The sequence below is a fragment of the Lynx canadensis genome, chromosome A1, assembly GCF_007474595.2.
Source record: "Lynx canadensis isolate LIC74 chromosome A1, mLynCan4.pri.v2, whole genome shotgun sequence".
Classification (NCBI taxonomy): Eukaryota; Metazoa; Chordata; class Mammalia; order Carnivora; family Felidae; genus Lynx; species Lynx canadensis.
Genome location: NC_044303.2, coordinates 120,576,074 through 120,720,252, shown reverse-complemented (window position 1 = coordinate 120,720,252; position 144,179 = coordinate 120,576,074). Strand labels below are relative to the sequence as shown.

The window sequence follows — 144,179 nt, the reverse complement described above, 5'->3', positions numbered from 1 at the left end:
GAAGTGACAGTAGAATTGATAGCGAAATTTGGGGGCTCTGATGTCATGACTCATTTGGGAGCCATAGTCAATCTGATGGGAGTGAAGAAATGGCACTGTAAGTAGAATGAAAGTGAAATAATGTGTCAAAGTTCTAAGAATTGGGTGGAGTAGCCGTGGTATTTATTGAAGGTTGACAGAACCACACATAAAGCAGGAATCTAAATTGTATTCGAGAAAGCAAGCAAACTATTTACTATTAAATATTTTATATATTTCAATTAGGTATACTTTATCTATAATACTATATTAGTTTCTGGGGTATAATACTGATCTGACTATTCTATACAAGATGCATTGCACACCACAATGCTCATCAATGTCCGTCACCATGAAAAGTTGCTACCTAATCATTTACTACATTTCCTACGTACTACTTTTCATCCCTAAGACATATTTATTTTATGTCTGGTAGTTTGTATCTCATGTTCCTCTTCAACTATTTAATATATACACCCACCCGCTTTCCCTTCTGACAATGAACAATTTGTTCTCTATATTTATGAGTTCATTTCTTTTGTTTGTTGTTTGTTCATTTGTTTTCTTTTTTATATTCCACATAAGTGAAATTATATATTATATGTCTTTCTCTGACTTATTGCATTTAGCATAATACTCTAAGGTCCATCTTTGTTCTCATGAAGGGAAGGGTTTAATTCCTTTTATGGCTGATTAATATTTAAGACATGGAGGCAACCTAGGTGTCAACTGATTGATGGATAAAGGCAATTGTAAATAATACTGCAGTAAACATAGGGGTACATATATCTTTTCCAGTTAGGTTTTTACTTTCTTCTAAATAATACCCAGAAGCAGAATTACTGGATCATATGGTATTTCTATTTTTAATTTTTGGAGGAATTGCCATACTGTGGCTGCACCAGTTGATGATCCCACCAGTAGTACACAAAGGTTCTTTGTTCTCCCCATCCTTGACAACAATTGTTACTTTTTGTCTTTTTGATATTAGCCATTCTGACAGGTGTGAGGTGATATCTCACTGTGATTTTGATTTGCAATTCCCTGATGATTAGTGATGGTGAGCATCTTTTCATGTACCTGTTGGCTAGCTGAATATCTTCTTTGGAAAATGTCTTTTCAGGTCCTCTACTCATTTTTTTAATGTTTATTTTTTTGGGGGGGAGGGAGGGAGAGAAAGAGGGAGGGAGGGAGAGACAGCATGAGCAGGGGAGGGGCAGAGACAGAGGGAGACACAGAATCTGAAGGACACTCAAGGCTCTGAGCTATCAGCACAGAACCTGATGTGGGGCTTGAACTCATGAATCATGAGATCATGACCTGAGCCAGAGTCGGATGCTTAACCAACTGAGTGACCCAGGTGCCCCTGCTCATTTTTTAATCAAATTTGTAATTTTTTTTGGTGTCGAGTTGTATGTGTTCTTTATATATTTTGGATTTTAACTCATTATTGAATATACCATTTGCAAATATATCTCCCATTCAGTAAGTTGCCTTTTTGTCGTACTGATGATTTCCTTCACTGCATGAGAGCTTTTCAGTATAGTTTGATGTACTCCCAATTGTTTATTTTTGGTTTTGTTTCCCTTGTGTAGGGAGATATACCCAGAAAAATATTGCTAAGGCTGGTGTCCAAGAGATTACTGCCTACATTTGTTTTAGGACTTTTATGGTTTCAGGAGTCACATATAGATCTTTAATCCATTTTGAGTTTATTTTTGTGTATGGTGTAAGAAAGTGGTCCAGATCCTTGCCAACATCTGTTTTTGCCTGAGTTGTTAATGTTAGCCATTCTGACAGGTGTCAGATGGTACCTCATTGTGGTTTTGATTTGTATTTCCCTGATGATGAATGATATTGAGCTTTTTTTTCATGTGTTTATAGCAGCACTATCAACAATAGCCAAAGTATGAAAAGAGCCCAAATGTCAATCGATAGATGAATGGATACAGAAAATGTGGCATATACAATGGAGTATTACTTGGCAATCAAAAAGAATGAAATCTTGCCATTTGCAACTAAGTGGATGGAACTGGAGGGTATTATGCTAGGTGAAATTAGAGAAAGACAAAAATCACATGACTTCACTCATATGAGGACTTTAAGAGACAAAACAGATGAACATAAGGGAAGGGAAACAAAAATAATATAAAAACAGGGAGGGGGACAAAACAGAAGAGACTCATAAATATGAGGGTTTTGGGAGGGGGTTACTGGAGAGGGTGTGGGAGGGGGGATGGACTGAGTAAGGGGCATTAAGGAATCTACTCCTGAAATCATTGTTGCACTATATGCTAATTTGGATGTAAATTTTAAAAAATAAAAAATAAAATTAAAAAAAAAAAAAAAAGGAAAGTGGTCCAGGTTCCTCAGTACTTATTGAAAGGACTGTCTTTTCCCATTGTATATTCTTTCCTTCTCCATTGTAGATTAACCCTACAGGCATGGATTGTTTTCCTAAGTTCCTTATTTTGTTGTATTCCTCTCTGTGTCTGTTTTTGTGCCAGTACCATACTCTTTTGATTACTATAGCCTCATAGTATAGTTTGAAATCTAGGATTGTCATATCTGCAGCTTTGTTCTTTAACCTCAGGATTGTTTTCATTATTTGTGGTATTTTGTGCTTCCATATAAATTTTAGGATTTTTTGTTCTAGTACTCTGAAAAATACTGTTGGTACATTAATGGAGATTGCACTGAATTTATGGGTTGCTTTGGGTGGAATGGAGATTTTAACAATACTAATTCTTCCAAGAGTACATCTTTCCATGTGTTTGTATCATTTTCAATTTCTTTCATATATGTCTCATAGTTTTCAGTTTACAGTTCTTACACCTCCTTGGTTAAATGTATTTGTAATAATTATTATTATTATTTTTTTGGTTCAGCTGTAAATGGGTTTGTTTTCTTAATTCCTCTTTTTGCTCCTTTGTTATTAGTGTATAGAAATGCAGTAGATATCTCTGTATTGATTTTATATCCTGTAACTTTACTAATTTTCTTTATTCTCATAGTTTTTTGGTGCAGTCTTTAGGGTTTCCTATATAAAGTATCATGTCATCTGAAAATAGTGATAGTTTTACTTCTTACCAACTTGGATGTCTTTTTTTTTTTTTTTTTGTCTGATTGCTATGGATAAGACTTCAGTACTATGTTGAATAAAAGTGTTTAGAGTGGACATCCTTGTCTTCTTCCGGATCTTAGAGGAAAAGCTTTCAGTTTTTGCCATTGAGTATATTACTGGGTTTGTCAGATGTGACATTTATTATGTTAAGGTATGTTCGCTCTAAATTTATTCTGTTGACTTTTTATCATAAATGGATGTTGCATTTTGGGAAATGCTTTTTCTGCATCTTTTGAGACAATCATGTGATTTTATCCTTGGTTAATGTTGTATATCACATTGATTGATTTACAGATATGGAACCATCCTTGCATCCCTGAAATAAATTCTACCTGGTCATAGTCAATGATCTTACAATATATTTTGAAATTCAATCTGCTAATATTTTGATGAGGATTTTTGCACCTATGTTCATCAGAGTTTGCCTGTAGATTTTTTTTTTTAATTTTTGCAGTGATCTTAATAAGGTTTCTTACTACCTACCCCAGTCATAAATAGTAGTACCGAGGGGACTCCCACATAATGTCTTAGAGGGATGCTTTCAGATAAAAAGGTCTGTAAGTTTACTTACAGACTTGACTCCTCTCCTCACCTAAAGCTTGGGGAAGAAAATAAATATTTACTTTTTAACTATTCAGAGCTTTGGGCACAGTGTAGCACTGTAGTAGTAGTTACTATTCTCTGATTTTCATTTTCTGAACCTTTGGCTTGTAATTTTCTCTACATTACATTGAAAAACGTGTGCATGTCCCTTGATCAGTAGTACCACATGGAAATATAAACCTTGTTCTTCCACATCTTCTACAGAGGATGAGTGAAAAAATGGTACTTTAAATATCCTGCAAAGCTATTTTGTGTACTTGACGCAAGATTTGGGTAAACCATTCCATTTCCTTATCTTGAGCAGTAGGAGTTAAATAGTCTTCAATCTCATCTTCCCAAATATCTCCATTAACATCCACAGCATGCAACAACCGATTAAAACACAGGGAAACAGGATCAGTGAAATGTTTATAAGGGTTTTCTCTAGGGAAGAACCCATGCAAATCCAACAGAAATATTGCATACAGCCAATCCATGTCATCTTGTTACATCCATCTCATTTCTCTATGGGAGTCCCACAACATGGGCAGCTCTTTGAGTTCTTTTTACCCATTCCTTGCTTTCCATCTCTTCCAGTGCCTTTCAGAATCACCCTCTTGCCATACCTCTGTTCCAAAATTCTTTTACTGTCCTCATCTGCTTGCAGGTACTCATTTTGTAAGTCTATTAATTTCTCAGCAGTTACCTTACATGGAGAGACCCCAGGGTAAGTCAATCTGCACAAGGTACAGAAGGCGAAATTGCAACTGGAGCAGATGCCCATGGTGCATGAATTTAGCAGCATTTATTCCTCTTCTATTTCTTGGAATAGTTTGAGGAGAAACGGTATTAATGTTTTTTTTTTAATTTTTTAAAAATGCTTGTTCATTTGTGAGAGAGAGAGAGATGGAGTGTGGGGGGGGGAGGGGCAGAGAGTGACATACACACACACACACACACACACACACACACACACACACACACAAAGAATCTGAAGCAGGCTCCAGGCTCTGAACTGTCGCACAGAGCCCAACAGAGAGCTCAAACTCATGAACCATGAGATCATAACCTGAGCCGAAGTTAGACACCTAACTGACTGAGCCACCCAGGTGCCTAATTAATGTTTGTTGTTGTTGTTGTTGTTGTTTTAATGTTTACTAGAATTCACCTGTGATGTCACCTATTTCTTGACTTCTGTTTGTTTGAAGTTTTTTGATTACCAATTCAATTTTATTAGTACTAATGGGTCTATTCACATTTCTTTCTTCTTTCTAATTTAGTTTTAAAATGTTGCACATTTGTAGAAATTTCAACATTTGTTTCCTAGGTTGTCCAATTGGTTGGCATATAATTTTTCAGAGTAGTCTCATAATCCTTTCTAGTTCTGTGGTGTCAATTTTAACTTTTCATTTGTTTCATATATTATTTTAGTCCTCTCTTTTTCTTGATAAGTCTGGCCAATTATTTTTCAATTTTGTTTATCTTTTCAAAGACCTAGCTCTTGATTTTATTGATCTTTTCTATAGTTTTTTTTTTTTTTTTGTCTCTATTTCATTTATTTCTGCTCTTTTATTCTGCCAACTTTGGGCTTTTTTCTCTTTCTAGTTCATTTAGGTGTAAGGTTAGATGGTTTCTTTGAGATTTTTTTTGTTTCTTAAGGTAGGATTATATTGTTATCAACTTTCCTCTTAGAACTACTTTTATTGCCTCACAGTGATTTTGAACCATTGTGTTTCAACTTTAATATCTCTTCAGGTGCATTTTTATTTCCTTTTTGATTTGTGAAACCATTTATTGTTTCATAGTATGTTGTTCGGACTGCACATGCTCCCCCCACCTTTTTGTGATTGAATTTTAGTTTCATACTGTCCTGGTTGAAAATAATACTTAGTATTATTTCTATATTCCTAAATTTATTGCTCCTTATTTTATGCCCTAACATGTGATTTATATTGAAGAATGTATCATGTCCACTTGAAAAGTATGTGTATTCTGCCAGTTTGGGATGGAATATTCTGTGTATATCTTTTAAGCCCACCCGGTCAAAGGTGCAGTTCAAAGCTACTGTTTCCTTATTAATTTTCTGTCTGGATGACTTATCCATTGACGTAAGTGGAGTGTGAAAATCTGCTTCTATTATGGTATTACTGTCAACTTATCCCTTTATGTTTGCTAATATTTGCTTTTTATTTATAGGTGTTCTCATGTTGAGTGCATAGATACTTAAAATTGTTATACCCTCTTGGTGGATAGATCCCTTTATTGTTAAAGTCTATTCTGTCTCAACAACCAAAGAGTCAATGACGAAATCAAAGAGTAAATAAAAAGACAAAGGAGAAATGGAAACAAAATGGACCAAAATCTTTGGGACACAGCCGAAGCAGTTCTAAGAGGGAAGTTTATGATGATAAAGACCAATAAAAAACCAGAAAAATCTCAAACAATTTAACCATACCCCTAAAGAAACTAGAAAAAAACCCAAATTGAGTAGAAGAAAAGAAATAAAAATGATTAGAACTGAAATAAATAGAAAAGATTAATGAAACCAAGAGCTGGGGTTTGCAAAGACAGACTGAATTGATAAACCTCTAGTTAGACTCATCAAGAAAAAAAAATGAGAGAACCCAAATAAATAATATGAGAAGTGAAAGACGAGAATAGTAATAGGTGCCACAGAAATAGGATTACAAGACTGCTATGACAAATTATATGCTAACAAACTCAATGACCTAGAAGAAATAAATAAATTCCTACCAATATAATCTTCCAAAACTGAGTCACGAAGTAATAGAAAATCTGAACAGACAGATTAATTATTAGTAACAAAATTCAATCACTAAACTCCCAACAAAGAAATGTCCAGGACCAGATGGATTCACAGGTGAATTCTACCAAACATAAAGAAGCATTAAACCTATTCTCCTCAAACTATTACATAAAGACAGAAGAAAGGAAAGCTTACATATATATCCTATGAGACCAGCATCACCCTGATGCTAAAACTGAACAAAGATGCAAAAATCCTCAACAAGATAGCAGCAAACCACATTCAACAAAACATCAAGAGGATCATTCACCACCATCAAGAGGAATTTATTCTGTGGACGCAAGGACAATTCAGTATTGGCAAGTCACTCAACATGATACCCCCCCCCAATCAAAATCAAGGATAAAAATCACATGATTATTTCAATATATGCAAAAAATTCATTACACAGAATTCAACATTAGTTCATAATAAAAACTCTGAGCAAAGTAAAGTTTAGAAGGCATATACCTCAACACAATAAAGGCCATATATGACAGATGCACAGCTAATATCATACTCAGTGGAGAAAACCTGAAAACCTTCTCTGACATCAGGAGGAAGACAAGGATTTCCACTCTCCAGACTTTCATTCAACATGGCACTAGAAGTTCTAGCTGCAGATAATAAAGAAGTAAAACTATTTTCAGATGATACCATACATAAAAAATCCTAAAAGCTCCACCAAAGATCTATTAAAATTAATACATGAATTCAGTAAAGTTGCAGGATACAAAATTAATACACAGAAATCTGTTGCATTTCTATACACTAATAATGAAGCAGCAAAAACAGAAATTAAGAAAACTAAATGCACCAGAAAGAAGAACCTCCTTAGAAATAAACTTATAATTGAAGATAACATAAAAAATGGAAAGACATTTCATGCTTATGGATTGGAAGAATGATTTTATTAAAATGTCCATAGTACTCAAAGTAGTCTACAGATACAGTCAATTCTTATCATAATATCCAGAAATATATCCAAACATATATGGCAGTATACGACAAAAGAGAGAAGAATATACAATGAGGAAAAGACAGTCTCTTTAATCAATGGGGATGGGAAAATTGGACAAAGAAAAAAGAATGAAATTAGACCACTCTATGCAAAAAATAAATTCAAAACGGTAAAGACCTAAATGGGAGACATGAAAGCTAGACATAAAAACCTAGAAGAAAACAGGCAGTAACCTTTTTGACATCAGCCTTAGCAATAGTTTCCTAGATATGTATCCTACAGCATAGTAAACAAAATTAAAACTAAAGTATGGGTATTCTACCTCCCAAAATGCTTTTAGACAATAAAGAATCCTATCTACAAAAGAAAAATGCAACTTACTGAATGGGAAAAAGATATTTGTGAACAATAAGGTCTATTTTGTCCAGTTCTTGTTACCTACCTGTATAGTCTTTAGGTCTGAAGTGAGTCCCTTGTGGGCACCATATAGGTGTGTATGTGTTGTTGTTGTTGTTGTTGTTTTTAATCCATTCATTCACCCTTGGCTTTCAATTGGAGCATCAAGACCATTTACATTTATAGTAATTATTGATAGGTATATATTGCCATTCTGTTTATTTTTTTTCTGGTTGCAATGTAGTTCTTGTTTTTCTTTCTCCTCTTCCTGTCTTCCCTTGTGATTAATGACTTTCTTTAGTGTTATGCTTGGATTCCTTTTTCTTTAATTTTTATTTATTGTAGGATTTTGGTTATTATAGAGTCAAATATAATATCCCATGTATATAAAAGTCTATATTAGGTTGATGGCCTCTTAAGTTTGCACACGTTTTACTCCCCGCTCTGAGTTTTATGTCTATGATGTTATATTTTACATCTTTCTGTTTCGTGTATCCCTGGACTAAAATTTATATGTATAGTTGATTTTACTACTTTTGTCTTTTAAACTTTATACTAGCTTTTTAAATGACTGATCTACCACCTTTATTGTACATTTGCTTTTACCAGTGCATTTTTTTCCTTTCAAAAACTTTTGAGTTATGGCCTTTTCTTTCCCACTTAAAGAAATCCCTTTAACATTTCTTAGAGAGGTGCCAGTCCTGGCTGAGGCTGCCCACAGGGTGTGGCAGGAGTTGTCATGGAGGGGTACCTGCTTGGGCAGGTGGGTTGAGCTAGGCAGATCTGTAGAAAATGCCTCGGTGAACCAGGCAGTGATAGGTGAGGTAGATGGAAGGTGTCAGAACTGGTTCCCACAATTACCTGGCTAGCAAGGCTGTGGGAGGGTAAGAAAAATGGCACCTGCCAGCACTTCCATTCCCAGAGAAAGATCCTATAGATCCCATTCCTTCTGGCACATCTCCTAAAATTAGTCAATAAATCTTCCTATATACTCAGACACTTTTCACACTGCTACTCTGTGCTGGGTCTCAGGCCGAGTGATATAGCATGTTGGTCTCTAAGGGAAGGGGAAAAAAATAGTTACAAACAGAGAGGGAGGGAGGCAAACTACAAGAGACTCTTAAATACAGAGAACAAACTGAGGGGTGGATGGGAGGGGTTGGGGGAGAGGGGAAAATGGGTGATGAGCACTGAGGAGGGAACTTGTTGGGATGAGCACAGGGTATTGTATATAAGCCAATCTGACAATAAATTACATTCATGAACAAAAAAAGAGTAGAGACTCAGTTCCCTGTAGCCCTCCAGCTCCCAGGGCTACATCCACCAATTCTCAGAGCCATACCCTAAGTGGGATTATCTTCCCAGTGCAGGTCTAATCTGGGTCCACTGGTTTTCAGAGAGTGACTATGTCTACCATACTCCTCCCACCATGGGCAGTCACCATGGCAGGGGTTTGTTTCCCTCCTAGTGACATATTGGCTATATGACCTTAGTTGAGTCTTCTCTGATCTTGAGCTTTTACATTCGTTGAAGGGGAACAATAATACCTGATAGCACACTTCCAAAGCCTGTTGTAAAAACATGAACAAGAGTGCAAACGTAATGAATCTTTGTTCATAGACTCAGATGTGCAAAAATATCAAAAACATTTATTTAAATTTGAATCTGCACCCTCATCCCAGTGGGCTGGCAGAAAATTTGACCTAAGTCATTTTGAGTTTTCCTCCTCCCTACGCTGGTGGGAAGGTGTTTTAGCATCAGTAAAGCATTGGGAAGACCCCTCGGGCCACTGACCATTTGCCTATTCTTGTTAATGCTGAGACGTACCCAATGTCTTTACTCACATTTTCCTTATTTCTGTGCTTCCCTAGGGACATGGAGATGCTTACCAGAGCCTGGGCTCCTATGCCAGGCAACACCCTCCCCAAGTGCATATGTTTGCTCACCAATCCATCCCCATGCAACTGCCACTTCCCAGCAAGGGCAGTGCTTTCTTTTTCCCACCTTCTCTAGAGCACTGATTATTTAAACAAAAATGTTCTAAGGCCTTTCACCAAAACTAGAAAGATCTATTGAACACAAGCGCATTTTGCTTTGCTTTCTCTCCTGCAAAACTGGCTCGAGGCAGGAGGACTAGAAAATGCACAGACCTGGCGACATACTCAGAAAATGAAGAAGGAAAAAAATAGAATACAAATTTGCATATTAATAAGTTGTTTTGTAAAAAAGGCATTTAAAAACATACCGTCTGCTACCTGCATTTGGTTTTGTGGTTGGAATTCACCCCTGACTCACAGACACCTTTGTGGAGCAGTGGGTAACTAACCAGAAAAGAGGCACGTCTTCCGCCATTCGCAGATGTTGCTCTTTCCTGGTTGTAGTTCATGTCACGGTCATTACATTGTGGATTTCATCTTTGAAGAGGCCTCCAGAGCCAGTATAGATCACTGAGTCTTTGATTAAACCCTGCTAAGGCCTAATAGTCCGGAATGTTTCATTATTTTCTTGGCAGGACTAGTGGCTTATTTTTTAGCAGGCTGCAGAAAGCAGAAATTGGGAAAAGGTGTGTGCCACTGGCTGGGGATTCACAAGCAAGGGGCCCATTTATGGTGTCTTTAAAAAGACTACATTCATCAGCAAGCTTTGCTTTTTTTCTGTGTTGGAGTCTCAGTTCCGTTTTTCTCCCTACCCAACCTATCCAGTAAATGTCCACCAAAATGGGCATGCAATAATAAGAATAACTTCTGCTAATTTAGGGCTTAGTCTCTGGCAACCTTTGTAGTTAGAACTTAGAGTGGCCTCTACCATTTGTAGTGGGTTGAATTGTGCTCTCCCCCAAAATTGTGTTCCCTAAAAAGATGTCTCCAAGTCCTTATTCCTCATGCCCATAGGTCTTTGCAGATATGTAATAGGTTGAATATCACCCCAAAGTTCACGTATACCCCAAACCTCAGAATGTGATTCAGAAATAGAGTCTTTGCAGATATAATTAGTTATGGATCAAAAATGAGCCCATAAGTGATTAAATGAGGCCCCAAATTCAGTGACTGCTATCCTCATAAGAAGAGGGTAGGTCAGAGACGCAGACAAACAGAGCAAATAGGTTATATGAAGATGGGGCCATGCTGCCACAAGCCAACAAATGAAAGGAGCTACAAGATACTTGAAGAGGAAAGGAAGAATTCTCTTCTAGAGGTTGTGGAAGGAGGATGGCCGTACAGACACCTTGATTACAGATTTCTGGTGACTTCCAAAAGTATCTGAGAATAAATTTATTTTTTTTTAATTTTTTAAAAAAGTTTATTTATTTTTGAGAGAGATAGAGACAGAATGTGAGTGGGTTAGGGGCAGAGAGAGAAGGAGACACAGAATCCAAAGCAAGCTCCAGGCTCCGAGTTGTCAGCACAGAGTCTGACATGGGGCTTGAACTCATGAGCTGTGAGATCATGACCTGAGCTGAAGTCGGACGCTCAACTGACTGAGCCACCTAGGCGCCCCTAAATTTCTGTTTTAAGCCTCTCACTTGGTTGTACTTTGTTACCTAGCATCCCTAGGAAACCAAAATAAGATATAATTAAGTTTCAATCTTGAGACAAGATTATGCTCAATTTAGAGTGAACCATAAAGCCATAAGGACTGGTGTCCTTATAAGAGAAAGGAAAGAGAGATCTGAGACACAAGCCTAGTAGAGAAAGCCATATGAACACAGGGGCAGAGATTGGAGTGATTTGTATATAACCCCTGAACACCAAGATTTGCAGACAACCAACAAAAGCTGGGGGAAGACACTTGGAGTGGATTCTCCCTCAGAGCCACCAGAAGGAACCAATCTTGTCAATACGTTGATTAAGGACTTGTGGCTTCCAGAACTGTGGGATAATGCATTTCTCTTGTTTTAAGCCACCAAGTTTATGGGAATTTGTTACAGCAGCCCTAGGAAACTAATATAACAATTTAATCCTGACAATAGCCCTGTGATAAGTAATATCATCCTCATTTCATTGAAAAGGAGATTAAAGACAACAGTGGTTAAGTAGCTTATCAGCATCACACCAATTTCAAGTGCACAGCCAGAATTCAAACTCAGGGTTTAAGCCTAGCTCTTCTCAATTCTGAGCCCACACACTTCACCCTTTGACCAAATCAGTTTTCTGTATTTAGTAAGGGACCATTTCTTTACCCAGAAGAACCACTAAAAATAAATAAAATGGTCCATTTCTTAAACATGTGTAAGAGAATGGACAGAATCTACTTCCTTTCTTAGCATCCTTTTAACTAATGTTGACTTGGTGTCTATTTTGTCCAGGCACCGTGCTAGATTCTAAGGAGACAAAGGGGGAAAAGGTGAAATTCCTATCTCTAAGGCATTAACAATTGACTAAATGAGAAAACTAGTGATTTCCAGGATGATGTGGGAGCCTTGAACGGCACACATCATCCTGGGCAGTGGTTATGAAAGCAATACTTCCAAGAGGGAGTTCTGTCTTGAAATGTGAAAGGAATTTAGTCATCAAGAAAGAAGTGGAAAACTGCAAGGGATACGGTGGGGCAGGGAAAAGGGGGGCATTTTTGGTGGAAAGCACACATGTACAAAGATTAGAGGTGAGAAATATTATGGCCCATTTATGGTATATATTTCCTTGTGGCCAGAGAACAAGCTACGAAGAGCAAGGAGCCAGCTCTCTGATGATCTCTGGATGCCAAGATGAAATGAATTCTCAAGAGAGTAACACCAGGGAAAGACACAGGGAATGCAACATTTCAGTAAGATACCATCTTTCAGCGAATAGTATTTGTCTTACAGAGCCTTTGAGCTAAAAGACCAAAGTTATGATGTCATACTAAAATATTCCTCTTTTAAACCTGAACTTTATTAGCATCTGTCAATGAAAAATTGCATCAGACAAGTGAAACAGGCAAGGAAGAATTTATTCAAAATTAATGCAGTAGGAGAGAGAATGAACTCTACTTTACTGAAACAAAGGCCAGGAGAGTTTTTAAAGCAGTGTAGTGAGCTAGAGGAAAAGTACTGGCTGGAGATGGGGGAGAATTTGGTCAGTGATTAGGCCATGAGTGTTTGCTAATTGGTGCTTATCGAAGTAAAAGTCCTACCCTCCCACAGAGACTGGGATATAGAAGCAGGATCTCCTTATATAATTCCATTTCAAAGAGATAAGTCTTTGTCAAGAAAAACATTTCTGGGGTGTAAAACTGGCAAGAGGCTGGAAGAAGATTTACATCTCAAAGAGGCAGAAAATGGATTTATAAGTAGAAGTTTTCTAAAGTAAATGCCTAAGAAAACTGTGGGTCAGGCCCATAGTTAGGAAGCAACCTGTCCAAAATTATTAACTTGAGGGCAACTTTAAGGCTTTGTTGATCATATGGAACCAATTTGATGTTTTTGTTTTTAAACAAACAAAACACAAATCAGTTGAAGTCATGGCAATTAGGGTGACCAAAAAAGCCTGGGTTTTGTCAATAGGAAAATCTAGATTTCTATCTCTATGCTTCAACTACTGACTATGGATGCATCACTGAATCTCATGGATCCTGTTTTTTCATCTGTACAACAGAAGAGATATTTTATACACACTTTTGTAGGGTTGCTTTGATTTACAAATCATGTACATATATTTAATAAATAATGCTATATTTTGTAACTTTTCTATTCCATGAATATTTGGCCAATTTAGGTGTCTGGTTGATGGAGATTTCTAATCTGTAACCACTTGTACAGCCTATAGGGTACTGTATTTGTCAACTCAAAGTGCTGCCTATATTTCCATCCTGTGATATTTTGGAGACTAAGGCCTTATGTTTTTTTAACGTTTATTTATTTTTGAGACAGAGAGAGACAGAGCATGAATGGGGGAGGGTCAGAGAGAGGGAGACACAGAATCTGAAACAGGCTCCAGGCTCTGAGCTGTCAGCACAGAGCCCGACTCGGGGCTTGAACTCACTGACTGCGAGATCATGACCTGAGCTGAAGTTGGCCACTTAACCGACTGAGCCACCCAGGCACCCCGAGACTAAGGCATTTAAAAGCACAATGCCAAGTGAGAGACAAAGACACAGAGAAAGTGTTCACTGGGGATAACATCTTCTGCTCATCAGTCAGTTCAGGGTGTTCTTTAGCCATGCCACAAGCAGGAGTTGGTGTACAAGGCCTATGGAGGAGCTGCAGAGAGACATTCATATATGCAAATGAAAAGCCCCAGAAAGAACAAAAGTTAGGGGATTTAAAACCTGTTGGTAGCAAAGTATCCAAACTGGTACAGCCACTGTGGAAACCAGTATGGAAGTTCCTCAAAAAAAAACAGAACTACCCTACGACTCAGTAATCACACTACTGGGTATTTACTCAAAGAATACAAAAACACTATTCAAAAAGATATATGTACCCCCTATGTTTATAGCAGCATTATTTATAACAGCCAAGATATGTAAGCAGCCCAAGTGTCTGTGGATGAAGGAATGGCTAAAACGATGTGGTATATGTAAAATGGAATATTACTCAGCCATAAAAAGAATGAAATCTTGCCATTTGCAATGGCATGGATAGAGGGAGAGAGGATGATGGTAAGTAAAATAAGCCAATCAGAGACAGACAAATACCATATTTCCTTCATGTGCAGAATTTAAGAAAGAAAATAAGTAAACAAAGACAAACTAAAAAATAGACAAACTGACAGTTCCCATAGGGGAGGTGGGGGGGGGGAGTGGGCAATGGGTGAAATAGGAGATGGGATTAAAGATACACATATCATGATGAGCATTGAGTAGTGCATAGAATTGCTGAATCCCTATATTGTATACCTGAAAGTAATATAACAACGTATGTTAAAGATACTGAAATTAAAATTTAAAAACAAAAAAAAAAAACAAAAAACTAGGTGGCTTATTGATGCCTCACTCCCAAATTTTATCTGTATTGTTTTGATACCCAAAACAGATCCACTGAAATCAGTCAGAGCAGTACATCCATTTGAAAAAATGTATTCAAATTGCATCACAAGTTTCAATGCAGTACGTTTTTCCTAAGGAGAATTTGCAAAGCATAAGCAAGAAAAAGAACAATTAAGGATTCAGAAAACAGTCCACTTGGTGCCCTCAATAGCATCTCAGTCCCTTAGGGCCACATTTTCCTTTCCAATCTTTAAACTCCAGTCCCTTTTACTCCTATGCCTTCAGCTCTTTTCATTTTAATGGACTGACGATTTCACCACATCTTAAAATACACATCTCTTGAAGATACAACTGTCTGCTCTACTTCGAATATTTTTATTACATTTTATTACCAGCTTGGTTCAAGAGAAGTTTTATACCTAATTTGGAGGACCTGCCCTGTCAGTTTCATTTTCCTTCATGACTTTTATTACATTAATCTGATTCAGCTATGAGTTGTTCTTTGCAAATCCAAAGCACTCTGTTATTCCTCCTACTTTTAAAAAAAATTATTCTTTCTATAGCATATGAGCTGTACTCCAACCTTCTCATTCTTATTTTTGCAGAACCTCACTTACCTTAAGCTATATAATGTCTAGTTCATCTAGTTAATGTGTTAGTAATACTAAGATCAAGAAAACATACCTGAGTTCAAGATCACACTTTAATGGTGGAGGCTTCTATGAAAATAAATAAATATGTCATTGATATGAATGCAATAATGGAGCTATGTTCAAAGCACTCTGGGAGCACTATCATGTAGGAGAGAAATAGTTTTATAAATTGGGTGCTATTAAAACTACATTAAAGCAAGAGGCACTTTAAAGGACATTCATAATGAATATTTTAATAAATGAACTAATGAATTTAAAAATTAAAAAAATATATAAATCTTAGATTTGCTTAAGCTGTGATATTAATCTTCTCCAAAATATATTCCTTCAAAGAGCCTACCTACTGTTTAAAAAAATGATTTCCACAATCAAGTAAGTTTCACAAGTAAAGCTTATTTTATTGTTGGCATGTGACTGCACAGTGTACTTTAGTGTATTAAAGATTCTTAAAAGTTCCAATTATTTAACTTTAGTAACTCAGCATTTTTTAACTTACTTGACCACTGATACTTTTTTTTTCTGTAACAGCTATAAACATCCCAAGAACTAGTGTTCTAAAGAATACACTTTGAAAGAATACTCTTTCAATACCAAGCACAGTGAGTTTTAATGCCTTAATAAGGCACCTCCCAACATCAAATATTATTTTATCATTACAAGAGGGAAAAAGAAGCCACTAACTGCCTTACCAACCAGATATAGTTACTATTAAGATTATATACTTCTTTCCAATCATTTGCTCTTACCTTTTGAAATCTAAATATAATAAAGCATATAAAAATTTGTATATACTAATTTTCATGTCTATTGTGCTGATTATAAAAATAACCTATTATTGTGGAGCAACAGAAGTTTAGAAAATAAAAATCATATGGAGGAGGGAGGTTCCAAGATGGTGGCATGGGAATACTCTGAACTCATTTTCTCCCCTGGACACACCAAATCTGCACCTACATATAGAGTAATTCCTTCTGAAGAACAACTGAAAGCTGACTGAAAAGCTTTTCTGTAGCAAAGGACAGAGGGACCAAATACAGAATAGACTGATGTTCTTACACAAGGCCACTCCTTCAAGAGTGGAAAAGGTTGATGTTTTACTAATTTCATGGAAGCAAACACAAAAAGTCAAACACAGTGAAAAGACAGAGAAGTATAATCCAAACAAAAGAACAAGACAGATCTTCAGGAAAATGAACTGAATGAAAAAGAGATAAGCAATCTATGTGATAATGTGTTCAAAGTAATGGTCATAAATAGGCTCACTGGACTTGAGGAAAGAGAGGATGAACTCACTGTGGGAACGTTAGACAATGTAAAAACAAAACAAAACAAAAACCAGTAAGAGTTGAAGAATACCAGTCATGGTAACTGCAAACCCAAAACCTGTAATAGATGACAAAAAATAAAAAGTAAGCTAAACATAACACTACAAAACTCATAAATTACAAAAAAGTGGAGCAAGAAGAAAGGAACAGAGAGGAACTACAAAAACAACCAGAAAACAGTGGACAGGATCAGAACTAGAGTTGAACTCCTATTGGCACCAGTTGCGAATCCAGGACCAAGAATTTCAGGAAGGCTTTGATGGTGGCTGGTGCCTCTCTATGCATTAGCCCTGGGCTTCTCTGCTTGTCAGAGGGATCAAAAGGGTGGAGGGCAGAAGTTGGTACATTTCCTCACAGAGGGCGTCTTTGGATAGCAGTCACAGCCAAAAGACCTTCCCCTCAAGAACTCTCAGAACTCCAGACTACATATTGTCTTCTTCGTGGGAGAGACATGGAATTTCCCAACGACTATCCATCAGGTTGTCTTCTGGGCTGTATGGACCTCATTGACTGCTTGTCCCAGAAGCAGTTTAAGGAACAGTATCCAGACATGAGTCAAGAATCTTATTCTCCATTTGTTTTCATCTGCACAAATCCCCAGGAAATGATTGTGAAGTTTCCTATTAAAGGAAATCCAAAAATCTGGAAACTGGATTCCAAGATCCATCAAGGAGCAAAGAGGGGGTTAATGAAGCAGAATAAAGCTGTCTGACCCAGGGGAAAAGGAGCTATACAACATAGTGGAGTTTTGTATACTAAAAATGCTATCCGCTGGTCCTTTGGAATTGAAGCATAAGAAATCTAAAGGCTTGGTGTCAGGCTTGAATCTTTCAGAATTTAAACTCTTACCTAAATCTGTATATTTTTCTTAAAGAGTGGGATTCTTACTTTATGTAGTAGGTCCGAAAGCAGGTCCACAGACCTAAAGACACAAATAGCTGAAAGTGAAAGGATGAGAAAACAGTTATGCATTTGGAGGCAAACAACAATGAAAACAACCTAGGATAGCACTACTTATATCAGACAAAATAGACTTTAAAAGAAAGACTGTGGTAAGAGACAAAGAAGGGCATTGTAAAATGATAAAGGGATTAATCCTTCAAGAGGGTGTAACAATTGTAAATACCTAATACATGCAGCAAATATTGATGGATATAAAAAGAGGAATTTATGGTAATACAGTAACAGTGGGGAACTTTAACACCCAACTTACATCAGTGAATAGATCTTCCAGGAAGAAATCAATAGGAAATGGTCTCTGTGAAAGAGATTTAGATCAGATGGACATAAGAGACACATACAGAACACTCCATCCTAAAACAGCAGAATACACATTCTTTTCAAGTGCATGTGGAACATTCTCCAGAAGGATAACATATTAGGTCACAAATCAAGTCTCAATAAGTTTAAGATTTAAATCATACCATGCATGTCTTCTGAGCACAGTTGGTAAGCAATTAGAAATAAATCATAAGGAAAAAAAAAGGAAAAAACACAAACACATAAACAACATGGTACTAAGCAACCAGTTGGTCAATGAAAAAAAAAAATCAAAGAAGAAATTAAAACAAAAATACCTATAGAGAAATTAAAATGGAAATAAACAGACTTAAAATCTTTGAGATACAGTTAAAAGAGTTCAAAAAGGGAAGTTCATAGTAATACTGGCCTACAGGAAGAAACAGGAAAAATCTCAAATGAACTATCTAATCTTACACTTGAAAAAAAAAAAGAACAAACAAAACCCCAAACTAGTAGATGAAATAATAAAGATCAGAGTGGAAATAAATGCAATACATACTTAAAAAAACTAGAAAAGATCAATAAAACCAAGGGCTGGTTCTTTGAAAAAATAAAATTTATAAACCTTTAGCTAGACACATCAAGAAAAAAAAGGACACATTTAATAACATAAACAAAAGGGAAGAAGTAACAACCAACACCACAGAACTACAAAGGATTGTAAGAGATTACTATGAAAAATTCTATGTCAGAAAATTGGACAACATAGAAAAACTGGATAAATTCCTAGAAACATACATTCTTCCAAAACTGAATCAGTACAGACCAATTACTAGTAACAAAATTAAATGAGGAATCAAAAGTTCCCAAAAAAACAAAATCCAGGACCAGATGAATTCACAGGTGAATTTTATCAAACATTTAATCAGAGTTAACACCTAGTCTCCTCGAACAATTCCAAAAAAAAAAAAAAAAAAAAAAAAAAGAAAAAGAAAAGAAAAGTAAGGAAACCTTCCAAATGCATTCTATGAGGCCAGCCTTAGCCTGATAATAAAACTGAAAAAAGAAACTAAAGAAAAACAAAAACAAAAACAAAAAACAGGCTAATGCTTGATGAACATAGATGCAAAAGTCCTCAACAAAATACTAGCAAATGCCATTCGATAATACATTAAAAGGATTATTCACCATGATCAAGTAGAATTTATTCTAGACATGCAAGGATGGTTCAATATTTACATATCAATCAATGTGATACATATCAACAAAACAAAGGATAAATACCATATCATGATCTCTAGGGATGTGGAAAAGGCATTTGACAAAATTCAACTTTCATTCACGATAAAACTGTCAATAAAGTGGGTTTAGAGGGAACATACCTCAACGTTATAGAGGACATATATGAATACATAGCTAACATTATACTGAAAGCTTTCCTCTAAGATAAGAAATAAGACAAGGATGTCCACTCTTGCCTCTTTTATTCGACATAGTACTGGAAGTCATAGCCACAGCAATCACAAGAGAAATAAAAGGCATCCAAATTGGTAAGAAAAATTAAAAGTCAGTATTTGTGGATGGTATGATACTATATATAGAAAACCCTAAAGACTACAACAAAAAACTATTAGAACTAATTAAGTAGAGTTGAAGGATACAAAATTAATACACACAAATAAGCTGTGTTTCTATACAATAAAAATGAAGTAACAGAGAAATTAGGAAAACAATTATATTTACATGAAAAAGAAGAAGATACCTAGAATAAACTGAACCAAGGAAATGACACATCTGTACTCTGAAAACTATAAAATACTGATGAAAGAAACTGAATACAACACAAACAAGTTGAAAGATATTTCATGTTCATGGACTGGAAGAATGAATATTGTTTAAATGTTCACACTACCCAAAGCAATCTACAGATTCAATGCAACCACTATTACACTAGCAACAGCATTTTTCACAGAACTAGAAGAAATAATCCTAATCTTTGTATGGAGACACTAAAGACTGAGAAGCCAAAGCAAACCTGAGAGAGAAGAACAAAGTTGGAGGTATCACAATCCCAGGTTTCAAGACATACAAAGCTGCAGTATGGTACTGTCATAAAACTAGACACATAGGTCAAGAGAACAGGATAGAGAGCCCAGAAATAAATGCACACTTACATGGTCAATAAATGTATAACACAGGACACAAGAATATACAATGGAGAAAAGACAGTGTCTTAAATAAATACTGTTGGGAAAACTGAACAGCTACATGCAAAAGAATGATACTAGACCTCTTTCTTACATCATACACAAAAATTACTCAAAATGGATTAAAGACCTAAATGTGAACATAGAACCATAAAAATCCTAGAAGAAAACATTGGCAGTAAATTCCTTGACATTGGGCATTGCAACTGATTTTATAGATGCATCTCCTCAGGGCAGGGCAACAAAAGTAAAAATAAACTATTGGGACTCTGCCAAGATAAAAAAGCTTTTGTACAGTGAAGGAAACCAACAAAACTAAAGAGGAAATCTATTGAAGGGGAAAATATATTTACAAATAATATATCCAATAAGGGGTTAATATCCCAAAATATATAAACAACATAAATAACTCAACACTAAAGAAAGCAAATAATCTGATTAAAAATGAGCAGAGGGCCTGAATAGACTTTTCTCCAAAGAAGACTTACAGATGGCCAACAGATAAGTGAAAAGATGCTCAATGTCAGTAATCATCAGGGAAATACAAATCAAAGCCACAATGAGCTGTCACCTTACACCTGGCAGAATGGCTAGAATAAAAAAGACAAGAAATCAGTGTTGGTGAGAATGTGGAGAAAGGGGAATTCTCATGCACTGTTAGTGGGAATGTAAACTGGTGCAATAGTACAGGGGTTCTTAAAAAAATTAAAAATAGAAATATTATATAACCCAGTAATTCCACTACTGGGTATTTACTCAAAGAAAACAAAAACACTTAACTCAAAAAGATATATGCACTCTTATGTTTATTTCAGCATTATTAGCAATAGGCAAGATATGGAAGCAATCCAAGTCTCCTCTTCCACTGATGGATGAATGGATTAAGATGTGGTGTGTGTGTGTGTGTGTGTGTGTGTGTGTGCGCGCGCGCATGTGCACATACACACAAAAGGTGGAATATTAACCATAAAAAAGTATGAGATCTTGCCATTTGCAACAATATGGGTGGATCTAGAGGATACTGTGCTAAGTGAAATGAGTCAGAGAAAGAGAAATATATAATTTCACTTATATTTGGAATCTAAGAAACTAAACAAATAAACTCAAATGCAGAAACAGATGCATAAATACAGAGGAGAAACTGATGGTTGTCAGAGAGTAGTGGGCAAGGGGATGGGCCAAATGAGTGATGGGGAGTGGGGAGTACAGGCTCCCAGTCATAGAATGAGTATGTCACAGGGGTAAAAGTTACAGCATATGGAATATAATCGATGGTACTGTAAGAGTGTTGTATGGTGCCAGATGGTAGCTATACTTGGGGTGAGTACAGCGTAACATATACAACATAACAATGTTGAATCACTATGTTGTATGCCTGAAACTAATATAACATTGTGTATCAACTATACTTCAGTAAAAACAAGAGAAAAAAGAGAGAAAACTCAAGTAAAATCAGAAATGAAAGAGAAGTTACAAGGGACACCACAGAAATATTAAGGATTATAACAAGAATACTATGAACAATTAAATGCTAACAAATTGGGCAACCTGGAAGAAATGGATAAATTGCGAGAAATACCTAATCTTCTAAGGCTGAATCAGAAATAGAAAATATGAACAGAATAATTACTAGTAATGAAATGGAATTGGTAAACTCCCAACAAATTAATATAACACTGTATATTAATTATACTTGAATAAAAACAAACAAAAAATACTTTTAGCAAACAAAAGCCTAGGACCAGATGGCTTCATAGGTGAATACCATCAAACATTAAAGAAGAGTTAATATCTATCCTTCAAAAACTACTCCAAAAATTGAAAGTGGAAGGAATGCTTCATAATTGATTCTATGAGTCAAGCATCACCCTGATACCAAAACTAGAGAAAGACACCATAAAAGAAAAGTATAAGCCAATATCTGATCAACACATGCAAAAATCTTCAACAAAATACTAGGAAACTAAATTTAATGATAGGAGAGGAGAGGCAAAATGGGTGAAGGAGATTAAGAGGTAAAAAATTTCAGGCATAAACTAAATCACAGAGATGAAAATTACAGCATAGGGAATATAGTCCTTGAGATTGTAGTAACTGTGTATGGTGAAAGATGGTGAGAACATTTATTGTGGTAAGCCACGTGTAATGTATAGAATTGTCAGATCACAATTTGTACACCTGAAACTAATATAACCTTGTATGTTAATTTACTTAAATTAGTAAAAACTAACTAGAAAAAATTATGTGAAAGTCCCTCATCTATATTTAAGTCATACACACAATTATTGTTACAATTAAAAAAATGATTCTAGATAAAATTTAGGAAGGGTTGAAGGCTTAATTACACTCTAAACCACGGTGCCCTATACTCAAGAGAACTAAGCAGGTGTGTAGAACATGGTGAAAATCGTAAACACCTTATGTTTCTCTATGGACTGAAGGGATGATGCCCCTTCTACTTAAGATTTCTGACAGTTAATAGATTCCCTAAGGCCCGGTCTAAGAAGCTACAGTTGGACAATTGGACAACTCCACTATCTTAGATAGTTGCCCTGTTTACACGGTTCAGAAACATTGCATTCAACAGCAAGTCCCTGTGTGCATTTTGGTTTTTTTTCTCCAAGGTCCGGTAATCTATACTCATCTGCATGTGGCTATCATGTAGCCTGGCAAGTTAATTGTATTGCTTCTCTGAAATTAGCATCGCTGTACCATGAACAACTCCTGAGCAGCACTTCCGTTTGCTACCGTAGCTGAATTTCTCTCCCTGGCCACATTTCACATTCTTGCCTAATCTGTTTTGGTTTCTCAATTTGCTCCATGGGTTGGCAGGCATAATTTACGGGGCCACTGGCTGGCTGTGGTTTAAGGCTACTTACACCCTCAGCTTTCAGGCTTGGTGGCTCCACTAGTCCACACATTCCCTAATGTCCTCTTCACGTCCATATTTCCCTGCTTGTGTAAACAAAGCCAAAGTTAACTGAGTCAGACACTATTCCCTTTGCTGTTCTGTGGAGAGTAGAATGAGAGCCTGTAACCATTTGGAAAAACAAACCAACCAGCCAACCAATGAAAAAACCCAACAACGAAACACTGCTTAGTAAAAACATGAGGCCAGAGGGATTTCAACTCAGCAGAGTGAGTGATTCTAATGACCAAGTATTCAGGCTCTTTTCATGTGGACTTTAATTTTGGGGGAATGTAAGAGTGTCACACAGAGAACATGTTAAATGCAAAGGCAGCTAGATAATATGACAGGGTTATTGGGGCAATCAACATGGGAAAACTCTGGTTGAATTTGGGTGACCTACGGGGACCAGCAATAAGAAAATCACTTTTAATACTGCACAGTTAGTTGTCCTGCCGAGGGGAAAATGCCATATCCCCTTCTCTTTTAGGTAAAATAGTAGACCATCTGTGTCAGCAAGGTGACATGCATTCAGGATTTTATAAATCCAGTAGCTGGTCCGCACATTTTCTACAGCTTATTTCTACATTTATAACAATTTTGCGAGGTTGATAGTACACCAGTTTCATAGGTGAAAAACAAAAGGAAATTCAGAGATAATAAAGTAATTCATAACTGATGGCATTATATTAACTATATATTATATAACATATACCTATAATATTTATCATATTAATAAATGAAATTTTGCAGGTTCAGTAACTGATTTGGAGGGAGTCTTTGTATCTCTGAATTCCATATTCTTACCAGTGGAGTACTTTGTTTGTGTTTCATTTTTGTTTGGGTTTAGTCTCATAAACTTTTGGAGGACCTCATGAGAGTTCTGAATCTTGAACATGGAAGGTGGCATATGGACCAACATTTTTATTTGGGTTTTATGGCGCCCAATGGTTAGGAAGCCCTTCATTTTGCAACTATTCTTTCTGCCAAAAGAGGGTGGTACTTGAAGTGCAGAAGAATATCAACTGTGCTGTTTGGAGGTACATGTGCTTCTTCCCTAACAAAAGCAATTCCCAATCAGGAATGAATAAAGGGGATGATGGGAGTTGTGGTCAGGCTCTCTTTTGTAGCCTGACACATTCGTCCCAAATCTCCCTGGGATTGGGGGTGTAAGGGGCTTGGTTACTGACGGCACTGTGTCTCATTCTTTTAGTGTATTTGTGCTTTGCTGAAACACAAAAAAAACATTGAAAGTTTCTATCATGGTGAATAAAATATCTGGCTAAATCGAAATGATCTGTCAGCATACTTTCCTTTAACAAACACCACGTATTGATGTAATTTTTTGATTACCACCTACCTCAGAAAGTTAGGTGCAAATAGGCTTTATACAATAGTTTTTATTGTTAAAATTTATGTCCTCTTTTTTTTTTTCTTTTCTACTTAAAAGGTCACAAAAGGTGTATGTTGCCAGTCTTACCACACTCCACATGGCTAATGAAAAGCAGTTTTCTTTCCCCGTACGTCATGATGCATGTTCTAGCTCTGTCCTCTTGAATTTGTGAGGGGGTGAACTTGCTAAGGTAACTGAGAACCAGCAGGTAATACAAACACTCAGGTATCTGCTGAAGGGGGTCTGCATCATCCAGATGCACTGGAGACATACGGGTGATTTCTGGCAACACTGGTGGTGTGACTGCAGACTTGACTCCACAGGAAGTAAAGAGAACCCATTCTCACTCTGAATGTAAGTTATTCATGAACTTGGGGATGAAAGGCATGTGATGGGCTTCAGAAATATAGAATGCCTAATGTTGTCTCTGTGTCAAGGAGAAACACTTTCATCTTCATGAAAGAGCAGAAAGAGAATGCTTTTTTTTTTTTTTTCAAAACAAACAAAAAACCCCAACAACTTTTGTATTTTCCGGGACACATACAGTACAAAATTAGTTTTCTTTCTTCTCTCTCTCCCAAGTCCTCTGCTCACCTCCAAACATCTTGGAATCTTAATATTGTTGAGTTAGGTTTATAGAAAAAAGAATTAAGTGGGAGACAAAAATGTTTAAAATGTACATAGTGATAGTTCATGATATTTATGCGTTCTAATGAGATGTTTGCTTGCCATATGATTGGGTTTTCTCTGCCACTGGCATCAATTTTATGGAATTATCTCCTGGTAAGTAAAAATAACAAACATTGATATTAATTGATGGTTATTCTGTCCCAGGTACTGTGCTGTAAGCACATTACTTAATTTATTGCTTGAGACAGTACTGGGCAGTAGGAAATGATCCCCGTTGTCCATTTTACAAATGGAGAAACTGAGGCCCCGGGAAATTAAAATAGAAAATGTCAGGCCAGTTTACGCAAGCAAATAACGTGAGATACATTGTTTTAATGGGTAGTTTGTATAGGCTGTACAATTTATACTTGTTTACCAGGGAGGGTCAGAATTTACTCCTAACCTGGTTGACTCCAGAGCCTGTGCTAGAAACCCTTTCCTACTCAAAGTGTGGTCTGGGAACCAACAGCATCACAGAGGAGTTTGCTCAAAATGCAAAATTTCAGACCTTATCCCCAGTGCAGTTCTGGAAAATGTTTCCCCATCAGCTTTTTGGAGACTATGTGTGGAGGGGGTCCTTTGTAGTGTTTGCTGATTTCCATGGTGTAAATACTCCCACCGTGGCAGATGACAAACTACCAACGTGAAGTTCGGTGAAGTCATAGAGCATAGGGAAAAGGAGAGATGTTACTGATCTCTTCTGTCAGGGCAGTAGAGGAGCCAGCTCCCAACACCACTGCCCCTGAGACCTACCGAATCAGAATCTTCACGCAACCAAGTGCTCCAGGCAATTCATGCATACAAAAAGCACTGGTGCAAGCCACTGCCTCATACTGCCTTGTTCTGTGGGTTCCAATGAAACATTTGGTTCTATTCTGGTCTTCTGTTGCCCCTTCAGCTTCACCACCTGGCAGGAAACAGGACAGGGCTCTAGGTGGCCCTGCTAGGACAGAGCAGCAGACATGGTGTGGATTCTGAGCTTCAGAACTCTGTGAAGAGAGATGAAAAACCAGCTCCTTGCGCTGCTTTGCAAGGCTTTTCGTGAGAGAGAAGGGCATGTAAACTGCAAAACATCTGGGGATCAGAAAGTCAGGATTTTTTGCTTTCCTTTGTGACTGCATAAACCATTTTGTCATGCCTGAGTGCATTTATCCCACGTGTACAAGGGAGAAAAAACACGGTAATAGGAAGGCTTAGATTTTGCAGTGCTGCACATATCTTTTATCTGGAACCCAAATAACCTGTATGCAAATACATATTTTTCTTGCTTTGCAAGTGGAAAACAGAGATCTATTTAAGGAAGTATTTTACAGGACACAAATTGAGAATAAGATGTATTTTGTTCTATCTCCAACATTTCTTCTACCTACAGACTATAATCTAATAGCTAATGAATGAAAGAAAATGCCAAAGAGGAGAGGGAATTTGATAATTATCTAAACAAAAACTCTCTTATGAGAGATGGGGAAGCTAAGGCCCAAAGGGGTGGAGGAATGAGGTAGCTATACACTTTTGTGGAGCTGCCTAGTGATGGGCCCAATTACCATTCTAGCTGCTGCTGCTTCTTAGACTCCCTGATAGCTTACTGAGCTTACTCACAATGTCCCCTTCTCCAAACAAGACTGTCTCCTATAATTTCTTCCCCTTTCATCCTTTCTGATTACTTTAAAGGCTCCATAAACTGATGAATCCCAAGTCAATTCTCCAGCCCAAATTTCATTAGCCTATTAGATTTCTTCACATGAGTGCTTTGATGCCTTCGATTCAACTTGTCTTCCCAGTTCTTTTTTAAGGCAGTTTTTCCTGTGTTTCCATAGCACTCACATTTCTGCATCAGAGTACTTATAATACTATATTTGTCAGTGCGCTCGTCTGTAAATAGCGTAGATTCCAAGCCCGTGGTAGCAGGGGCTATGGTTCATTGCTTTATCCCTAGCACCTAGCATAATGCTTCAGACATGGTAGAATGATCACAAAGTGCTCAGTTTGGCAGTGCTGAACTATCCTGAGTTCCTCAGAAGGCAGAGACTGAGGCAAAGGATAATTGCTACTATTTTATTAGGGAATGTGATCCCCCGGACTTGTTATGGTAACTGAAAACCAGCAGGTGGAGATGTACTGGAGAGATACAGGTGATTTCTGGGAATACTGGTGTGTGACTGCAGATTTGACTCTACAGGAAGTCAAGAGAACCCGTCCCCCTCTACCTAAGTTATTCAGTGAGTAAGGGTCAGGGGTGGTTAAGCACAGAAGGAGAGAAAGCAAATGCAGAGACCTATTACCAAGCTGGCCACCCAAGAAGCTGTTTAAATTAGTTTTAGGGAGAGAAAAGGGAAATACTTGATCCAATTGGCTTCTTTCTCCTGGTGATTATAGACTTGCCTCATAAAGCATTAACATTTCTTTACTTCCAGATTACTTATGGGTGGGTGTCAAGTGGCGTTCTATGACTTGTTATACCTCAAAGTCAACAGGGTAACCCTGGGACAGAAGGCAAGAGGTTTATAGAATGGTATATGCAGTAATGTTCAAATTCGGTCTCAGGGCTTATCCTGGATGCTCTCTCTTTTAGGAAGTTCCTCACCTCCAGTAAGTCAACATAATTGTTATCAAAACATCTCTGAAATATATTCTTTTATCCCTTTCTCCATTGCTGTTTTTTTTTTTTTTAATTTTAGAATCTCTCTGTTCGTCACTTAGGTTTATGCCATAATCTTTATCTTTCTGTCTTTATCTTTATCATAATCTTTATCTTTCTGTCTCCCATCTTACCCCACTGTAAATGATGTCTCTGATTCTAATCCTTCAGTGATGCTTCATTCCCATCAAGGTAAATCTCATTAACATAACTAGCAAGAATTTTCAGTTTCTGATTAATTGCATTTGACCAGTCACATCTGTCCCCATATCCCTCCCTAGCCACACCAGGATTATTACTTTGGCCATACTGAATGCCTTGCAAATCCCTGTTGTGGTTATGCTCCCTCATACCCCTAGGGCTGGCAAGGATGCTTTCCTTCCTTGGAACACTGGTCTTTGTCCAGCTAGTTTCTCTTCATCCTTTGAAACTCAACTCAGATATCTGACCCTCTAGAAATCCTGCCCTAACATCTCTGCTCTAGACCAGTGATTCTCAAAATTCTGTGTATAGGAATCACCTGGAGGGCTCGTAGAAACACAGGTGGCTGGGCCCTACCCCCAGAGTTTCTGATTCAATAGTAGGTCTGGGGTGGGCCTCGAAAGTGTGAATTTTTACCAAGTGCCAGGTGATGCTGATGCTGCTAGTTCAGAACCACACTTGGAGAATCACAGCTCTGAAAAAACACCTGTATTTTTCTCTTGCATAGCATTTTACACAACTTCTACAGTAGTTTGTTTACTGGTTCCTTTCCTCAATCAGCATGTATTCATTGGAGGGAAAGAGCGATGTCTTGTTCATCTCTGTAATAAGGCACTTGGCAATGCGCCTGGCACATGGATGTTATGTTAATGGAGGGAACAGGAAAAGGTAGGAAGGAAGAAATACTTTTTAATAAGACTGGAAGATGGAGAAAATTAGGTGCAGAAGTCTTCAGAAGACACCCACAGACCAGTGTTCTGTATTTTTGGCCTAAAATACTATTACACTATAAAACTGGTATATTCTATTAAATATCGTGGAGTGGAGCCAGTGCAATGTGGTGGTGGCGACCAGTATGGGCTCTGACATCACAAAGTCTTATCTTAACTTCTAGTCTAATTTGTGATATTAGGCCCATTACTTAATCCCTCTCTAATAGTTAGTTTTTACACTCATATAATAGGAACAATAAAAATGCTAACCTAATGGGACTGTTCTAATGTTCAACTGAGGTAATACATGGTTTTTTAGTAGTCCTTAACATATTTGAAGCACCCAATGAATGTTAACTACCATTTTATCTTCTGTTCCTTTAAATAGCTTAGTTGCAAAATGATGTGATTTTAGTAATTTAATAGACATGAGCACAAAAAAGAAAGAAAGAAAGAAAGAAAGAGAAAAGAAAAGAATGTAAGTTAAGTGTAAGTTAAGTTGCTTTTATCTTAGGAATTTTTGTGCTATGCAGCATTGTGTTTATTTTAAAGTCAAATATATTTTTAATTCAGATCGTTCTTATCAAGGTAGAAGATGGATTACAGGAGAAACTGATTTTGGTTTTGTAAGATAAGTTGTGCATTTTCTACTTGAAACTCATTCTTTAAATATTCACATCTACAAAGGGAAAAAAATGTCTTCAAAAGGACCACTCTGCTAGAACAGAATGCTCAATGAAATAATTTAAGGTTAGAGAGACCATTTTATCTAAAGGTCCCAAAGGACTCATCAGTCATTAACCAAATACCTCTCCAAAGTATCTTTGACATATACTATGCCAATTTTATGTTAGAAAATGCCTGTCAAATTAAAACATTCAGAAGCAGGATGCTGGTGCTCCCACTGGCAGGCTAGGCCAGAAAGTGAAACACTGTGAGAGAGAACGAAACTGAAAAGGAAGAAGTTTTAGACACCTGCACTAAGAAGTCATCTATAGACATTACACTTTCTCTCAGTGACTAAAAGTACAGAGGAAATAATTTTTAATCACTTGAATCATGCTCCTCCTTCTCTTTCTGTTCATTTATTCAACAGATACTTAGAATATAGTATGTTTAACGGCATGCTAATAATTTCTCTTGCATTATCTATTTTTTCTATCTATTTATGAAGTAAATACCATGATTATCCCCACGTAGCAGAAGCTTGTCAAGACTTACAAGCATTCCTAAATTGCATGGTGGTTGGAGAATTGAGTTTTTCTAACTCCAGTTGCCAGGTTCTAACCCCAGTGCTACTCCACAGGCTAACGGTGCCATGGCAGCCAAAACTTGAGAATGACTGTCTGAATGTGAATACATAAATTCTTATCTGTGCCAATTACAGAAGTTCGCTTCTGATATTTATTAATTTGCTTACGCATTTTAAATAGTATGTTATAAAACTACACATTAATTTGGAATATAGCTTTTTTCCCCCAATGTCGTTTTTCATGGAAGTATCTGATTTAAATTCTGGACATGTATCTTCTTTGCCCTCGTGAGGAGTAAGTGCTGAGTTTTCTAACAGTGTTCCAGAGCAAATGATTTTCACTTCTGTCTGGAGTGTTTGGTGTTTGTGACATAGCACTTTTGGTATCCGTGTCTGATGTTATCATAAAAATGTTATCCTAAGCCACAAGTACTTAATTGTATGGTTTTGATGGCTGTTTTCTTATTCATCTTTACTATATATGCCTTAATGCTATATTATAATAATGTATATATATTATAGTACTAAGGTATTTATTAGAATGGAATGCATATATAAATATTTATATATTATAGTATGCCACTATCTGAATGGATCCTGAAAACATGATACAAAGTCTTTCTTACAATGGCATTCAATACTCTCAATTATAAAATAATACTTCCCAAAGATATTTACTGAATTCATGTTAAAGTTTTCCTTTTTTTTTTAACAGATTCTCTCAAGCAATTTATACGTATACCCCAAACTAACATTGATTATGTCTTAGGCTTAGATGACTTACTCAAAGAGTATTAATTTTTTCCCTAAAAGAAGTATGTAAGAAAACTTCTGTAATATAAAAGACTGGTTAGGGTGTTAAGAAAAGCCATCATTTTCTTTTCTCAGAGTTTTTTTTAAGTGGTGGCCTAAAAGTATTATTCTTTATATTCGAGCATATTCAGTAACCATGGTATTCAAAGGTAGAAGTTTTATGAAGATTTTTGAAAAGTGAGTCAAAAGAATCATCCCTATTTCTATCCATTTTTATCTTTATATCTTCTATGTTGTCTGTTTCATCCATAGACTGGTTCTCCTTCAGCCACAAAGTGGCTGCTAAAGGTGCTATGAATAAGTGGGGAGAAAGAAGTGAAGGAAAGATGTTTTTCCCACCATTTCACAAAAGGTTTCCTTTAGTATATTGGGGCCAAGTTAGGTTAGTTGTTAATCCTTGAATCAACCCATGTGACCACAGGATTGTCAAGCATAAGTGACTTGTGCCAGTTAGGATCCTCTGCAGTTGGAGATAGATAAATCCTCTTCCAGCTGCATGGCTATTTCACAGGGAGGGAATGTATTCACTGTATCAGAAGAATACAAAAAAAAAAAAAAGTCACAACTCTCAACTACAGTAGTAGAAGGTGACAGCAAACTTTCTAAGTCAAAAACTGAAAGCAGACCCTGTGATCCTCTTTAATTGAAAGGCTATTGGAAGACAGCACTTCTAGAAAACAAAGATGCAAATCAAGGCAGGTGTGATTTCTGATGCTTCCTCTATTCCCCGAAGCAACTTTGCTTTCTGTTTGCCACCATTTTTGAAGAGTGGGACAGCAAAATTTTTTAAATTCACCATGTTTCAGTGAAGCAATATTAACTCCATGGGGACAGTGCTTATGAAATCCCAAAGCACTTTTGTGCCCTCTTTCTCATTTGATTTCTAGAGCAACTCTTCAGCTATGTGCTATAAGTAGGATCATTTCCATTTGATGGGTGAGAACACTGAGTTCGGTGTGGTTAAGTTACCCTAAACTCATATTTATTTTCCTTTAGCTCCAGGTTCAGCACTTTCTAGACACTTGATCATTTTGTTGAAATAACTGGTTGATAAGTGAGTAACTGAATCAAATGACACATTTATCATCATGTTGTCTAAAGAAACTTGCTAGAATGGGGGTATTCTTTTGATACAGAGATTTAGGAGAAAGCCTAGATGGGAGGATGGCAGGGGAGCTAGAATCCACCTAGAAACTTGCCAACGTTCACAGGAAGGATTCTATGTGACAGACTGGTAGCAAAATCTTTATTGGCAGGCTTACTTATCTTACCTCTTCTGATAATGTCCCACCCACTATTTAATATAGATATTGGTGATTATGGTACAAAATGACTGAAATGAGAGGAAACTGTGAAAATACCACAATTGGGGACTATAAGATTTAGAAATAATTAACTCCTAATGATGGTATTAATGTACTACATTATTTGTTTTCACAATGCCATGGGATACCATGATGTCAACAATGTTCCCTAAAATTTTTGTGGCCAGGCATGTTTTTTTTTTTCTGTTATCTCATTACCCTAAAGAGGTTACAACTTTATGTGGCATAGACATTGAAAACGTGGTTCTAGTGTTAGTAACACACACAGGGTGTAGAATGTACATACAATATACATACCCATAGATAGATATTCCTAGCAAAAAAATGGAAAATATTCATTCTTACAACAGAGATCAAGTACTATACTGGGCATGGCTCTTTTCTAAATGCTAGGAATAGAGAAAAAAATCAGACCTCCTCATTCCTCTTTAATAAATCAAGCATAGCAGGGAGTCAGATATATAAATAATAAAATATATTGGATGATATTTAATGATAAGAGTTTGCATAAATTCCAAATTCAGTAGGGAAGTGCGAGCTACTTGACCATACTAAAATAACTACTAAACAACGGTACAGATGAATGTCAAATATGGGGTTATGTTAATAAAAGGGAAATCAGATGTAGAGGCTCTTGAAGGGGTGTTCTCAGAGGAGAGGATTTGTATGAAATATTTATGAATAGAAACCCCCTGACAGGTAGGTTTGGTATGAGTGTGTCCAGGGTACACAGGATGGTTCAGGTTTTTTAAAGCAGTGCACCCAAGTTCAAAGGTAGTTAAAAAAAGAAAAAAAAAAAAAAGGAAGGACAGTTTGAGGCCCAATTGCAACATGCTTTTGGGAAAACACACAGTGCCATAAATCCCTTACCACACTTGCTGCCTGGTGTTATTAACACTTCTCTTACTTCCTACAGGTTAAGAGTGTAAAAACACAATCCTACTTATAACATTTCCAAGGTCCTTCACCATCACACAGTCACCTCCCCTCCCAATAAATACACACACCCACACACATGGGCCCTGTTCCCTGGGTTATATTTTCTAATATTCTTTACTTGGTGAAGATTCATCTTTTCATCCACACAGCCAATTTTGAGTTTCTCTGTTAGTATTTCTGGGCTTCAGGTACATAATTTCCCTGAGCTGGTAACTCCCATGATTATTTGCTGCAAATAAGACTTTATTTCTTCCTAGTCTACTTTTTTCCCATGTTGCCACACTTTTACTGTAGAATTTAAATCAGTAATGCATTTAGGTAGACAGTTTCTATGAAAAGCACAAATCAACATAGAATCATAGCATATCCAATTTGCTGTGCACAGTTGGTGTTTTATAAAGGGCTGTAACTGAGAAGAATTCAACTCCTGCTTTATGCTCTCTTATCATGGCAATTATCATGGAGATTAAGAGAGTCAAAACAAAACAAAGCCTTCACTTTTTGGGAGAGAAGAGAAGTGAATAAGAATAAAAATCAATAGAAGGGATGGCCTATATGGGGTGGTGCTGATATTGTGAAATGGGTTATATCTAAATGTAAGTTAACATTGTGTTTAAAATCTGATCTATTAATAGTAAGATAGTCTCATTTAAAACTTTATAAGTTTTAAAGATTTTGAAAAGCGTAAAAACACTAAGGTGAGAGAAGAGGGGTCCAAGATGACAGCATAGGAAGACCATGAACTCACCTCCTCCCACAGACACACCAAATCTACACCTATTTATAGAGCACCTGCTCCTGAAGAACTGAGGTCTGTCTGACTGACCACATTCTACACAACAAAAGATACAGAGACCACAGAGAAAATGGCAGGAGAGACAGAGACATGGTAATGATGGGAACCCCAACTCTCATGTGGCAACTTTCAGTAGAGAGGAATATCCTTACTAGGGGGCCTGTGAGAACATGTGCCTGACTTGCAGCACAGAAAACACACAGAAACAGTGGTTTAAAGGCCAAATATAGATTATAAGTGAAAGAAACCTATTTACTAATACTAGAGAGCTGCCAAACATCGGGAAAGCTGCTGGAACTCTCTCCAGGGTTGGAGGTGCTAGTGAACACCATTGTTTATGTTCCATATTGATAGCATGGAGGGGAGCAAGTCCAAGTGCTCGAGCTAGCCCACTACCTATCACATATCAGTGAGCCCCGGCCCCTATCCCATATCAGCTCCTGCCATTCCTCAAAGATAGCCCCCTGCTTATACATGTCCCAGCTCCAATTGTCCCACCAAGGCTGCCCCAGCATGGTGCACACTGGGAAACTCCCAGCTTGTGCCCACCACAGTTCCAGTCATGTTACCAAGGCACTCAGTGTATGAAAAATACTGGGACACCACTGGCTTTCAACAACTTCAGCTTTAGCCATCCCACCACAGAGCCACCTGTGAGAAGCACCCCAGCCTGCACCCACTTCAGCTCCAGCTATCTCACCAGCATCTCCCCTGTGCCCACCCCAGCTCCAGCCATTCCCACCAGGCAGCAGTAGTGTGGAGCCATCAGAACCAACCAGACCAAGCCCATTTCAGCTCCAACTAGCATGCCAGAGCACCCCCTGCATAGAATACAATGGCCCAGTCCATGTCTTCTCCGATTTCCTTCTCCCTCCCAGGTGGCCCCAGTACAGAGTTCTCTGGGACCCTGCAGCATCCACCCACTGGAGCTCTAGTCATCCTACCAGGGTGGTCCCAGTGCAGAGTGCCTTGGGAAATCCAGCCCATGCCCACTACACCTCCAGCCAGCCAGCCTAACCTGCCAGGCACACAAGTCTACACAGGGGATGTTCCTACACAAGGCCACTCCTTCAAGACTGGTTGAGGTAACTGTTTCCCTAATTCACAGAAACAAACAAACAAGTCAAACACAATGAGGAGACAGAGGAATATGCTCCAAATGAAAGGGGGAAAAATAAAGAACAACAACACAAGATATAACTTCAGAAAGAGAACAAAATGAAAGGGAGATAAGCAATCTACCTGATAAAGAGTTCAAAGTAATGGTTGTAAAGATGTTCAAAAGACTTGAGAGAAGAATGGATGAACTCAGTGAGAACATCAACAAAGATAGAACATATAAAAAAGAACCAGAGTTGGAGAATATAATAACTGAATTGGAAAATATAGGAAATTATTAGAAAATAATCATATTAGAATATGCAGGATATGCAGATTGTAATATGCAGAAAAACAAATCAGTGACCTGGAAAACAAGACATAGGAAGGAACTCAAGTTGAACTGCAAAAAACAAAACAAATTTTAAAAAATGAGGATAGGTTAAGGGATCTTTGGGACAGCAAGTAGACTAGCATTCACATTAGAGGGATCCCAGAAGGAAACGAGAGAGAAAGGGGAAGCAAATTTATTTGAAGAAATAATAGCTGAAAACTTTCGTAATTTGGGGAAGGAAACAGAATTCTAGGTACAGGAAGCATAGGGGAACCCAAAAAAGATGTATCCAAGGAGGTCCACACCAAGACACATAATAACTAAAATGTCAAAGAAAAAGATAAAAAGAAAAGCAACTAGTTACATAAAGGGAAATCTTATAAGGCTATCAACCAGTTTTTTAGCAGAAATATTGCAGGGCAGAAGGAGGTGTCATGATGTGTTCAAAATGTTAAAAGAAAAAAACCTACACCAAAACAACTCTATCAGTAAGGCTATCTTTCAGAATTGAAGGAGGGATAAAGAATTTTCCAAATTGGGGCGCCTGGGTGGCGCAGTCGGTTAAGCGTCCGACTTCAGCCAGGTCACGATCTCGCGGTCCGGGAGTTCGAGCCCCGCGTCAGGCCCTGGGCTGATGGCTCAGAGCCTGGAGCCTGTTTCCGATTCTGTGTCTCCCTCTCTCTCTGCCCCTCCCCCGTTCATGCTCTGTCTCTCTCTGTCCCAAAAATAAATAAACGTTGAAAAAAAAATTAAAAAAAAAAAAAAAAAAAAAAATTTCCCAAACAAAAAAATGAAAAGAATCTATTACCATTAAATCAGCTTTACAAGAACTGTTAAAGGGAGTTCTTTAAATGAAAAAGAAAAGGCCATAACTAGAAGTAAGAAATTAAAAGAAAAAAATGTATGGGTAAAGCAAATACAGTATATGATAAAGGGACTAGATGAATTACTTATAAGTCCAGTAAGGAGTCAAAAGTAGTAGAATTAATTATATCTCAAAAATTAGTTAAGGAATTCACAAATAAATATAAAATATCAACACACGCATATATATAATGGGGAATAGCAAAAATATAATGCTTTTACAATGTGTTCAAACTTAACTGATCATCAGCTTAACATAGACTCTATATACATTAGATGCTGTATTTAACCATCATGATAACCACAAACCAAAACAAATAAACATTAAAAAAAAATATCTCAAATGGTATTTGACATTGAGTAAATAAACTGAATATTTGTGTGTAGATTAAACTAAGGTTCTACTACTTTTATTCACCCTGACAAAAGTATTGTTATACATAAATAGGCCTGTTTCTTAGAGGATTTTTATAATAGTTACTTCCTAGCTTCCTTCTTGTTCCTGAAGCGTTTTTTTATGTATGCAGTGGATACCCTTTTACTCCCTCTCTACCTCCCTCTTTCATTCAATATATCTTAATGGTCTTAATACATCTAGCAGTAAACAATGTATTAGGCCTTGGGAAAGACTAAAATGCTCTCATAAGGCCAACATTCAGTGGGGGATGAGAAAAGTATCAAAGAATCCAACAAGCCAAATAATTACATTTTGTGGTAAGTTCTATTAAATAAATGAACAATGTGACAAAGATGTGATTAAAGTCTCTTTCAATTTAAGTGTGGTGATTAGAAAGGCTTCTTGGGGAAAGTAAAGTGTATGTGGACATGTGATGTATGAAAAGAAGCTAGACATGAGAAGTATTGGGAAAAAAGTACTTGAGGCTGAAATGAAAACCTGTGCAAATACCTTGCCCTGAACAAGACGCTGGTGTGCTTGTACAACCAAAAGAGGGTCAGGCATTATCAGTATATTAGTATCTTTCCCAAAATCTGGTGGTCACCTTGAGGGCAAAGCTTGCGCCCTATGCACACTATCTTTGCTTAAGCAGCCAGGGCAAATTTTGATAAATATTAGGGCCTCTGTCACTTTTGATGAATAACTGAAGAATTGAGGTGACAGCTCAATGAGTCATCTATGTAAATTTACATGTGTGGTGATATTGCTAAGGAACATGATTGACCCCTTCCTCTCAGCCCGGGCATCTCCAAGGGACTTTAGAGGGCCATGTGGAATGATCATTCACCTATATTAGGAAAATGATTCTTTATATTATCTCTAGAATATTCCAGATATGTTCTATGACTTGGTGACAAAGTTCTATTCCTTCCAGAAATACCCAAAGACTGATGCTCCTATGTTTCTAAAACTTCAGCTATGTATGTTCAAATGACATAATTCTACCGTATCTGAATTCTAGCTACATTGTTATTATATGCATGACTACTTGACTCACTTTAAAAAAAAACTTAAAAATCTACCAGAGCTATACACCACGCATTACTATCTATAAGATCATATTATATTCAGTATCATGGATATATTTTTATAATATGCATTAAAATAGATGTATAACTATTAAATTTTTTTATAAAAGGCATCTATGTTTTAACTTAAAACACAGTATCCTATTCCAACCCACAATGATTTAAGCTCTAGGCTTTCCTTCCATTTCCAACTCAATCCCCATTTCATGTGGGAAACCTTCCTTCAACAAACACTTCTGCTCCTAGTGACATGATGCTTTTCAGAGTGTTGCATATTGTGTTCTTGTCATTTCTGTTAGGCTAGGCCAGGGAGGGGAATGGACAGGAATCAGGCAGAGTAGCAGGCAGGAGGCTTACTGCCTAAGAATCAGTAATAGGTTCACTGACTGTGGCTGTGTATTAGCCTCAATGCTCAAAAAAAAAATTAGAGGAGAGCTTATAAAAGTTGTTCTTTACCATACCGGGGTTATAGACCTCTTTTAAGAAGCTCTTGAAAACTGAAATTTCTCCCCTAGAGGGAATGCACATGGGGTATAAATGTAGGCAAGATTTTCAGGGTGCGGGTAAGGGATCTTCTGAATCCCATCTGTAAAACTATGCCCGGTTGTCATGGACCCCATGTTAAAAACAAACAAACAAATAAAAACAGAAAAAATCAAAGAGCAACAAAAAAACAACCCTGCCATTCACTGAGAACATACTATGTTCCAGGTCCTGTACTCAATAGTTTGCATGCATTATGACATTATGTCTTTTTTTTTTTTTTCAACATTTATTTTTGGGACAGAGAGAGACAGAGCATGAACGGGGGAGGGGCAGAGAGAGAGGGAGACACAGAATCGGAAGCAGGCTCCAGGCTCTGAGCCATCAGCCCAGAGTCCGACGCAGGGCTCGAACTCACGGACCGCGAGATCGTGACCTGGCTGAAGTCGGACGCTTAACCGACTGCGCCACCCAGGCGCCCCTATGACATTATGTCTTAATTCTTCCCCCATTCCCTTACAGTACATACCTTTATTCGTAAATTTATTTTATAAAAGGGAGAAAAGAAGAGATAGAGGTTCAATAGGCCAAGCTGTTAGTAAGTTGTAGAGGCTGATTTTGGACTCTGGCAGCATGAAATCACTCTTTATCCATACTCTTACTGCTTTTCATCACTGTATCACTTCTCCTTAATCATGATGAGGGGTGAATAGCATATTCATTTGGTGAAGGAGTGTGCTACCAGAAACTTGGATGATTGACAACAGCACCAGATGTTAATGCTATGGATTCTTCCTCCAAGAATGGAAACCATCCATTCTGAGGCACATAGGGAATAAAGATAGATTTGGAAAAGTCCAGGTGGCAATTAACACTCTCCCCACTACTTTTTATCCAGAGACTTGCTCAGTTTCTGTCTTCTAAGATGGAGTTTAAAAAAAAAAAAAAAAAAAGTAGAGTAAAATTTGCCTTCATTCTAGTTGCAACATATTCTAATTTTAAGAGATCACAGGTTAATTAAATTCATTTAAAAACAACTTTTGGGTAGTACCTTAATTAACCTTCCAGGTTTCCTTGTTATTCTGCTCCTATTCAGGTCTGTCAGTCTGCCAGGGCGAGGGTTAGAACCCCTCACCTTCTTAGGTAGGAGGGGTGGGTGGGAAATAGCTTTTACTCCTCAGTTTGATTAGTGGAGCTCATTAGCTGTCAGATATAAGGCACAAGGAGTCCATCAGAAGAGAAAAGCAACACCAGTGACATTTATTACATGGCCAGCGTTCAGAGGCTGCTTAGAAACCAATTTCCATTCTTATAGATTCTGTCCCCAAAATGGAACTTCTCTAGATTCATAAGCAAGCCTGATCCAAACGCCAAAGAAATAAAAGAGAAAGAAAATAAAAAGGTCTTAAGATGACCAAAGCACAAAAAAAGCCCCAAACATTTAAGACAGAAATAAAGGAGAAAAGTTGTCGTCTGCCTCCCTTTTTACTAGCTGATACTGGGTGTTATTTACACAGTTTCAGGAGAGTTGCTGTTCTTGGGTTTTCCTGAGATTTCACAATGTGAATGGGCATTGGAGCTATTAGGCTGACTGTCCCAACACAGTGGAAATGCTTATTTGCCTGTTTTTCCTGCTTGTCCTGACATGCTTCCAGTCAACCAACTTGAGTGAGGGTTTGGCATGACCAGACAACAGGCAGATATTTCACATGTACAGTCTCAGTGCAGTGGCCAGGCAATCCTCGGAAAGCATTTCTGCTCTTTAATAGTGTGGCAAGGCAACCACCTGGATGGAGCTAGAGAGTATTATGCTAAGTGAAATAAGTAGAGAAAGAAAATTCCCCTAGGATTTCACTCATATGTGGAATTTAAGAAACCAAACAGGTGAGCAAAGGGGGAAAAAACCAGGAGAGAGACAAACCAAGAAACCGTAAGAAACTCTTAAAAACAAAGTGACTGGTTAGCAGAGGGGAGGGGTTAAATGGGTGATGGGGATTAAGGAGTGCACTTGGAGTGATGAGCACCGGGTACCCTATGGAGGTGTTAAATCACTGTATTGTACACCAGAAACTAGTATCACACTGTGTGTTAACTGGAATTTAAATAAAAACTTAGAAAAAAGAGGCATTTTATTTTTTAAAACTCACAAATAGATATTGGCAAATGGTCCTCCTCTTAACTGATCTATGATTTAGACCAAGAAATGGACACTGAGTGAAATCAAATTACTTATGTAACAAACTATAGTGGTAGAAGCCTTTAAAATTTGGGATTTAGTTCTCATTTGGGACCAGACCAGCTGGGAATCCCACTCTTCTTACCTACAGTGTGAGTGTATTGGATGGCATTTACAGCGTCTTCTGGCTTGAAAATTATATGCCTTTATGATGATGCGTAGTTTTGTATCAGTATTTGTTCTATTTTACAGACTTATGAGCTAGGCATTATCATCTCCCTCATTCACAGAGGATAAGGTAGAGAAATGTGAAGTGACTTGCCCAAAAAACACAGTGAGTAGATGCAGAAGGGCAGGAGGTAAACCACGGCAGCCGGTATCAGATTCCGATCTTGTTTCCCAGATCCTAACACTAACAGTCTGTGACTCAAAGCTGCAATACTTTGTGTCAACAAATTGCAGTTTTTCTAACTACTTTAACCATTGGCTAGCCCAAGGGGATTTTAACAAAGACTAACATTCACAACCGACTTCCTGTCTTCTCCAACCACTACTGTCCACAGTGGAAAGCAGCAGTGGAACAAAACCAGAGGTCCAAGAAGCTCCCAGTGTCCCCTTGATTTCTTCTCAACTCTTTAAAGAGAACTGAACCAAGAAATATAAGAATTGCTTATATTACTCAAAGGGAATTTCAAGAATCTATCTTCACCATGAAGGAAAGATGGGTTCAAGAAGCAAAAGTTCCTGAAAATATACCTCAGAGCAGAGGTTTCAAAGTTTGGAAGGCATTACAATCACTTGAGGAGCTGTTAAAAATGCATATTCATGGATGCCATCATGGACATTCTGATCTATATGTGGGACTCAGGCATGTGATTTTTTATCAGGCTCTTTAAGTCATTCTGATGCAATTAAACACTGTTAAAGGAAAACTGTCCTAGAGATGCTCCGGAGTTGATTGGGGCTACTAAAATGAGATACGACCTCCTGGTCGCTTATAAACAACAGAAATTTATTTGTCATGGTTATGGTGACTAAAAGTCTGAGATCAGGATGCCGGTATAGTTGGGTGAGCGCTCTCCTCTGGTGTCTTAAGATGCCAAAAGGGCCAGCGATCTCTCTGAGGCCTCCTTTATGAGGCACTCATTCCACTGACGAGGATTCCACCCTCATGACTTACACACCTCCCAAAGACCCCACCTCCTGAAACCATCACATCTGGGAGTTTGGATTTTGACATGTGAATTTTGTGGGGATGCAAACACTTAGTAGCACCGCTGTTTTCAAAACATTCTCATGTTGTCTTTGAGGTCTTCCCGTAGATTTGTACTCTCTTAAATCCCAAATTCATGGCACGTCTATCTGGGCATTTTCTAGTCCTCTTGTACGTACCCCCACACAGAACTTTTGATTTTTTACCCCTGAATATTGTTCCTCTCCACACCTTCCCAATCCCAATAAAGAGCATCATCAACCACCGGATTATTAAAATAAACATTGATGACTCATCCTTGTGTCCCTTCAACCTGCTCACACATTCACTTTCCTACCTTTCCTACTCTTCATGCCTTCCCCCAACGTTTTTTTTTTTTTCATTGAGGGGGGGGGGTGGAAGGGCAAAGGGAGAGAGGGTGTGCAGAGAGATGGATGGAGAGAGAGAATCTTAAGCAGGCTCCCTGCCAAGCATGGAGCCCAATGCAAGGCTCTATCTCATTACTGTGAGATCATGACATGAGATGAAATCATGAGTAGGTTGCTGGGCCACCCAGGTGCTGACTGAGCCACCCAGGCACCCCTTCCCTCCCTCTTTCTTTGAGTAAGAAAAGCGAGAGAGAGAGAGAGAGAGAGAGAGAGAGAGAGAGAGATGGAGAGGGAGAGAGAGGGAGAGAGAGGGAGAGAGAGAGAGAGAGAGACAACTTCCTCCAACTACTAATCAATTAGGAAAACCTTTTGTTACTGTCTCCAAAATACATCCTTCATTTGTTGACCTTCCTCCACTATCATCATACTTGTCTAAGCCAACACTTTATCCTATCTGGATTTCCAAAGTCATCTTTGTTTTTCCTGACTCCAGTTTGACCCCTCCATGTAGCAGCAAGCAGTGTTTCAAGTGTTTCCATCAGACCATACCATTTCCTTAGGTGAAAAACTCTAAAGGACTCTCGTTGAATAAAATCCCTGACAGGCCATGGATGCACAGCGGCAGGTCCCTGCCTAGCTTCAGACAAACCAACTTTCTGTCAGTGTGTGGATTGAGTTTTTCCCTCTGCCCAGGGATGCTCATGATGTCATCTGCCTGCAGCTTCTCTCCTCTGAATCATTTCTTCTGTTTCTTTAGATCTCAGTTGAATTGTCACCACCTTAGGTATGTGGCCCTGATTTCTTGGGACACTTCCTACCTCATAATCTCTTCCACAAGGTGTTTATATTTTCTTCCTAGCATTTGTTATTATCTAAAATGATTTGCTAATTGCCTGCTTCCTCTAATATTATGTTACTTCCATGAAGTCAGCTACTCATCTGTCTTGTTCTCCTTTGTACCCCAGTGACTAGCACCATACCTGGCACTAAGCAAAAAACTTATATTTATTGCACTTAAATACAATGTTAGTAAGTTGTTTAAATATTTCCTTGCAAAATATGCAAAAATGGGATGATATGGATATAGTTATAATTAATTTGGAAGGCGTAATTCTGGAAAAACAAAAGAGTAGATTTGTGTGTGTTATATCTCCTTTGCCCCTTAAAATCCCACAGAGCAGAATCTTTTAAACTAAGAGAACCCTTCTACATTGATCCTATCCAGGCTGATTATATCCAATCAGAGAGAATTTCCTGAGATAACTCATGGCTCTTGCCACACAAAAGGCAACTGGTTTCCTGGTTCATGGCTCAGCTCACTGTGCATATAGTGGCCTCCCCAGCATGTATATGGTGGAGCCACTGAACATAATTAAAGGTACTTGGCTTTAGGCAATTATAAAAACAAATGATGATGAACTGCTTCATGTGCTTCTCTGGTGTGAAAGTCCTCATCTGCTGTTAACTCACAAAGCATACTGTGGTGGCAGTGAGATTGTACTTTGAAACGGTCAGAAAATGAAACTCGGGTGGATTCCTCCAAAAGCTTCATGAAGATAATTTTCTTTGCTTAAATGTTAGACACAAATTAAGTTAAAATGCTTTCAAACAATAAAATGATACTTTTTTTTCCCCTAGAGCTCACATTTAATAATTAGCTCATGTAGAAATCTCTTTGAAGGCAGCCACTTTGCTTTTTGAGACACTTAAGTCAAAGGAATCAAGTAAAAAACAAAACAAAACAAAACAGTAATTAAGAATCTTCTTTACGAAGGGAACTATTTTTGGTTGTTGTTTTCCTCCCCCCAGTGCATTTCTCCTTCATCTAGTAGAACATCTTGATTTTGCCTTGGCAAGGAATCCTTTCCATACTCTTAGTCCAAGTGATTTAACTGAGATGATCCACCCTAGATATAAGAAGGGAAACAATTTACAAGCCAATGAGATAGTCTCTCCCTGGCATTTTAATCTTGAGTAGAATAATTCAAAGATTGGAAATGATAGTATGTGATGGTGGGTCCAGAAGAGATTTTTCATTGGCTTCTGTTACCAAAGTTTCTAGAGCTGCTGGTTACTTGTGCTTTCAGGACCTAGTTCTTAAGCTTCTCTCTCTCTCTCTCTCTCTCTCTCTCTCTCTCTCTCTCTTTAAAAATAGCCTTCACACCTAGCATGGAGCCAACATGGGGCTTGAACTCACTACCCTGAGATCAAGACCAGACATCAAGAGTTGGATGCTTAACCAACTGAACCACTCAGGCGCCCCTAAGTTTCTCTCTTAATTGTATGAGCCGTTCCAGGTTATTAAAATTGTTCTGGTTAACTAATGACACATAGCAAACCACCCCACAGTTTAGTGGCATGCCAGGACAGTGATTTTATTAAACTCATAGTTCTGTAAGTCATGAGTTAGGGTAGGACAAAGAAGAGATGGCTGGCCTCTGCTCCACCATTACTGGGCCCTCAGTTTGTGTGGCCCCAATGACTAAAGATGGCTGGATGGTTTGAGGAGTTTCATGTATCATTCTGGCTGTCAGCTAGATTCCTCATTTCTTCTCTGTATTACATCTCCTGGAATATGTAAAATGGTTTCTTCACTCACATGTCTGGTATTTTGGCAGAACTGATTAGAATAGCTGGAGTTGGCTGAATATCTTTTTCTCTCCAGGTGATCTCTTGCATGGCTGTTTGGGCTTTCTCACAGCATATCAATTCATGGGATAGTCACAGACTACTTATAAACTTTGTAGATTCCACATGACTCTTGGTACATCTGCCCTGAGGTGTGGAAAAACTGGACAGCTACATGTAGAAGAGAAACTGGGCCACTTATATTCATCATACACAAAAATTAACTCAAAATGGATTAAAAACCTAATTGTGAGACCTGAAACCATAAAACTCCTAGACGAAAACATACACAGTAATTGGACATTGGCCTTAGCAACCTTTTTATTGATCTATTTTCCTCATGCAAGGAAACAAAAGCAACAATAAACTACTGGGACTACATCAAACTAGAAGTCTTTTGAACAAAAAGGAAATGATCAACAAACAAAAAGGAAACCTATTGTATAGGAAAGGATATTTGTAAATAAAGTATCTTATAATGGTTAAATATCCAAAATATATAAAAAATTCATATAATTCAACACCAGACTGAAATAATCTAGTAAAAACATGGGCCAAGCACTCAAATTGCTGTTTTTCCAAAGAAGCCATATAGATAGCTAAGGAACACATGGAAAGAAGCTCAACATCATTAGTCATCAAGGAAATGTAAATCAAAACCTCAGTGAAATGTCACCTTATACCTGTCAGAATGGCTAGTATCACAAAAATAAGAAATAACACATTTTGCCAAGGATACAGAGAAAAGAGAACCCTTGTGTGCTACTAATGTAAATGTAAATTGGTTCAGCCACTCTGGAAAACAGTATGGAGTTTCCTCTAAAAATTAAAATTAGAAATGGCATACAATCCAGTAATTCCACTGCTTTTCACCCAAGGAAAACAAAAACACTAATTTGAAAAGATATATGCACCTTCATGTTTATCACAGCATTATTTGGAATAGCCAAGATCATAAAATAGACTTAAGTGTCATCAAAAGATGAATAAAGAAAATATGGTAAACACACACACAGGAATAGTATTTAGCCATAAAAAAGAATGCGATCTTGCCATATCTAATAACACAGGTGGACCCAGAGGGCATCATGCTGGGTGCAATAAGTCAGAGAAAGACAGATACTATATGATTTCACTTATATGTAGAATATAAAAAAACAAAACAAATGAACAAATGAAAAGCAGACTCTTAAATACAGAGAACAAAATGGTGGTTGCCAGATGGGAAAGGTAGATGATGGGTGAAGTAGGTGAAGGAGTTTAAAAAGTACAAAGTTCTAGTTATAAAATAAATAAGTCTTGAAAATGAAAAGCACGGCATAGGGAAAACTGTCAAAAGTATTGTAATAATTTTGTATGGTAACAGATGGTAACTATACTTACCATGGTGAGCTTTGTGAATGTATAGAATTGTTGAATCACTATGTTGTACACCCGAAATGAATGTACCATTGTATGTCAACTACAATGAAAACAAAGCAGGAAAAAATAGGAACTGGTTTCTGTTAAATGAAAAAAAAAAACTCATTTTCTGAAAACCTCATTTTTGACTCATTTTGCCCTAGAGCAGTGAAAACTTTCTCACAGATTGGCAGTAGTCCATTGAAGGTCTTATGGGCACTGTTTCCCTCCAGGAGTGAAAGGCAAAAATGTGGGATCCACATAGGTTGCCACAGATATTCAGAGAAGTGTGCCAGGAAAAGAGTGGTCTGGGAAGCCATCATGAACGAGGCAGGGAGGTAGAAAACAGGGAAGAACAGAGTAGAGGACAGGGGAATAAAGAGGATAGAAAGGAATTTGGATGAACATTTATGGAAGGTTTACTAACGCTAGAAATTTTTGATGTAGCATTTCACTTAATCTTTATAGCAGAACTGTGATGTGAGAATATATGTCCAATTTGAAGATGAAAAAGTTGAGAAAGTTTAAATAACTTGGTCAAAATCCCCATTCTGGTAAGTAGGTGAATCAGGTCTTAGATAATTTTGGTGTGTAGCCAAGTATTATTCTACTGCATCATAGGGCCTTGGAAGCAAGTTAAGCATCCAACCGTTAACTGAATTGAGTTAATTGAATGTCTAATGTACATCAGTTGAGCATCTACTCAACCTTCTAGAAACAGAGAATTTATACTGAGAGAGAGACATGTTCATCTCCAGGGAATATAGTCTGGCATAGGAGACAAAAGGTAGATAGGCATTTAAAAATCTGTGATGAGTACCAATGAAGCATGTGAGGTCAGAATAAAGAATTCTTCTGGAGCTAGTGAGGGACTAATCTGGTTCAGAAGAGTCAATAAAGCCTTCCCTGAGGGGAAAAAAATAGATAGATAGATAGATAGATAGATAGATAGATAGATAGATAGAGGTTAGCCAGGTAAAGAGGGAATGTGTTTGATGGAGATGGGTGGGGACTTTCCCTGCAGACATGGGGCACTCTGGAATGAAAAGGCAGCACGGTACCTTTGAGAAACTGCATGCAATTCAATATGGCTAGAGTTTAGGGTTTGAGAGCCTGGGCTGGTTGTGCAGCAGGAAATGGAGAGTTAGTCAAGGGCAGCTTGTGACCGGCTCATTATGGAACCAACACTTTTCGATTGTATCCAACACAAAAAGTGGAAAGTGTGCTGTTGTTTGTGCTGTTGCTATACTGACTTCTTTTCACAGCTCACAAAGCAACAATGGATGCCAAAAATAATACTTCTTAGCTTCTGTCACCTCGTTCTGAATTTCCCACCCGTGCTTAAGGGAAAATGTGAGTCACCAGAGTCATTAGTAAGCTTATAAGTATACTTGAAAGACTCTGAGAAGATCTGGTCATCCTTATATCTCTGTCTTAGAAAGATTTTTGGAAAAACATTTTAATGTTTGCATGACCTTTCATCAAATATACTGCACATTTTTAGATCTCAGTAAATTACTGCCTTCCTATTAATACTGGGGGAAAAGTTAACGGTATCATTAAGAAACACATAAATATCATCCTTTTTTTTTTTTTTTTTTTTTACTTCATGCAGTTTTATTCCTGCTGGCAAAGATTTTTTTTTTCAGTTTTGCCTATGGAAATTAAGCAGGATTTTATTGGCAATAAAAATTTTCCAAGTTATCTTCCTTCTGGGTCTAATGTATTTCCTAGAGGCCTTCTCAGGCTATAAAAGGACTGGGTTCTTCAACATCTCTAGTTCTTAATCATCACTAGCTCATGAATATCACCTCTCCCAACCTCTCCTTTTCTCTTCCTCAGAATAGCTGTAACAATGATCTAAAAATCCGGACATACTTCCATGTAAATTTCCAAGTAAAGAAAACTAAATACCCTTTATTAGATGTCCTATCCAACTTTAAAATATAGCAATTGCATTCCTGTGTTAGCCAGAACTCCTTTTGGTTTGAAGTGACAGAAATAAACTCAACCTGGCTTAAGCAAAAAGAACACTTATTGGTTCTGGCAAAAAAAAAAAAAAAAAAAAAGAATCTAGGGTGCCCCAGCTTTAGGCCTGGCTAGGTCCAGAGACTCGACTTCCAACCATTGGAGCTTCTTTTCCATCTCCTGCGTCTTCTTTGCTCTGTTCATACCATGAACAGGTTCATACCATGTGTTAGCAAAGATGCAATGCTCCACCTGCCAGGCTTAAAACTTAGGAACATAGTAGTGGTTTCTTGGAAAATTTAGATTTTGTTACCAAACTAAAGGGAGATGGGCAACAGAGATGCAAGGAATTGACAGACTGCCTTACATGATGACTTTTGTTAGTAGTTTTAGCACTAACGATACCAAAATATAGCAAAACCATCATCTCATTTTGCACACATGGTAAGGCCTCACAATTCAGCCACTGTTATTTTTTGGGTTTCAGGATTATCAATTCTGTGATATATAAGCTTTGAAAGTTGTGTGAAGAGTTGTACATTTTCCCAAGGGAATTTTCTCTAAATATTAGAGTAAGGTTATTACATAAAAAAAGATGCACTTTGTCTTCCTTTCTTCAGCCATATGGCTAACATTTTCATAAGGATAATATAGTTCTTATTTGGCTAAGACAGAGTCTGATAAATCCTAACTTTTCATCTCACATTTCATTTTCTTAGCAGCTTATTCTATGCCTAAAAGGAATCCATTATCCTTTGCTTCATCAAATGTGTCCACATGTAATGCCAGAGCATTTTCTGGTAGGTGCATCTAAAACTCTGCAGGACATCCATCAAGATCCGGGGCTCTGCCTGTAGAGAGATCTGTAAGAGTTCATTTTACCTCTTACGGAGCAACAGGAACATTTTTTGCCACCAACACTAACTGAAAGAGACTGAATACTTCTAATGAAATGTTGGTATTCCTGAAGATTAAACAGTATGAAGGGCAAGTCATATTCTTTTTATTAAAAACAATGTAACACCCTCATATCCTTTTACTTTATAGAATTCCTACCTCTACCCTATAGAATGAAAAAACTGGTGAGTTGAGCTCTTCACTTACAAGAAGCAAATGGCTCTGCCCTTTCTTTCCCCAAATTTGGGTGGTTTTGAATCATTTTCCTTGGCTGGTTTTTCACATTAACATTTGCCTCACTACCTGCTTATTTGCAGCAAGCCCTTGAATGCTTGCCTTACTTCTTCCTTAATCAAACTAGCTTTTGAAGATGTGATTTCAGTTTCCAGGCTGAATGCCTTTGGTCCTGTTCTTTTTAGGTAAAATTAAAATAGCTAATTAGCAGCTTTCTTCTTCATGATCTTAGGGTTTTCCATACGGGTTATGGAAAGGATTCAGAATTATTATTATTTTTGAGGTAATTATCCAAATTGATTAGAGAACACTTTAAAAAATTTAAAAGAACCTTTCCCTGTTTTTTACCAATGCATGCTCAGATGCCATCTGGAGCCGTTCAGAGAGGTGAATTGAGATTCAGTGCTATGATGAGGTCATATGATTAGCCACCAACACTGCTAAGTACATCATTAGCAGCACCATGTACAGAGGAAATTACCTAGAGCAGGAGGAGAAAATGTAGAGTGAGACCATTCTCCTCTCTGACCTTTCAGCACACAGCTTCTCAAGCAGAGTGAGGAAATACAGATGCGAAGAGAAGTCCTCTATAATGTACCAGTCATTGTAAATGGAAACATAGCTCCAGGGTTGGCTCCTCAGTGGCTAAACAAACACGTATCAGACACAACCAGTGGGCAGAGTATAAGAACAGCTACCATCTTCTGCTGTGAGATTATTAGATCCAGGCACTGTGTACTGTGTAATATATTCTAAAACAGCCTTTTTTTCCCCCACTATCACCACGACAATATCAGGAACAATATCTTTCCAATTTTATAGATGACAAATGAAGGAGTTTGAATACATTAAGTACCTTGTAGAAGTTCACACGGCTGGTGAGTGGTAGACATGAAGTTTGAATCCTGACCCATGTCAAACCCTGTTCTTAGCCATCACATCTTCTAATTCTAAGACACCACCAATAGATAAAACCATAAGAATGGCAGAGAATAAAGCTTGAGATTCATGTGTTGTTGTTGTTGGGTTTTTTTTTTTTTTGGCTTGTTTTTGTTTTGTTTTGTTCTGTTTTTTTGCTCCACTTATCTGTCCTTTATTGGGAACAGTGCTTTCTGAGGGAGCATCAAATGAGTAAGAACATAGTAATAAAAACACAAAACATAATATTTATAGTATAACTTCCCATATAAAGTGTTATCCTGTGATCCTCCCACCTATCCTCTAAGGAAGGAAGAAGTTTTACTAAGTGATTCAGGAGGGACTTCCCTTGGGCTAATACTACCAACCTATCCATTGTACACAAGATGACACTGAGACATGCCATCACGTATGGATAGGGCAGAATCAGACATCAATGGTACCATGATAATATTAACAGGTAAAGTTAAAATAGTAACAAGAATAATATTGATCTGATATTTAGAACTCTGGCCCAGGCTGGATCCCAGCACTTATTTTGTTATTTTTAACTCAACTTTGCTGAGGTATAATCACTTATGCTGAACCACATCTATTAATAGTGTATAATTTGATGAATTACAACAAATATATACACCTATGAAACCACTATCTCAAGCCAAACAGAATCATCCCCAGGATTCTTATGCCCCTTTGTAGTCTATTCTATCCTCTTTGTCCCAAGGCAACTACTGATCTGCTTTTTGTCACTATAGATTAATTTGATTTTTTTTCTTTTTTCTTGAGAGAGAGAGAGAGAAAGGGAGCATGAGCAGGGGAGAGGGAGAAGGAGAGAGAGAGAAAGAGAGAGAGAGATCTCAAAAAGGCTTCATGCTCAGCACAGAACCTGTTGTGAGGCTTGATCTCATGACCGTGGAATCATGACTTGAGCCAAAATCAAAAGATGGACGCTCAACCCACTGAGCCAACCAGATGCCCTGATTAATTTGAATTTTTAAAAAGAATTTTATGTAAATGGATTAATATATGATGTGCTTTTTTCTACCTAGTCTCTTTCACTCAGAATATTGGTTTGAGTTCACTTATTGTCTTGCATGTATAAGTATTCCTTTATAAAGATTATAAGTATGCCATTGCAAGGATATACCATATTTGTCTATCCATTACTTTATCTACCAATGGACATCTAAATTGCTTCCACTATTTGGCTATTCTGAAGAAAGCTTCAAAACACATTCAGATTTATGTGCTTGTGTGTTTTCACTTTGTTAGGGGTAAATACCTACAATAGAATGACTGAGACCTCTAGTTGGTTTAAATTTAACTTCTTAAAAAAATTGTCATTCTTTTTTCAAAGTAGTTGCGTAATTTTGTGTTTCCATAAGCAGTGTAGGAGACTTTGAGTTGCTCCACCTCATTAACACTGTTTATATTCTTTTTGATTGTAGACAAAGGGTTCAAAGTGGAATCTCATTGTGGCTTTAATGTGCATCTCCTTCATAATTAATGATGTTGAGCACCTTTTCCGATATTTTTCACCATTCTTGTATCTTCTTTTGTGAAGTATCTGTTCATATATTTGGCAAACTTTTATTAGATTATCTTATTGAGTTATAAAAGCACTTTAAACTCTGAATACAATTCTGTTGCCAGCTAAATGTACTTCAAACGTCTTTACCATTCTGTATCTTGCCTTTACATTTTCTTAATGCTGTTTTTCAAAGAGAAAAAATTTTAATTTTGATCACATTTAATTTGTCCATTTTTCCTTTTATTGTTTGTAACACGTCATTTACTTTAACCACATTTAACTCTCTCATCAGCCTTATATAATACTGTAATTGTCCACTTTCTCAGGCGATCAAATTAGATCTCCGAGAGATTATGTGAGTCGTCCCAAATCGCACATTTGTAAGAATGCTAAATTCAAGCCACTGAATGGATGTGAAGTCACAGGAATGAAGTCAGGGGTCATTAGCAGGAAAACAGAACCAAGAGTCAGAAAAGTCTTTGTGGGCAAATGTGAAAAGCAGAAACTAGGGCAACATTTTGGATTCTGTCTCAAAGTTGATGATTCATTTCCCAAGAGGAGTTTGAAAGGAGGATCTATCCATTCAGCCCCTCTTCTTAGGTGAGACTTTTCCAGGCTGAAGGACCCTGTTTTTTTATGTCTGATGTCCAGCTTACAATTGCAAGGACCCAGATAAGGAACAGGTCTCCTTAATTCTAGTCCAGCACTCTGTCTACCCCACTGGGATACAATCCCTGTGACAAGCAGCAAAACCCAGATTATCATAATCTCTGTATCACATAGAAAAATCTATGATTCGTGTAAGTAGTAAGACAAAGGTCTATTTTTCTTCTTAGAGTACCAATAGTACACAAATATTTTGAAATATAAATGGCAAAGTAGTTCCCTGACTTCACAAGAGTCAAGGATTGAACAGTTATAGCCTAGCTTCTCGCACACTGTCCTCAGAAGAAAACCCATGCAAAGTCCTTCTCTCCTAGCTTCCCATTATGCAGGCAAAAGCCATTAATCACAATCGATTACTTCTTCACAACTGCATCCTGCTGTTTCTCTTGCCACATTTCTCTGGCCAAGTCTACACCCACATCTATTTTGGCAGATGCAAGTTCTATATTTCTCTTGCCTCTGGCTACCTTTGAATTACCACAGCTCTGCGGCACTGCAAGTCTATCACCTTAAGGTGTGACAAAGAATATTGTACAACTACCAGTGATAGCAACTTTAAATGGAAATTAGATTCCTTTCCTCCCTATTTTTATGCTCTACTTTAATTTGGACAAACTATCGTTGCAGACATCATGTTCACTGCAATCATCTATCTTTTAGAGAGCACAACAGTGGTCCTGCTCGCTTAAGTACTTTTCATTTTTCATGCACCTCCCCCCCCGTGTGTGTGTGTGTGTGTGTGTGTGTGTGTCTTTATTTCTTTTTTTAGTAGCATACCTCTGCCACAGGCAAAGGCATAATGTGCTCTCATGAATCTGGCTGCCCATTCAAGCAATAGGAAATGGGAGAGTCACCATCTGATGAAATGTGCTGCAGTGGTCCAGGGGCCTTTAACTCCGGGATTCTATTATCAGAGTAATATGCATCTTCAGGAGAAATGCCCTAGAGCCCAGATGGATCTCTGGAAGACTGAACTTTAAACCTTATAGTTTCTTTGGAAATGTAAGTGTGTGACAGTATCTCAGGGGACACCAAAAGAGTAACCAGAAAACAACCAGTTTGAAAGACACTGAAAAAGAACCCAAATGCTCAAGTCCACCAAAATGGTAGACCTAATCCAGTGTGAACATCTCAGGTTATCTTGATTTGACAAAATATTTTGCTGATTTATTGGGGAGAACAAAGACCTTTTGGGTCAATCCTTACAGAGTTTGTAGACAAAAAGAATAGTCCTTGGGTTTGCTGCTTGTTCGTAGTTTTCCTCTGCCAGATAGATCTTGCTTTTTTCTCTCGTGCTTTGTCCCAAGAAGGCTGACTTCTGTGCACTGTATGACAGAGCACAGAGGGTATTTTGCCCTCTGGTCTCTGGGTGAGTTGGACCAATAGGAGATGCTGGCAGGAGATTAAAGGAAGAGAGGAAAGACAGGGTAGAGCATTTATTCCTCATCTGCCTGTCCTTTTACTTTGTTCTGGTGCTGGTGGTTAACGATGCTCTTCTGCAGCCCTTGTACCTACCAGCCAGCCATGTCTCCATGACTCCAAATCTTCTGGTCTGCTGACACCTTTATCACTCCTTGCCCTTGCAAGTGTAGGGGTGATAATAGAGTCCCACTGTTGCCAGCCTCTGGCCAATTTACATCTCTAATTTTTTTCTTCCATTCTGTCTATACTCACATAATTGTCTAATCATCAAATAATTTCTGATGAAATGTGTTGTTTTTTTTGAGGAGGGGAGGGGGCATCTGTTTCCCGAAATGATTCAACTTGATAAAATTTTCTGCCAGAAAAACTTTCTCTTTCTTGGCAGATTGGTTTTATTTCAGTGTGATTATTTAGTAAGCTACACATGCTTACTGCTAACAGCATCTTAAGTGCGTTTTGAGCAAGCAAAAGTGCACACAATAATATAATAGGCATATGCTGAATAATCACAAGTGGTTCCATCTACACCCAACCCCTTATCTGCTTGGCCTCTTTAGATATTTGAGTTTGTAACCTGCTGTGTTGCAACCCTGGCTTTGAAAAATCCCAACAAAAACTCAGGCAAGGAATTTAACAAAATGCTTTCAACAGGTTTCCTTTCCCTTCGGGAAGTCTTGTGCTGCAGGTGAGGCTGTATTCAAAGAACCCCCTCCCTTGGTGTCTGGCAGGCACGATGCAACCATGCTATCCCTAGCACCCTCTCGCGTCCAGTCCTAGGCAATCAGACCATGAGAGAGATGGTTTCCAAAACCCATTACAGTTTAAGGGCTGAATCTATATATTAAAACATACCTCGTAAAATTTTCCTGGATTAGTGACAACACTTCAGCCTATTAAAATGGTGGGAAAGGAGACCTTAAACTGTAATGGGCTTTTGGAAAACTGGCCCAAATTGCTGTTTTTACATTTTACCTTGTTTTTTGTGAAGTAAAGCTAACCAGTTTCTTTTTTCCATTTTCCAATTCTGCTGTAACACATTTTCCCAATAAAGAAGATGCTTGCTTGGGGTAAATTAAATACTTGGAAACTATGCCAATTCCTTCAGGATGGTTATTGCTATCTTTGCTAATTTTTTTCTTTCTTTCCCTTTTTTTCAAGAAGTTCCTGATTCAGTGGAATTTTTCTTCTGAGTATATTTTGTGTTTTCTGATAAACATACTCCCCAAACACAAAATACTATTTAGTTCTAAAAGGACACGTTAGAAATGTTAATACCTATAAATGCTCATACATAGGGTCTTTACATTGGTTTTCTGAGTCTGCTGAGAAGAATAAATCTTCTAGGACCCCTGTCACATTCACAGTAGAGTATTAACAGTAATTAAAACAAAACAAGAGCACTTATGTTGAGCATATAATATGTGTCAATAAATATGCTGAAGAATTTACATGCTGTGTTAGATTCCACGCATGCAAAAATCCTGAGATGTGGTTACAATGATCATCCCAGTGGTCACACAGAAGTGACAGAACCAGGCAGGATCCAAGCCCAAATCTGCCTGACTCTGCAGTCTTAGTGCCCTACACCACACCTCAGTGTCTCTAAATCTAAGACATAACCGGGCTCAAACATGTGGCAATTACCCTGTTATAGAATGACTTTTCCTTCTCCCGCTATTTGCAGTTCATTCCCTGAAGTTTCTGTTGTGCAATGCTAATCCACCAATTTACTGAAGGAAATGTTTTAAGAAGTCTTTTTTAATATTTACTTATTTTTGACAGAGAGAGAGACAGAGCACAAGCAGGAGGGGCAGAGAGAGAAAGGGAGACACAGAATCTGAAGCAGGCTGCAGGCTCTGTCCTTCAGCACAGAGCCCATTGTGGGGTTTGAACTCATGAATGGTGAGATCATGACCTGAGCTGGTCGGATGCTTAACTGAGCCACCCAGGTGGCCCTGAAGGAAATGTTTTAGGGGCCATTTCCATACCCTCATTTTTTTTTTTTTTTTGCCATGGTTGAAGGATTTGGGGAAGCAACAAACGTGACAGATGGCAATGGGATTACACATATAGTGAGAGATATGAAGTGGTCTTCTAAGTTTAGTGTTTTCCAAAATCAGTTTCATAATATTTTAGGTATCACCCATCAAAAACTGCTAATGGTAATTTTCATAAAATCTTTTAAACAATCATAGTGACCAGATTTGATACCTGAACATGTTACAAAAAGGGTATTTCTAATTTCTCTCTCTCTCTCCCTCTCTCTCTCTCTTTTTCAGTTAAGTTCCTTCCCAAGTGTAATTTGTTCGATAAGTACTGAACGCTCATCAGGAGCCAGTGCTGGTCATGGTTAGGAATATAAACGGAAAAAAAGACATAGTCTCTTGCCCTGAATGGGTTCATTTGCCAACCCATGCAGACATATTCTAAGTATAATTTGACAAGTGTCACAAAACATCTTGGAAAATTCAATATTTGTGGTTTCAAATGTTCCTAAGCACTGAAGATCCATGAACTAGGGTAATCTATTATTTTGCTTAAGGATGAATTGAACTGCTCAGGCTTTGGGGTTGTTCTGAGAAGTGGATCGCTGATTAGTGGGTGAGCAATGCTTACATCTCATCATCCATATCTCATCATGGCCCTAATGTGCACGACCCACATTAAGTGATAAAAACTTTATATTTGAAAACAAACCCAAATGTAGTGCTAATGACGAATGTGAGGAGAAAGTGAAGCAGTCTAAGGAAATGCTGGTTCTTTACAGAATGTAGAAATGTTGGATAATTTAAGAAGTAACATGTCACATTCCTTTATGGGTTTGGATATATGACAGAAATGTGCCACAAGCTTTATATAAGTGGCTTTCAAACTTTTTTCTTATCCCCAACCTGTCTAAAAAATAACTTTTCTTCACAATCTAATAAATACACACACAGAAATGAAATAAAACTTCAATAACACAACGCTTGCCTTTACTGGAAGTCATACAGTGTGATATTTTCCCCATCCTTTCTATTTTTATATTTTTAATGCTGATTATGATCCCCTAAATTGATTTTATAACCCACTAATGGTTCGTAACCCCCAGTTTGAAAAACAATGCTATGTATTAACCATATGAATAAATAAGTGAGTAAATAAGTCAGTTGATCAAGCTGTTTCAGCTGGGTTTCCAGCTTGAATTTATTTTAATAGCATTATAAATTACTTTAATCCTGTGTTTACAGAATTGTTAAAGGTCTTATGGGGTCACTTAAATTTTTCATTTGTTCTTTGCTGCACTTTATGGGAGGGATTATGTAATACAGTAAGACCTGTAAATGCAAGGGATTCCAGAGCTCTCTCGATAAAAGTATAAGCTCTCTGAATACAATGGCTGAGGAGTATACAGATGAAGGAAGGACTGTACTTGAGCAGTGCAAAAAAAGTGACATGTAATATGACTTGGAAACATGAGTGGCATTTGACAGGGAGAGAAAGAGGAAGGATGGTTTATAATGGAAGGACGATGTGGTTTGGAGACCAGTGAGGAGAAGGTTGTGTCTAAGAAGTAATCAAGAAGACAGACCTGGATTGTGCAAGTGAGATGGAAACAAAATCATGGCTATGGCTTCACTGACATGATGGAGCTTGAAGTTCCTTTCCATTGAACAAATGGACACCTTTCATAGACATATATTATTTTACCACAATCGGACTGCATGGGACCTAGAGTTTCTAGGGGATTTGGCGTAGAATTCAGGAAGGGAAATGAAGAACAAAATTTATAAGATTATTTCTGTCCTAGATTGCAAACTCCATAAGGGAGGTGAAACGTCAGTTTGATCCATTTATGTTTCCTAGCATGTAAAACAGGGTCTGGTGCACAGTAAGCACTCAGGATATTTTCTACATGAATATATCATGTAGAGATAAAGGAGTGCACAGTTTACCTTGGTGATAACCACCTGAACTCTGCTTGTCCAAAGTCCCTTGTCCTCTAATGCAGTTATTTAGAGTTTGCATTTATTCCACTTCTAGGAACATTCTAAATCCAGTGCCCTCTTTTTGTCTTCCAGGATGATCTATTCTCTGTTCTGTAAGCATCCTTTATAATACCCTACCTGTGTTGCTTCTGCTTTCTTAGAATGTCTCCCTGTAATGTCTTTTATGTATCATAGCCAGTACCCCACTCCTCCAAATGAAATCTTATCTTCCCCACAAAGCCTTACATGGAATATTTTAGCTCCTATGGTAACTTTGATTCTCCTACCATTTTTAAATTTACTAACTATTAAATGAGACTAATTTAATAATTATTAAGAATTTAAAACACACATATATTTTTAACTTAAGAATATCTGAAGCTCGCCTGGGTAGCTCAGTTGGTTAAGCATCTGACTCTTCATTTTGGCTTTGGTCATGATCTCACGGTTCCTGAGACCAAGCCCCACATCTGGCTCTGGCTTACAGTGTGGTGCCTGGTTTGGATTCTCTCTCTCTCAATCTTTCTCTTTGCCCCTCCCCTGCTCATGCACACTCTCTCACTATCTCTCTCAAAATAAGTACATAAACATTTAAGGGGCGCCTGGGTGGTTCAGTCAGTTGAGTGTCCAACTTAGGCTCAGGTCATGATCTCGTGGTTTGTGAGTTCAAGCCCCACATCAGGCTCTGTGCTGACAGCTCAGAGTCTGGAGCCTGCTTCAGATTCTGTGTCTCCCTCTCTCTCTGCCTCTCTCTCACTCACCTCTGTGTCTCTGTCTAAAAAATAAATAAACACAAAAAAAGTTAAAAAAAATTAAAAAAAGAATATTTGAGAAATGAAGAAAATATGTAATATGAACAAACCAAGTGTCTGTAATATTAGTCCATAGAGAAAATTCTGTTAACATTTTGCTGCTTGAAGTTACTGACATTTTAATATGTTTATATTAATGAATTAATTATAAATATGAAAATAACTTGTGATTGGGAGATCTACGTTTTATACAATGCTTTTCACTTAATGTGAATTTTTCCTCATTTTAAATATTTCTCAAGAATCTCACCTTAATGCCTATACAGTACTCCATTATTCCATTAAATGAGTATGTATTTAATTAAGCTTTTCATATTTTTGTTGGATATTTGTTTTGTCCCCCATTTTTTTACTTCAAAAATAACTCTATGATAGATATCTTTGCAGCTGAGACCTTATATTTGTACCTATTATTTCCTATTTGACTGTATGTATGTCCACTGTATATATCATAAATAAATGGAAGTGACATTTTTTGGAAAAAGGGTATAAGCATTTTAAATAGTGTCACAAAATGTGACGAGTGACTCCATGTCCATCCCCAGGAAACCACTGCCATTTACGTCCTCCTCAGTAGAGTATGAATGCCTATTTCTCTACCTACTTACGAATTTTAGTCCAATTTAGTCTACCTACTTATGAATTTTACCTCCATGTTGTGGAGGTAATTTGAGAGCTAAAAACAATGACATCACCAGTGAGTGTGAATTTTGTTTTGTGTTTCAATAGGTTAAATCTAACATTACTGCATAGGATTATTATCCATTTTCCTGACTTTTGAAACTGAGTGTTCATGGCCCGTGTTCATGTTTCAACTCAGATGTTACTCTTTTTCTTCTTATTTTTAACAGCATTTTGCCATTAGCTTTTAGGAGTTCCTTGGACTCTTAGAGCCTTTGTCCATTCCTCTCATATAATGTAGGCCATACTGTTTTACACACACACGCGCACACATGCATACACACACACACGCCCATTTGACTGCAGACCTCTGAGCAAAATGGTTTTATTCTTACTTAAATCTCATTCTTTGCAGAGCAGTGTGGACAAACTGAAAGGACATTTGGGGAATCCACTAGAGTTAAGATGTTTTACCTGAACAAGCTCTTCAATCTCCCTACACCTGTTCTTTCTTCTGAAAAGGAGTGGGTACATGGTGTCTCTTCTTCAGAGTGTGGTGAGAAGTAAATGAAATAATTTATGTAATCCCACAGAACAGTGACTAAAACACGGTGGAAAGTCCTAGATAGTAACTACTTTTATTCTTACATAACCATATTTTTTTTGCATAACATTTATTATAATGTTTTGAAACATATTAGGAGCATAAGAAACAGAATCAACTAGTCAATTATGCTGGATCAATAGCAAAACAGTATCAATTTGTCTTTACACATAATGTTTAGAGAAATTTGAACCAAAGCTTGATTTCTCCGTTTTCAAGTGTATTCCACATACATGCCATTTAAGGTATAAATAATCCAAACATCATCAATTCTCAATTCTCATGCCCAGACTCTAGATAGGCATTTTATAAATCACACTTTCCTTCTTAATAAACTAACAATAAATAAACGGAAGTGCTCTTCCATATCTGGGCTCCTTCCCGCGTGAAACTCATGACATATGCACTGGTAGACTCTTGAGTGGCTTTTCCAAAATAGGGTGATGAAGTGACCTGGTCCAAGCAATTCTGTATTTCAGTTTGGAATTCTGCTTCCTGGACTGAGTTAGTCGTAGATGTTTGTGGTGCTTCCCTCTGATGGCATCTGCTGCTATTATGCTCCAACTTTCGCCAATTACGTACTACTTAGAGTCACTTTAATTGACTCTTCGGCCCCCACCTTGTGCGGTAGCACTGTCATTTAAAGATACACAGACCTTTGGAGAATGCTTTCAGGAAAAACTCAACAGTTTCTTAAAACTGCAAGGCAAGTTTTGTCCTCTGATTAATACTGGCTTTGGAGAGCCATGGCATCAGACATTTGCTTTTATTTATCCCTTTATTCATTCTGCTGGCCCCACACAACAGAAGACCTTATGAAATCTGTTTCCAGTTATTTCCCCATCACTCTATGCATCAATGAGGATCAATGCCATCCCAGTGATGTTCTTCCTCTTGACTCGTCTGCCTTCTAGGCCACTTTTCCCTCATCTGGCCAAGACCCACTGTAGATCCATAAATAATGGCACTTTAATACTTCCTTATTGATCTAGACATAGCTGAAGTTTGACTGTAGGTCCACTGGTCCCCAAATCATTTCCCCATCAATAGGGGCCTTCCCCTTTATCCTCTATCCACTTTCTTCATAGGCAAAGACAAAGTGGAAGGTAAAGTTCTATTTCTTCAATTTTCTGACTCACTTTTTTAAGACAAATAGCTTTCTTTTTTCTTTACCTTTTTTCTTTCTTGGGTAGGAAATCGAAGGAAATTCTTACATTGAGATGTTGCTGCCTATTTTCTTTCCTTTCCTTTCATCTGTTTTACTTACGTTAGCTTTTTCAGGCTTCAATCGTCCAACATGCACTTCCTTCATAGTATTTTTTTATATCAATTTTATGGGGGTATTTACATATTTACATATCATGGAAAGTGACTCCTGTTTTGTAGTATTTTTGAGAGGAAGTGGAATGGAAGCATGAAAGCAAAAATGCCGTTTTGGTTATATAATTTTTTATCCTCATCTTTAATTTGCTCCTTCATCAAACATTAAACATACTTTTGATATTTAAGTGTGTTTTTTTAATTTCCTCTTGTACAATTATTTGTTTTCTTTCACATTAGATCGCAGTTTCTCTGGTCCATGGTATACCCTTCTGTCTGGAAAGCATTTATTTATGTTTTATTATTACTATACTTCAGAAAGCTCAGATTTTAGAAGCACTCAGATAATTTTGTTAACTTCTAAAAATGTGACATTGACATACTTGGTATAATATTAGCCTTACCTTGTATACTGACAGAATATTGAATACAGAGAGCATAGCACAATAGGAGTCACATAATGAGGTTAAATTAATGCAAAATGTACAACACAGTCTAATTAGAATATGCACTAAGAACTGTTACTATAGGTAGGAGAAGGATGGAAAATATTAATTTTATAGGATAATACCGAAACAATTTTAGGCTTAGAGAATTTTATGTATGTATGTCAACCAAAACACAGAAGGAAGGTGGAATATATGTACTGTGATTCATTATTGCATTAGTTCAGAAACCATGTATGGAGACCTAATAATGCTGAGACTGATTTTAAGCACTAAAATGACAGTTTGTGAAGAATGACAAATTCTGCTTTCATAAGGAGCTTATATTCTAGTCTCATGTTAGTGTAATAGCTATTACTCACATGTGATTATTCAAGTTAAAATTAATTACGATTAAATGAAATAAAAAAATTGAATCCCTTATTTGCACCAGCCACATTTTAAATGCTCAGTGGCCACATGTGGCTAGTGGTTATCATGTTGAAAAGAGCAAATACAGAGCATTTCTAAGATCACAGGAAGTGCTAAGAGAAGGTACTATCTTTAAAATTGTGTTTTTACTTTTCAAAGTTTAAATATAAATTATCTCAGACACATAGAAAAGCCTTATAGATATTTATATAATCACCACAAAGATAAAACATATGCTGGTATGTTTCATATTTGTCTCTGCTGACTTTCTTTTTTTAAAAATAAGATATAAAACATTAGAAGTAAGGAAAAACCCATATCCCCTGCCTTTCCTCCCTAAAGGTAACCATCATCTTTCCATGTTGTAGAATCACCCACAAACATGGTTTTGCAGGAATTTATTGATCAACAATATCAACTGTTAAAATTTTTTACAATTTTTACATAAATAGTATAAGCTACTTGCCACTTGCTTTTTGGGTTGCTCATTGTTTCTGTTTGACATTTTATTTTGAGATTTAACCACAGTGATACATTCCATTCTATACATTCATTTATCTGTTCTATAATATTTTCTGTAAAAAACCCACTGTGTATTTATCTACGTCCTGAATGAGAAAATGTTAGGAGCTTTCCAACCGATGTCTACATTCTCAACACTTTATAGGCTCTGTTGGACAACCCAACCTCTGTCCCAGAGTTCAGCAGCTCACAGATTCTACGTCTTTCAAGTAAGTGACTTGCAGAGGGTAAAACGGAAGCCTCCCTCCATGGTGCTGTTGGATACCCCATCATGGCCCCGCTTCAGTGGGGGACCCTCTGAGAGGTCTTCTCTTTATGCTCTAATAGAACCAGAGCTTAGGTAACCAGTGACCTGGCAGTGTCAGAGCAGCTGACCCAGCTGGTACTCTTTCTTAGAATCCTGCTTATTAATTCTCTCCTAAGTAAATTGGTCTCTATGTAAATCAAATCCTAAGAAATAGCTTGTAAAACACATGCACTCATTTCTTGAGGGGAAAAATAAGTCACTAAATTTATGTCAAAATTTCTACTCTACCTGAATATATTTAGCTGCTATCTTTGATGTTCTGATCTCATAAATTTAAAAGCAACTCTTGGATCCAAGCTAGGAAGACAGACAGCAGGCACTATGTCTATTTCTCCTTCCTTTTGCCTCCTCCTCTCAAAGGATTCTGTCCTTTATGGAATGTGAAATCAGCCTGGAGATTTTTTAAGAACTTCAGTGTAATACCAACTCTTTTCTCCATCCTGGGTGTTTAAAGTGCACTCTTCTTATTCTTTCCTCAGGTTACAAACCAAACCTGCATTCACCTACAAGATGAAACTGCTTTTGTACCATTTTAAAGACAGGACAACTTTGGAAACATTAATATATATCATTTCTACATTTTAGGTTATTGGTTTAGAAAAAAATATTAGCAAATTGGACATTTTGACAAATTGAGAATCCCGAGAGGCTACAAGATTGATTGTGAGAGGCAGCCCGAGGGTCATTTTCACAAATGGTACTTTCTAGGAAGCCCACACAAAACATGTAAGAAAAGTAATTGCTCAACCTAATTCAGTTCAATAAGTCAGTATATACCATCTTAGGTTCCTCCTAAAGGCTGGGCAGGTTTAAATTTCCCCCAGCACAATACTTTTCTAAAGTCTAATGTAAAAGTACAATAAAGGTGAAAGGACCCTGCCCTTACTCAGTCACACCCTGCCCCCACAGATTCACAGAATGCAAGATTTGTGAAAGACACAGTGTTAGTGTTGGGATGACTTCTGTTTCTGTCCCTTTGATAGACTGGTTACTCTACATAATTTTACATCTGAAAATAACTAAATATTCTGGATAAAATACCTTTTAAATCCATTTTAAAAATGGGTTTTTTTTTTTTTTTAAACCACTGCTGTGGCTAAGTACAGACTATGTGTAATCTGCCAAAATGCACACACACACACACACACACACACACAAAGGAAGAAGAGAAGGAGGAGGGTGAAGAGGAGAAAAAAAAGAAGGATCAAAGAAAGAATCCTGGTAAGTAAATGAATTTCACCTTGAGATGAACCTTGTTGACTTTAGGATACTATTTTAGTATCTATGCAGGGCATAAAAGAATAGAAATAAAGACTAGGGTGAGTATAAAGTAAAAACATATTAGGAAACCCCAATATCAATCTGGAGATCCAAAGGACTACTCCTTCCAAGTAAGGGTGAGTAATAAATTAACTCACTATCTAGAAGATAACATGGAACCCTCTCACATTTGACCTCTATACTGGCTGGAGGGGAAAGATAATAAAAAACCAACTGCCCTCACTTAGAGCTCAAATTCCTGTTACCTTCTATAACTTAAGTGATCTTAGCAGATAATGTCAAGTAGATAATAATTTGAAGTAACTAGCAGAATCAAATGTAATATCCTCTGAAGAAATCCAACTTTAGACTAGATCTCAAAGAATTCCTGCAGAGGCTATTCCAAAGTATAAGACCGAAGAGACAAATCTCTTTTATCATCTAAGCAAACAAGGGACTATAAGTTAGATGCAAAGAGTCAATAGAGAGTTGAATCCTACCCAAAAGTCTTCATTAGTGAAATTATCAAACAGAATTAAAAATAAGTATGTTTAATATGTTTTAATATAACAGGATTGACACCATGAATAAGAAAAGAGATTATAAAGCAACCAATCATATGTGAAGAAGAACCAAATAAAGCTTTACATATGAAAAAATATAATAATTGACGTAAGCAATAACTGAAGGGTGAAAAGAATAGATTAAAATCTGCTGAAACTAAAAGTGGTGATCTGGAGAAAAGATCTGAAGAAACACAGAATATATTTCAGAGAGACAAAGAAACAGAAAATATTTCTTGAAAGGTGGGGACAGGATACATGGAGAATAGAGTAGGAAGTGATCAGTGTTCAAAATGTGAGAAAAGAGAAAAATGGGAAGAGTTAATATTCCAAGTGATAATATAGAAGTTTTCAGAATTGTCGAAAATCAACAAACTAGAAGTCCACAAAACCTATGATAAAACCCAAACAAAATAAATAAAAAGACATTCATGTATTTATGTGAATACATAGTCATACATACATGCATACATATCTATCTATGGATCTATCATTTGTATAACAAAAGAACAAAGATAATATTTCTAAAGAAGCCATAGAAGGAAGAGAGGTCACCTACAAAGGAATGGTAATTAGCCTAAGATCTGAATTATCAGCAGCATGCACAGGAAGCCAGAAGCCAATGAAATAATATCTTCAGTGTACTGAGACAAAAATAACTTTTAATGACAGAACAAAATAAAAGCATTCAGATTTTTTTTTTAATTCCAAAAGTTTACCTCACTAGGAAACTATCTAATAGATGTATTTCCATGGAAAAAGCTGATCTCAGATAGAAAGTCTAAAACACAAGAATGAGAGCTATGATATTATTATCATGTAAATAAATCTAAGCAATTATTACAGAAGTGTTTAAGGGTTACAAATAAAACAAGGCAGAACTTCAATATGGGAAGAAACATGCAAATTGAGAGGAGTCGTGATCAGTTCTACAACATGCTAAAGTTTTTGTACTGTTTACAGTGACAGCAAAAGCACTGGGGTTCATTTTGGCTGCATTTAATTAAATAAGCATGTTAAAATAATATCCAAACTACTATTTTTCAGTTATATTAGATGAATAAATTGCAGAGATCTATTGGACAATATATTGCCTACATTAACAGTATGGTGTTGTGCACTTCAAAATCTGTTAAGAGGGTAGATTTCATGTTAAATGTTCTTACTGCAAACAAAAACAAAAATCCCCAAAGGGGCACAAGGAAACCCTGGTAGTTGCTAGATATGCCTATTACCTTGACTGTGGTGATGCTATCACAAGTATTTGCTTATGTCCAAACTCACCAAATTGTACACATTGAATATGTGCAGTTATTTACATATCAATATCTCAATAAAGATCTTTTAAAAGCCCAAATTACTACTCCATTAGTGCAAAATAAAGCACAAAAAAAGTTTTAAAAAGTTAAATAAATCCTGAAGACATAGGTCAAATTTAAGGTATTAAAAAAAGAAGATAAAAATAAATCCACGTATCAGTGGATTAAGCTTAAGCTTAATCTGAACAATTAAGCTCTACAATAAAAGCACAAAAATTGTTGGAATAGATTGAACAAAAACAGCCAATTGAGATGTATGTTCTTTTAGGAGACAGACTAAAACTTATGGACACAGAAAAGCTGCAGGTACAAGTATGGAAGAGTATATATAACAAACAAATAATAACCAATATTAGGCTAGTATAATTACATAAGTATCAGGAAAAATACTTTTAAGGTAAAAAATATCATTACAGATAAATAATGTAATTTATTAATAGAAGCATAATGATGAAAGATTCAGTTCATCAGGGAAGTAAAAAAAAAGTTCCAAATAATGCATGTCTAATATACCTTTAAAAAGTAGGAAGCAAATACTGACAGAAATTTAAGTAGAATTAATAAACCCAGCTTTGTAGCAGCAGATTTTAAAGCAACTTTTTTTTAAATTTTTTTTTCTTAATGTTTTATTTTACTTTTGAGACAGAGAGAGACAGGGCAAGAACGGGGTAGGGTCAGAGAGAGAGGGAGACACAGAATCTGAAACAGGCTCCAGGCTCTGAGCTGTCAGCACAGAGCCTGACGGGGGCTTGAACTCACGGACCAGACCGCAAGATCATGACCTGAGCCGAAGTCGGACGCCCAACAAACTGAGCCACCCAGGCATCCCTAAAGCAACTTTTTAAAGATTTTGGTAAATCAAACAGACAAGTAACACTATACTTTAGAAAACTGGTATACTTAGATCATGATGGGCATTGATCAATACAGTTAGAAAACAATACCAAAAACAATACACTTAGAAAACAATTTTAAGCAATATTTGGGACAAAGAAGAAATCAAGGTGGACAAAAATAAAATAGTAAGGTAGAGTAGCCTGGAAGAGCACATGTAACCTTCTAATGGCCATGTAAAAACACCCTTGGCTCCTAGTACTCACACCATTGGAAGCACTATATACACTGCATATGGGATTACTCTGTGTAACAAATAAGGTAAGGTACTGTATCACTTCCATGGTTAGATTACAAGAAGCCTTGAAGCTTCCACCTTGGTCAATAGGAATGATGATCTAGGGTAAGCCAGTTCTCATGTAAGAAGTATAATTACGCTGGGACCACCATGCTGTGGGAAATCCAAACTTAACCATGCTTAGTGTAGACTAGGAGAGAGAGATGCTCAACTATCTCCTGGATGTTTAGGTTCTTCCTTGAGGTGTCAGAAATAGGGTTGCAGGTGTTTTCTTGGATGTCTGTCTCTCTGAGGCTTAAAGCTATCTCCAGTACTAGCCCCCATCTCACTGACATTGCATGTAAGAGTCCAATTTCTCGTCTAAATCAACGTATACCATTTTGAGATTAAAAATAAATTATTTTTTCAGCTACCAAATTTTGGGATCATTGATTATGCAGCAAGAGATAACTGAAATAACCCTATAATTGGAGATTAAACAATCTTTAAAAACAGACCTAACAGCGAGCATCACTACATATTACATGATTAGTATTATTCAGATCATGTTTTGTGAATGTATATCAACATAATTAGAAAAACAATAGCAACAAATGATGCATTTAGAAGAAAAAGGCTGGAAACACTGTTCTATGTCTGGAAAAAAAAGAGAAAAATCAAGATGGAAATTTTAAAATATTTATAAATTAGTCACTTATAAAGCCAGTATAGAGGTTAAAACACAAAAGTAGGAGAATATCAATTATTTATATAAAAATTAATTAAGGGATAAACAAACTAAAAAGATGCAAAGTATGGTATCATATACATAAAACATGGAGGAGGAGAAAAATTTAATGCTTTTAGAATGTGTTTGAGCTTAAGCAACCATCAACTTAAAATACACTGCTATACACATAGGATATTATATATGAAACCAACAGCAGCCAAAAATCAAAAACCTGTAATAGATAAACAAAAAATAAAAACAAAGGAATCTAAGTATAACTAACAAACCACAAGGGAAGACAGCAAGAGTAAAAGAAAGGAATGGAGAAGAAATACAAAAACAATGAGCAAAATGGCAGTAAATACATATTTATCAATAATTACTTTAAATGTAAATGGAGTAGGTGCTCCAATCAAAACACATAATGTGAGTGGATAAAAAACAAGACTCATTTGTATGCTCCCTATAAGAAACTCAGTTCACACCTAATGGCACACAAGGACTAAAAGTGAGGGTTTGATTCCAAGCAAATCAAAGTGGAAAAAAGTATGGGGGGCAGGGTAGCAATACTAATATCAGACAAAATAGACGTTAACACAAAGCCTGTGGCAAAAGAAAAGGAAGGACATTACGTAACAATAAAGGGATCAATCCAAAAAAAAAAAAAAAGGATATAACAATAGTAAATATCTGTGAACTCAACAAAGGGACAAAAACAATATGTAAAGCATACATTAACAGACATAAAAGGAGATACCGATAGCAATCCAATAGCAATAAAGGACTTTAATACTATACTTACATCAATGGACAGTTCATCCAGACAGAAAATCAATAAATAAAATAGTGGCTATGAACAACACATTAGATCAGATAGACTTGAGATAGAGCATTCCATCTCAAAACAGCAAAATACACATTTTCTTCAAGTGAACATGGAGCATTCTTCAGGATAGATCACATATTAGCACACAAACAAGTCTAAATAAGAAGAATGAAATCATGTCAAGCATCTTTTCTGACCACAACACCGCGAAACAGGCAATTAATTAGAAGTAAAAACTGAAAAAAAAATGTGGAGGCTAAACAACACGCTACTAAACAATCGATGGGCCAATGAAGAAATCAAAGAAAAAATTAAAAAATATATGGACATAAAGGAAAATACAATGGTCCAAAGTCTAAGAGATGTGGCAAAAGCAGCTCTTGAAAGTTTATAGCAATACAGGTCTTCCTCAAGAAGCAAGAAAAATCTCTAACAACCTAACCTAAAGGAAATAGAAAGAGAACAAACCAAGCCCAAAGTTAGTAGAAACAAGGAAATAATAAAGATTAGAACAGAAATAAATGAAAAAAAGAGCTAAAAATAAAATACTGGCAAAATCAATGAAACCAAGAGCTGGTTTTGAGAAAAGATAGACAAAATTGATAAACCTTTAGCCAGCCCATCAGGGAAAAAAAAAAGAGAGAGAGAGAGAGAAGACTCAAATAAATAAAATCATAAATGAAGGTGGAGAGATAACAAGTGACACCAAAGAAATACAAAAAATTATAAGAGAACATAATGAAAAATTATTTGCAAACAAATTGAACAACCTAGAAGGAATGGCGAAATTCCAAAAAGATACAATCTTACAAAAGTGAATCAAGAAGAAATAGAAAATTTCAACACTTCAATTAGTATTAACAAAATTAAATCAGCAATCAAAGAACTCCCAAAAAGCAAATGTCCAGGACCAGACAGCTTCACAAATGAATTCTACCAACACTTAAATAAAGGTTAATACCTATTCTTCTCAAACTGTTAAAAAAAAAAGAATAGGAAAGAAAACTTCCAAATTCATTCTATGAGGCTAGCATTACCCTGATACGAAAACTGGATAAAGACACCACATACATAAAGAGAACTACAGGCCAGTATCCCTCATGAACAAAGATGTAAGATTCCTCAACAAAATATTAATAAACCGAATCCAATAATATATTAAAAGGATCAATCACCATGATCAAGTGGGATTTAATCCAGAAACACAAGTGTGGTTCATTATCTCCAAATCAATCAGTGTGATACATCACATTAACAAGAGTTAAGGATAAAAACCATATAATCATCTCAAAGATGTAGAAAAGCATTTGACAAAACACAACATCCACTCATGATTAAAAACTCTCAACACAGTAGCAGAAAGATAAATTAAGAAAACTATTCTATTTACAGTTGCACCAAAAAGAATAAAATACACAGGAATAAACCAAAGAGGTGAAAGACCTACATTCTGAAAGCTATAAGCTAATGATGAATGAACAAGAAGACAGGGGCACCTGAGTGGTTCAGTAAGTTAAATATCTGGCTCTTGACTTCAGCTCAGGTCATGATCTCACATTTCATGGGTTTGAGCCTTTCAAGGGGCTCTCCTCTGGCAGCGCAGAGCATGATTGGGATTCTCTCTCTTGCTCTCTCTCTGCCCCTCCCCTGCTAGGTGCTCCCTCGCTCCCTCTCTCTCTCTCTCAAAATAAATAAACTTTAAAAAATTATTTAAAAAAATGAAGACTACACAAATAAATGGAAACATAGTTCATACTCATTAGATTGGAAGAATTAATATTGTTAAAATGTCTATTAATGCCCAAAACAATCTATGGATTCAATGTGATCCTTTTCAAAATACCAATGGTATTTTTTTTTTACAAAACTAGAATAAATAATACTAAAATTCGTATGAAACTACAAAAGACTTTGAATAGCCAGAGCAATCTTGAGAAAGATGAACAAAGCTGGAGGTACCACAATTTCAGATTTCAGGATATACTACAAAGCTACAGTAATCCAAAAAGTATGATTCAGGCACAAAACTAGAGGCAAAGAGCAACAGAGCAGAATAGAGAACACAGAAATAAATCCATGATCATATGGTCAATTATTGTAGAACAAATGAGGCAAGAATATACAATGGAGAAAATACAGACTTTTCAATAAATGGTATTGGAAAAAGTGAACAGTCATACGGAAAAGAATGAAAATGGACCACTTTCTTACAACATGAAAAAAAATAAACTCAGACAGATTAAGACCTAAATGTGAGACCTGAATCCATAAAGCTCCTAAAAGAAAATATAGGTAGTAAACTCTTTGACATTGGCTTTAGCAATATATGTGTGTATTTGTTTCCTCAGGTAAGGGAACCAAAGGCAAAAATAAATATTGGGACTATACCAAAATAAGAAGATTTTGCACAGTAAAGAAAACTATAAACAAAATAAAAAGATAACCTACTGAATGGGAAAAGACAGTTTCAAATGATATATTTCATAAGGGATTAATATCCAAAATATATAAAGAACTTATACAACTCAAACAAACTCTGATTAAAATGGTCAGAGGAATGAATAGACATTTTTCCAGAGAAGACATACAGATGGCCAAAAGACACATGAAAAACGCTCAACATCACTAATCATCAGAGAAATGGAAATCAAAACCACAATGGGATATCACCTCATACTGATCAGAATGACTTAGTATCAAAAAGACAAGAAATAACAAACACTGGCAAGGATGTGGAGAAAAGGGAACTCTTGCGCGCTGCTGGTAAGAATGTAAATTGGTTTAACTACTGTGGAAAACAATATGGAGATTCTTCAAAAATTAAAAATAGAAATATTTTTGATCCAATAATTCTACTACTGGGTATTTACCCAAGGGAAATAAAAACAACTACTTGGAAAAGATATATGCACCCCTATGTTTATTGCAGCACTATTACAAAAAACTCGCAGCCAAGATATAGAAGCAGCTCAAGTGTCTATCAGATAGATGAATGGATAAAGAAGATGTGGTACACACACACACACACACACACACACACACACACACACACACACATACACAATGTAGTATTACTTAGCTATAAAAAGAATGAAACCTTGCCATTTGTTGACAACATGGATGGACCTAGAAGCTTTAAGGGTATGTGATATGTCAGACAGAGAGAGACAAGTATTATATGACTTTATTTGTACATGGACTCTAAAAAACAAAACAAATAAACAAACAAACAGACTTTTAAACACAGAGAACAAACTGGTGGTTTTCAGATGGGTGAAATATGTAAAGGGCATTTAGAAGTACCACCTGTCATTTATAAAATAAGTCATGGAGATGAAAAGTACAGCATAGGGAATATAGCCAATAATATTGTAGTAATAGGGTGACAGATGGGCAACTATGCTTTGGTGGTGAGCTGCGAGTAATGTATAGGATTATGTAGTCACTATGTTGTACACCTGAAACTAATACAACATTCTATGTGAACTATACTTCAATGATAAGGAAAAAAATTGTAACTCGGCTATAAATAAAATATCATAGATTAAACTCATGTGGTACAGCTTTTGTATAGTTATAGATAGAAGCAATTTTATTGCCTTAAGTTTTCACAGTTTTAAAAAGCAAGAAAGGGTGATAATTAATGAATTAAATGAATCAGGGTCCCTGTTAGGGGATATAAAACATACCAGAAATGTGAAGAGGGAACACTTAATGTAAAAAATTGTGAACTGAAAAAGTAAGTTGTTGAAGGGTAAAAGTGACCTTTAAGACATAACAGAGAGCATAGCTATGGAAAGCAGCTGCTTCCCTTAGAGCTGGTGGAAAAATGAACAAGGAAAAAAACATAGAAGAGAAACTCTATAATGATAAAACGTAGACCTCTGAGAGATGGCAAAGTGTTCTAAAAGCACACAACCTGTCATGGCAGTTGCTGGAGGCCACTCTCCAGGACTGGAAGAGCATGCCCCCGTGGTGGTGAAGAACACTTCTAGGAGATCAGCAGCACACTGAACTGACTGCTATTGCTGGGAAGGTGCAGGGACATGCCACAGACCAGTCCACCTGCTACTGTGGAAAGCAGAAAGAACCAAATGCCTTCTCCTTCCTTCAGCCCTGCAGTCTCCTTTTTGTGTCCCTCACCATCAGAGTGTAACATAGAGGCACCTGGAAAAGGAGACATTTGCTTTGCAGAGTCCATCTTTCAGCATCACAGAGGAGGGTAAAAGAAGGGAGATTCCACACTGAGAACTAATAATGAAAAACAGATATACTGAGGATTCAATAGAAAAAGAAACGGTAGAATAAGGATCAAGAAACTAAAACGAAGGAAATATGGCAGATAAAAAAATAAAAGTAAAATAAATAGAGCAGCAATCGATGCAATAAATTTTATATTGACAAAACTAATAAAATTAATAAACCTCAGGGAATCTTAGGAAAATAAGTATGCATACATGATATGATTACAGATAAAGCCAAAAATGAAAAATATAAATATATATTAAACAATGTCATGTCAGTAAATTTGAAAACTTACATGCAATGGACTAGATTCTGAAAGATACAAGTTACTATGAGTGATTAAAAAAGAAAGAGATCATTTAAGTTATCCTATAATCTTTAAAGAAGTTGAATAGTACTTGAAAATTTCCCCTACAAAAATATTAGACCAAATGAGTTCAACCAACATTGAATGAACAAACAACTCAAATCCTAAACAGTTTCTTTCATAAAGTAGACAAAAAAAAAGCGTAATGCATCCCAAGTATTTTGGATTAGTTGGAAAGTGTTGATAGGAACTGAGAATAATCAGATAAAGACAGCATAAGAAATAAAAACTAGACATCCCTTTCCTTCAACAGCATATGAACAAATATCCTAAACAAATTATTACAAAATGAAATATATAACAGAAAAACTCCAGAACCAAAGTATACATTAGAATAGGATGTAATAATTAATTTTTAATAATTTTAATATACTTATTGAATGAGCTACTTATTATGCAGTAACTTAAATGAACGATGGCTATAATTTAAACCATTGAGAAATTTCAAAAACAATGTTGAGTAAATAATGTAAGTCATATAAAAACATATACACTATGATGTTTTTATTTGGGCCCTGATTCTTTTTTTTTTTTTTTAATTTATTTTGAAAGAAAGAGAGACAGAGACAGAGACAGAGAGGGAGACAGAATCCCAAGCAGGCTTCATGTTGTCAGCACAGAGTCTGACACAGGGTTCGAACCCACAAATGATGAGATCATGACTCAAGCTGAAATCAAGATTCAGGTGCTTAACTAACTGATCCAACCAAGCACCCTGGGCCCTGCTTCTTTATTTTTTAAATTTACATCCAAGGTGGTTAGCCTATAGTGCAATAATGATTTCAGGAGTAGAATCCAGTGATTCATCCCCTACATGTAACACCAGTGCTCATCCCAACAAGTGTCTTCCTTAATGCCGCTTGCCCATTTAGCCCATCCCTCCAGCAACTCTCATTTTGTTCTCTTTTATGTTTTCTCCCTGCTCCCCTTCATTGTAGTAGGTTGAAGAGGGGAAGTAGTGACAGTGGTTGAGAGCCACCACTGTTTGCATTAGCTCTCAAGTCTCTTTCTTTGCCCATAATGACAAAGTTGAAAGTTGAATGTGTGTGTGAGTGTGTGTGTACATATACAAAAAACCTGCCAATTTATCTATGGAAATTTTAAAGTTTTGCTTTTTTAAAACTTTAAGTCCATGTTAGTTAACATATAGTGTAATAATGGTTCCAAGAGTAGAATTTAGTGATTGATCAATTACACACAACACCCAGCATTGATTCCAACAAGTGTCCTCCTTAATGCCCATCACCCATTTAGCTCATCATCCTACCAACTTCCGCTCCAGCAACCCTCAGTTTGTTTTCTGTATTTAAGAGTCTCTTACAGTTTACCTCCCTCTCTGTTTTTATCTTATTTTTATCTTATACATTCTAGTTCCACCCACATTGTTGCAAATGGCAAGATTTCATTCATTTTTGGTCACCAAGTACTATTCCATTGTATATACATAACCACATCTTTATCCATCCATCAGTCAGTGGACATTTGAACTCTTTCCATAATTTGGCTATGGTTGATAGTACTGCCATAAACACTGGGGTGCATGTGCCCCTGTGAATCAGCATTTTTGTATCCATTGGATAAATACCTAGTAGTGCATTTCCTGGGTCAGAGGGTAGCTGTATTTTTTAATTTTTTGAGGAACTTCCACACTATTCTCCAGAGTGGCTGCACCAGTTTGTCTTCCCACCAAAAGTGCAAAAGGTTCCTCTTTCTCTGCATCCTTGCCAACATCTGTTGAAGCTGTGCTTTCTAAACTGAAACTCAAGTAGATTTGGTATACACACACATATACACGCACACACACACAGACATCTTTACTTCTTCTCTGAGATCTTGGAGCCTCGTCAGTGCCTACGGTAGCAAGACAGTGCTCTCTCTGTGAAGGAAATGAATTTTGGATTGTGCCTCCTAAGGGCCAATAACAATTGAGAAATTAAAGAAAATGGTAGAATCTGAGAAATTCTAGAATTTAGAATTCACATGGGATGCCCTCCTAGAGTTCATTTCAGCCTCTGCATATACATAAGTAGAGGCAGAATTGACTGCCAATGTTAACATCTCCACAAAGATACAGAAGTGCTTTTACTCAGTGCTATAGACTTTCAAGGTACATCAAAATTAATAGGCAAAGCCTCTCAGCATGTAAGTAATGACTCTACATGCAAGCTATTTTCACTTATCTGGATGTGTTTGCCGGTGTGCTGTTTGTTTTTGCTTTTGGTGGGGATCAGAAAGCAACTACTAGGGCCAAAATGTTGCTGACTTCTAATTTTAAAACTTTGCCCAATATTAATAACATACTTCCATATTTTCTGTTGTTTCCTCTCACCTATCCTATGATAAAGCACTTCATTGTGTTAGCACAGAAAAAAATAAGAGCAGCAGTGTGAAGCTACATTCTCAAGATAGTACAAGTCCCTTGGGAAGCAAGAGTAATGGTCTTGGTCTTTGATATACAATCCAATGTCCCAAGTATGAGATTTTATTAAGCAGACTTTGGAGTACTTCCCTTTGCTTTAGGTTCCTTATGAGTGTGATCAGTTATCGTGGTGAGGTGGTCAAAAGTTTCTAAATAATTGCCTTCATTTTTCTCTGTGTACTTATGCTATTACCTAAACCTAGAGAATTTTTTTGTGTGGCTCAAAGAAAATACCGTTACATCTGATTAAGTTCAAGATGCAACACTGACTTTATCTTTTCCTTTTTAATGAACCCAGTATTCAAACTGCCTCCTTTTTCTTTCTTTCCCATTACCTTACAGACCTGTGAGAGCAGTAAGTAGGAAAATGCTGTACTCGGAATTTAGGAGCTTTGCCTGCAATAACTTTACTTTGTCTGCACCAGCCAAGAACACAAGACTCTAGGGATTTGGCTCCAAAAGCAAAAGCAATTCTCGTCAGGATTATATAACCAAGGCCTGACTGGCATATAACTGGCAATTTATGGAGTAAAGCCTTTGCTACTTTCACTTATTTATTTATTTTTAAAATCTTAATAACTATTTTCAGGATGTGCTTTTTCTAAATTTCCATGGCTGATTTCTTTTTTCTTTTAGCCACTGTGGAAGACAGTATGGACGTTCCTCAAAAAACTAAAATTGGAACTACCATATGATTTAGTAATCACTACTTGGTCTTTACCTAAAGAAAATGAAAACCCTAATTCGAAGATATATGCATCCCTGTGTTTACTGCAGCATTATTCACAATAGCCAATTTATGGAGGCCACCCAAGTGTCCATCGGTAGATGAATGGATAAATAAAAAGTAGTCTATATAAAATGGAATATTATTCACCCACAAAAATGAAGGAAATCTTGTCCTTTGCAACAACATGGATGGAACCAGAAAGTATAAATTCTAAGTGAAATAAGGCAGAGAAAGACAAATACCACATAATTCACTCATATGCGGAATTTAAGACACAAAACAAATGAACAAAGGGGAAAAAATGAGACAAAGTAAAAAGCAGACTCTCAACTATAGAGAATAAATGGGGAGGTGAATAGGGAGATGGGGGTTAAGAGTACACTTGTGGTGAAGAGCACTGAGTAACATATGCAATTGTTGAATCACTATACTGTACACCTGAAATTAATATAACACTGTATGTTAATGACATTGGGGTTAAAATGTAAACAAAAAAAAACATTTAAAAATTTAAATCCATATGCCTTGAGGGACATAGTGGTAAAAATCTGGAACCCAGCATACTTTTCTAAATGTTGATATCTAATGCAGAGATGATTATTGTTATTGATCCCCTATGTGTAAAAAAATTTCAATGAGGCACACAAATCAGAAAATTTTAGTGTTTATAGGGATATTTATAGTCACATGGAAATATTAGATATATATGTTTTGATTGGACAGATAGATACTGAATTCCCAGAGATAGCAGTGTCATTTAAACTGAGACTGACAGATAAAAGGGGTCTAGCAAGGCACATCCCTTTAACACACAGAGAGATGGGACAATATTTTCCAGCACTCTCTCTCATGTCACCTTTCAGACAAAACCTTCTTTGGTTCTCTCAATCCAAATAGTGCCTTCAAGCTAAAATTTCTCCTTTACTTTTCACTCTACCATCTTATCATTTATCATAATTTAGTTCTTCATATGCATCTATGATAGTTTAATGCTCTCTCTATTGCTAGACTCTGAACTCCACAAGGGCAAGTGCCGTATGTGTTTTATTTATTAGTATATAGTCTATATGGTATATTGGTATAGAGTACAGTGCCTGGTAAATAATAGGTGTTCCATAAATGTAAGTAAAAAGATAAAAGACTATATATCATATTGCAAGTGTAGCTATCATTTATTGAGCACTTACTATCTGCCAAGCACTTTAAGACATCTTATTTAGTCCTCTAACCATGTTCTAAAATAGACATTATCTTAATTTTATGGATGAGGCAACTTAAGCTCTGAAATTATAAGTAAACTGCCTAAGACCTGATAACTAGTTAGCAGCAAAATTGTGATCTGAACCTCAAGTTCAGTCTCTTTGTTGTTGTTGTTGTTGTTGTTGTTGTTTTGTTGTTTTTTGTTTTTTGTTTTTTTGCTGGGGGTGGCTATACTGCCTGCCCTCCTTCTTTCCTCCCTCTCTTCCTTCTTTTGTCCCCACTTCCTCTCTTGCTCCCTCCATTCCTTTGTTCCTTTTTTCTAATACTTTACAAATACAAAAGCATATATAAATATTATGTAACATTATATATATATATATATATGTATATACATTTATATAACATTTTGCAGGTGTAAGAATATCAATGAGACAAATGCTTCTGATCCTACCACCAAGGTTAAGACCAATGGCTTTGAAATAACTATGTGTCCTTCCCTTATTACAGTCACCTCTTTCATCCTAAATATGCATGCCAGTCATTTCCTTGTTCTATTATTTTTGATTATAAGTAAAACCATAGTGTATTACAGAGGACAGATGCAGAGGGATTTTTTCTCAATTCCTTCTATGAGGTCAGAATTACCTTCATACCAAAACCAGGCAAAAACAGACCAGTATCTCTCATCAACACAGATGCAGAAATCCTCAAGGGATATTAGCAAATTAAATCCAACAATATGTAAAAACAATTATACACCATGACCAAGTGAGTTTTTTCCCAAGCATGCAAAGCTGGTTCAACATTTGATAATCAATTAATATAATCCATCACATCAAAAAGCTAAAACAACAACAACAAAACAAAACACATGATCAAAGGACAATGGAGGAGGGATTATTCCTTAGATAACCAGAGGAACCTTACCCAAGAAGGTGGTCTGGAGTGTGAATGACATCCCAAAACCCATTTTCTCATTTGTAAAATGAGGCTAGTCACAATACTTCTCTCAGAAAGATTTTGTAAGAATTCTATGAGGCACTAAACATAGTGGCTGACAGAGGATGGTCTTGAAATTGACATAGTCATTAATACTTTTTTAAAACTTATATTCTTTTTTATTAAAAATGTTTATTCATTTTGAGAGATAGAGAATGAGCAGGGGGAGGCAGAAAGAGAGAGAGGGAGAGAGAATCCCAAGTGTGCTCTGCACTGACAGTGTAGACGTGGGGCTCCATCTGACGAAAGGGAAGATCATGATCTGAGCTGAAATCAAGAGTTGGATGTTTACCCAAGTGAGCCACCCAGGTGCCCCTAAAAATTATATTCTTTTTTATTTTTACTTTTCTTTAATGTTTATTTATTTTTGATAGAGAGAGACAGAACACAAGCAGGGGAGGGACAGAGAGAGAGAAGGAGACACAGAATCTGAAGCAGACTCCGGGCTCTAAGCTGTCAGCACAGAGCCAGACACGGGGCTCGAACCCATGAACTGAGAGATCATCACCTGAGCCAAAGTCGAATGCTTACCCGACCGAGCCACCCAGGCACCCCCCAAAAATTATATTCTTGATTAATTCCTGAAATCAAGATTCAAGTCAAATGACAATCACAGACATTAGAATACGATGCCCCAGGGAGCTTCAAGAACTGGTCAGCTACACTGAAGGAAATCTTTTTATTGGAAAACTATACTTCCCATAGCCTGTCTTTTGCTCTGTCAGTGCCACACTTGTGCTCAGAGTTCTCACCAGCAGGAAACCAAAAGTACATGAGCAGAGGTTTGTATTTGTGTCCAAGACTAAGGCTGTGGTCTGAAAGGGTAAAATGACACTCAGTAAAAAACTGTACCTACATGCAGCAGGGTCTTTTCTCATGTAACAGTGGTAAGAAAGAGCCTAGCGTTGGTCTTTAGAGAATAATTCAAAGAAATGTCTGCTTTGTTGAACGGGAAATATGTTGGCCCAAACAGATGATATTCACATTGCAGCCCTAGCTAGATTGTTAACAGTGTTATAAACTTGAGCAAGTTATTTCAATTTCTGCATGATACTTTGCTTACACGATATAATACCTTCCATGCTCATTTTGCAGAGGCTGTCTGATTTTAAGAATTAACTACTCATTACAAACAAATTGGAAAATATAGAGAAGTATAAAGAAGAAATATATCCACCCCAAAATCAATCTCCCAAACATATGCACAATTAAGATTTTGTTGTAAATTCATTTTTTCAACAATTAATTTATTATGGGCCTACCATGTGCCACTGTGATTTCAACTTTGTTAAATGGGTATATATTTACATACGTAATTTAAAAATGTAAAATGGTTATGGCTGTGTTCCTTTTCATTTAAGCTCGAGCCTCATCGGACTGGCTTTTGAAAACATATTTCTTATGGGGTGCACAACAATGGCTCAATTAAGAGGCTATATGATAAATAATTATTCTAATTTATCACTCATCTCCTGAAGGTATTTAGGTTGCTTCTCATATTTCTCTTCATTCTTATAATTTCAGTCTCCAAGTATTTTCTTAGGGTAGTGCTCCAGATGTTATCTTATTGGATAAACAGGTTGGGGCATCTTTTAGGCTCCTGATGACGTTTCAAGTAAGATATAGAAGTTTTTGTTTCCTTCAGTAATGTATGAGGGTGGCATTCTCCCAACTCTTATATTTAGCATCTACACACAAAGAAATGACCATGCAGAGCAAAGTAGCAGGTTCCAGGCTTTCACCCCTGCATTCATTTGGAAACATTGTGGAGTGAGGCAGACCCCTCAGCATGGGAGCACCGATATAGTCTCACGTAACAGACATCAGGCTTCGAGGCTCTCGCTCAAAGTAGGCACTCCATCAGTACTGCTGATGATGGCTGCACAGAGCAGATGGTGGTAAAGGGAAATACCGAGTAAGAAAGAAAAAAAAAAAAAAAAACAGAACCACAGAGCAAGGTTTTCTTTTATTTTAGCCAGATCTTCTGTGGTTGAATATATCTGCTGTATTTCCATTGAAAATGCAACATTTGGGTTGGTGTGAAAATCTGTGTCAGGAAATGCCCCCAAGAGAACAAAACATGTACCAGGTGATAATGGATGTTATTACTGGAAGCATCATTTGTCTTTTTTTCTCTCTCTCTCTCACTCAACCATAGTAAATTTTAATATGTGTGTCAGGTTTCCTGCAATTTATATAAAATGAAACTCTTTGGGGAAGAGAACACACAGTGTCCATATGATTTCACGGTGCAGCCTCACCTTAGATCTAAAGCTCATGTCAGCTGCTCGTACCTTCTCCTGCGGAGATGTCAACAGAACAGGCTGGTTCAGAATAAATGTGTCCCTGCGACCGGTACGTGTGATGGACCTGGCTGTGCTTCTGCTTTCAGAAATCACCCCCTTCTGTGATCACAAGAAAAATAGGCCCATCTTTTAAGACAGGCATAATTTTTGCTTCACTGAACTGCTTCTTAAATTTGTTTTGGGGCTTAAAATCTATTGGTTAATCTTTGTGGCATATCTTATTATGCAATAAAGTTCAATGTATACTGGTTCTCGAAACAGGCCCTGAGGTCTAATGGAATATGTTAAGTTCTCGAAACTTTCAAAGTCAGATACTTATTTCTTTTATTTTTTTCATCTTTTTGATTTGCCTTTCCCAGAAATCATTCGTTTGCCATTTTGCCACTTGAGGGGGGAGATATATGTTTGGTGGTGCCATGAAATACACCACCAACAGACAGTCAGCATCTGGACTGCAGAAGCCAGAATGGGAGAGGATGTCAAACTAAGGTCTATGAGTAAGAGTTGAAAGGACCGTGACTCTGCAGCCTGGATAATCCAGTTTGGGACGGGGGGAGGAGTGGCATGCCTGCGTTCAGAGAGCTGAAGTGCAGTCAGGTGAAGACGTGAAGCTGCTTATGTTTTGTGGGTTCACCTTCCCAAATCTCTCTCCAATCTTTCAACTTCTCCCTATCTCAACTTTTCACCACTCTAGTGTAAGCCATTTTCACCTCTTGCCTGCACCATGACCATAGTCTCATAATCCATCTCCCTGTTTCCCTTTTGCTCCCCTCCAAGTCATGTCTTTCCTCTGCTTATAACCCTTTATAGCTTCACATCAGTGCATGTAAAGATGAAGTTTGAGTTTCCGATGGCCTCCTTATCCTGAAAGATCTTGTGCTTCCTCTCCCTCCAACCACATCTTGCCCCTTAGTCTTTTCCTCAGCCACCATGGAATTCTCTGAGGAAGATGATCCTCAAGTGCCCATGGTTTCATGCAGCCTCAGCAGCATATCAGTTTTGCAATCGTGAGATACATTTTTCCTTTTGCTTGGAGCCACCCTTCCTTCTTCAAGAACTCCACTGGCTCTCCTCCCTGTATCATCTAACCCTTACTCTTTCTTTAGACTTCACACACACACTCCTCCTTTCTTGTCCAAGTTCCGCCCTCAGTTATGAGTTCTAATGGCACCATCTACCTCCTGTCTAGTGCTTTTCTTATAATTATATACACAGTAGCTATTTTCACAGCTGCCCTGACCACTCTGTGGAAGAAGAGATGGCTTCTCTTACACATTGCTGTACTGTGCCCCTCATATGCATTCACAGAGCTAGCTCGGTGGCTAACACATGGTAAGATGCTTACTTATGAATATGTGTGAGTGAGAGAATGAATAGAACACTAAAAGGAAGTTTATTTCCCGCATATGCAACAACTCCAACACTGAAAGTTGTTAGAAGATAGACCAGACTATCATGTATATTGCAGGAGGGGTCTTCTACTATGAGAGTAATGCAATGGATATGAAGTATCAAGTGGGACAATTGGACTATACTCTTTTTAAAAAAAAAAAAAAATTAACATTTATTCATTTTTGAGCAACAGAGCATGAGCGGGGGGAGGGCAGAGAGAGAGTGAGACACAGAATCTGAAGCTGGCTCCAGGCTGTGAGCACAGAGCCTGATGCAGGGCTTGAATCCATGAACCATGAGATCATGACCTAAACTGAAGTTGGACACTCAACGACAGAGCCACCCACGCACCCCCGGACAATAGTCTTTAATTGCTCTCTAAACTCAGTAATTCTATGATTTATAAAGTATTTGAAAATATTTTTTTGAGGGGGGAGGGAAAGTAATTCTGATAAAAAGCTTAGCAAGGAAAAGATTAAATATTTGGTCAAACATGAATGTTTGAATGTCTGTATTTCCAATTTACATGGAAAGGTTTGTGTATGTTTGGAGGCTATATAGCTGAGCAGTGATGTGGATGACATTCATTCATTCATTATTTATGCATTCATTCAACAAGTATTCTTCTGCTGGGGACATAGGAGAGAACAAGAAAATAAGATCCCTCCTCTCAAACATCTTCTATACAAATGGACATAAACACAAAATATATGAATAAATAAGAAGTAAGTAATGGACAATGATAATGGGGGTGGGTGTGTGGCTTCCATAGAGTAATCAGAGAAGCCTTATTGATGGTGCCAGCATTTAGGATGAGATTTGAATGACAAGAAGGGGAAGATGTGTAAAGAGGTGAAGGAAGAGAATGAAGGTCAGAGTGCACCCCTAGACAAAGGACCTAAGGCAAAAACAAGCCTGGCATGTTGGAATGGGAAAATAAATGCCAGCATTATGATTCGGTCTGAAGAAGAAAAGTATGGCACATGGTGGGGCTGCAGAGACAGGTGAGACCAGATGAAGCTGTGATGAGGAGAATGAATTTTATCCAAATGAAATGCGCCGTCATGGAGGTTTTGAGGAGAGAAGTCGCCTCCTCAGATTTGGGGGGGCACCCTGGGGCTCACTGCAGTTCCTTCTGGTTTTCCTCATACACATTTCTCCTCTATTCCTAGCTTTTGTGTTACCCAAACCTATTCCAAATCAGTATCTTTTTAAAAGTACTGACTTAAAGAAAAGTATTTTTAGAAGCTGGGAACATTGTGTAAAACTTATACTTTAAAGCAGTAAGCAAAAAAAGCTATCTAACTGATGTGTCAACTTGTACATTTTAAAGCCCCCTGCCCTCTTTGATGTACCTATAAAGAAGTCATGTTTTCTTCCTTAAGACCTTTTATATAGAAGGTAAACCTCATACAGAGTAAAATAAGTCAGCTCCATCCTGCATGACTATAAAATGGAGTATTACTCAGCCATAAAGTAGGATGAGATCTTGCCATTTGCAGCAATGTGGATGGAACTAGGAGATATTAGGCTAAGTGAAACAAAACAGAAAAACAAATGCCATGTGGTTTCACTTATATGTAGAATCTAAAAAATGAAATAAATGAATAAACAAATAAAAAATAGTCAGACTTATAAATACAGAGGAAATAACTGATGATTGACAGAAGGGAAGGATGTTGGGGACGGGCAAGATGAGTGAAGGGGAGTGGGAGACAAAGGTTTCTAGTTATGGGACGAGTAAGCCCCGGGGATGAAAGGTACAGCACAGGGAGCCTGGTCAACATGATTGTAACACACTGTATGGTGACAGATGGTAGTTACAGTGGTGGTGAGCCCAGCATTACATATAGAACTGGTGAATCACTATGATGTACATCTGAAACCAGTGTCACATTGTGTGTCACCTATATTGAAAAAAATTCCAGTCCCTCCCAGTATTTCTGAATATTTCCAGGGAGTGCTTCTATGTCCTGGTTGGTTTTCTCCATTCTTGCTCTGAACTATTGCTTCTAGGCCCTTCCCTGTCGCTTTTGGAAGTTATGTCTTTACCTTCCCTGGTCATTTAACTGTCTTCCCTTTGTTTTGCCTTAAAACACTGACATAGCCCCTTCTTTCACTCCCAAGACAGTACTAACAAGAGGCTAAAACCAAGTTGGGGCGGATAATAAACTTTACTAAAAACCTGAAGATATTATGAAGTCATATCAATTCAGAAAGCTAGATGTTACTGCCCTGAAACTACTCATTTTTCCTCGGCGGCAGAAAGCTTCTTCTTGGCTGTTGTTGGCGATGGGCCCAGACTATGGTCATACTGATGAACGCCCTTTCCTATTTCTCTCATTTTTCTCTTCTCCCAGTATCATGATCTGAAATGTTTGTTTCTTGGCCTGCTGAGGGAAATCTGTGATGCTTTTTCAAGCTTCCTTGTTACCGGATGAATTACGCGCTCTCAAAATTCATGTCCTGAAGTCCTAATACCCAGGACCTCAGAATGTGACTGAATTTGGATATATGGCCAGAGGCAGTTAAGTTAAATCAGGCCATTAGGATGGGCCCTAACCCAACAGAAGGCGTGTCCTTATAAGAAGATGGAACACACACAGAGGGAGAACGCCACATAAATAGGAAGAGTGTCACATCCAAGCCAAGGGCAGAGGTCTCCGAAGGAACCAACCCTGCAGATGCTTAGATCTTGGGCTGTTAGCCTCCAGCAAGTGAGAAAATAACTTTGTGTTTTTAAGCCCCCCAAACTGTGGTGCTTGTTATAGTAGCCCTCACAAATATGTACAACCGCCAGTCTCCTTCGCATACTTCTGCCAATGGCTTTCAGGGTCGTACTGTCCCTCAGTAAGACATTCATGTGGTCATTAAACCAAACACTTGTCACCACAGTCTGAAGGGCCCGTATTACATTATCTCTATTCGTGGCCAAACTGACTAATATCAAACAGATATGTGAATGGCAAGTAATATGACCGAGAGGACTCTCTAAGTGATTCCTTGCAGGAAAAGGAAGATTCTGCCCTAGCGACTTATTCCCATCTCCCAGAAAGTTTTTGGCATTCTAGGAGCAGCCAGATTACCTCGTGTTTTTAGCCACCACTGCCTTACAAGTATTGATGTGTGGCCTCAGAGTACTCCACTGATTTTCTTTACAAACCCAGACTTGAGTTAATGCTCTTCTTAAGCTCTAAAAGCACCCATTTACAAATATTGATGTTCTGCGTGTGACGATCAGCCCAGAGCTTTTCACACCTCACTGTCAGTGTCCTCCAACACTGCCAAAGTCAGCCCAAGCAAACTTGTGGCCACTCAGGCTGCCTGAGCAATGCACAGGGATGTGTGGCTGCCTTCTCCACCTAACCGGCACGTACAGCAAGAGGAGCAGCCCCTCACACCTGAGCTATCCAACGGGGCCAGTCTAAATTCCACATCTTTATCAAAAACGTACAGAACTATTTTTGTGCCAAGCCATATGCTAAGAACCTGAGATATTTTATCCCGTTTGGTTCTCGTCACAATCTTAAGATGTAGGAGCCATATTTTACAGATGAGGAAGTAGATGCTTGGAAGATTTCTGTGGCTTACCCAAAGTCATAGTAGGTAGTAAAAGGTAGTGCTGGGTTCATGTACCGTGTGCCATGAAGTCCCAGCTTTTGATCTTCTTATAAGGCTTAACTGTGGCCTTTCTAGATTTCTTCAACCTTCACTCATCCCACACTTCTCTAAACTCCCGTGCTAAATACTTCTAGACCCACTCAGCACTTAATTGTGGTTCACTTTGAGCTGCTCTCTGTTTACTTAATTCATGCCTGTCTGGTGCCGCCAGTTATGTTACAGCTCTTCTGTGACAGAAACAGTACTAACAGATATATATCATGTTCACTTTTCTTTACAGAGCCTCACCTTTGTGGAAACTTAATGTTTCTGATTTCCTAGGTGCTCGGAATCCAAAGATTCTCCCTTGGAATCTTTCACAGTAATAAACACCCAAAGGGGTCATTTGGTAGAAATCACTTCAGGGGCAATAAAATACAGAGGTAAGAATTGTGGCCCAATTCTCAAATTACCACAGTTCCGGTCTTAACTCTGAGCTCTTGGTAGTTGTTGGCCCTAAATGAAAAACTTTACCTTCTCTGAGCCTTAGATTCCTTATCTATAAGACGAAGGTGATAATACCACTCCACTAGCCTGCTGTGAGAATTGGAGGTAAGACTAGGTCTGAAAATGTTAATAAATTGTAGAGTGCTCTTCACATGCAAGAGATTATATTCTTCAGCACTGGTAGCTTTATTATCAGTATTGACCAGCAATGAAAGACATCTCTCAGTAATCTTACTTTCTCCATAAAAATGTGGTGGTCTACAAAGTTCTCTCTTGTTTTAACACTCTGTCAATTCCTCTTTATGGTGATGGTGAGAATGTGTGGGATTGGCTGGGAAGGGGGTGAGGGCTGTGTGGGCAAGACCTTCCAAAGTGAGAAATGATGCCTTACTTTCAAAGGGCTTATCACTCACATCCCACTTGCCAGCAACAGGATCACATCTCACGTGGGGGCTGTCTGTGTCTTCAGAGAAGAGGTGGGGTGGTTATATGACTCACGTTGTCACCACTGCAGATGGAGAAATGCCACTCTCCAAGAGTTTACGATTCTAATGACTCTGTCCTGCACCTCATATGTCTATGTCAGTTCACAACTGTATGCTGATGCATTTGAACACTTATCTCAACCAGGAAAAAATAAAATCTGAAGATAAGTATTTTCTCACTTATCTTTCTTCCAAAGTATAATTTTTTTTCAAGATACCTTCACTATGCCTTAAAACACAACTTCCTTGGTATTTCTCCCTTTTGACAAAGAAAGTAGGAATAAGGGCATGTTTAACCAAGGTGGAAATGGAATAAACATATTCCCAAACTCACTGTTACTATGCAGTTTTATTTAACACCTAACAGAAGTTCCAAGAGTGTTAAAAGGGTCTGGATATTTCCCCCAATGGCATTAGGTATAAACATGAAGGTGTTTATGATTCTGTGTTCCTTGACCTTGTTGCAGCTTAAAGTCTTGAATAAATTGAAGCAAAGTAGGCCACGCGATCACAGGGGCTTGGCTTCTTGGTGACAGTTTTAAAGAAATAACTTTTACTGCTAAAGGGCTCAGAAAGTAAAAGTGTCTTTTCTACAGAGAAAATAGTTCTTAAATATTTAAAAATGGCAAATTTCTCCCCAGATGTCAAGAACTGGAAAGGTCACAAGAGTTGGGAGGACTTTGGGGACCACAGCACTCATGAGTACTGGTTATTCTTCCTTAAATTAACTTTCAAACACAGATTATTTCACAGACTATTCAATTTCTTGCCCATTAAACTGCAGAGGCTCCAACATATCTGTGAAAAATAGCCCACAGTATTTTGTCTGGATTCCAAGATCCTCCACAGTTTGTCACCAAACCATCTCTCTGGTTATATCCTTTTCTCTAGTCTTCTAAGTATCCTATATTTTCGCTAATAAAAGTCACCCATCATTTTCTTCAACTATTCAAGCAATTTCACACCTCCTTGCCTTTTATCCCTAGTGTCCCCCCAGCTTGGAACAGTTTTCTAGGTATTGAAACCTTTTTCATTCTTTAGTTCCCAGTGAAATGCCACTTTTCCCACAGCGTTTTTCTTGAGTTCCCAAATGGAATATTCTTCCCATATTTAATATTTAGCAGTTCATTTTAATTTTTTTTTCATCGTTTTTTATTTATTTTTGGGACAGAGAGAGACAGAGCATGAACAGGGGAGGGGCAGAGAGAGAGGGAGACACAGAATCGGAAACAGGCTCCAGGCTCTGAGCCATCAGCCCAGAGCCCGACGCGGGTCTCGAACTCACGGACCGCGAGATCGTGACCTGGCTGAAGTCGGACGCTTAACCGACTGCGCCACCCAGGCGCCCCTAGCAGTTCATTTTAATACCATTACTATTTCATTCTGACTTGCTTAGACATTATGAAGGCCCTATCTCCAGTCCCTTTTTTGAAAACAAATATTTTAATCAAGTGGGTTGAACTCATTTGTTGAGTCATTCATCCACTGAACAAAAAATGAATTGATTCATATTAATAAACAAGTGTCTCTGTCTTGATTAATTCCTACTCAAACATGTATTACAGTATCTGCTTTCCCTTTTTGATCATCAGCTATGTGAGGACCAAAAGCACATGTTATTCAGCTTTCAATTCCTTTGTTTATTTTAACTGGTGGGTACTTTATAAACATGGTATGGCTGGCTGGCTGGCTGGATGGATGGATGGACAGATGGATGGATAGATGAATTAGAATGTGAATTAGAATTATGAATTCAGAATATTATCTTTTCCTTGGCTTAAGACAATTACTTTTGCTTGGAATCATTGCAGTATGTGTACTGAATACGTGTTACTTTTGTCCTTTTTGTGTGTTTCATAGCCTTTTATTTGGGGAACTTTTAACTCATTCCATAGTAACCTGTTTGGTCCATGAGGCTCAGATGGGCTTATTCATTCCCAAATGTTGGCACATTATCTAGGCCTACTCAATATTCCAGGTATTCAAGTGCAGATACTGATTCAGCAATAGAAACAAGAACAATTAGACTTTTTCCAAGGCACTGGGCAAGGTTAGTGGGAGAGACTCTCTCTTCTGGGAGATTATAAGTATAAAGTTAATGTGAACTAGAGCTACAACAGCCTTTGTTCCACCATCAGAGGAACAGCTTATATAAGAATAAAGCCAGGCTGGGGCACCTGGGCGGCTCAGTTGGTTAAGCATCTGACTTGGGCTCAAGTCATGATCTCACACTCTGTGAGTTTGAGCCCCATGTCAGGTTCTGTGCTGACAGCTCAGAGCCTGGAGTCTATTTTGGATTCTGTGTTTCTCTCTCTCTCTCTTTCTCTCTCTCTCTCTCTCTCTCTCTCTCTCTCCTTCCCTTTACCCCCTCTCTTTCTCAAAAATAAATAAACATTAAAAAAAGAATACAGCCAGGCTGAAAAAAGTAGAATTGAAGGATAGAGAGAAAAAAATTGCAAATATTGTGTTTGAATCATGAGATCTAGCCAAGCCTGTAGCCCACTTCTCAAGATGTGGATAAATAAATTCTCGTATGTGTTTTTTACATTAGTTAATATTCAATTACTGTTGCTTAGAAGCAAATGAATTTTAATTAACAGGAAAATCTAAAGAAAATATCCCAATATTCCCACTTTTAAAAATAAACACTTGTATCTCTTAGGACAATCACCATAATCGAATAGAAATTTAGCTAGCTACTAGGATATGAAGGAAAAAAAATTCCTAAAATATTAAGGCACTTAAAAATCTATGTTCCATGCCTTCTCCTTCACCCTGTAAATCTTTTTTTTTCTTTTTCGTTTTCTTGCATTTCTCCCCTAGTTTAACTGAGGTATAATTGACAAAACTGTATTAATTTGGGGTGCCCGGGTGGCTCAGTTGGTCAAGTGTCCGACTTTGGTTCAGGTCATGATCTCATGGTTCGTGAGTCCAAGCCCTGCACTGGGCTCTGTGCTGACAGCTAGCTCAGAGCCTGGAGCCTGACTTTGGATTCTGTGTCTCCCTCTCCCTCTCTGTCCTTCTCCTGCTCTCTCTCTCTCAAAAATAAATTTAAGAAACCCACATAAACAAAAAATCCAAAATTGCATTAAAGTATACAGGATAATGATTTGATATATGCATAATTCCAGAATTATTACCACAATAAGTGTAGTTAACATCTGTTACCTCACATAGTTATACATTTTGTTTAACTGAAAAGTCCTGCAAATCCTATTTAACAAAATTTCTTATTTATTTCCAAAACACATCCCTTATTTCCCTCTCCATGGCCACTCCTATGACTCAAGCCACCATCCTCCCTCACCTCCACCCCGACAGCAGTCTCCCAGCTAGATCCTCGTCCTCTTATATCTTCACTTGATTGTCAGTCATGATGATTTCCTTGAGACACCATGTATATCACGTCAATCGTGGTCTTGAAACATACCTCATCTCTCATTACCCTCAGAAAAAAACATTCTTATTCTTCTGCTTAATTTACAGACCCTACTTTTCTGTCCTTCTTCATCTCTTTTAACTCACCCTTAGCCCTCCTTCCTTTAGACACACTGACATTAAAAAAAAATTTTTTTTTAATGTTTATTTATTTTTGAGAAACAGAGTGTGAGCAGGGAGGGGCAGAGAGATACACACACACTGAATCAGAAGCAGGATCCAGGCTCTGAGCTTTCAGCACAGAGCCTGACATGGGGCTCAAACTCACAAACCATGAGATCGTGACCTAAGCGGAAGTCGAATGCTTAACCAAATGAGACACCTAGGTGCCACATACTCACAACATTAAAAACAAAATTCTTTCAGTGTGCCATACTCTTTCTTCATTTTAGCACTTTGCATATTCTGTTCCCTTTGCCTAGAATGCCCTCTTGTTACTTGTTCTCTAAATTAGTTCCTGGTTCTTTGTAGAGGGTTGATTAATGTCTTTCCAAAATTCATGTCCACCTGGAAGGTCGGAGTAAAACCTAATTTGTAAATAAAGTCTCCACACAGGTAATCCAGATAAATATTGAGATGGCATTATATTGGATTAGGATGAGCACTAAATCCAATGAGAATGTTCTCGTGTAAGGGACAGAAAAGGACACAGAGACACAGAGAAGGCAATGTGAAGAAGGTGGCAGAGACTGAAATGATGCATTTTTAAGCCAACGAACAGTAAGGATTGCTTGCAGCCACTGGAAGCTAAGAGAGAGGCATGGGGCAGTCTCTCTCTCAGAGGCTCCAGAAGAAACCTATACTGCAGACACTTTAATTTTGGTTTCCAGCCTCCTGAACTATTAGAATCTATTTCTGTTGTTTTACATTACCCAGTTTGTGGGACTCTAGGAGATGAAAATAACTTTCCCTGGGCATCACTGTACACATATCTTCCTTGTGAAGCCCTCTCCTATACTGCTCGTCTGAATCAAATATCCCTTTGATGTGTTGTCCTAGAATACTCTATTTATTCCCACTTCATTATGTTTAAATTTCCTATTTGTTTCTCTTCCACTGGTCTATACCACATTGCCTTTCACAGTTGTGTTCCCAGGACCTATTACCATGGCCAGCAGGTAACAGGTTTCAACAAGCATGCTTTGATTGATTTACTGTATCTTATTCCCTTCTGTCCTGTTAGCACCCAGTGAAGGAGTTGCTATATAACAAGTACTCCATAAATGTTGTTTACCCAGTGATGACATTTGTCAGCAGGATTGTATTGTTAGCAGTGGTACATCCAGGTGACCATGGTGCTCACTGATCCTTGTCCCCAGTAAAGAGTGTAGGGCTTGCCCAGAGGGGGTTCCATTTGTAGAGCCCTTTATAACTCCACAATCCTGTTTCATGCATAACTGAAGGTAATTGTCCAAAGACCCCATGAAGCGTGTTTAACAGGTGTTCTTATCTCCAATTTGAGGGAAAAAAAAAAAGCCAAATCTTATGACTAGAGAGTCACAATAGAACTGAGTAGTTCTGATTCCATATTCATCATTCCTGCCATTGAATCCTGAGACTCTATTAAAATTGGGACAAAAACATCCTGATTCTTCAGTTATCCCTCCATTTAAACAAAATGCTTTTAATCATTTCTGTGATAGGTAAAGAGAAAGCTGTTGGGGGAACTTAAGCAAGATGACAGGCAGTATGTGGCATTGGGATTCTAAGCACATAAATTCCAGAAAAGTCTCAAGTGACAGTGGAAGATAGCCATTAGTCTTTTTGGTCATTTCCAATGTGTCCTACCTTATTAGAAACAGAAATCCAAATTAGCAGACGACACGAAAACCAAATGGAAACAGAGATGGAAGAAAGACCAGAGAGTGCGTACTTCGCTCTGAGTAAAAGAGGAAATGCGATTGCATATTACAACGGATCAGTAGTCTACCAAAGCCATGGAGCTGGCCTACGCTAAAAGCAAGGGCAATTGACAGTGAAAAGCAAGAACCCTGGGAATGGAGAGCCAGTCAAAAATAGCAAAATGTTTTTTCTTTCAAAGTCTGCACTTGAGGGGTATTTGGAAGGTAGTCAGGCCTGGGAGTTCCAGATTTCTCCAGAGATAAATAAATCATGTTTGCTGTCTATGTCTTTGGAATAAACTCACAGAAATATATCTATCTCCATAGAGTATCTGCTGAGAGAAGAAAAAACTCCTTTTTTACTAATAGGAATGAAACACAGAATGTGTGATATACTATATACTCTCTGGGAATGGAAAAATACAAGACAGTGTGTATGTTAAGAAGGTTCAAACAGGAAGAGCAAAGGAATCTCCGTGCATTTCAGATCCAGGTGGTATACTGTGTGGTTAAATGCGAACGGTTTGTGGTTCCACTGATTTGGTACAGGTCTTGGGTATATTACTAACTCATCTATATCACCTTGGACAACTTATTTTATTTCTCTGTGTCTGTAAAATGGGACAAATGATAAACATAATTCATAGAGCTGTGGTAGGAATGAAAGGAATTACGATGTAAATAATATAGAATATTGCACAACACACAATAAATAATAAATATAAGGCCTCATTTTTGATGTCTGTGTTCTGTGGATTCAGCAATAAAAATAGAAAGGTGGAAGGGAAATATACACAATAGTCAAATGCTCAGACTGTAGGGACAGACAGGCCTCGCCCCTTGTTGCCTGTGTGCTGTTAAGGAGTAATTTAATTTCTCTAAGCCTCATTTTCTTCTTTGATATGATGATAACAATACCTTTCTCATAGGTTGTTGTGTCATATCATCTTCTTGATTATCCAGCACATGGTACAAGGTTGACAAGTGGCAGCTGTTTCAATTACAGACTTGGAATTCTTATGTCCTGGGTGGGAGAACTGATTGCTTCAGCAAAATACAACATGCAAAGCAGTAAAGTTTTTCCTTCCATGGGCCACTAAAAGCTGATCTAATTCTTCCCTCTAAAGAGAAAACAAATCAACCAACCAACCAACCAAGAAAAAAAAACATGCTGAAAGATGAAAGAAGATATTGCATTTTTAATTGTAGGGTAAGGCTTGTTCCTGGTGTGTGTGTGTGTGTGTGTGTGTGTGTGTGTGTGTGTGCACGTGTATGTATGTGTATGTGTGTGTGTTTTCCCTATATGTACCAAAGTGATAACAGATGTTCTTTTGTCCCATTTTATTTGGGGAAGAAACAGAAACTGAGGTTGTACAGACCTCCGTTATGTACCTTTGGGGTATGGTCTTTCATCAAGAGACCTCTTCATCTCCTTCAGAGGCAGCTGAATGAATAGAAGCATGTGTTAGGGTAGTCACTGGAAGCCTATGCAACTTTGAAACAGCACAGGGCAAAAAATGACTAGAATGTTTTATAAATATTCATCATTCAGTTGGATCTAAATACATAAATTCAGTATGTAACTGTGTAATGAAGCATCAGGGTCTGAGACTTGAGGTCCCACCATTAAGGCAAGAACACAAGTTTCTCATTTCTCCATCCACAAACCATACTTAAGGAGAATGATCTCAAGACCTCACTCACCCATCTCCTCATGCTGTCACACTTAACACTCTCATTCCCACTGATAACCACAGGGATTACTGTCACCCGAAATGTTTACCAGGTGGCAGGGTTTTCGCTGAACTTACACATTATTTCTTTTCATTGCGTTAGGAAATTATGAGGTAGATATTATTTTTGACATTTAAAGATGAGGTAAGTGAGGCACAGGGAGACGAAATAATTTGCTTCAAATCTCATGAACAAGAACAGTAGCAGAGCAAGGATTTGAACTCAGTTTGTCAAACATTAAAGCTCTCAGTCTTGGCACATTACTCCCAATATTAACCTGTAGCCTTCTGCTATTTACCCCTGGACTAGAGACAATGAGATAAAAGTGAAATAGGGGAAGCAACACTGAGTGCCCTTTTTAGGACCCTTAGACTCACTAAATACAGATGACAAAATACAACACACAGGCCACCATAAGCCCCTCCTTCAGTACTCAAAGCATCGCACTTTCCTACTGAGTCTTGATGTAGCCTCAGAATTCTTTTCAACTGAGATTCATGAAAATGTAATCAAGCAGAGTTAATAAACAGGATGTACATTGTTAGCAACCCCACATCTATTTCAACTGGCTCATTTTGTACAGGAAGACATTCATATACTGAGGAGAGTTACTTTCTCAAGATCACAGCACGACAAGAGCAAATTCAGTATAGGGACTAGATTCCAGACTTCCAGCATGTGCTATTTACTGGAATCCCCACTGCCCATCCTGACCAGATGTGCTTCAGGGAGACCTTGCATGTGATTGGGCAGCCTGTGGAAGTCACAAGCAAGATGCCACTAATAGCAAGTACCCTATCTAGGTATTTGTGGATAAACCCCCAACTCTTGCCAATTTTCAGTTGGTGTTTCCGTATGGTTCTGAGCTTCCTTTTGCCTCCCACTGAAATAAGTCGCATGTTTCAGATACAATACAAGGCTAATTCACGTGCTTTGATCCATACTAATTACAAATTGCTTGTGAAAAAGAAAGCAAGTTAGACTAGTGGCTACTTGTCACATCTGAGAAGATATCAAAATGTATAGTCTGGGGAAGCAGCAACTGTATTACTCATGATAGGCTAACTTCTGTAAAACCCAAATAAACAGACACAAAATAAACCAAACAATTCCAAAACCAATGGCTTAATACAAATAAAAATGAGGTTTTCATTGTCTAAAGCAGGTGGGTGGGATGGAAAGGATTGACAGTGGAAGCAGGCTGTACTCTGTGCAATCATTCTGGGTGTCGTGTAACTCTGCACTTAGCAGGTAGACCAGAAGAGAGAAACAAAGTGGTGATTCTTGTGGGAGATTTTCATGGGCCAGGCCTCCAGCTGATACCCACTGAGTCTACTTCCGCTGTCCAGAACTCAATTCTATGATCAAAATTAACTGCAAGGAAAGATGGGAAATGTGGTGTCTAGATGGGTGCCCAGGAGGTACAAGTGTTGGTGAACCACTTGCTAGTGTCTGTAACAGCCACCAAACTCCCTCCCCATCACAATTCATAGGCAGATGGACACACAAAGAGAACTGGCCTGAAGGAAGGGACATGTGAAACTTGGCCATAATATTAACAAAGAAAACAAACAACAAATCAGCCTAATACTTCGTTTTCATTTGAACATGAGGTACTGAACATCTGAAGCAGGGGAGGAGAAATATGTATCCACTGTAAATGTGAATTGCTTTTTTATCCATCAATTCCTTTTCATGGTATTTATCTGAAGTAAATAAGTGGAAAATGCACAAGGATATATGTAAAAGGATACTTATTATAGCATTATTGGATGGGAAAACAGTAGATTGAAACATATCAATAATGAATTGATTAGGTAAATTATAGTGATTTTATACAATACAGTACTCTGTAGCCTTTAAATACAACAAAATGTTTCCACATATACTATCATTTCCCTAATAGCAAGTTGCAGAATCACAGATACCATAAGTCCTACACATTCCTTGGGGCCGCCATGGGCCACAGACACAGTGATGAAGGCCATAAGATGGAGTTGAACAAAACAGCAACCATGGCAATATCTAAATCAATATCTGTGTTCCTGCTGCATCTCCTGTTTCTATCCAGTAGATAGTGCTGTAGTAACTTGGGGAACAAATATGGTCCCATCTCTTATATCTTACCCAACTCACTGCTGAAGTTCCCACATACCTTAACTGTAGAAAATTCACAGTCTCCTTTTAAAGACCCTTCAATGTCTCTAAATAATCCAAGAAAATTGGGAGCATGTTGGGGTATATGGAGAAGGGATGAGTCGGCTTGGCTTCCACCTGCCCCCGGGGGAAGTCAGGGTAGTACACTGCCTTGTAAAAGAGTTACTGAAAATAGCTGCCCACAGTGTGAGAGACACTGTTGATCTCTCATCTGGGATTCTGCACAGACTGCACTATGAAGCCTGGAGCTGTACTCTCTTTTCTCACAGGGGATCTCCCTTTGGAGATGGGCAGCCTTTCTGCAAATACTCAAAAGAAAATTCTATAAATTTGCACTAATTGTCCCTTATTAGAGACTTTACTCACCAATTCTGAAGGAGTGTTTTCTCAAAGATTTCCAACCATTTTGTCCTCCTAAAGAAGGCTTTAAGGGATTTCAAATTGTGCCCATGCACACTTTTTCTCAAACTGTGGAAGAAAGAAATTCCATAAATGAGGAGAGATTATGGCATCACCCACAGTAGAAAATAAGTGGGCAAAAATCTCATAGATGTAAAATGTGTTTATATGCACTTGTATAAAATCTTTTCCCTCATATATCATATTTATATATTATGCATACACTTTTATATATATAACCTATAATATAAAAAATATATATATGAGCGGTATCTAAAAGGATAGTCCCCAAATCATATCAGTTGTCCATAACAGTGATATTGTTTTGCTCATTTAACTTATTTATTAATAAATTTTACTTATGAATAAAATTATTTATTTTACATATAAATACTTATTGTAAAAATTCCCCCTTCCTTGCATTTCTACATGCTATGTATTGTCTTCCTTTAACATGGTGTGTAGGTGTAATTTTATGTGTATGGCTTCATATTTGAGTAAATCCACATTTAAATTTGTTTTAGGTTCCTTAGGTGAAAAGTGTTAGGACATAAATTATTAAGAGGTGTATGTTTAGTGCTTGAAGTTGAAGCCAGCTGAGTACCTATGAGGCTCTGAGGCACCTATGAAATGTACCTGGTTACTTTATTCTCTAAGCAATTATAATTATATGGCTCCTTCCCTTTCTCAGTAATAGACACACCTCTGTTTATGTGCCATCCTCCTGGTTCTCTCCCTCCACCCTTTACAGAGAGATGCTAGTAATCAGTTGTGATGATATCACATCATGCCTGTGGGATCACTGCACATGTTCATCATTCCACAAGCAGCGTGCTGATCGTAGCTGCTGGAAACCTGGAGATGATGTCTTTGTAAGCACAGAGCTCCAGAGAAATGGAAGGTAGCCAGAGGTTTGGGTTAGGAATTTGGGGGGGACAAAAGTACATTATTGTTTTTCTGTTCTCCATATAATATGATAGTGCTTGAACGTAGGAGGCCCTCGATAGTGTATTTGTCAACATGAATTGACCTGAAATGTTTTAATGATTATCAATTAATCTGTTTCTTTCAGTGTTGTCACTATCTCATTGTTTCGTCTTGCCATGCAAATTTTCAAAATATTTCAAACAAAGAAAATTCAAGTCTATCTCCATGAATATTTGGCACTGTTTAATGTACCTTGAGCAACATACACCAAACGGTTCCTTGTTGAGTCTAGGTTAAAGGAAAAAAGAAAGATTCAACCCTTTCTTAGTAAGCAGTCTACTGTAAGTATAAGAGAAGGAGAATACTATTTGGGGTCAGGCTCCAGTGAGATGGAAAGATGTGCAGATGACTGTGTAAATAGATGGTACCCGAAGACTTATCCCAGAAGGGAGAATTGCCTTCAAAGCACATGGTTAGGTTATCAGAGCCCACCAGAAGCAGTGTGGCTAAGGCAAGACTCCTATTTCAAATTGCTTCTGTTTGAACATGATGGAAGATTCCTGGGTCATCTGGCTTCTAACTGAAGGTTTAGGGGATCCTGGGTCTTCCCTTGAGACCAGGCTAAGGGAGGCAGAGCTGATCTTCAGAGCCCCTTTAACACATTTCCCAGAATTTCAGTCCAGTTCAATGTGGGCAGTGATAGATTTTCCCTTCCCACCATCCCCTGGCTGTGAGCTGCTGGTGACCTCAGCCCCTACTGACTTAGGTTTGTTTTTCAAATCAAAATCAAGCTTTATTTCCTAATACAAAAGTATTTTCATTGTCAAAAATTAGGAAATGGTATAATTGAAAGGATGATAATAAGAAGTACTCATAATCTCACCAAATGCACACAAAGACATGTGAGAGCCCCTACGAGCATGAATGCATGTGTGTACGTGCACGCGCTCATGTGCGGGCACACACACACACGCACACACACATGCGCACACACACGGAGGGTAGGAGGGAGGGAAGGAGAGAGAGAGAGAGAGAGAAACATGAAACTACTACTACTTGGTATCAGGAACCCTACTTAGATCACTACTGTGATACATTTCTCTTTCTCTTTTTCTTTCCTCATCTGCAAACTAAGGGAAGCACTCCATGGCCTTTTCTAACCAAAGTTCTGAAGTTATGTTAATCTAAGATTTTAAAATCTCTAAAAATTTCAATTCATGTGTCTTAAAATAAAAAAGCTTGGAAAAACCACTGTGGTAGTGTTTCAGAATTAAAATATGTGGTTAAATCGATCCTTCTTACAGAACTGGGAGAATATTAATAAATTCAATTTTTTAAAAAGTATGTGTAGAAAAAGAGACATACAAAATAGAGATTTTGACAGGGCTTTATCATATTCTTATTTATGTGCATGTGAGGTGATCAAAAGCATCTCCTTTGCCTTTTTCTGCTTCTGATGTAGGATGTTAGTATTACCGGGTATGACTTTACCAGTTGCATTTTCTCTATTCTTCTATTTTGAATTCTGTGAAACAAGTTCTCCATCTGAATGAGAACAATTCAAAAAAGCAACAGCCCTCTCTCGGATTTCTCTCTCGAGAAACACCTATAGTTTCAAATTCAAACAGAACAGGTAGTACAGCTACCTTGATGGCACTGTCTGTATGTCCTTTCAACAATGACTATAAGTAGATGGAAGTAAATGTCAAAATGGCAGGTTCTGACAGAGATAAGAAGTGGTTCTGCACAGGGGAGAGGCTACTTTGACATAATGGAAACATGCTTGATATTCAAAGGCCTGAATTTAACTCTTGGGTCTGTGAATTCTTAGTCAAGGGGTCTGGGCTAGTCCTTTAACCCTCTTGCTCTGGATTTCCTTCTCTGTGAAGAAGGAAATACTGTATTTCCTCGAAAGTGTGCATGTAAGAGTCAGATAAAATAATGAATGAAAATAAAAACATAATATATCAAAATTTGGGGATTTAAGTTACACCAGGAATTATTATTACAGAAAACAAATATGAAATTAATGACTGATGTGTGCATGGTAAAAATATGCTAAAAGATGGGGACACTGAACAAAATTAACAGAAGAAAGGAAAACATAAGGATGAGAGCAAAACCGATAAAATAGAAATTTGACAAAAGGAGATTATAAGAACTGAAAGTCAATTCTTTTAAAAGATTAGTAAGATTGATAAACCTTTAGCTAGGCTGATGAAGCAAAGATAAAGAAAATGCAAATTAACCATATCAGTAATAAATGAGGGGATGCCATTTAGATCTTCCAGTCATTAAAAGATTAACAAGGGAATATAACAAACAACTTTATGACAATAAATTTGTCCATGTAAATGAATATACAAAGCCATGTAACTCACAAACTGGCAATAATGACAGGAGCAGAATTAGAAAATATGGATAGTTCTAAACATGGTTTTAAAAACCACTTTATTTATAATGAAAGTAATTACTATTGAATTGTCTCGGAATCCTTGTTGAAAATTAATTGACTATAAGTGTATTGGTTTCTCTCTGGACTTTCAGTTATATTCCACTGATCTATATGTGTCTCCTTATGCAGTATTGTGTTTGATTACTGTTGCTTTGTGTTAAGTTTTGAAATCTGAAAGTCTGAGTCTGCTTTACTTGTCTTTTTTCACATTGTCTGGCTATCTGAAACTCCTTGTAATTTCATAGGAATTTTTCAATCAGTTTTTATATTTCTGGAAAAATGGCTGTTGGAATTTTGACAGGGACTGCCTTAATCCATAGATCATTTTCGTAGTATTGACATCTTAACAATATTAAATCATCCTACCTGTGAATATGGATATGTCTTTCCATTTATTTAGCTTTTTAATTTCTTTCATCAATGTTTATGTGTGTGTGTGTGGGTGACTCAGTAGGTTAAGTGTCTGGCTCTTGCTTTTGGCTCATGTCATGATCTAGTGGTTTGTGGGATCGAGCCCTATGTTGGTGTCTGTGCTAAGAGCATAAAACCAGCTTGGGATTCTATCTCTCTGCCCCTGCCCCATTTACACATATGTGCGCTCTCTCTCTTTCTTAAAATAAATAAACTAAATAAAAACTTTATAAATGATTATATGTATTTTAAAATATTGAAGAATAAAAACTATCTTTTCTATTTACTGATTTCTCAAATACTTACCCTTTATGTTCTTACTATATTTGTAAAAATCCAAGTTTTCCCCTTTATCTTTCCATTAGCATGAAGAACTTACTTTAGTGTTTCTTGCAGAGTAGATGTGTTGACAACACTTCTCTTAATTTTTCTTCATCTGACACTAGGTATATTTTGCTTTCATTCCTGGTGACTGTTTTTGTTGGATATAGAATTCTGTATTGATAGTGCTTTTTCTTTTTAAAGTACTTTCAAGATGTTTTCCATTATCTTCTGGTTTCTGTGATTTCTGTTTATCAAAGACATCATTAAATACAATGAACAGGCAAGGCACAGGCTGAGAGAAAACATTCAAAACACTTATTTCTGAAAATGGACTTCTATCCAGGTTATACAGAGAACTTTAAAAACTTGGTAATATAAATACAGTTCAGATAACTCAATAAAATGTGGTGAGAAATCTTGAATACGCTCTTTACAAAGAAATATTACAAAGAACAAATAAACTCATGAAAAGTGCTCAAGATCATTAGTCATCAATTAACTTCAAATTAAACCCACAATGAGATAGCACTTTACACACAGCAGAATTGCTAAGACTGACAAAACAAAATACTGTGTTGACAGAGGTATAGAATAAAAACTCTTATACTTTGCTGATGGAAGCAAAGTATCTACTTTGTACAACTACTTCCTATCTACTCTGGACAACTGTCAGTTTCTTTTAAAGTTAAATATGCATCTTCCCAATGACCCTTCAATTTTACTAATAGGTACTTACCTGAAAGAAATAAAAACATAGGACCCATATAAACTGGAATGAGTATTGATAGTAGCTTTCTCAATGAAAACCACAAACAAGAAATTAACTAAATGTTTACAAGAAATAAACTGATTCAACAAATTATTGTATACTGATAAAATGGAAAATTACTCAGCTATTGATAGGCACAATAACTATATTTTCAAAAATATAATGCTGAACATGGTTTTACTCCAATAAAAAGCTGTATATAGTTCATAATTCTATTTGTAAGAGCTCTAGATCAAGATGCCTCTAAGGAGAAACTGAGGAAAGGGAGGAAACCTCCATATTAGCATGGCTTACGTGATTCTATTTGTCACAATTAACTGTAGGCAAGTTTTTGATTTGCACATGTTAATTTAAAGGACACTTAATTTTTATTTATTTGTTTAAAAAATTTTTAACGTTAATTTTATTTTTGAGAGATCAAGAGAGACAGAGTGTGAGCGGAGGAGGGGCAGACAGAGAATCCAAAGCAGGCTCCAGGCTCTGAGCTGTTAGCAGAGTCCAAAGCGGGTCTCAAACCCATGAACCGTGAGATCATGACCTGAGCCAAAGTCGGATGCTAAACTGACTGAGCCACCCAGGCGCCCCAAAGGACACTTAATTTTTAAAAAGAGGGCATGAAAAAAGTGATCAGAAACTATTGAAAAAAGTTTCAGAAGTTGAGCTTTAATTTAGCAATATCTGAAGTTAATGTGAAAAAAGATATACTCTGAAATTAAGCCTCTCACTTGGGAATCCCAAGTATCTACCCAAGGTAGTCATTCCATATAAGCCATAATAAGCGTGGTTCCTTGAGTCATGGCATGCCCAAGTTCCCATGACAAACTCCAGTTTAAGCAGACACCATTCTACTTACAGGAGCGTCACAATACCAACTGGAAGACAGCTTCTAGTTTTGGTCTTGTAGGTACAGAAAAATAGAGGAGATATAAGAGAAAGCAGTTTCTTTACAGGATGCTAAGCACATTGATGGCAAATCTTTTCATTTGCTGCTCAATAAGTGCAGAGTATAGATACAGAAGAACTGTACCCATTTCTCTAAGAATGAAACAATCTACAAGCAATAAAATTGTTGGCCATTTTAAGTTTACTTTTAATTCAGGATCCAAATTGATTGATTGATAGCTACCTACCTACCTACCTACCGGCCTGTCTACCTAATACACATACACATATCACATGTATGCATTGTAATCATACGTGTTCAAACAGAATAAGGGACAGAGTGGGTTAATGCAAAAGAAACATATAGACAGGTTATCATACACATTATCTCAATTAATAGCCTTCCATTTCCACCCCCACCCTATTTTCTACTCAGTTTCATCACACTACTTAATGTCTATTTCAATATGCCATCTTCCCACCATGAAAATGGCTCTCATGAAGGTCACCAATGACATTTACTTGGCTATATTCAGTGGATACTTTTTTGTCTCCAGTGATGAAAACCTCTTTATTCAACTACCTCAGTATTTCATAATATTCCTCCTTCTTTTTCTAACACCATTTTGAACTTCTCTCCTCTACCTAACCTTTATTTATTTATTTATTTATTTATTTATTTATTTATTTATTAATTATTATTTTTTTCTACCTAACCTTTAAATTTTGACATTGTTCAAGCCGGGGTCCTACACTCTGTGCTCTTCTCACTCTATAATCTCTTCATGAGAAACATCTCTCATTTATCCCATGATGCCACTCAAGGTTCTACTTCCTTCTGGATCTTCTTCCAAAGGTCAGACTTACATATCTACCTTCCTTCTCAAATTTCAGTTTGGCTGTCTCACAGATACCTCATTCTCAATATATTCACAACTGACCCCATAATCTTGGTGCTGACAATCCCTCAGTTTAATCCTCCTTAGCTCCTTAGCTCAATGTCACATCTTCCTAAGTAATCCAAGACATTCTCTCTTGGTCCACATACTTCATAAATCCCTCTGGCATCATTTCCTCCCAGACTATTATGGTTATCTTATAATTGGTCACCAACCCGTTTTCTACATAACAAGTGATCTTCTTTAAAAGTCAATCAGGTCTTGTCATTTCCAATGCCTGAAACGTTTCCCCTCCTTTTGTCCCTTAATCCCATTTTCAAGTTAATTTCTCACTAATTTGTATTTAGTAATCCTTCAAAATTTAAAGAAAATGTCAAAAAAAAAATCCTTTCCTGACCACCCAGTCTGGCTCTTCTTCTTTATTTAATGTTTATTTATTTATTTTGAGAGAAAGAGAGAGGGAGAGAGAGAAAGAATGTGTGGGGAAGGGGCAGAGAGAGGGAGAGAGAGAATCCTGGCACGGGGGCTTGATCCCACAAATTGTGAGATCATAGCCTGTGGCTTTTCTTCTAATAATCACTTTTTTAGAAGACTCCACCCTTTCTTCATGCCCTTTGCTTATCACAAGTTGCTGTGGAATAATTAATTTTGAAATCTCTCCAATTAGAATGCCAGTTTGAAGAGAATAAACATGTCTGTTACTTTGCTGTTCTATTTATAGCTTTTAGCCCAGTATTTTTCACATGGTGTGTACCAGTAAACATTTATTAAATTACTTTCTGTTCCCTCCAGTTAATATCTTCCTCCATTTTCTGCCCTAGTTCCCTTCATTGAGCCAATCTTCCGAATTTTTTAAGATTCATTTCAGACATTAATCATTCAGAAAGCCTTCCCTGTTGTCCCCTGCCACCCCAACTGTGCTCCTATGGCTCCTTGTATATTCTTATTTTATAAATGTTATCATACAATCGTATAATTTTTATTTTTTCTGAGCACCTATATTGCTCACCTGTGAATTCCTTAAGGAGAAGAACTGTGTCTTTCATGTATAAACACTCAGGGACTGGCCATGGGAAGACTCAATAAATGTTTATTAAATGAATAAATAACTTAGTGAGTAAATAGGGACAATACTTCATTTTGCAGATAAATCTAGGCTTAGGGAAGTGAGAAGATGATCAGAGTATCTCATGTTAGAATCCAACATCTTTTTTACTTCATTCTCCTTCTTGGCCCTAGGCAATGAAATTCTAGGTAATTCCCAAGGCTCCTAGCTCACAGAACCTCCTCTGTTCAACATCTTAGATGGTCACAGGCAAGAAAATTACCAGATTCAAGTTTTGTCTTTCTTTTACCTTTTTCCACTTTGGGTAGAAATTCTAATACTATTTTTAGGACTAAAAGTGGGATGAAAAAGGAGAAAAGCAAAAATAGTCTTGCATAATTTGCTGATGGAATAGCAAGCCCGGCATAATTGAGAACAGCCTGGGTTTTTAACATGCTTCAAATCTCCATGAATCAGGAGGCATTTGCACTTGCATGAGTGAAAATGTCAGGGAATGATTTTGAAAGGCCCTGTTTGAGGGTGAAATGTTTCTGCATCTGAAATCCATTTTACTGAGCAAACTACAGTAGTCATAAAGGCTAAGAGGTTTTCATTTCCATAATTTTACCAATTTTTTTTTTTTAGGAAAAAGTAGAAAAATCCAAGCTTATAAATTTGGACCTTCACAGCACAGCAAGAAATGTATTTTAAATAATAGTTCTGACTGCGCTTACAAAGAAAACTGACATCTATGTGTGAGGCTTCTCATGAAGTTTTGTCCAGTCTCCTGGCTGGATAATTCCAATACCTTTGGAATTATGTCATGTTGCATAGAATTTCTAATTTTGTTGTAAGCTCCTTTTGCTTTCTGGATTACTGAGAACAGCAAGTTCTTTCCTCAGTGAGTTCTTTCAACAAAACTGTATTGAGCATCTTCCAAATTTGAAGGAATTTTTTCAAAATTAGGTAAGCAGCAATGAACAAATCATAAAGAGTCTTTGCCTTCATGGGTCAACATTCTACTAAAGGGAGACTGACAGTACACAAAGAAGTCATTAAGAAATAAAGAATATCTAATTTTCATTGGTCAAGGAAAGGAAAGCAGGAAAGTGTGGAAGAAAGCTGCTGGCATTGGAAGAAACTGAACTATTTTTTTTTAAATACAATGATCATAAAAGTCTTTACTAAGACATCATTTGAGCAAAGATCTGAAGAAGTAAAGTAGTGAAAAGTATGTCCTATGAAATACCTAGTATATACACACTGGAGGACACTTGACAAAATAACTGGGTAATACTTTCAAAATCTAAGGTCTTGAAAGACATGAGAACACAAAGGAATTGATGCAGAAAATGGGGACTTAGTGGACAAACTGGATAAAACTCTCAATCAAACCTGCAATTCAGCTACAATATTTTACCAATATTAATCTCTGAGTTTTGATAATTTTACCATGGTTTTGTAAGACATTAATGTTAAGGGAGGCTGGGTGAAGGGTAAATGGGAGCTCTGTACTATTTCTGTAACTCTTCTCAAAATCTACAATTATCTCACAATAAGAGGTAAAACCATGTGTACATAACATGGGAAGAGACTCCTGAGGAGAGGTAATAGTGCAAAAGTTTCTAGCATGTTAGAAAAGAGTTAGGGGCACAGTGTGGATGGAGCTGAGTGAGGATTGGGGCAGACCAGTGGCACTTGTAATGGGGGCAGGAGTGTGTAGGGTTCCTCAGGCCAAGGTAAGGACATTAACTTATCCTCTGAGTTACATGGAAGCTGTTGGAACTTTTTGCACACAGAAATGTTATGATCTGATTGAGACTTCTAGAGAATTGTGGCTGCTGGGTTGATAAGCTAATGCAAAAAGTTGGGGGAGAAATCATGGTGGCTTGGATCAGAACATAGCAACGGAAGTGCATTAATGAAATGATAGACTATCAGTTCTGTATTGAACTGAAAGTAGAGTTAACAGTCCTCTGTCAATTTTAAAATCTGAAATTTTTCTCCCCTTTTCTCTGGGTTGCCACATTCTTCCATGTTAACTATTTATGCTTTATTTTCAATTTCTCCTATGAAACGTAGGGGGGACTTGGTTTAGATGAACACCTTCTAGTTTTCTTCTAATTCTAAGGGAATATGGCTCTAAAACTCACAATATGACTTTTTCTCTTATAATGGAAAAATTAATATGAATGATTCATTCACTTCAAGGTATTGAGAACTTGGTATGTCCCCTTTCCAAGGATATATTTAAGAGGCTACCAGGAGAAGATAAATATTTATATTCAAAGGAGTGAATAACTGATTTGGGACTGACACATCAGAGGGAGAAAGAGATTTGGCCATCAGGCTTTCATGACACCTCTCCCCTTTCTTCCATTCCACATCTCCATGAGTTTATTCAATGTGTACCCATGGGATGCACTGCTAGCCTGTTATATTTTAAGATCCCTCATACCCTTAGGATCCACCACAGATGCTAAGTGAAAAACATGTTCTTCCTTGAGAGTTCCAGCAATGACTGCACATGGTGGGTTACTGGGACCTGGCCATTTCTGCTCAAAGTGCAACACCTGCAAAGGGTCATATTTACCAGGAGGCTCTCCTCTGGGCTGCCTGAGACTCAGCCAGATTGCCTTTCACTCTGAGGCAGTCCTGGCTCAATCTTATTTCTTCTGCTTTCTGATGATCACCTATATTTAGTCTGAAAACTAATACATTGTTCCCCTTTTACCTTTCACAAGCAGCACCTCCATAAACCTCTTGTACTCCTACTTCTGTTTCAGTGTCTTCTTCCAAGAAGATCTAACACAAATGCTGGTCTTATCCTAAAAATCAACCCTATCTTTCATCTACCTCATCTGTCTTTTTTCACTATCTCATGCTCAGCATATGATATGCCTTCTGGCACATACAGATACTGAGTAACTATCTGTTTAGTAGAATCCAGAGAACTTGGGTCCCAGTCTAACTTTTCCACAGTATTGTGTGTGACCAGAAAGTAAACATCCCCTCCGTTAGATGTCTCACCACTATGATTAGGGTATAGAAGTAGATCTTCTTGATGAGGGAGCATAAGGCAAGCTGACAGGCTGCCAACACCCGCACACCCAGGTGGGATATGTGATTTCCTTTGACACTCCTGGCTGCCCAAGAACAAAGGAAAGGGGGAAAACAAAAGGTTAACTGATAGAGATCATAGTCCTGCAAGACCTGACTCTCCATCTATTTACAAATATCTTACTAAATTACAAGAAAAAGGCAATCTTATCAGTAGCCTAATCTCAAGAAGCCAATAGACTCTGTTTCCTGGAGCCGCAATATCCCCCCTCCATAGTGATGTGGGAAAAAAAGGCAGAAGGAAATGGCAGATAGAACTAAATTTCCTTATAACGTGCAGCCTATTGACAAATACTTGAGTCAGGCCGAGTAGTTTCTCCAGGAACTTCTGACTTAATGCTAAGGCTTTGCTCAAGGGAAAAACAACCTTAGCTTAACAATAGCTAGGCCTCCAGGATCCTGTGAGTCTTCTTTAGCTTATGAAAATCTTGTTGTAAACTTCCCCTGGACTTTCCCTCCCCCACGTCCATAATATATAACCAGTCTCTCCTCATGGATACTGGACAGCTCTTCCTGCTCACAGGTCCTATCCCCGTGCTTCAATAAAATCACCTTTTTGAACCAAAGACATCTTCAAGAATTCTTTCTTGGCCATTGGCTCCAGACCCACAAGACCCCATCACCCCCAAAAACCTCGTAATTCTGAGTATCTCACCAGTCTAGAAACACCACACCCTTAGGAAAGAGCTCATCACTGTGTGCCCCTACACCTGTCTCCGGAGAAGACCGAGCCTGCCACCTCCACAAGCATAATGTGGTTTGACAAGAGACTGAGAAGCATAGTGAGCTACTTGCCTCCAGGGAAGAAATGTGACATTAGAGGTACTGCTCGTGGCATTACCATGAAATGGTCACTGCTGAATTGGCTAAAGATAAAACGGAAATCATCGCAGCTAAGCCTTCCAGGGCACGGGTTGGCAAAATTTTTCTGAAAAGGGCCAGTTTGTAAATATTTTAGGTGTTTTGGGCCGTGCACAGTTTCAGTTACATATTCTTTGCTAATTTTTACAACCTTTCAAAATATAAAATTCATTCTTAAGCTTGACAGCCATACAAAAACAGATGTGGGTCCAATTGGATTATTGGGCCACAGTTTGCCAGCTCCTTTTCTAGATGACCGTTTTTGTGTCTACAAAACAACTTGAGTAAACACAATGACTTGGCTAAAAAAAAAATGACTGGGTATTGTGTCCTCTCTACCTTTAATGCAAACTCATGGCTCCACCCATGCTGTTCCCTGAGTTGACAGGCCTCTGGTCTGTACGGAGTTTTAGTCCCTAAGATGACCCTATCGTACTGGTTTCCCAGATTAGCAACTTGGAACCTTTCCAGAAGTATCTTAATGATCCCTCAAGGAGGAATCAGATAAGAACCAAACCACTCCCCTACCCCCAGAGCATCCAGAAGGCTGCTCTATATATTCACGATAGTGAATACCGAAAATATATTTTTCTTCTGTCCTTCCTTCCTTCCTTTCCTCCCTCCATCCTTTCTTCTTATCTTCCATAAAGTTCTTGAATCAAGGGTTTAAATTTTTTTTCCTTTTTTAAAATCTTCTTTATTTATTTTGAGAGGGAGAGAGAGAGAGAGAGAGAGAGAGAGAGAGAGAATGAGAATGAATCTCAAGCAGGTTCCACCCTCAGTGTGGAAGCCGATGCGGGGCTTGATCTCACCACTGTGAGATCATGACCTGAGTGGAAATCAAGAGTCAGACACTTAACTGACTAAGCCACATAGGTGTCCCTAAGAAGGAATTTTTCTTGAATCAAAAGTATGATCAAGGAGTGATCTCTGAGGCAGTAATGATTAGAGAAAAACAAAATGTAGGGCAAGTGGGTAGACTCGAATCAGGCTTTCCTAGCTTCTAATTCAAGCCATGTCCCTTTAGCAGATGTATTAATTCACTTACTTTCTCCCAGGCTCAGTCTCCTCATTTTGTCTTAGGGATCACTGTTCTTCCCTCACAACACTTACATGAAGATTAAACAATTAATCCATGTGAATATGCTTATTTCAGTGTCTGGCACATAGTGGGTGCCTTTGCATTGCATCCCTTTGGTGGCCTGTATGATGCCCAGACAAGGTGCACTCCCCAACTCACAACTATACCACATGCATGTTATATGTAGGCAAAGCTAAGAACATAAGAGGTGAAGCAAAGTGATTTTAAATCCTACAAAGCCTCATCCTCTATACACATTTTCTCACAACTCCCATAGAACCCATACTCTCATGATTAGAAAAATTTGCCCTTATCTGCTGTTTGCTGGAAGGGCAGGGTCACCAGGCTCTGCCCTTTTAGTTTCCTCTCTCCTGTCCTGTGATATATCCACAAATGATCCCCAGATTAATGCCTTCAAGTTTCAAATTCCCCAGGCAACTGAGAATAGCCTAATGATAGTGGAGACTTTCATCTGTGAGAGCCATTACTATCTGTGTTCAGCCCTTTGCATGACTCAATGGGCCTCATGCTTTTTTCTCTTCTGATAAAGATGATAAATTTCCTCATTTTCTGGATTCAACTGTTTGTCTGAAAATTATGAAGGATACACAGCACTCATCAGCCTGGACTGAACGTCAGCATTTGCCTGGATGCTTGGAGAATGCAGCCTGTTTGGTATACTATGTTAATCACATGGAAGTACAAACAAGAGGGACAAGAGAGTAACAGACTCTTAAAGCATAGACTGCTTGCAGCAGGAGAGGGGAGAGGACCTCAGGATCAGTGGAAGCTTCAGATTTTTAATTCAGAGAATCTTTTAGTTCAGTAAAAATTATGCTAAGTGGCAGAGGGGTGTTAGAATATGTGCCCTGGGAAGTCTCAAAGGATTAAGTCTTCTTTCTATGGGGGTCCCTTAGAACCCAAGGGATATTCTGTCACTAGATTTGGATAATGAAAGGATTCTCAGCCTTCTTGTTTCACTTTCATCTACACTACTTCTGAGAGGTGATAAATGAGCCAGCATCCCTAACTAAAGAAACTGTTCTCTGGTAACCACTATAGCACCATTTCTTACAGAATCCAAATGTCTAAGAGAGGATCCACTTGAGTGAAGGAAAGTAGATGACTTCCCAATTACCTACTCCATTCTTACCGGGACAGAGAACAGATAACCAAGGGCACAAAGCCCAGAAGCAGACACTGAGTCCATGGAGAACAGACTTTTAGAGAACAGGGAAAATCCCGAGTCCTTTTATCCTATATTTATAGATGACCCCAATTCACTACAACATATGTGAATATCCCAGAAATATTGATCATGTTCATTTTAACAAACATAAAAATATAGGAAAGAAGGTCAATACTCATATGAATTATCAATGGTGAGAGCTGAATCTAAGGTGTTTTCAGCTAGAGCCCAAGGTCACTAGAATTCTATGATTTTCTGAACATTGTGAATGATTGACATTCATTTGCAGTGAATGGGGAATATGACAGTTTGAGCCCCAATATGATTCCTTTTAAAAAAAAAATTTACATTTATTTTATTTTTGAGAGACAGAGAGAGACAGAACATGAGCAGGGGAGGGGCAGAGAGAGAGGGAGACACAGAATCAGACGCAGGCTCCAGGCTCCTAGGTGTCAGAACAGAGCCCGATGCGGGGCTCGAACCCATGAACCATGAGATCATGACCTGAGCTGAAGTCGGACACTTAACTGACTGAGCTACCCAGGCCCCCCCAATATAATTCCTTTTAAGCCCTTCATTTGGAACTTTATGAATATAACATGAGATAATTTATGTAAAGTGCTTCGCCCAGGACTGCACTCAATGAGGCACTTAAAAATTAGTCCAATTTTTGGTAAAAATAAAAATTATTACTGGTATTTTTCTCCAATTCTTCCATTGCCTGCCACAAGTTTTGTCACCCATAATCTCTACCAAACATAATCACCATCCATATGAAGACACAAGATGACTACCCCCTAAATAATCTAGAATGTCATGAGAAATGTTTGTCAAGACTGAACAAACACATTTTTATTTAAGATGTTTCTCTTCAATATGTTAGTATTTTGGTGCCATTTAGATATAAGCATAACTGTTACATAAAAAATAAAATAAAATTACAGAATGCCAAAGTTTCACAACTTTATAAATGTACACTTCATGGGATGAATACTCTGGTAAATTTTAGTGAAAAGGTAGGGTTAGCATTTGTTTCTTAAAGACACCGATCATTTTAGACAAGGAAGAGCTCCTGGAATCAGACCAGTCTCCAGCAGCCATCAGGACTTTGGCAACTTCTTGCTGACCACTGCAACATTTCTGTGGTTCTTATTTACCAGTAAAGGGTTTTCTAAGTATATTTCCCTTTCCATCTCTTTGTGTTTAATTTTTTTTTTAATTTATAAATATATGGCAAATTTTTATTTTTATTTTATTTTTTTTTATTTATTTTTTTTTATGAAATTTATTGACAAATTGGTTTCCATACAACACCCAGTGCTCATCCCAAAAGGTGCCCTCCTCAATACCCATCACCCACCCTCCCCTCCCTCCCACCCCCCATCAACCCTCAGTTTGTTCTCAGTTTTTAACAGTCTCTTATGCTTTGGCTCTCTCCCACTCTAACCTCTTTTTTTTTTTTTTTCCTTCCCCTCCCCCATGGGTTTCTGTTAAGTTTCTCAGGATCCACATAAGACCTACCCTATGACCCAGCAATAGCACTGCTAGGAATTTATCCAAGGGATACAGGAGTACTGATGCATAGGGGCACTTGTACCCCAATGTTCATAGCAGCACTCTCAACAATAGCCAAATTATGGAAAGAGCCTAAATGTCCATCAACTGATGAATGGATAAAGAAATTGTGGTATATATACACAATGGAGTACTATGTGGCAATGAGAAAAAATGAAATATGGCCCTTTGTAGCAACGTGGATGGAACTGGAGAGTCTAATGCTAAGTGAAATAAGCCATACAGAGAAAGACAGATACCATATGGTTTCACTCTTATGTGTTTAATTTTTAATGTGGACCGTTAAACCCCTGGGACAGAGGGTGAATCTTAAACACTGCCTTTTAAACACCCTGTGCCATCTTTTCATGGTTAATTTCTCACTGCTGCCTGGGGCTCATTTGTGCTTTTATCTAGAATTGGCCCATTAAAGTGGCATGACTTTAGTGATACTAATAACAAGCATATATAATTCTGTAACTGTCTCTTTATAGAATTCTGATAGGGGCGCCTGGGTGGCGCAGTCGGTTAAGCGACCGACTTCAGCCAGGTCACGATCTCGAGGTCCGTGAGTTCGAGCCCCACGTCGGGCTCTGGGCTGATGGCTCAGAGCCTGGAGCCTGCTTCTGATTCTGTGTCTCCCTCTCTCTCTGTGCCTCCCCCATTCATGCTCTGTCTCTCTCTGTCCCAAAAATAAATAAACGTTGGAAAAAAAAAATTTAGAATTCTGATAGCTGATCTTTTCAGTGCTTCTTCTGCGCAAACCACTTTCTACAAAATGGGGTGTATTTGCCTGTGCAGCACTCATGTACAGCCTCTAAGCAGTATGTCAGTTCTGCCTTCTTGACATTCCTTACCTGTACTGTATCGTGATAAATTGATGACCAACGCAGGTGCTTTGACAATTGGAGTGAAACAGAGTCCAGAGACCCAAATCCATGTGCGTGGCTGAGCTGATACTAACAAATTTTAATTTGTCTTATATATATGCTTGTTACCTAGAGTTCTAGGTAGTATTTCTGAAGGAAAACCTTTCTTATAAGACGTTAAAAAAAAAAAAGCCTACGAGCCATTGAAGTTTCTTCTACTTAACCCAAATCTAAACCAATCTGAGATGAGCTCTCTCATCTACTCCAAGTTAAAACAAAACAGAAAGCCAAGCTTACATTAATATTACCTGTTTAGAACTATAATAATATTTCATATGCACACAAAAAATCCCTTTCTTATCCAGATAAATGACAATCAGTTTCCAACTGACATTTTCCCCTTTCCATTTTATTACTCCTATAAATAGCTCCAATCCTACTACCAACAAGACCTACTGGATCTGGCTACAAAATGCACTGTATCATCAGTACACTTGTCTTTATATCTACTGCTACTGCTACAACCTTAGTGTAAACCACCATTGTCCTTTACCTACAGCATTGCAATAATATCTAACATTTCTCCCTGCTTCTTCTCTTGCGCCTCACAAGTAACTTTCCATAGAGCAGCCAACGTGATACCCTAAAAATAAAATTCTTATCATTATTTTCCCCTTCTTAAATTACTCCAGTGGGTCCCCTTATAATCCAAATAAAATTCAGTATTAATATGTGGACTATAAGGACCTCAATAATTTGGCCTCTGCTTACATCGTAATGTCTTCTGTAACATTCTTTTATTATTTTTTTTTGCTTACCATATTTCAACCACTCTGATCTTCCCACTGTCACTGAGCCCACTTGCTCAACTGTAGACCCTAAGAGTCAAAATGAGAAACAGACAAGACTGCTTAACTGATGCTTAATTGAAACCCACTTATTATGTCCTATTGCACCTTCTTGAGGCACAGATGAAGATGTTTTGCAATGACAGGAACATTTAAACTGCCAGGCCAGAAAAGCCCTGACAGCAGTGTAATGCATAGGAGACCAAATCCCACGTGTCCCCTTCCCTGTGCATTATCATGGGCTGAACACATACTGACTGCCACCTAGGATCATGCACTCTCCACCTGCTCTCTTGTGCGTACCGCCCCCCGCCCCCCGCCCAAAACCTCTTATGAAACTCTAAATAGCTTGCTGATGAAGAGTTTGCTTGTTAATGCTTGAGCCTGTCACCTCTCCCCCAGCTGCTGGCACATGAAATAAATTTCTCCCTTTCTCTTTTCCAAACCCTCCTCTCCTGAGTTATTGGCTGCTCTTGCCACAAATTTATTTGTTGCAAACAACACTGTTGGCAAACCCAGCCAAGAGCTATACTGTCGATTTTTCCAGCCCCTTGGGATTCCCTGACTTAGAGCAGTTGGCCCCAGTAGCACCAGGGCTCGTGTTTGTGATAGATGGATTGGTAACACCATCATTGGCAACTCTGAAATTATTCCCATTTCATAGCCATTTGCTACAAAAGTGTTCTCCAGTTATCTCTTCACATGACTCTCTTCATCATTCAGACCTCACCACAAAGATGTCTTAACCAAAATATTCAACCTAAATGCCCTTTACTCCATTCTCCATCATATAATTCCGGGTGATAAAGTATATGCCCCAAATAGTCATCTCCTTTGCACCTTTTCCTTTTCATAACTTCATCTTCAGGCAGTGTTTATCTTTGCTCCTTGACTTTGGCTTGTCTGTATGGTTTTTTTTCGGGGGGGGGCAGTGGTTTATGGGTGTAAATAACAGCTTGCTAGTTCCAAATTCAAAACCTAAAAGACCTCCCCTGTTTTGCTTGCTTTCTTGCACCTCTACCATTGCAGGACAGAGCTATGCCAGTCGCTATAGCCTGAAGCCAAGCCACCTATCTGGACCCACTTTGTTTTTTTTTTTTTTTTTTTTCAATATATGAAGTTTATTGTCGAATTGGTTTCCATTCAACACCCAGTGCTCATCCCAAAAGGTGCCCTCCTCAATACCCATCACCCACCCCCCCTCCCTCCCACCCCCCATCAACCCTCAGTTTGTTCTCAGTTTTTAAGAGTCTCTTATGCTTTAGCTCTCTCTCCCACTCTAACCTCTTTTTTTTCTTTTTTTCCTTCCCCTCCCCCATGGGTTTCTGTTAAGTTTCTCAGGATCCACATAAGAGTGAAAACATATGGTAGCTGTCTTTCTCTGTATGGCTTATTTCACTTAGCATCACACTCTCCAGTTCCATCCACGTTGCTACAAAGGGCCATATTTCATTCTTTCTCATTGCCCTGTAGTACTCCATTGTGTATATAAACCACAATTTCTTTATCCATTCATCAGTTGATGGACATTTAGGCTCTTTCCACAATTTGGCTATTGTTGAGAGTGCTGCTATAAACAGTGGGGTACAAGTGACCCTATGCATCAGTACTCCTGTGTCCCTTGGGTAAATTCCTAGCAATGCTATTGCTGGGTCAAAGGGTAGGTCTAATTTTAATTTTTTGAGGAACCTCCACCCTGTTTTCCAGAGCGGCTGCACCAGTTTGCATTCCCACCAACAGTGCAAGAGGGTTCCCATTTCTCCACATCCTCTCCAGCATTTATAGTCTCCTGATTTGTTCACTTTGGCCACTCTGACTGGAGTGAGGTGATATCTGAGTGTGGTTTTGATTTGTATTTCCCTGATGAGGAGCGACGTTGAGCATCTTTTCATGTGCCTGTTGGCCATCCGGATGTCTTCTTTAGAGAAGTGTCTATTCATGTTTTCTGCCCATTTCTTCACTGATTGTTTTTCAGGTGTGGAGTTTGGTGAGCTCTTTATAGATTTTGGATACTAGCCCTTTGTCCAATATGTCATTTGCAAATATCTTTTCCCATTCCGTTGGTTGCCTTTTAGTTATGTTGGTTGTCTTCTTTGCTGTGCAGAAGCTTTTTATCTTCATAAGGTCCCAGTAGTTCATTTTTGCTTTTAATTCCCTTGCCTTTGGGGATGTGTCGAGTAAGAGATTGCTACGGCTGAGGTCAGAGAGGTCTTTTCCTGCTTTCTCTTCTAGGGTTTTGATGGTTTCCTGTCTCACATTCAGATCCTTTATCCATTTTGAGTTTATTTTTGTGAATGGTGTGAGAAAGTGGTCTAGTTTCATTCTTCTGCATGTTGCTGTCCAGTTCTCCCAGCACCATTTGTTAAAGAGGCTGTCTTTTTTCCATTGGATGTTCTTTCCTGCTTTGTCAAAGATTAGTTGGCCATACGTTTGTGGGTCTAGTTCTGGGGTTTCTATTCTATTCCATTGGTCTGTGTGTCTGTTTTTGTGCCAATACCATGCTGTCTTGATGATGACAGCTTTGCAGTAGAGGCTAAAGTCTGGGATTGTGATGCCTCCTGCTTTGGTCTTCTTCTTCAAAATTCCTTTGGCTATTCGGGGCCTTTTGTGGTTCCATATGAATTTTAGGATTGCTTGTTCTAGTTTCGAGAAGAATGCTGGTGCAATTTTGATTGGGATTGCATTGAATGTGTAAATACCTTTGGGTAGTATTGACATTTTGACAATATCTATTCTTCCAATCCACGAGCACGGAATGTCTTTCCCTTTCTTTATATCTTCTTCAATTTCCTTCCTAAGCTTTCTATAGTTTTCAGCATACAGATCTTTTACATCTTTGGTTAGATTTATTCTTAGGAATTTTATGCTTCTTGGTGCAATTGTGAATGGGATCAGTTTCTTTATTTGTCTTTCTGTTGCTTCATTATTAGTGTATAAGAATGCAACTGATTTCTGTACATTGATTTTGTATCCTGCAACTTTGCTGAATTCATGTATCAGTTCTAGCAGACTTTTGGTGGAGTCTATAGGATTTTCCATGTATAATATCATGTCATCTGCAAAAAGTGAAAGCTTAACTTCATCTTTGCCAATTTTGATGCCTTTGATTTCCTTTTGTTGTCTGATTGCTGATGCTAGGACTTCCAACACTATGTTAAACAACAGCGGTGAGAGTGGACATCCCTGTCGTGTTCCTGATCTCAGGGAAAAAGCTCTCAGTTTTTTCCCCATTGAGGATGATGTTAGCTGTGGGCTTTTCATAAATGGCTTTTATGATCTTTAAGTATGTTCCTTCTATCCCGACTTTCTCGAGGGTTTTTATTAAGAAACGTTGCTGAATTTTGTCAAATGCCTATTCTGCATGGATTGACAGGATCATATGGTTCTTATCTTTTCTTTTATTAATGTGATGTATCACGCTGATTGATTTACCAATGTTGAACCAGCCCTGCAGGCCAGGAATGACTCCCACTTGATCATGGTGAATAATTCTTTTTATATGCTGTTGAATTCGATTTGCTAGTATCTTATTGAGAATTTTTGCATCCATATTCATCAGGGATATTGGCCTGTAGTTCTCTTTTTTTTACTGGGTCTCTGTCTGGTTTAGGAATCAAAGTAATACTGGCTTCATAGAAGGAGTCTGGAAGTTTTCCTTCCCTTTCTATTTTTTGGAATAGCTTGAGAAGGATAGGTATTATCTCTGCTTTAAACGTCTGGTAGAACTCCCCTGGGAAGCCATCTGGTCCTGGACTCTTATTTGTTGGGAGATTTTTGATGACTGATTCAATTTTTTCACTGGTTATGGGTCTGTTCAAGCTTTCTATTTCCTCCTGATTGAGTTTTGGAAGTGTGTGGGTGTTTAGGAATTTGTCCATTTCTTCCAGGTTGTCCAGTTTGTTGGCATATAGTTTTTCATAGTATTCCCTGATAATTGCTTGTATCTCTGAGGGATTGGTTGTAATAATTACATTTTAATTCATAATTTTATCTATTTGGGTCCTCTCCCTTTTCTTTTTGAGAAGCCTGGCTAGAGGTTTATCAATTTTGTTTATTTTTTAAAAAAAACAACTCTTGGTTTCATTGATCTGCTCTACAGTTTTTTTACATTCTATATTGTTTATTTCTGCTCTGATCTTTATTATTTCTCTTCTTCTGCTGGGTTTAGGCTGTCTTTGCTGTTCTGCTTCTATTTCCTTTAGGTGTGCTGTTAGATTTTGTATTGGGGATTTTTCTTGTTTCTTGAGATAGGCCTGGATTGCAATGTATTTTCCTCTCAGGACTGCCTTCGCTGCGTCCCAAAGCGTTTGGATTGTTGTGTTTTCATTTTCATTTGTTTCCATATATTTTTTAATTTCTTCTCAAATTGCCTGGTTGACCCATTTATTCTTTAGTGGGGTGTTCTTTAACCTCCATGCTTTTGGAGGTTTTCCAGACTTTTTCCTGTGGTTGATTTGAAGCTTCATAGCATTGTGGTCTGAAAGTATGCATGGTATGATCTCAATTCTTGTATACTTATGAAGGGCTGTTTTGTGACCCAGTATGTGACCTATCTTGGAGAATGTTCCATGTGCACTCGAGAAGAAAGTATATTCTGTTGCTTTGGGATGCAGAGTTCTAAATATATCTGTGAGGTCTAAAATTAGTCTCTTGTAGACAGGAAATAGATGGGTCTTGTTTTTTTATCCATTCTGATACCCTATGTCTTTTGGTTGGCGCATTTAGTCCATTTACATTCAGTGTTATTATAGAAAGATATGGGTTTAGAGTCATTGTGATGTCTGTAGGTTTCATGCTTGTAGCGATGTCTCTGGTACTTTGTCCCACAGGATCCCCCTTAGGATCTCTTGTAGGGCTGGTTTAGTGGTGATGAATTCCTTTATTTTTTGTTTGGGAAGATCTTTATCTCTCCTTCTATTCTAAATGACAGACTTGCTGGATAAAGGATTCTCGGCTGCATATTTTTTCTGTTCATCACATTGAAGATCTCCTGCCATTCCTTTCTGGCCTGCCAAGTTTCAGTAGAGAGATCGGTCACGAGTCGTATAGGTCTCCCTTTATATGTTAGAGCACGTTTATCTCTAGCTGCTTTCAGAACTTTCTCTTCATCCTTGTATTTTGCCAGTTTCACTATGATATGTCGTGCAGAAGATCGGTTCAAGTTACATCTGAAGGGAGTTCTCTGTGCCTCTTGGATTTCAATGCCTTTTTCCTTCCCCAGATCCGGGAAGTTCTCAGCTATTATTTCTTCAAGTACACCTTCAGCACCTTTCCCTCTCTCTTCCTCCTCTGGAATACCAATTATGCATATATTATTTCTCTTTAATGCATCACTTAATTCTCTAATTTTCCCCTCATACTCCTGGATTTTTTTATCTCTCTTTTTCTCAGCTTCTTCTTTTTCCATAATTTTATCTTCTAGTTCACCTATTCTCTCCTCTGCCTCTTCAATCCGAGCCGTGGTTGTCTCCATTTTATTTTGCAGCTAATTGATAGCATTTTTTAGCTCCTCCTGGCTGTTCCTTAGTCCCTTGATCTCTGTAGCAATAGATTCTCTGCTGTCCTTTATACTGTTTTCAAGCCCAGCGATGAATTTTATGACTATTATTCTAAATTCACTTTCTGTTATATTGTTTAAATCCTTTTTTGATCAGTTCGTTAGCTGTTGTTATTTCCTGGACTTTTTTTGAGGGGAATTCTTCCGTTTCGTCATTTTGGATAGTCCCTGGAGTGGTGCAGAACTGGGGGGCACTTCCCCTGTGCTGTCTTGAATACCTTGCGTTGGTGGGTGGGGCCGCAGTCAGACCTGATGTCTGCCCGCAGCCCACCGCTGGGGCCACAGTCAGACTGGTGTGTGTGCCTTCTCTTCTCCTCTCCTAGGGGCAGGATTCACTGTGGGGTGGCATGTCCCGTCTGGGCTACTTGCACACTGCCAGACTTGTGGTGCTGCAGATCTGGTGTATTAGGTGGGGTGGACCGGCAAGGTGCACAGGGGCGGGAGGCGCAGGCTCAGCTGGCTTTTCCTCCGGAGATCTGCTTCGGGAGGGGCCCTGCGGCACCAGGAGGGAGTCAGACCCGCCAGAGGGATGGATCTGCAGAAGCACAGCGTTGGGTGTTTGTGTGGTGCAAGTAAGTTCCCTGGCAGGAACTGGTTCCCTTTGGGATTTTGGCTGGGGGATGGGCGAGGGAGATGGCGCTGGCAAGCGCCTTTGTTCCCTGCCAAGCTGAGGTCTGTCGTCCGGGGCTCAACAACTCTCCCTCCCGTTGTCCTCCAGCCCTCCCGTTCTCCGAGCAGAGCTGTTAGCTTATAACCTTCCAGATGTCAAGTCCCGCTTGCTGTCAGAACACACTCCGTCCAGCCCCTCCACTTTTGCCAGCCAGACCCCGGGGCTCTGCTTGGCCAGTGGGCCCCCCCTCCGCCCCGGCTCCCTCCCTCCAGTCTGTGGAGGGCGCACAGCCTCTCCGCCCTTCCTACCCTCTTCCGTGGGCCTCTCGTCTGCACTTGGCTCTGGAGACTCCGGTCTGCTAGTCTTCTGGTGGTTTTCTGGGTTATTTAGGCAGGTGTAGGTGGAATCTAAGTGATCAGCAGGACGTGCGGTGAGCCCAGAGTCCTCCTACACTGCCATCTTCCTGGACCCACTTTGCATTAGTTGGATCCCAGACCACTCTCAGATAAAAATAAATTTTCTGCAAGCTATTGAGTTTTGAGTTGATTTGTTATACACTTTTTAATGTTGCAACAGGTTACTGAGAAGTTATTTTTGTCATTACCCTTATCATTTCAGAGTCACTTCCATTTATTTATTTTTTTATCTATTCATATACCTTTACCATTACTAGAATATAAATGTCATAGAAGCAGGATTCTTACCCAATTATTTTCTCTGAGCCCATAATAAAATAAATAGTGCCTGGAACACCAGTCACATACTAGATGTTCAATAAATCTTTGCAGAAAGAGGTAATGGATTGTTAAAATAGTTTTACCAAAGGGCCTAATTAGCCATGTAGAAATAAGGGGAAACTGGAAAAATAAATTCACCTAGCCATGGTAAAGGAATAATTGGAGTATAATACTCTGAAGTAAGATTAAAATCTATTGAACCCAATTTTCCTTTTAACAGGCTGAAAATATCAAATACATGAGGTTTTGTAGAAGCAAAAGGTACAATATAAGCAGAATGTAGAGGTTATTTCCAAGTACTGTTAACAAGACATCTTATGATAAAGATCCTCAAAGGTGAACTAAAACAAAACTGAATTCTCAGGGAATAACCGTCTACGTTTAAATTCCCTTGGTATTATCACTTCTCCCAAACGATGCATTCACTGAGTGTTTTGTGTAAGAATATATATCAGTTTCCAAGTCAAAATGTCTTAGCAAAGAAAATGAAAATTTTCATATTTAAAAACTATCTACAAGAAGAGTAAATTTCAGGAAGAGTATGATTTAGCATTTCAAGTTCCAACAATGAGGACCTATTTCATGTTTTCCTATCTAGTCTTCCCCTTCTATGGTTAGTGTCATCCTAAGACTGACTTCCCTCATTGTCACCAGGTGAGTGCCAACAGTTCCCCAGAATACCTTACTCATGCTTCTTGGTCCATGTCAAACTTTCTCTTTTTCTCAAACATTTGAATATAAGTCTTGGCTTCCACTCTGACTTAACTATCTTAGTCATGTGTTACCCCCAAACCAATCACTATGGCCAAAGAAATGCTATGTACTAATTGGCTTCTTTTGGATAGTATTATCATGCCTGGAGATAGAAATAATTTAATTTCACTCAAAACATACAGCTTTTAGTGTATGTGATGAGGGGAGAGAGTCACAGGGACCTGCCATCTTCTTCCTTTCTGATTGTGTTTCCTCCTCGTTGAGCCTAACCTGCTGTCCCACCCTACCTGGAACTCTACTCAGCCAGCTTCAGTTCCTATCCATGGGCTCCAGAATGCACCCTGTCTACATATGCCTTTTATGCTTCTGTGACTTTGATATCTAAATTGCCTTTTTCCTTTAGATAGAAGCTATAGTAAGCAGAATAAAGACCCATCCAAAGATCTTCATGTCCTAATCTCTAGAATTTGTGAACTGTTAAATTATCAGCCGACTTGAGATAGGGAGATTATTCTGGATTATCCAAGTGGGCCCAATGAAATCAAAAGAGTCTATAGAAGTAAAAGAGGGAGGCAGAAGAGTTAGAAAGAGGTTTGAAGATGCTCTGCTGCTGCCTTTGGAAGTCAAGGAATGGGGTGGCATCCAGAAACTGGAAAAAGTGAAGACATGGATCCTCCCCTAGAACCTCCAGGAGGAATCTCAGCCCTGCTAATACTTTGATGTTAGCCCAATGAGACCCACTTTGGACTTCTGACCTCTGGAATGGTAAGATAAAAAATCTGAGTTGTTTTATGGTAATTGTGTTAATTTATTATAGAAGCAATAGGAAACTAATACAGAAACAAATACACATTAATGTGTTATTCCCTTCGCCCTGATAAGAAAATTGGCTTTAGAAGGAAGGTGGCTGCAATTAGAAGTAGAAGATAACCGTTGAAAACAGAGTTTCACTGGACCTTTGCTTCTGAACCTATCCTAAAATCTTGCCAGGAAGTTACCACAAGCATTTCAATGAGTCAGACACTGGATTTCTGAATCTGTTCTTCTGCTTCTTCTTTTTGCTTCAAGGTTGCCCTTGTGCCAATAACAGACCTTTCCTGTCAAGCCTGAGCTCTTGCCAAACATGTTGGTTGCAAATCATGGCCTTACCTCTTGTGAGCTGAGTGTCCTTTGGTGAGTCAGTTAACTGTTCTGTCCTCAGTTTCTTCAACTTCAAAAGGTGGCTAGTAATAGCACTTATCTCAAGAAGAATGTATTAGTTTGCCAGGGCTGCTTTAACAGAGCACTCTAGCCTAAATGGTCTAAACAACTGAAATTTATTTTCTCACAGTTCTGGAAGCTAGAAGTTTAAGGTCAAGATGTCAGCAGGAGTGTTTTCTTCTGAAGCCTTTGTCTTTGGCTTGTAGGATGGCTGTCTTCTCTGTCCCCTCATGGTCTTTCTTTTGTGTGCATGTATCCCTGGTGTCTCTCTGTGTGCCTCAGTTTTTTCTTCTTATAAGAACACTAGCCATAATAGATTAGGGTCTGCCCTAAAGACCTCACTTTAAATGAATCACATCTTTACGGACCTTATCTCTGAATACAGTCACATTCTAAGGTCCTGGAGGTGAGGACTTCAACATATAAATTTTAAGAGGACACCATGAGCCCAGAAAAGAGGGATTTGAGAGTGACAAGACATGATCAATCAGAAGACCTTAGCAGAGTGCCTAGCTCACTGTAAATCTTAGACTTTACATTATTATTTTTATTTTTATGGCAAGATTTTTGTTTTTGTCAAGCAACACCGTTATCTGTTACAGTCTATGACAGAGCAATAACTCAAGTGTTAGAGATAGAACCATTTAACAACTGGGGCTGGGGAAGAAGACTGGAAGGGACCAAGCTCAGTGATCAATAGGCTGGTACACAACATACCTGTTTCTTAGATCTAATTTCACTGTCTTAGAAATACATCTGGTTTTCTAGCTGGATTATACATGAGACATGTGTGTTCTACAAGCTCACCTCATTTATAGCACAGAGAGAAATGCCCTTCAGAAGCAGGTACGGCAAAATATAGTTCAAGTTGCATTGAAGGTGCAGCCACCAGCTCCACAAGCTACTGCCTGTTCTGACAAACTCCCTGGACTTCAAGGCAGCCAAGTTGAAAATCTATGCAGTTTTTGGTAAAGGCAGATATAGTAGATGTGCACTGATGTCTCAGAATTTGATTCCAGTTGACATTTAGGGAATTTAATGAAAAAAAGTATTAATGATGATAACACTAATAATGCTACATAATCACCTGTAGTAGTCTTAAATCTAGACACTATGTGTAGTGACTGATGTACATTATTTAATTCATTCATCCAATACATATTTATTGAGTGCTTATTACATACTGACTCTGTTCTGGTTCCTGGAGATATCACAGTAAATAAGACATACGAAATTCATTCCATCAAAGTTTATGTATTAGTGGGAAATCAAAGACACTAAACTTAAATATATATTTATATTATATACATACTTGAATTTAATGTTTTTCATATGTATTCACATAAACACATTTGAGTTATAAATATATATTTCGTTTGTCAGTGATGTGAAGTATGTCAGAGAAAGTGGGTAGAAGGATGCTGCAATCCTATACAGGCTAGAGGAAAAAGTCTGGCTGAGAAGGTAACTTGGAGCAAAGGCCTAAAGGAGGTAAGGACATAAGCCATGAGGAGGTCTTGGAGGAGAACATTCCAGGAGGAAGGGAGAGCATTTTAAAGGACCTGAGGTAGTAATGTGCCTACTGTGCCCTGTAATTAGTACACATATGGCATGTGAAAGGAAGTGAGAGGAGGGAAAACTTATACTAGGTTACATCAGAGGCAATGGGAACACACCAATTAGGTAGGGTATTAACAGACTTGTAAGGACTTTCCATTTTTTTTTAATGTTTATTTTTGAGACAGAGAGAGAGCATGAACAGGGGAGGGTCAGAGAGAGGGAGACACAGAATCGGAAACAGGCTCCAGGCTCTGAGCTGTCAGCACAGAGCCCGACGTGGGGCTCGAACTCGCGGACCATGAGATCATGACCTGAGCCGAAGTCGGCCGCTTAACCGACTGAGCCACCCAGGCGCCCCCGGACTTTCCATTTTATTGGGGATGAAGACCCAAAGGATTCTGAATAGGAGAGTGACATGACTTGATTTATATTGTAAAAATATCACCCTGGTGCTCTACAGAGATTGTAGAGGGGCAGACAGGGTGTTCAAATGCAACCTGCCTAACACTAAAGCTAGGATCTTCCACATGCTTCCATTTTTACAATTTACTTTTCTTTTAAGAAAAGTTCTCTGTGCTGTGGAGGATGAATAAGAATTATTTGTTATTCAGGTTCTCACGGTGTGAACCTCCTTACTCAGATCTTCCTTTTAGTCATCCTACCAAAGTTTTTGAGCCCAGTCCATAGCAGTTCAGATTGACCTGCTACTTTCATGTTATGACAGAGCCATCTCTTCATTCATATTTCAAATAACTTCAACAAGTGTTTTAAGACAAAGGACATTTGAGCACCTACCACCAAAATCTGAGGATTGTTCTTGAGAACTACATAATTTTGTGCTATCTGTACTCATATATCTTTTGTCTGCATACCTGACAATGGCCAAAAGCAAGAACTAATGATAAAATTGCCTAGTGGAATTCTAATGTCACTGTCAACTTCCTACCTAGCTGCTAACTGCGGCTATTTTCTCCTTTCCTTCCTAAATTCTAATCATTATGGTGACACAGGATTCACTTTTCTATAAACTCTCTCTAGGCGATCATATTCCATGCAAAGGCATTAAATATCACAAAGACCTAGTTACTCCCAAATGTAAATACTCCAACTCATAGGCCTGGTTCAGATCACTGTTCTGAACTTCATTTTGTGTAGTCATCTAATTACTTGACATTTTGTCCTGCATGTTTAAGAGGCATCTCAAACACAGCCTATCTAAAGGAGCCTCTTTATTTCCAAATCTCCTCTTCATCTGTGGATTCCATTTACCTCATTGCCACAGATTCTTTTTTCTTCCCTCACACTTAATGTCTAATTCCTCAGCAAGTCCTTTCCCATCTACCTTCAACTTACATTCTGAGACTAGTGTTTCTTACTCTGTCTGTCATGGCCATTTTCGTTCACAACCCTACCAGCTTTCATCTTGACTATGGCAATAAACCTCCTAACTACTTTATGTCCTCCATTCTTGCTTAATATAGTCATTTGCCATTCATCAACTACAGTGATATGTTAAAAAGCAAATTCTGAAAGGCGACAACCAACACACACACATCAAACAAACCATGTGTGGGTGAAAATGAAAATGCAAAACATGTGGAACTCACTCATTGCTCATCAGAATGCAAAATTGTGAAGCTTCTACATTTATACATATACTCAACATATTACCCTAGTAATCCTACTTCTGTGTGTTTATCCAGGTGAAATGAAAACGATGTTAACACAAAAACCTGCATGTGGATTTTTATAGCAGATTACTTTGCAAAGTGGGGGCAGGGGGACTGGGAAACAGATAAATTGTGGTACATGTATTCAATAGCATACAATTCAGCAATAAAGCAAATTACTCATAAACTCAACATGGATGTATCTCCAATGTGTTATGCTATGTGAAAAAAGTCAGACTCAGAGGCTACATACTATATACTTCCATTTATATAATATTCTGAAAAGGCCAAACTATAGCAATAGTGGAAAGATTTAGTGGTCGTGGAGGTTACTCCTAAGGGGAATGGTCAATTCTTTTGGGTGATGGAACTACTTTATATCTTGACTGTAGTGCTAATTACACAATTACATGCGTAAGTCAAAATTAACAGAACTAAACACTTTTCAAAAGGGTAAATTTGCAGGTAGACTATACCTTAATAATTAAAATTTTTAAAAATGTTCAATTCCCTAATTAAAACACCACAGTGAATTCCCTTTGGAATCAGACTACAATCCAAACTCCTTATGTATGTAACCTGTTAAAACCTACTCTCAGAACTCACCTTGTAGTTCTGAAAAGAAATGCAGGTTTTCTGTTCAAGTGTCCTCACTGGCTTCCCAGGCAAAACAACAGCCTCTGGCTTCTTACTCTGTTTTTCTTTGAAGCCCATAATACAATTTAGTGTTTTTACCGATTAAGTTCTTTACTTGACCAGAATATAAGTCCCAATAGAGATGGGACTTAGTCTGATTTGACTGATCACTGCTAATCCCTCAGCTCTTAGAAATAAAGAAGTAGCACATATTGTTAACACATATTGTTGAGTATATGTTGAATAATTTGATGACTGCTTGGAGACACTATAATCACACCAGAATATTTACTCAGATACCTATAAAATAACTGCTAACTTGACCTATACTATATTGTCTGTTTCTTATGGTGCTGCCACAAAATCAAAGGATACATGAAACCCTTCTTTTTACACACAAGCTAACTGGTTATTTAGGAATATAGGAAGAGTTGCCTGGAAAGTCTGCTGACTGAGTTCTCAGTAGTTTAATGTAGCTTCTGTGTCTATCTTCCCATGTCAATTCTAGAAACACAAGAAAAAGTGAAACCCAATTTATCTCACAGAATTATACAGATGCATAATAAATTAATTTTTTTCTTTGCAAAAATGAAGTACTATTTCAGTTTTTTCCCTTCAGTCTGATTTCAGTGTTCCTATCATTGGTTTTCTCAGATTCAGGCATTGTGATATAATTAGGCTATGGCTAATAATGATTGTCATGTGAACATAGGCATGCAGTTAAAGAGTTTATGCATTTCTGAGATGTCTAAGTACATTATTTAGCTATATAATATGTTTACAGCTAACATATATAGAGTAATTCTTACTCAACATTGCATTTGAACCTTGGTGAAATCCAAAGCTCTTTTTTTTTTTTTTTTTTAAGCTCAAGATTTCACAAATTCTAAATAAATCAAGAAAGCCAACCTGGAAAGCACACATACAATTAAATTAAAATAGGTAAGGGAAAGAATAAAATAGTCTGTAATTGGTAATTCACAGTGTTGGTGAGTAAATGATGCTACTAAGTGGGTAAGAATGCTAAAGATAAATTTAAACTCTTCCTTTTTACTCTAGACAATTAAATTACTTAGAAACTGCTTTATTCATCAAATGAACAAAAACAAACTTTAGCTGATATGAATTATCTGAAGCTCTGAATTAACAGTGCACCACCATAATTAGATTTTACTGAGGATGAAGTCAGTAACTGAACCTTGGTACCCTGCCCCTTCCATCCAATCTGGGTGGAGATAAAAGGGAGTGGAGGATGATTGGCTGAGCTCAGTTAACTCCTGGGAGAATCCTAGGGCATTAGAGAATAAAAACAATTCTATGAATAGTTGTCTAAGACTGTTATTTCCAATCTCAGTGCTTAGCTAACATCCAATTAATTGGCAGGATTTTAGATCTCCGGGCATCCCCTTTGGATCAGGGGGAGAAAAAAGGAGAAAGACTGACTTTATTTCTTTCTAATATTTATTCATTGCTCCAGCCAGGAATGTATTCATTTTTAAATAGGGTTATAATCTGTTTGATTAGTCTCTACATGATGCCAAACATATGAATAAAACCTGAAAATTACATCCAAAATATCCTTTATTTTCTGTGACGACTTGCAGATGAATATACCATTTCCTGATAATGGAAGGCTATTTGAGCTTCTGGGTGTTATCCAACCTGGCTCTTTTTCCACCAGTGGGGGCACTAAGTTTTAACTTGCCTTATCATTGGCCTTCATTTGCACTTCTACCATCTTGGTTAGTGGTAGCACAAACATTTGCACTTGAGGTTCAGCACAAACTCTCTTCCTAACTCAAACCAAGTTTATTTCCTCTATTCTTGTGCTTGCTATGAAATCTCTGTGAGGAAGGTTTCCCTCCCTGTTTTACCTCCTTAATTGACCTCTCTTATATGCCAGGCACTATAGCACTATAGGAATGCTTTATGGGCAATATCTCATTTAATCTTGACAATGCAGAATGGAATTATATAAAGATAGGGAAAAATGAACATTACAGTTATATTTTCAGGTACTACAGCCAAAGAGAAACAGAGGAGGGATATAAATGTGCTTCTCTCCATAGCCTCTCTTCATATCGCACTTTCATATGTCAAGCCTCCAATTAGTCAACAAACTACTTAACCAGTATTTAAGGAGCTCCAAGCTCTGGTTTAAGTAAAAATATTCAGGAACTAGATCTTTGGCTTTATTCAATTCTGCCTAATTCCATTCTTCTTCAGGTGCTCAACCCCAGTTAATAAAAACTGCTTAAGAAGCTTTCAAACCATTCTGAAGCCTATAGCATTGGTTGCTAATAAAGTTGCAGAAATGAAAAGTAGTTGTTTTAAACACTTTACTCAGTTGTTTGAATCTTTACCTTCCTTTGTCAGGCACATTGTTGGACTAGAAAACAAGTGCTGAGTTTCATTCACTTTGTATTAGCCTCAAAGGTCAACCATCTAGTTTTATTCCAATTAGTTTGAGGAAGTTGGTTGGTATTCTAGTTCTGTGAAAATTCTAACTCAGATACAAGCCAGAAAGTTCTCTCAAGAACTAAGGGAAAAATATCAGGGGGATTTAATGGAGGTAAAAGTAAATTCACTTATCATTACTATACTGCATTTTATCCTCATACCCTTCGAATATTATAAAATCTTCAAGCTTCAAAAGAAATTTGACATAATCTAATCTAAACATCTCATTTTCCAGAAAGGAAAACAGGACCAGGGGTAACGGATATGCTGTATTATACTATTATGGCTCTCATTTCACATAGTTCACATGGCTAGCAAGCGAAGGACTCAAAAACAAGTATATATGACATGATTGCACATTCAAACATGACTGGAAGTGTCCTACCTTAAGAAATCTTAAGTCAAAAAATTGAAAAGAATCATTTTAATAATAAGGGTCAGTGAAGAAAACAGAAACAACTGTAGATGAAAACTTCCTTTTCTCACTACCCATGTCATGGTATCTCTACACACAGCTAGCACCTTATCTGCCCATGACTGTTTTTATGTGGGGCAATCCAAATCTTCATTCCTCAAGGGTCCTGCCCATGTCTCTGATATGTTGCTATGATCTTCTATTAGTATTTATCACCTACATGGAAGTACACCTTGATAACCTTCTTGGTTCCAGACATACTAAGACTCATCCCCTTGTGTGGCAATAACCTATTTCCCCTTATTAAGTGGGATCAGTTATTGCAGCTTATTCTCTGTCTACTGATTCAGTGGCAGAGGGAACTCAAAACATCCAGGTGGCACTTTCAGCTTCTGGTTCATTAGAACCATTTTGTATTTTCTGGTCAAAGAGGTTTGTCTGCTTTTTTTTTGCTTATTTTTTAAAAATTCTTTATTTTTTGAGAGAGAGAGTAATCAGGGGAGGGGAAGAGAGAGGAGACAGAGGTTCTGAAGCAGGCTCTGTGCTGACAGAGTGATAGCAGTGAGCCCGATATGGGGCTTGAACTCATGAAATGTGAGATCATGACCTGAACTGAAGGTGGACACTAAACCAACTGAGCCACCCAGGCGCCCTGTCTGTTTTGTTTTGTTTTGTTTTGTTTTGTTTTGTTTTGTTTTTAACCTTGAAAAGCAAGAGCTTGTAGAGCCTAAAGTTGTGAAACATGCAGGAATAAAACACAAAGGTTTTGCAAATGTACCACGAGGCAAAATAGTGAAAATAATGTCTCTTTTTCAACTTCCAGGTTAGATGGGAAAGATAAGAGACACTGGTCACTGGTTCAAAGCATATACCAAAATGTATAGGGTCAGCTTTCCTACCCTCCTAAGTGTTACTATCTAGTCAGTTCTATAACTGAGCCCTTAGTAACTTTCCCACATTTTCTTCAGGTATGTTGCTTCTGAATGATGGGGTACATGGAGAAGTCAGTCACAAAGGATTGGGTTTTTTGTCTGATTTCTTTTTGCTCTAAAGTGAGTTCCCTTTTAGAAACGATGATGTGTATGAAGCCACAATAGAGAACAGAGCATTAAGAAATCCATAGATGGGATGCTGGGAGAAACATTGTGGACAGTGAGGAAAAACTCATGTCTTATCTGTTTATTTCAGTTGGGAACACTCATGAAAAAAGTGGTCTTGCATGAGCAATGTGTCACTAGATAAATGGTGATGTATCACTATTTACCTCTGTTGTTAGCAGATTAGGCCCTCAGCATTGGTGACATCCAGTTCAGTCAGAGTGAGAGAAATACCAGGACATATCTGTGTGTGAAATACCAGTAGCCCTGGCGACTTTATTCATAAACCTTTTGATCAAGACAAAGTGTTTGGGAAAAGACTGTGTGTATGGCATCAAAAGAATGGGTCATCTTCAACATCTGAGCATTGAGACTATTCCAGGAAAGGTATAGCCTTTGATAAGCCTTCAGGTGAGATATAAATATTCTCACAGTCTATGCCCATTTCAAGGGGTCTGACTGCAAACCATTCTCCAATCTTTTTTCTCCCAAGTCTCTGACCATATTATCAAACTGTTAGCCACCATCTATGTATCATTATAGACTGTATTTCAGGCCATCTCTCTTCCCAGAAGAAAGTGCTCAACGAAATGCGCTATTCCCTGTTCTACTCACTGGAAGTGTTTCCTTTCCATAGTATTATTGAAGGCCAGCCCTGAGTGGAATTTTAGTGCTACAGCTGTCTCTTTCTAGCCAATGTCAGGACATCGTGCAAGATACTCAGTAATGGGGCTCCATTTTTACTCTTAATTATCTGGTGGAGGAAAATCTCTACAAGGCCATAGGTGTGTGTTGATGGAGAGATGGCAATGCAGTAGGCATAAATATCAAGAAAGTCAGAGTCAATAGTTCACATAACTTGCTTGTACCTTAAAGACATACCTGAGCTTCTTTTTATACTAATTCTTTTTATACTAATTTTTATACTAATTCAGTTTCATGGGAAAGAGAGCTTCTCTGCATGCTCAAATTTATGAGTAGTAAACACCCAGTTAATGACTGGAAACTTAGTTTGTAGAATCAGTTGTAAGCATTATTCAATGAATAAGCATTCATTTCTACCAGTTCCAGTAACTAGCAGAAACTATCTCTCAATAGAAAAATAGTTTTGAGATATTTCTCTCCAACCTCTGAGTACCTGTGTTGTCATTATTCCATCAGAGTTTACCAGAAGCTCGGTAGAGCATCCTGATCAGTGAAAGACTCTTGAGAATCTTATGTCAGGTCATTAGCCACAATAGAGACACAGCTTGAAATCCAGCCTGATCCAATTGAAACTCTTCTTCTTTCTCTGGACTTCACTCTAAAAAGCAAGTCTTACAGATGATTTCATAAATGGGCTTACGAAACCCTTTCAAATATGGTGTCTATTGATCTAGGATCTAAAGACACTCTCCAAGTACTGTGCCTCTGTCTTATTAAAGGAACTAAAAGGCACAGGTGGTCTTTCACATTGGAGGGAATACATAGCTATGCTCCAGACCCAGTGAACCTCTAAAAAATCCCAATGAGGTCAAAGGCACCTAGATAGTTTTAGATTTTTATCTCTTACTCTCTGACACACATGTATCTCACCACATCATTCCTGCTGAATAGATCTAATTGGCATTATATCATACATTTGTAGCCCAATATGATGCCTTGTGGGATGGCAAAATGAGTAAGATTCCTGCATGCTAGATTTTGACAGAAAGCCAGGAAACTGTTAAGCCTGAACAAAGACAGTGAAGTAAATTGTTTCCCCTATCAAGTGGAAGAAGACTGTATCTGACTGACTTTGCTAATTGGTATAAAGTAAAAAGGCATTTGCCAGATCGATAGATGCAAATCAGATGCCAGAGTCTCTGTTGATTTACACTAATAAACAGACAATATGTGGAATAGCAGCTGAAGTTGGAGTCACTTCCTGATTAAGTATATGAGAATTCAATTGAATTCTCTAAGACATATCAGCTGCACAGGCCAAAGAGGTAAGAAAAATGTTGTAGGTATCATTACTCTGCATTTCACATCTTTGATACTGCCAATAATCTCTGTAATTTCTCAAGGAATGAAATACATTGCTTTCAGTTTACTATTTTGTGATCATATGTGTGTGTGTGTTTGGAGGCGATGGGAGCAGTTGTAAAGGCTTCTGATTGGTCCTTCCTACCACAACAGGTCTCACTCCATAGGTCTGGAAGTGGAAGCAGGGATTCATACAACAATCAAGTGAGTGTCTTCCTACTGTGCATTCAGGAACTGAGAAAATGATCGCAGTGTGGGTTCTTAAACCTATTTGGTCCTCTATGAGATGGATTTACAAAAAAAATCTTTATTATCAACCTTGATAGTACTCTTCTGGGTAAACCACAGTGGAGGTTGAATTCCTAAGGGATTAGTATAGTCTCAAAGCCCATATTTAATCATTCCTCAAATATGTGACTGTTTCCCTTTCCCTTGGAAATAGCTGTAGGTCCTTAGGAGAAAGGATGGATGAAATATTTAGCATACTGAGTTTTGGACTCCATTTCATTCAAGGGATTCTGAATTTGTGAGCTGGCTTACGTCTGAGAATTGGGTGAGGAAGTATGTGGTAAATTATATTATTTTCAAAACCTCACTTCCAAAAATAGAAAAGAATGCTTGAGTTAGTTTAAACAGCACAATTTTCCTTCTATAGACAAGTTCATGGGAAGGCAAATGATCAAAAGATTGAATGGAGTGGGTGGAGTCACAAGTGCCTAATGTTTAAAGTTTCTTGTAGTTATAGTATCTAATGGCCCTCTCATTCAATACAATTACTACCAGGACGACCTTCGCAAAAAAAGCCATACAGTTACTCTTGAACACCATAGGTTTGAACTGTATAGATCGACTTGGACATGGTTTTTAATCAATACATATATTGGAAAATTTTTTGGACATTGAGGTCAACGTGAAAAAAGTCATAAATGAAGAGCTAGCATAGAAATCTTTTTGACAATGAGAAAAAATTAGGCATGCCACGAATGAGTAAAATAATCATAGATACTAGTCTATTTTACCATTTACTACCATAACATATGCACAAATCTAGTATAAAAAGTTAAAATTTATCACAACTAACACATATAAACACAGATTATAACTGTACATGGTGCCAAATTCACGAAAAATGTGAACGAACATACAGATATGACATTACATCATAAATGCATGAAATTAACTATATAGCTAATTGTAGTACACTGTAATAATGCTTCTGTACTTCTGAGCTACCTCCTGTTACCCCTCAACTGTTGGGAATATTTACTTAACGTGTTGTGTGACGATAATCATCTCTGCCAGAACACTCCATCTCTCCAGTAAATGGGGTGTCAAAATAAAAATTGATGTCTTGTGGTTCTCATGTATTTCCATTGTGTTTAATACAATACTATAGACTGTGAATAACACTATGGGACCCACATGAAGTGCCATTAGTGATGCTGGAGGTGCTCAAAAGAAGCATAGAAAAGTGATGACATTACAATAAAAAGGTGAATTATTTGATATGTACTGTACACTGAGGTCTGCCGTGGTGATCATCTACCACCTTGAGATGAATCTAGCCTAAAAACAACCATGAAAAAAGAAAAGGAAAATCGTGAAGCCATCGTTGCAGCTACTTCAGCAGGTACAAAAACCTCGCACCTTTTGCAAAATGTCTTCTTTTTAAGTATTTTTTAATGCTTATTCATTTTTGACAGAGAGACAGACAGACAGAGGATGAGCGGGGGAGAGATTCCCCAGAGAGAAGGAGACAAAGAATCCAAAGTCTGGGCTGTCAGCACAGAGCCTGAGGTGGGGCTCAAACCCATGAGCTGAGAGATCATGACCTGAGCCAAAGTTGGAAGCTTAACCAACTGAGCCATCTAGGCGCCCGTGCAAAATATCTTCTTTTCTCATACTGAAAATGTAGCTTTTATGTGGGTGCAGGATTGCTACAAGAAAGGCACACCTACAGACTCTAATATGATTAGAGAAAAAAAGCCAAGTCCTTATATGATGACTTAAATCAAAAGGAAGGTGCAAGATCTAAAGCTGGAGAAGTGAGTGCCAGCAAAGGATGGTTTGATAATTTTAGAAAAAGCTTTGCTTTAAAAATGCCCATATAACAGGAGAAGCAGCTTCTGCGGACCAAGAGGCAGCAGACAAGTTCCCAATGATAAAGAAAATCATTGAGAAAGGCTATCTGCCTGCACAGGTTTTTAATGCAAATCAAAGTGCCCTATTCTGGAAAAAAAATACCACAAAGGACATTTATTAGGAAGAGAAGTAAGCACAAGATTTAAGGCAGAAAACAATAGGCTATCTCTACTGTTTTGTGCACATGCTGTTGGGTGTTCAGAGCTGCCCTTATCCATAAAGCTGCTAAGCCTCAAGTCTTGATGGGAAAAGACAAACACCAGCTGCCAGTCTTTTGGTTGTACAGCAGGAAGGCATAGATGATGAGAACCTTTTCTCTGCATTGTTTCCACTGATACTTTTTCCTTGAAGGCAGGAGTACCTTCCAAGTAAGGAACTACATTTTGTAGTTCCTTTTATATTGGATGATACCCCTGACCCACCAGGGCCCCATTAGTTCAACACCAGAGGTGTTGAAGTGGCCTCTTTGCCCCTAAAACGATATCTCTCATTCACCATCTAGATCAGCAGGTCATAATGAAAGGATTGTCAACACTATGGGAAAGAATGCTGATAGTGAGAACATCATGAAAGTCTGAGGATGACACCATTCAAGTTGCCATCATTGTTATAGAAAACCCATGAAAGTCATAAAGCTCCAAATAAGTTCCTGCTGGAGAAAACCTTGTCCAGATGTTATGCATAATTTTACAGGGTTTTTTTTTTGACAGAGACAAGGATATTATGAAAGAGAGAGGGGTATAGCAAAAAAAAAAAAAAGGCGGGGTGCAAAGGGTTTCAAGGTATGGATCCTATAGAAGTTCAAGAGCTAATAGACACCCCACTAGAGTAATTAACAAATCATGACTTGCTGGAGGTGAGTGCTTCTGAACTAGTACTAGACAGTGAGGAAGAAGACATAGAAGAAGCAGTTCCAGCAAACACATTGAGAGTAGACAATATGGTAGAAGGGTTCTGATCATTCACACTGCTTTGACCTTCCTTTAAAACATGGACCCCTTTATGATACAGGCACTGAAGCTAAAGCAAAGAATGGAAGGAGGATTGGTACTGTGTAGAAACATTTTGAGAAAAATGAAAGAGCAAAAGGCAGGCAGAAATTACACTGTTGTTCCATAAGTTACACTGAGTGTGCAGCCTCTCTTGCCTCCCCCTCCCCCCTCCTCTGCCCCTGAGACAGCAAGACCAGCCCCTCTTCTTTTTCCCCCTCCTCAGCCTACTGAAGGTAAAAACAACAAGGACCAAGAACTTTATGATGATCGGCTTCCGCTTAATAAATAGTAAATAGTCATCAGGCGATAGAGTTAATAAGCTTATCTGTTGTGTCTGTGTGTGAGTGTCCTGGTGTGGAAATCTAGTAAGTGTACGTCAAGAACTGGAGGACAGGTTTCTGCAACATCACCGTCACCACCTAAGTATTCAGTGTGGAGAACATCATGTGCAAAACCTGTATGGAATTGATTAGCCTATCCTTACATATAGGCATTAGGCGCGTGATATTTAATATAAAATTAATAGTGTATTAGTTTAAAAAAATTAATGTGTTAGTTTTGTTACTGTTTTGTAACTTTGATTTCAGATAATTATATTACCATACAGTATGTCTCTCTCTCTCTCCTAATTGGAAAAACTGGGTATCAACCTATCATCATAAATGATTTTTTTAATGTAACAACGTTTCCAATACTGTATTCTAAATAGGACTGTAATAGTATATGCCATAAAAATATTAGTGTATAGGCTAGGCCACCATAAAACAGATGTATTGGTTGTAATAGGCTACCATAAAGGAATCATAATGCTGCTTCTTTGCTATCTATGCATGAATCATTATATAAATAATGTAAATAAATGAGTTTCTTTTTCATATTATCTTTTCTTTTTTGTATAGTATTATTAATACACGTAACATCTACAATGTTTTGTGTCACATAAGACAATATTGATGTAGGTACTGACAGACAATTTACCTTGTAAACAGATGATGTAAACTTATAGTATCAATAAATACAGTGCAGTGATATAAATGCATTTTCTCTCCCTTACGATTTTCTTAACATTTTTTTCTCTAGATTACTTGATTTTAAGAATACAGAATATAATACATACACAAAATATGTGTTAATCAACTGTTTATGTTATCAGTAAGACTTCCAGTCAACAATAGGCCATTAGTAGTTACCTTTTGGGGTGTGAAAAGTTACATGGATTTTCAACTGTACAGGCATCAGTGTTCCTAACCCCTGAGTTGCCTAAGGGTCAAACTTTATACATAAAATATCTGTCCTAGACTAATACTTTTGTAGACAGGGCTTATGTGGATATTGATGAAAGATTTATTTATATTCATTCATGTCTGGTTAGTCATCCTTTTGATCTATTTTTCACACAAGTTATGGATGCTTATTTTATTATTATTATTATTATTATTATTATTATTGTTTTTACATAACATTTTCTATTCCTGAATTAGGGTTACTCAAAAACTCTTTATTCAAACTGTTAGAAATGTTCTGCTAATTTGCTCCTGCATATAGATTATAGACTCAATATAGAAATTTTAGGACTTTAGAGAAAGTCACTTCATTTCTAATTCATAGTAGAGTGTGGAAGGGAGACTCCTCATTGTAGCTGTCATTAACCACCAACAATCATCATTATCTAGGATCTGAACAAATGGGTATCTAATACAGGTGAAAATATTTGTAAAAATTATGAATAAAAATTTTTCCTCCTATCTAGGAGGTGAAGCCAATCTCACAACTTTACAGTCTCAAGATATTTTTTTCTCTTTCTCCAAGTTTATAGAACAAAATTTGTCAGATTTAAAAATGGATGAGGGCAGAATGAAATCCACATCTTCACAGTTGATCTATAATAATGGTGATATGCACTTTGTGCAAACCCATTAAAATGAATAATGGTGCCCTGATACACCATTCAAGTCATTTTACTATGGGAAATCATTCATCAAAAATGCATATAAATCTGAAATTCAATTAATCATCTCATACAATAGGTTAGTCTCTTGCAATTTTTATTCTAATACATTTTTTCTTTGAATAAAATGTAGTTGTCACTGGAAAATATCAAACCAACACTTCTTAACAAATACATATGGATTTGTAATTAAACCCAATAAAATCAACAGTGAAGTATAAAAAGTAAAGAGCTAAAATTCAATTAAAATTACTATAGGAAATAATACTAGGTTACTTTTGGGCAGAGCACAACACATTTTGTTTTTTAACAAAGTGCATTATTAGGGGTTTTAATAATAAAATATAACATGAGATTTAATGGTGTATTCAGTGAGTAAGTGATGGCAAGAAAAGTGTAGGAGCTATTAGAAAATTTCAATGGTGATCTAACATACATTATTAAAATAGTCAGACATGCTATATGTTTATTTAAAAATAGCTTATAAATCTAAAAGAGGAGATTATGGCTGGAAAAAATAGGGTATATTGATGCTGGGACTGTAGAGCTGGACAAGTGAAGCCAACAGAATTTCAAGATTTTTTTTTTTTTTTTGCAAATGACCACATGTTGCTACCAAGAGAATAACTGACCAAAATATTAGTTTGAGAAATCTGAGTGACTGATTTTATTTGTCCTATTTTTTAAATTTGATATAACACAGCAATTGAACTCACTGATATCCAATTAATTTATAAACAAAAAAAACCCCAAAAAATGATTTCAAATACCATTTACAGAAAATTCTGATACTACTAACTGCTTCAGTTTTCCTCTTGATTTCCCTAAAATAAATCTATTACAAATTTCTCTTTTAAAACTAATACAATCAAAATGAAAAAATATGGGTCCATCATCTCCCAATGCTATTCTTGCCACAATATATTTTCTTTGATGCACTTATGTACATCTGAACCAACAAGGCAATAATTAGTATTTACCCCAATAAATGATGCGATAGTAAGAATTATAGTACACGAAAGTTTTTATATTACTAACAATATTTTTCACAAAACTAGAATAATCCTAAAATTTGCATGGAACCTAAAAGACCCAAAAGAGCTGAAGCAGTCTTGAAAGAAAAAAAGAACAAAGCTAGAGGGATAATAACCCTTGATTTCAAGATATACTATAAAGCAAGAGTAATCAAAACAGTATGGTACTGGCACAAAAAGGGACATGGACATCAATGGAACAAAATAGAGAGACTGGAAATAAACCCATGCTTGTATAGTCAACTGATTTATGGCAAAGCAGGCAAGCCTATAAAGTGGGGGAAAGACAGTCTATTCAATAAATGGTACTAAAAACTTGGACAGCTTCATGAAACTGGACCACTTTCTGACACCATAATTAAAAATAACTCAAAATGGATTCATGATCTAAATATAAGACATGAAACCATAAAACTCCTAGAAAAAAACATAAGCCAGGAATCTCTTTGATATCAACCTTACCAATACTTTTCTAGATATATTACTTCAGGCAAATGAAATAAAAGCAAAAGTAAACTATTGTGTACTATACCAAATAAAACCTTTTGCACAGTGAATAAAACCATCAATAAAATAAAAAGGCAATCTTTTGAATGGGAGAAAGTATTTGCAAATGATATATCTGGTAAGTAGTTAATATTCAAAACATATCAAAAAATATATAAGATTCAAGACAAAAAAATTTTTAATGGGCAGTTATGAAATGTGCAGAATACCTGAAGAGATATTTTTCCAAAGAAGACATCCAGACGTCCAACAGACACAGGAAATGATGCTCAATGTCACTCATCATCAGGCAAATACAAATCAAAACCATACTGAGATACCACTTCACACGGGTCAGAGTGGCTGAAATGAACAACTCAGGAAACAAGAGATGCTGGCAAGGATGTGGAGAAACGGTAACCCTCTTGCACTGTTGGTGGGAATGCAAACTGGTGCAGCCACTCTGGAAAATAGTGTGGAGGTTCCTCAAAAAATTAAAACTGGAACTACACTACAAGCTAGCAATAGCACTACTAGGAATTTACCCAAAGGATACAGGAGTGCTGATTCAAAGGGGCACATGTACCCCAATGTTTATAGCAACACTTTCAAAAATAACCAAATTATAGGACGAGCCTAAATGTTCATCAACTGACCAACAGATAAAGAAGATGTGGTTTTTATATACAACAGAATACTACTTGGCAATGATAAAGAATGAGATCCTGCCATTTGCAGCAACGTGGATAGAAGTGGAGGGTATTACGCTGCGTGAAATAAGTCACTCAGAGAAAGAGAGATATCATATGTTCTCACTCATCTGTGGATCTTGAGAAACTTAACAGAAGACCATGGGGGAAGGGAAAGGGGAAAAAATAGTTACAAACAGAGAGTGAGGGAGGCAAACCATAAAAGACTCTTAAATACAGAGAACAAACTGAGGGTTCATGGGGGAGGCAAGGGAGAGGGGAATGTGGGTGATGGGCATTGAGGAGGTTTCTTGTTGGGATGGGCCCTGGATATTGTATGTAAGCGATGAACCATGGAAATCTACTCCAAAACCAAGAGCACACTTTACATGTTGTATGTTAGCCAATTTGACAATAAATTATATTAAAATAAAAATATATTAAAAAAATAAATAAAATATATGGTTCAATGACAATCTATCTTTAAAGCACATCTGTCCTTTTGAGAAGAAACCCCCTATACCCATTAGCAGTTTCTCTTCATTTTCCCCCACACCCCATCCCCTAGATCCGTAGAATCATTAATATACTTTTTGTTTCTAGAGACAGATATACACTCATTATGGATATCCGGTACAAATGGAATCATTTGTGACTGGCTCCTTTAGCACTCCTTTTTATTGCCAAATTTTCTACTGTACAGAAATTTCATACTCTTATCAATTCATTATTTGGTGAAGATTTGTGTGTTTATACCTTTTGGCTCTTATGCATAATGCTACTATGAACAACTTTATACAAGATTTTGTGTGGATGTATGCTTTCAATTTTCTTGGATATGCAACTTGAGATAGAATTGCTATGTCATATGGTTAACTTTATATTTAATCTTTTGGGGGATTGCCAGCGTTTTCACACAGTGACTGCAGCATTTTACATTACCATGAGCAAAGTAGGAGAGTTCTGACTTTTCTTCATCTTTGCCAGCACTGATCTGGTTTTTGCTTATAGTCATCCTAGTGGGAGTGATACAGGATCTCATTGTAATTTTAATCTGTGTTTCCTTAATGACTAATAACATCGAACATCTTTTAAGGGGCTTATTGGCCAGTTCTATATTTTTTTTAGTTTTTGAAGACATGTTTATTAAATACATTGTCTGAATTTTTTTGTCTTTTTTACTGTGTTGTAGGAAGATAGTCAAATGAGCTATATCATTAACAAATATTTTCTCCCATCCTGAGGGGTGTCTTTTCACTTTCTTTGTAGTGTCCAGGCTTAGACTATTTTTTCCTTGTTTTCTTTTAGTGTGGGTACTTAGCAGTTATTCCTGGGTCAGTTTAAGCCATTTATCAGTCAAATAAGTCAAGCTCCCTTAAACAGTTAGATTTTTACCTTTTGCCATTTGAGGTCTCTGTGACTTAGAGACTGTTTTCACAGTTCATGAAGTTTGCATTATTTTGCGCCATGTTCAGCCAGGAATTAGTGGTTTGAAGGTTTCCTCTCTGATCTTTCTTGAGAGGTTATGGCCTTGGACATGGACACAGTCTTCCAGAATCACGGGGATGAGTGTGATTTTACTTTTAAGCCTGGATTTCTAGAAGTTGCTTCTGGGTTAGTGCATCTTATTGTTCAGTCAGTGTTTGGTCAGAGATTTAAGCCCAACCTGACACTAAGGCTTCTATTCTGTTTGGACAAGTCTATGTGCAGCTTTCAAATCTGGCCACATCCTAATCTTAATGCTCCTGTGTGCATGTAGCCTTGTCCACTTCAGGATATCCTCCCTGACCCCTAAAGTTGGCTGTGATCCACAGGGGCTCTTCTTAGCTTTTATCTTTCCCTAATTTTCTCTGTTACACTTCTGGATGTCCTACTGTTTTTGCATGTCTCATGAAGCCAACATCCTACTCTTAATTACTTTCTGCCAAAATTCTGTTTTTTGACACCACGTCTATTAATGGACATCTCAACATTTCATTCCAAGTGAAGTCAGTCCTCTCAAGTAAAACTGAGGAGCTCTTCTTCCATAGGGTCTGATTTTTTTTTCCCCTGGGCAGAAACCTGCATGCTTGCACCAGAGCTGGGGACAAGGACTTGCTTTCCTGAAGTGATAGCCTCTACTCTACAAGCAAACAATGTGGGTGATGGCAGCCCCTCAGCTTCTCAGTTTATACCTCCCATCGTGGAACATTTAGTTGGGGCAGGGACAGTCAGGGCCCCATTATTCTTGGCCTACTGTGCCGAGTAGAGCTTCTGTCCTACAAGTGAGATTTGGGTTGGGGAGAGTAGACCCCATTACCTCTGGCATGCCTGCCTATAATACAGCTTCTGCCATAGAGCTCTGGAAGGGGATCAGAAAGGCTGGCAGGAGGACAGTAAATCCAGTTTTTCTAGGCTGTACCTGCCTGAAATAGAGCACCCGCTGGGGAGAGTGTAAAGAAACACTAGCTGGGGAGAGTGTAAAGAAAAGGCTTAAATGCCATAGCCTCTGATTATTTGGAGATTTAGTAGATTTTCATGAATGAATTTTGTTTTGTCATTTACTACATTTGCATCCTTACTACATTTCCCCAAACTCTAGATGATGGCTTGTTTTTAAAGTGGTTCACTAATTAATTTTGTTGTGATAGAGTCCATCCAGCTCCTTACTTCACCATTCTGGAATTCCTGTTCTACCCCTGCCCTCCATAGTTCGTTTACACTCATTGTCATTTGCTCCATGTGGTATAAGAACTTGTTGTTCCTTTGGGTACCTATACCATTTTATGTTGATAGACCTTTAGGTCGCTTCCAGTTTGTGGTGTTGTAAACTATTCTGCTATTACAGTGTATTCATACCTTTTGCTGAAAATTCATGTCTTTACACATTTCTGTCAGTTATACACACAGATGTGGAACTGTTGGTCATGTTATGTGTGTGTTTAGCTTGAGTGTGTACTGCTGAGGAGTTTTCTAAAGTTATTGTAGCAATTTACACTCCCAACCAAAAGTTTATGAAAATTCTGGATGTTTCATATCTTCACTGATGGTGGTTTTTGTCTGTTTTACTGTAGTCATTCTCGTGTGTGTGCGGAAAGTACTGTGTTGTGTCTCTCATTCACATTTCTCTGATGACTAACAGCATTGGTCACAGTTTCATCTTCATATTCTTACTGACTTTTGGGATTATGAATTATGTCTTTGCAAATTATGAATTGTATGTCTGAGGTTTTTTGCCCATTTTTCTGTTGGACTGTCTGTCTTGTTAATTGATTAGTATAAACTCTGTCCATATTCTGAGTATGTGATTATTTTTTTAAAGGAAAATAAGGGGGCGCCTGGGTGGCGCAGTCGGTTAAGCGTCCGACTTCAGCCAGGTCACGATCTCGCGGTCCGTGAGTTCGAGCCCCGCGTCAGGCTCTGGGCTGATGGCTCAGAGCCTGGAGCCTGTTTCTGATTCTGTGTCTCCCTCTCTCTCTGCCCCTCCCCCCGTTCATGCTCTGTCTCTCTCTGTCTCAAAAATAAATAAACGTTAAAAAAAAAAATTTAAAAAAAAAAAAAAAAAGGAAAATAAGATAAAATATATAAATAATGAATCTGATATATTTTGAGGTGACATTAAGAAAATTTCAAAACTAAGAGGTAGTTTTTAAAAGTTAATAAACAGGGTTAAAAAATAAGCGAGGCAATTTAGAAGGATAAAAGTATTCTGAAGTTACGTTGCTTATGGTCACTTAGGGTGTGGTTATTACTAATGATTGAATGTATCTCTACTCTAAAAATTCTGTAACAATAAGCACTAATTTTAAATGAGTTCCAGGCACTATGTTAAGTGTTTTGCATCCATAATACTTAATTCTTTCCATCCTGCAGGGAAGATTATATCAAGTTCAAGGGAGGCAATTGAGGTAAACTTGCCCAAGGTCACACACTGGGACTAAGGATGGTTGATCCCATAAACCCAGTGATTAATGCAATACTATAGAAAAAGACCAACAAGTATTTTAAATGCACAGAGCCACTGATGAAGAAAAGAGCTTTAAGGGACAGAATGTAGGTCCTAAAAGAAAATGTTAAATACAGTGTTATTTATCTTGAAGAAAAAAAGTTTCGTCTAAATTAATGCTTTTAAAGTACGAAAAGATCTTTTAGGGAAGAAAAATCTTTGGAAACTATAAAGTATGGAAATGGATGCATATTGAAGCATGGAAGATTTCATTTATTAACAATAACTTTCATGGTTATGATTGATAGCAATTCGAAAATTATTGAGCATTGCATTCGAGGTCTAACCTCATTGCCATATTTCTCAATATTCCTTTCAACCTCCTGTAAAAGCCCAGCAAACTTGTGGGTGCCAAATGCACTTCCATGTCTCTCTGACTTTTTGTATATACAAAATGTCTTATGTCACCTTCTTCATTTGACATCTTACTTCTACAAGAGCTTATTTAAATAACACCTACTCTGTGAAGCCCTCACCAGTTCTCCCTCTGTGTCCCCCTCTGTGAATGTATCTGTCCCACAGGATTGAGAGCTTTGACTGGGGGAAGAGAGATCTTTCCATCATTATTTGTAGCTTGCATGTAGTGAGTACTAAATAAATATTATTAAATAAAATTCAGAGCCACAAATGCATGAAAAGTTTGGTACATTAGAAGACAAAAACAGTATGGTAGCACTGTGATGTGTGGTAGCTAACACTTGGCCTCAGTGCCAAGGGACAAGAAAGGAGGAAGACTGTGGAGAACAGAGAAAGTCCACCCAATCTAAAGTGGAAACAACTCCTGAGTTCTGATCAATTGTTGGAAAGCTAGAAT

The 144,179-nt window shown here is 37.7% G+C and overlaps 1 protein-coding gene across 1 annotated transcript; it reads left to right on the top strand.

The window, feature by feature from the left end:
- The first annotated feature begins 17,001 nt into the window (after positions 1–17,001).
- LOC115503945 (activating signal cointegrator 1-like) lies at positions 17,002–17,505 on the top strand. The gene has a single exon (XM_032594900.1). The coding sequence runs from the start codon at positions 17,031–17,033 to the stop codon at positions 17,481–17,483; it is 453 nt and encodes a 150-aa protein (XP_032450791.1). The 5' UTR covers positions 17,002–17,030; the 3' UTR covers positions 17,484–17,505.
- The last annotated feature ends 126,674 nt before the right edge of the window (positions 17,506–144,179 follow it).

Excerpts from the sequence above, each read along its gene's own strand:
- LOC115503945 (XM_032594900.1), top strand. The coding sequence starts at position 17,031 with ATGGTGGCTGGTGCCTCTCTATGCATTAGCCCTGGGCTTCTCTGCTTG.